Here is a 144,179-nt window from a genome sequence, read left to right on the forward strand (position 1 = left end):
AGCACGTCCTACTCAGATCTGACTCACTCCAGATTTAATGCCTTGGGCTAAAATTAGAGCTAGCGTGGTTAGTTGTTTCTCGGGTTAGTTGTTTCTTCCAGCTTGTGTGTGTGTGTGTGTGTGTATGTATGCGTCCCATAACCCGGGGACAGGTGAGAGCAGACAGAGGCGTTTGTCTGTTTGTCCTGGCAGTGTGACAGAACGGATTTTGTGTGTTCTGCTTTCACTCTTGAGTCAGTGCGAATACAGTCTGACCTCAGATAACACAGTCTCATCCCAAAAAGTCATATAACTGACGTCTTTTGACCATACGTCAATATCCGCCTTTTTAGGGCCCCCTTAAACGTCGGTAGATGGCGATCCCGGGCCGTCATACAACTGACGCTTTACACTGTAAAAAATATTGATGGTTTAACTTAAAAAAGTAAGTAACCTGGTTGCCTCAAAATTTTAAGTTGATTGAACTGGAAAAAGTGAGTTAATACAATGAAGGAGAATGATTTAATCATCAGAAACTCAAAATTATATGTTATCTGAACTAAATAAATTATTTAAGTTGATTTGACAAAATAAAAAATATTCACTGTAAAAAAAAATATTGTTGGTTTAACTTAAAAAAAGCAAGTAACCTGGGTTGCCTTAAAATTTTAAGTTGATTGAACTGGAAAAAGTGAGTTTATATAATGAAGGAGATTAATTTAATCATCAGAAACTCAAAATAATAAGTTATCTCAACTAAATAAATTATTATAAAGTTTATTTGACAAAAGAAAATATGTTGTGATAACAAATCTTGAAAATATTTTTTTACAGTGTACCTTTAACGTCAGTTAGGTGACGGGTTAGGTTTAGTTAGGATCCCATAACCTCATCTACCGACGTTTAAGGGGGCCCTAAAAAGGCGAATATTGACGTATGGTCAAAAGACGTTTTAAAACATCAGTTATATGACATCTTGGGATGGCACAGATGGCACGACGGCGGACCATCACTGTTACGGACACACAGAATCCGCCGTGGCGCGAGGCTGTTGTTTACATGCCAACAGATTCCTACAATACAAGGATAAACGTATTGCTGGATGTGTTAAAGTTTGTGAGGTGCATCACATCTTTGAAGGGGATTTAATGGAAATCCATTAAGAGTGAATTGCACCCGCTGATAGCACTGTTTATTTACACGTCTTATGTCTCCAAGCCTGGCCAAGCACTTTAAGCTGGTCTGTTTGAATGGTTTTAGAGGGTTTAGGTTAAACACCAGCAAACCATCGCAAGGCTAGAAGACACTACACAATCTGACCTGTCAGTTAAACGCGTTATTAACCCATTTTAACACAATTATTTTTTTTTTATCACGAGATTAACAGCCTTTTTGGCCTAGCAAATCTTTGTAGGACGCGGCATGTGGCTATTCATTTTAATGGCTTGCGTCGCGCGAGGACGTTTTGTTGCTTCGTCGCCCGAAGCACACAAAATAGCCTCTGTCATATTTACTAGCGTGGCCAATAGAAACTTTTTGGCGTCAAAATAGTTTTGAAAACCGGCTTTCCGCGTCCCGTCTGAAAGCACCGGATCTAGACCGGAAACACACTTGTTGCGAGCCGGTCAAATAGTAGGTTAACGTTACGTTTTGAGTGGATGACGTGCCAAAATGGATGCCAATAAGATTCTGAATAGATTGCCGAAGTTATGACATCACTTTGTAGGCCAAAACGCGGAGGTGAGTTAGCATTTTAGCACTTCCGGTTCCCTCACCCTAAAGTCTATGGGTTTTTTTAATGGGTTTTTGCTAAAGGTCTGGGGTTAAAGTCTCTAAACGTTCACGTTTTGATCTATGACATAAAACACACCAGTTATAACCTGCTTTTAAACTTTATATAGGCTTCAAAATGTATAAAATTTGGATTAACATGTAAAGAGTATCTTTATAGGGAAAACATGTAAGGGTCATTGTTGAACACATATCTTATTTTTTGCGTTTTTCCAAAAGTCTATGGGGAAGATGCATAGTTTATAAAAATGAACAAATCTTTTTTTCAAGTCATTTGGTTCATTCAACGAACGAAATGAACGAAACAACTCGTAAAAAGATTTGTTCATTTTGATGAACGAGTTCGAACAGGAGAGTCACGAACGCGCATCACAGAACAGAGCAAAGTGAGCATTTGTGCTTATAAAACGTAAACTTTTTTTATTTATTTTTTTAAATGAGCGATCGTTTCGCTAGATAAGACCCTTATTCATCGTCTGGTGTCGTTTAAAGCCCTTTGAAGCTGCACTGAAACTCTCATTTGGACCTTGAACCGTTTGGACCCCATTGAAGTCCATTATATGGAGAAAATCCTGGATTTCCAATATTTCTTTTCGACTGAAGAAAGAAAGACATGGACATCTTGGATGATATGGGGGTGAGTAAATTATCAGCAAAAGTTTTTTTTAAAAGTGAACTACTCCTTTAAACACTAACTCGAGATATAGTGGCAAAACTGAGAATCACACGAATACTTGCTTTGCACTTTGAATTGTATTGACATGTTTCAGAATGCAAAGATGCATTAATTTGATCTTGAGTGTTTTCACACCTAATCGAGCGGTTGGTAATAATAATATATATATATCAAATTAGCTTTTTGTATACTCAAAGAACTACATTAACGTAGAACATGTTGCACAGTGGACCCGATATATTACGCTAATAGTCAAAAATCCAGCTACGACGGAGTCTAAGGACTGTCGGTGAGTGTTAACGGATTCTGATCACCTGTAGGTCTCAAGCGCTCATCAGTCGTCCGGTGTCTATCCCAGGGTGCCGCGGGGCGACGGACTCGATGGGAAGGAGTGAGATGGTGATGATTATGGAGGTGCTGGTGGGACTCTGCTGCTGACAGTAATGAGTGATGTCGTCTCTCCAGGGACAGAAAAAGTGTGTGAGGAGGGGAGAAAAAGAGAAATGTTTTGGGAATAAGTGGTGTCATTCTTCTTGCAATACGCCAGTGCATTTGTGCTCTAGGCCTGGAGGACTGGAATATAATCAATAACCTCCTTCTGTTCAAATGCCCACACACACACACACACACACACACACACAGGAAAGGGAATTATTCAGCATGATATTTCTCGTTAGGTTCTGGCGGCGGTCGATATTAAACAAAATCAAATGTGAAAATACACTGATGTTTGAGAGGGTTTGTCACACATCCATGTGTCCTGTGTGAAAAACACAAATCAATGCACCTTAATCAGGTTAGATGCAATATTTAATTAGATGAAAATGAGTTTTTTGGCTGATGGACCCATAGAGGAACCTTTATTTTTAAGAGCTACTCCATTTGAGACCGCATTTTATTTATTTTTGCAACGTCTGAGACTGAGCTGATACGTCATTATTAGTCTCTTGAGCTCTAAAAGAGACAGCTCTGAGCAATGTCATGGGCCTGCAGTGCTGTTTTTCATGCATAAATAAATAAATTAAACCGAGTCGGGCACATAGATGCACCACAAACCCGTGCCAGTGTCAGTCATGCCTCGGCACTCCTGGAGGGGGGCATTGTCAGACTCGTCTTCCTCTCCTCCTCTTCCTCAGTCACTCCCTGAAGACACCTGGACTAACGCCAGACCAGATGTCACACACCACGAGCCTTCGGGTCCCTCTCCCGGAGCCGTGTCTGTGTTTATTTGCCGTTTTACATCATTAAATGGACGTTTGAATGTGAGACAGGATTTAAGATGTTTAACATTCAGCAGCGTGTCCCAAAACAACTCCTGCGTGCGACACAAACACAAAATATGTTATGATCCAACATCATGTCCTTGCACCCGTATGGATGATTCACTATCATGCGGCGATTTGTCCAAAATTTATTTATTTATTTCTTTATTTCAAGCAAGATAGTGTGACAACAGAAAAGATAGACAATAATAATAACTTTTAACACTTGAAATGGAGCGGGAAGAAGTAAAACTTATTAAACCCCACCCCAGTCTAATCAATAAAATAAAATAAAATCAACACATCAAATTCATTAATTCAACTCAAATGTGTCGAAACAATTCAGTTCGAGTGAAATCAATTCATTCAGTATCTGACTGATTTGAATATGAGAAAGATTTTGTTTCTGACTTGAACACAAGGATTCAGAACATGTTGAGTCAAGTTACATTTATTTCTGTAGCACTTTATGCTAAATATATTTTGAAGCAGCTTCACAGTGATTACCGAATCAATTATGCAAACTTCATCACAAATTTAACTTGAATCTTCAAAATGAATCTTTTAATTCATTTTAAAAAGAAAAACATAGTGTTAACTTGAGCTTATATTGAATTAACCCGTAGTATAAATATTGTCATGTATCGGGAAACATCCTTATGTGTATATAACTTCTGAATCAATACTTTCATGGATTATAGATTGATTACTTATTTAGATTTTTATTTATTTTATTTTTTTAGGTATTTGTTTAAATATGGTATAGGGGGGTAGGAGTACATAAGTTTTACTTCTTCCTACTCCTTTTTGCACATGTAAATAGAGGGTTGTTTTTTGTTTGTTTTTGTTTTGTTTCTTTTAATTGATATTCCTTGTTTCATTGATTAATATCTGTATTTTTATTTATTATTTACATGTTCAAAATAAAGATCTCAAATCAAAAAAAAAACTTCAGCTGTATGGCAGCTCTTAAAAGACATTAGTGTCATTGTTCAGTTCAGTGTGGATTCATTTCACGCTGATTTGTGGATTGTAAACTAAAAGAAATTCTGTTTTTTTTTACATGTACCATTCACTCATTGAAAAGAGTAAAAGTGTAAAGATATTTTAAATTTGTTCATGATTTGTAATCAAAACATTTTTTTTCTTTTGTCAAATCGACTTAAATAGTTTATGTGGTTCAGATAACATAATATTTTGAGTTTCTGATGATTAAATCAATCTCCTTCATTGTATTAAAGGAGTGGTTCACTTTAAAAAAAAAAAATTGCTGATAATTTACTCACCCCCATGTCATCCAAGATGTCCACGTCATTCTTTCTTCAGTCGAAAAGAAATTAAGGTTTTTGATGAAAACATTCCAGGATTTTCTCCATATAATGGACTTCAATGGGGACCAAACGGTTCAAAGTCCAAATGAGAGTTTCAGTGCAAACTGCAAACTGTTCAAAGGGCTTTAAACGATTCCAGACGATGAATAAGGGTCTTATCAAGCTAATTTAAAAAATAAATTAATATCAAAGTTTAAATTTTGTAAGCTCAAATGGCCTTGCTTTGTTAAGGTTAGGGTTCGGGTGTGATGCACGTTCGTGACTCTCCTATTCAAACTCGTTCATCAAAATGAACAAATCTTTTCCTAAGTCAACTCGTTTATTTCGTTCGTTGAATGAACCAAATGACACGAAAAAAGATTCGTTCATTTTGATAAACGAGTTCAAACAGGAGAGTCATGAACGCGCATCACAGAACAGAGCAAGGCGAGCATTTGAGCTTATAAAACTTAAACTTTGTTATTTTTCTTTTTTAAATGAGCGATTGTTTCGCTTGATAAGACCCTTATTCATCGTCTGGTGTCGTTTAAAGCCCTTTGAACAGTTTGCAGTTTTAACTCAACCCAATTTTTAACTCAATTTCAGTGAACTTCAAATTTTAAGGCAAACAGGTTGCTTAATTTAAGTTAAACCAACAATATTTTTGTTAAAGTGTGCTAACATAGCCAGTGCCACAAATGTCACAGAGTTTCATACCATACTGATGAAAAAAAAAAAAAAAAACACAATTAAGGGTCAAAAGTGAGGGTTAAAAGTAATATAAAGGGAATGATGTACTTGAAGAGCTGAATGAGGAGCGAGGGAATCTGCTGGTTCCTGAGGTGAGATGATCTACAGAAGGTGACCGCCTGAAGCCCTTCACATGATTAATGTCTGGCCGTCTCTCACACCTGACCGAGACCATGGCGTGATATCTGCAGGCACCAATGTTTTCCATTAGCTCATTTCTGATATATTAGAAAAAGAATGATGATTGCAAATAAATAATATATCACACATTAGATATTGTATATTATATTTCAATATAAATGCTACAAAGCTGACTGAAAATCACATTTCTGTCATTGTCTACTCACTCTCAGGCTCTTCCAATCTGCCGTTATTTGTCTGTGAAACACAAAGGAGGAATTTTCACATCTGTGAAGCTCCAAAAAGAACAGAAAAAAGTGTGGAGTTTAAGCTCAATCTCAATCTCAATCTCTTTATTTGTCTCCGTAGGAAGATCAAGTAGGCATTACATCATACACCACACAAGAAAAACCTTCAAAAATCCTGGTAAACACACTCTAATACACCTCACACACAATTCCCCATACCCCACACCTTACTACCGATTAAATTAGACATGTTGAAAAACATATTTGCTTGAGGCACAATTGAAGATTTAGATCTATTTTTGGTAAATAGAGGGAGGCAGTATCGCCGTCCAGATGGCAGCAGTTTGAAGGAAGAGGCAAGGGGGTCTCCTGTCTCCAACAATGGTTCATTATTCTTTCCCTATAAATACATTTGGTTCCCCAATAGTTTACTGGATGTTGTTACTGTTCTTCTTATATATAGACTTTTTCTGTGCATCAGTAGCATTACCAAACAAACATGCTGTTGGGTCAAATATGGACAAACTCAGCCATTGGGTTACATTTTTTCTATTATATTTTTAACCAAACGTTTGGTTTTGTCCATATTTGACCCAAAGTTGGGTTAAAACGACCAAGCATTTTTAGAGTGAATGATGCAGAATGCCAACACACTTTCAATAAAAGAACAATAAAACATCTGAGGCATTTTGTTGTGGACAGTTTCTTTAAAAGATACAATCTATCTCCGCCCCCTGATGCCTAACCTCACCCCTAATCCTACCCATCTACACCCCCTGATCCCTAACCCCACCCTAATCCTACCCATCTCCGCCCCTGATAACTAATCCTATCCATCTCCGCCCCCTCATCCCTAACCCCACCCCTAATCCAACCCATCTCCGCCCCCTGATCCCTAACCCCACCCCTAATCCTACCCATCTACACCCCCTGATCCCTAACCCCACCCCTAATCCAACCCATCTCCGCCCCCTGATCCCTAACCCCACCCCTAATCCTACCCATCTCCGCCCCCTGATACCTAACCCCACCCCTAATCCTACCCATCTCCGCCCCCTCATCCCTAACCCCACCCCTAATCCTACCCATCTCCGCCCCCTGATGCCTAACTCCACCCCTAATCCTACCCATCTACACCCCCTGATCCCTAACCCCACCCCTAATCAAACCCATCTCCACCCCCTCATCCCTAACCCCACCCCTAATCCAACCCATCTCCGCCCCCTGATCCCTAACCCCACCCCTAATCCTACCCATCTCCGCCCCCTGATACCTAACCCCACCCCTAATCCTACCCATCTCCGCCCCCTCATCCCTAACCCCACCCCTAATCCTACCCATCTCCGCCCCCTGATACCTAACCCCACCCCTAATCCTACCCATCTCCGCCCCCTGATCCCTAACCCCACCCCTAATCCTACTCATCTCCGCCCCCTGATCCCTAACCCCACCCCTAATCCTACCCATCTCCGCCCCCTGATCCCTAACCCCACCCCTAATCCTACCCATCTCCGCCCCCTGATCCCTAACCCCACCCTAATCCTACCCATCTCCGCCCCCTCATCCCTAACCCCACCCCTAATCCTACCCATCTCCGCCCCCTGATACCTAACCCCACCCCTAATCCTACCCATCTCCGCCCCCTGATCCCTAACCCCACCCCTAATCCTACTCATCTCCGCCCCCTGATCCCTAACCCCACCCCTAATCCTACCCATCTCCGCCCCCTGATCCCTAACCCCACCCCTAATCCTACCCATCTCCGCCCCCTGATCCCTAACCCCACCCTAATCCTACCCATCTCCGCCCCCTGATCCCTAACCCCACCCCTAATCCTACCCATCTCCGCCCCTGATCACTAATCCTATCCATCTCCACCCCCTCATCCCTAACCCCACCCTAATTCTAACCATCTCCGCCCCCTGATCCCTAACCCCACCCCTAATCCTACCCATCTCCGCTCCCTGATCCCTAACACCACCCCTAATCCATCTCCGCCCCCTGATCCCTAACCCCACCCCTAATCCTACCCATCTCCGCCCCCTGATCCCTAACACCACCCCTAATCCATCTCCGCCCCCTTTTTGTTTTGTAATATTACAAATATACTGGGGTGAGGGCGGGGCAATCTGTCACTCACATGAGATCCATCAAACCCTAGCAAACCCTAACCATCCAATCAATTCCCCACAGACAAAAACAAGCCCCGCCCTACATTTGTTATTGTTCCAGAAGCGTTTCCCACGGATATACGTTACAAACGCGACTTCAGTTTCACGCCGACTTTAAGTGAATGAATCATTTTGATTCTCATATGCAAATGCAGACATCTAGCAATCTGTTCACCTGTTGGCGAATGTATTAAATATAATAATTAACCTAAATGAAGAAGTTCTGTGTCTTTTGCTGGAGGTTATAAGAGGATGTGTGTGACCAAAGCTTCTGGTAAAGACAAAAGGGTTTCCTCCTCCTCCTCCACGATCCCGCTGGGTCGAGCCACATCTGCCCACCAGCGGCTCAGACAAGCCAACATGATTCTGATAGACCACGGGAGGATGAATCATAGGGAACGCTGAATGGAAATTAAAGGCATATTTCATGCTGAAATTCAGCAAGCGCCCAGACGAGTCTCCATGGAGATAAAAAAGCTGCAAATTTGATTTTTTACATCTGACACAGGAGTGATTCGCAGAAGGCAATTAATAACAAAAAATAAGCTCACCTGAGAAGTACACAAAAAAATAGCGAATGATGTTAAGCTCTTGATAAATTGAAGGATTCAAAGCCAACACGAAATCAAAGCTGACTGAGCGTGCGTAAACGATGACAGCTTTTAAATTAGTTTCTTTCAGCACTTCCCAAAGACTTCTGAAAGACAGATACACTGTCCTCATGTGAATGAAAGTGATGAAGAACAGAAGGTGTGTTTATGAGGCAACAGCGATATGGAAGTGAGGAACAACACCTCACACAGCAGACAAGCTCAATATATACTGGCTTTTTATGAGACGTTTGACCCCATCGTCCCGTCCGCTCACGGCTTTTTATGGGCTTTTCGGGCTAGACAGATGTGCCGTGTCTCGCTTCAGTGCATTTAACCATGAGAAAACAACACAATACAGATAAAATAACTGATACAATGTTCCCCAAAATTTTCAGCATTTGATCTGCTATATCCTTTGCACAATACACAAGGGTTTTGTCTTTTTCAATCGTTTAAAAATAGCAACAAATGCACAGCCGTATTTAAATGCATGAGCATAACTAATGAACTTATAGTGAAAAATACTTCTTCAGTCTTAGTTATACAATGGTCTGTCTGAATACTCGATTCTAATTGGCTGAAAAGTGAGCATTAAAGGCAATTTCGGAGAGGCTAGCAATAGCAAATTAGCTTTGAAAATTAGCAAAATCTGCGTTAATCTGTCTAAAAGCACACAACATTACAATAATAGTGGACGTACACAACTTGCAGAGCTCTTACGTATCACCTGACTGCTGCAGATTCATCTCAGCGTTGATTATGTTGACAGAGAAATGAAGACGTTAACAGCTAAAACGTCTAAATATTTAGCCCACTTCTATTATTGATCGCTAATGTGAAGCGAGTTTTGACCAAAATAACAAAAAGATTACCCTATAATCCATGGCTATAGCTGTGCATTCAATGATTTTAATGCACGACATGGTTATTTTGCTACCATTGATCATTTAAAGATGTCATTGATGTTTGCAGCGTGGAATTTGACTGGAAGGGTTAAATGGCGCTTACTTTCTTGTTAAATTTAGCATTCAAATCAGATAAATCAGATAGAGATCAAGTAGAATGGTAAGATTACACACTGAAAAAAATAATATGCTTTATCTAATCAATAAAATTTTGGCAACATACAGTATTACAAGCAATATTATTAATTAAATTGTACAAATTAGAATTAATTAGAATGTTAATTTGATTAACTATTACTCAATTCTATTTTTTTTTTCAATTTAATAAATAATATTGCTTGTAATCTGTTGCCACAATTTTATTGATTAGATAAAGCATATTCATTTTTACAGTGCAGTTATTTGATTGAATCATTACATTTATTTGAAAGAATTGGTCTATCGAGAGAATGACCTGATTCTGTGCAGCGACTCTCTTAGCAATGAAGCTCCCAGCAAACACAGAACGTTCCCCTAACGTTCCCGAATGGTCCCATGAGGTTATTTTTTTGGGAACCAAACAAGAACGCTATAGGAACGTTCCATGTAGGTTACTTTTAGGTTCCATTTTTATGGAGAACATTCCGGGAACGTTCCCCTAACCATACACTCTAAAAAATGCTGGGTTGTTTCAACCCAATTTTGGGTCAAATATGGAGATACCCAGCCATTGGGTTAATTTTTTTAATTACATTTTTAACCCAACATTTGGGTTTGTCCATATTTTACCCAAAATTGGGTTGAAACAACCCAGCATTTTTTAGAGTGTAAGGGAAAGTTCTAGGAACGTTCTGGGAACCAAAAACTAACGTTCCCGGAACGTCCCAGAACCTAAATTTGTTTGGGCTGTGAGTTTAATTACTTAAAAAACAGCACCGCTATAACCTTCTTTGCTGAGTTAATTATAGCAAAGTTAATTTATTAACTGTAAAGTGTTACCAAAAATGATGCTATTTTAATGTACCGTCCCATCACCAGTGGAGTATACTAACAGTGTGCAGTAGTATTAGTCAGAGTAACTCCTTTCTTGAATAATAAAAAAAAAAAAAACTTGATATATAAATAAAATGATACCCTCATACACTCCAGAGACTCGTATATCTTTTATGAGTATATCTTTGGAAATGCTTTCACGAGCCCTTTGGCAGTCAATGGACAGTTGCCAGGCAATTTCCGAATGTTAAATTGAGTGGAACGAAGCATTGTTGAATCATTTTAAAATCAAGAGACTCTTTCAGAGAGCGCGTGTGTCCCGTATCAGCAGATGTTCTGTCTAGCTCTAGTGACTGTCATTGAGGGTTCACAGCACACATGGTGTGCGAACGCAGCGACGACCGCAGAGGACGGTGATATCACGTATTTCCCTGAGGGAAGAACCAGCGCTTTAAGATCAGTGTTAAAGTTACAGATAAAATGATCCATTTTCACATCGTCAGGGAGCAAATGCCACAATGACGTCATCAGATAGCAAATGCCATAATGACATCATTGAACATGACATCAGTTTGAGTCAACAGGAGATTTTTTTTAATTTTTCATAAGGCAAAAATCGATTTTAGGTTTGAACTTTTTCACTATTCATTAAATTATCAATAGATCAAATCTGTAATTGATTAAACAATCCAACATTTTAAAGCTGGAATCATTTCAAATTGGTTTCTTGAACATGACAATGAGTTGACTGTACTAAAATGGCCGCCACAGTCACCAGATCTCAACGCAATAGAGCATCTTTGGGATGTGCATACCACAAATCTCAATCAACTGCAAGATGCGATCCTGTCAATATGGGCCAACATTTCTAAAGGATGCTTTCAGCAATGCAACGTAGAATTAAAGCAGTTCTGAAGGCGATAGGGGCTCAAACACAGTATTAGTGTGCTGTTCCTAATAATCCTTTAGGTGAGTATATATATATATATATACACAAATAAAAGGTACATGAGTAATATGAATACAGGTATTTTTCCAATTCATTAGTCACGGCTCAATCGGAGGGAAAGCCATGAAACAGGTCATGAATAAGCAGCAGACAGTCACATGATGATCTGAATCACAGTCAGACACACTGCCCGCTCACATTGAAGTGCCACATCATGTCAGACAAACAACACAATGGCTTGATTTCCTGTAGATGCCATGGTTACCGTCGCCTAGAGACTCTTCGCTTGTTATTCTGTCATTTCTAAAGCCAGCCGTGTCATTATCTTCTGACAGTGATGAAACACCACGGCTTCTTGAACACCCTCTTCACGTATAGCAAACATTATAGAATGACCCGTTATATGTTGGGGCGGTGACACTAATGGAATGTGGATGTTACCGTGGAGACGAGCACGACCTCATCCCTTACTTCCCGGATCATGTCAGAAGGGGACATTATATAATAATAATAACCACAGACCCCTGAAGCTCATTTGTGTCATATTGCCGTTTGTGTAATATTCACGTTTCATTTGTGTAATATTCACAATATCATGTCGTATCCTCCAGAGGAAAACTATAGTTGTGTTTAGTGCTTGTGTAATCAAGTTTCGACTCAGATTCTGATTCATCATTTACAGCTTCGAGCTCTGAATGTGATGATGAGCAACAGGGGAAATTTCATGTTTCAATTTTGCTGCCATTCATCTTCTATTTTCAGCGCGTGTGCCGATAATATTCACAGAGAGAATTCAGTTGAAAAGTTACTATATTAAAAAGGTCATTTCCAAGCAGAGCCCATTTTAGTAATAATAAATAGTGTCCTTTTCATTTTACTTTGTACAGGTGTTATAAAATGTATATGCATATGCAAAAAGGGGGCATTACTGTTTTTAGGACCATTGTTTCCTGCATTATGATATTATTTAAGCACATTTTCATTCAACTAACCCTAACTTTTCAGTTTTCAGTAAGTCAGAATCAATTAAAAGCAGTTCAAGAAATACTTTAATGCTCTATAAATATTTTACAATAAAATTAGTTTTATTATTTATAAAGTTTAATATTATTGTATTATTTATTAATTTAAAATTAATTATTTTCCTCTATATATATATATATATATATATATATATATATACACACACTCACACATACATATCATTTTACATGTTTTCTTTATATTTGTGCTTTATATATGTTTTTTTCCCCATTTTATTATATTATTTATATAGTTTATTATTATTATATTATTTATTAATTTAAAATTAATTATTTTCATATATATATATATACACACTCACACATACATATCATTTTCCATAATGTTTTCTTTATATTTGTGCTTTATATATGTCTTTTCCCCATTTTATTATATTATTTATAAAGTTTATTATTATTGTATTATTTATTCATTTAAAATTAATTATTTTCATATATATATATATACACTCACACATATCATTTTCCATAATATTTTCTTTATATTTGTGCTTTATTTATGTCTTTTTCCCATTTTGACATTTGTCTTCTTAAAGTTCCCATTCAACAGGGTGCCAAATAATCTTTTTGGCTAGAATTAAGTTTTAAAGCTACAATATTTTTTAATTCTCAGCACATGTATGAAAAATGTCAAATGAAATAAATATACGCAGTCAAACTAAGACCATTTAAAACTTTTAATTTTACTTATAAATAGCACAGTATTTTTCACAACATATTCAGTCATGTGTTTCCTTGTACAAGTGAAAAATACACTGTGCATTTAATTAATTTACTATTAGTGAAACAAAAAATAATACATTCAGATAAATCTAAACTCTTACTGTACAACTATTAAAGGTGTTCATCATGTAAACGCTCTCTTTATCCGAATCCGACCTTAGTCAGTGTGAGCAAGAGCTTTATACAGGCAAAGTCTTCAGTACAGGCCTACAAATACTGTAACGTGTGTGTGTGTGTGTGTGTGTGTGTGTGTTAATTAGATGGCCTGCTTGGAGTAAAGAGGAAATGATGTTTATGTACATTCTTAGTGCTACTGCCAATTTTACTCAAACTTAAATGATAAAAACATTTTTATATGAAATCATATCATCATATCATCACAGTGTTTTCATTTACTGTTTTCATTTTCTCGGTATATTTCTCTCCTGTGAGATACGATCTCAGAACAGGAAATGACTCTTAAGGGAGGTGATATCCCAGAATGCACTGCATACCTGCTGTGAGCCTGTTATATTCGTTTGGTCTGCGTTTTTCTCTCCTGTGTGTTTTTCCTCATCTCTTTCTCTCTGTCTTCTGGACGATGTTCAGTATCTGAGTGAATTCACATCAACACCAGCTGTATAGAGTTCAACACCTGCCGTAAAGAGTTCAACAGAAGTCTTTTCCCGTTAACTCACATCCTCCAGAAAGGCTCTGAGATGAATCCCAACAATACAACACTCAGTTCGACTCATGGTGTGATCGACCAGGTTTTACATCCATTATTTACCAACATTAAAAATGTCTGAATGTGATTCACTTGATCAAGTGTAAAAAAAAAAAAAAAAACTTTTTTTAAATAGCAAATAAAAGGAGTTAATTTTACAAGAAAATACTATGTCAGTCATTCTACTTCAGTTCAATGTGTTACTCGTGAAATTTCCTAGCGATTTCTGAGTGAACGTTGTTTCTGTTTCAGTGCATATGAGCCTCAAATATTTTCACTAATATTTGCTTTCATTTATTTTAAAGTCACAGTGTGTTTGAATTGGGTGTTTTTATAAGATCATTTATCATCAATAATATTTGTAGCGACTAGATTCCTGTATAGCCCAATATATATAAAACATATTTAGACAGGTTTGTGCAAGTTGCTAAGAAATTGTTCTCAGACATAATTACTTTTAATACGTTTTGCATTTGGATACCTATTTAGATCTTATCAATAACTACTTTTTTTTTTTTTTACATGTTGCTTTTAAGTGTCAGTTTTTTGCTTTTATTATCACAGTCAAACCTATAAAATCTTTTGTTAACCCAAACTACACATAAGAGCTTTATCAGTCACATGAAAGTAATCAAAATAAGTAATAATATATATATATATATATATATATATATATATATATATATATATATATATATTAATATTAATATGATATAATAATAATTCAGTGCGGTCAGAAACAAGAGTGAATCCAGCGACTTATTCTGCTTATTTCACTGTAAAAAAAAATATTTTCAAGATTTGTTATCACAACATATTTTCTTTTGTCAAATCAACTTTATAATAATTTATTTAGTTGAGATAACTTATTATTTTGAGTTTCTGATGATTAAATTAATCTCCTTCATTGTATTAACTCACTTTTTCCAGTTTAATCAACTTAAAAATTTTAAGGCAACCCAGGTTACTTACTTTTTTAAGTTAAACCAACAATATTTTTTACAGTGTAGTAATCACAACATTTTTTTCTTTTGTCAAATCAACTTAAATAATTTATTTAGTTCAGATAACATATAATTTTGAGTTTCTGATGATTAAATCATTCTCCTTTATTAACTCACTTTTTTCAGTTCAATCAACTTAAAATTTTAAGGCAACCAGGTTACTTATTTTTTTAAGTTAAACCAACAATATTTTTTACAGTGTAATAACACGCCGCTGTGCCTTCTGTGTGTATGTGTGTGTGTGTGTGTGTGTGTGTGTCGCTGCTCGCATCAAGCGCTGTTAGAATTAAATGAATCGATTCAGCATTTCGACGGCATCTGTGAAGATGTGTTAAATGTAAAGTTTGACATTTTGAAATTTTGGAATTTTGGAATTCTGAAATTCTGAATTTTTTTAATTTTTAAATTTTGAAAAATTTTGATATTTTGAAAACATTAGAAAATTGTTGATATTTTGAAAACATTTGAAATTTTGAAATTGTGAAATTATTAAATTTTGAAATTTTGAAATTTTTAAAGTGATCTAAAAAATAATCAACATCATCAAAACACATAATTGTTTTACACTGGATCTACAGTTTGAGCATTTTAAAGCGTTCAAACATCCGTCTATAAGCTGTGTTGCTTGTGAAGTGTGTTTCTGTACGTTAAGTGACACCTGATTTGATATTCTGAGACTGATGATGAATGACATTCAGACATTTTTAAGTGTTTCAAGTGTCCAGAGTCTTTTCCTAAACTACTTACGTGACTTTTTGTCACATAAACCGCCTCTCTCTCTCTCTCTCTCTCTCTCCATCTGTCTGTGTGTCTGTCTCAGGGTTGTTTCTTGGCGTTCCTGCCGAACTTGTCACTGAGTTGTTGAATGAGGTCAGCCAGTTCTCCAGTGGTCTGAGATTTCTCTTCCAGAAGCTCGTAGCGCAGACTGGAGATGTCCTGTTTTATTTCCTTCAGTTCACCTGTCACACACACACAGAGAGAGAGATGGTTACTTGTATATACAGTAAGCAGATTTTGACTTTTTCTAAAGAGTACAAGTACAAGTCATCAACAAGAATATACAGAGAATTTGAAATACAGAGAATTTACTGGGTTTTACCTTCATTAACTTCATCATTCTCTCTGTCGACCTGAGCCTTCAGAACATATCGCTTAATCAAACGCTTCATTATCTTCTGTTAGACAGACATGAGGGAGAAGATCAGGATCATAGTGAACTCTCGTCGGTTCCTCGTGTTTGTTGTGTTCCTCACCTGATATCTTGTGGGGTTTTTGATGGGTTTCTTTAAGGTGTTGTCCTCACGGCTCCTGACATTTGCTCGATGACGATCAGCCTGATGAAACACAGATATACTGATACACAGAATACAGCATGTTCAACTGATGGGCATCATTCACAGGTGTATTTCTATCAGCTGTATCCAATCATATTCATAATGCATGATTGCATTTTGCATTGACTGATTCCTTTGTTATGAGAAACATGATTTTTTTGGTGTGCATGAGCACATCCCAAATGAAAGGAGAAAGTATTAAAAAGAGATGAAGTACATCACATTGATAAGGTATTTAATTACTTCAATTTGTAAAATAAAAAAGGATTATCATGTGGTTATGTATGTATGTGTGTGTGTGTGTGGTTGTATATGTATATATATACAATTTTCAGAAGAAATCACTACTATATTATTATAATAATATATGTCACGCTCATAAACATAATAAAATAATTAGATGCACCATATCAATGGTCTTGAACGATCTTTTAGCAGTTTTAGCAGCTTCTAGCACTATAGGAATTACTGTAGAATTTATGTTGTATAGAATTTATTGTCCTAAATATATTTATTTATAACAATAAATTCTATGCAACATAAATTCTATGATATATATAATTTCTAAAATTATTTTCTACAAATTAAAAGTACATTATCTATTTAAATTATTTACTTACATCATATTTATTTTTACATATTTTTTTTACATATTTATTTATTTACATCAATGATATATAATATAATTTTTTATAGGAAAAGTAAATAGAATTGTTTATAATAATGATATATATATATATATATATATATATATATATACACACACACACACATAAAAATATATACAGTATACACACACACACACATCATAATACACATATATATATATATATATATATATCATTATTATAAACAATTGTATTTATAATGTACTTTTTTATAAAAATAAATAATGTTATATATTATAGATATAAATTAAATAAATCAAATAGATAATATGTACTTTTAATTTGTAGAAAATAATTGTAGAAATACATCTTACATTAAATTGTACAGTAAATTTTACAATTATTTCTACAAATTAAATGACTATTTATATATTACATATTTCAATTATGTTATATTTATAATATAGAACATTACACTATATACTTTACCGTATGCATATTCTATACACAATCTAATGTCAGTGTTAATTCTCTCCAGTATTCTACATTAGTTCTACAGACGTCTACAGGTTCTACAAGACCAGGAACATAAATTAAGTTAAAACTAAATGTGTAAGTACCCCGAATTGCATAATTTAGTGTGTGTTACCTTCGGCCGTGAATTGAGCATGCCCATCTCCAGCTCGCTGTTATGCCGATGACCTTTGCCCTTGCACAGGCGTACAAGGCAGGACTTGACTCGGAGGATCAGGTAGTAGAAGGATTTCGGTGTGGGCACAAGGTTATACGGGACAGGCAACGTCCGCCCCTCATCGAAATATGACAACCAGAGTTTAGCACGAGCAAACTTCCACTCCACATCAGCGTCTTCCTGCCGAGAGACAGAGATTCAACACCAACACCAAAACATAAATCATACCAATCATTTAGTGAGGTTTCTGCTTCCATAATCTGAGTTCGGTGTGAAACAGAATATTTAACAAGTAAAACACTTTAATAATTGTGCTGGCTGGCTGTCAACTGATAATAAATACACTCTCAGAAAAAATAGGTCCAAAAGCTGTCACTGGGGCTGTACCTTTTCAAAAGTTACACTTATGTACCTAAAGGGTGCATATTGGTAACTTAATGGTAGATATTAACACCTAAAATGTACATATTAACACCTAAAATGTACATATTAGCACCTAAATGTACATATTAACACTTAAAATGTACATATTAGCACCTAAAATGTACATATTAGCACCTAAAATGTACATATTAGCACCTAAAATGTTAATATTTGGCACTTAAAATGTACATATTAACACTTAAAATGTCCATATTAGCACCTAAAATGTACATATTAACACTTAAAATGTACACATAAGCACCTAAAATGTACATATTGACACTTAAAATGTACATATTAACACTTAAATTGTACACATAAGCACCTAAAATGTACATATTGACACTTAAAATGTACACATTAGCACCTAAATGTACATATTAGCACCTAAAATATACATATTAGCATCTAAATGTACATATTATCATCTACATGTACATATTAGCATCTAAAATGTACATATTAGCACCTAAAATGTACATATTAACACTTAAAATGTACATATTAACACTTAAATTGTACACATAAGCCCCTAAAATGTACATATTGACACTTAAAATGTACATATTAACACTTAAATTGTACACATAAGCCCCTAAAATGTACATATTGACACTTAAAATGTACACATTAGCACCTAAATGTACATATTAGCACCTAAAATGGACAAAAGTTTACCTTTTGAAAAGGTACAGCCCCAGTAAAGTATAATGGATTACATAATCAGATTACAAAAAATCAAACCCCTTTGGCCTAAATTTAGATTAAATTAATATTTACTTTACTTTAATTACTGTAATTAATTACTTTACTTTAATTTACTATAATTTAATTGTACAGTTAAAATGTTACTAATTGATCAACACATTGGCATGTTTACAGTTTTCTGTCACCTTCACATGCAAGCCCACAAATACAATATTTCACCTTTTTTTAGTGTTCAAGTGTTGTAATTTGACTCTCATATGAACTCACAAACCACTGCAGTTTAGTAATGTTTCAACCACTTCATGTCATTCTTTCTTTTCACATTTTATATCAATATGGTAGTTGAGTTAGGTCAAAAAAGTAATCAAAATACCTAGAACGTGTAAATAGATCATTAACTAATTTCCGTCATGTCATTTTTAAAATTGTAATAACGGACTACAATTTTAAGTAATCTACCCAGAACTGATTGTGAGGGACTTTTATTTTGCTTTAAGGAGGCTTGGATGTGTTTTATTCAGCCTTTACCTCTATCTCCTGGTATGAGCTGTTGATCATGGCGATCAGCATGTTGAGGAGAACCACCACCATCGTGACGTTATACACCCCGTACAGCACGTAACCGATGTTCTCGATGAACTTATGATCATACTTCAGAACCACAGAAATCACCTCGGACAGCCCGAATATGGACCAGAACAGAGTCTTGAAGCTCTCCTCAACCCTGTCAACACACAGAGGAACGTCACTGCTCACATCTTAGGAAAATCAACAAGGTTTCTCAGCAAATTTGATTAAAAAAGTATACTTTAGACCAACTAAAAAAAAACAAAAAACACTCATTTTATTTAGTGGTTGAAAAATATTTATTTTCCTAAAGACAAAACCATACAAAGTTCAAATATTTTGGGTAACACTCTACAATAAGGTCCCATTAGTTAATGCATTAACAATCAAATTAACTTTTTTTGAGCCATTTCGTTCATTCAACGAACGAAATGGCTTGGAAAAAGATTCATTCGTTTTGAGTTCGAACTGAAGAGTCACGAATGTGCATCACAGAACAGAGCAAGGCGAGAATTTGTGCTTATAAAACTTAAACTTTATTTATTTTTGAAATGGCCGATCGTTTCGCTATATAAGACCCTTATTCATCGTCTGGTGTCGTTTAAAGCCCTTTGAAGCTGCACTGAAACTGTCTTTTGGACCTTGAACCGTTTGGACCCCATTGAAGTCCATTATATGGAGAAAAATCCTGGAATGTTTCATTTCTTTTTGACTGAAGAAAGAACGACATGGACATCTTGGATGACATGGGGGTGAGTAAATTATCAGCAAAAGTTTCCAGCTCAGTACAGAGACTGGTGAAAGCAGGGACATCAGCTACAATGATGAAATTGACAGTCTATCCAAATTGCGTTGACAATGACAAGAAAGTTAAAATTCTGCATGTATGTTTTATTTTCCTAATTGTAATCTATAATCTTTTCCTTATTCATGATGAGGTGACTGCGGGTCTGATTTTTATCAGGAGTGCAATAACAGTGATTATTCATTTAGCCCGGCTTCAGATGAATTGCTTTACTTGCTTGCTAATTATTAAGGGGCTATCCCCACAAAAACAGCCTTAGCGTTTTCTTTTCAAAACACTATTTTCGCAAATGTTTAAGAAGAGTGATCATTTATAAGAAAGTCAGAATTGAAGGGTATAAATGTGATGTTGGGCTTAAAATTTGTCTTTGTTTATTATTATGATTATGGGTAATTTAATGATAAAAAGGGGGAATTGTTGGGGAAATTTTAATCTCACATGTATTACATATGATCATTGGGTCTTGAGTTTCTATCTGTTTACCTCCTATAGTCTATGTAATAACAGAGGAATGTCTTATTGTTTTGCTATCCGTGAAGGAGGTAATTTGTCTTTCCGTTATCAAGAGTGGAGTGAGGTACCGGAGAACCGGCCGGGTCAGAGGTCATCTTAGACTGGGAGGATAGAGGGGGTTAGCGGTAAATCTAACCTAGCATTTGAATCCATTGCTTGTGGAATTTTACAGGGAGGCTTGGCCTGTAGTAAATAACCTTGGGGAGGGCTATTTAGTCTTCACCCCGGCCTGTGTTCTGGGCGTCACTCTCATCACAGTGTACCAATCTGTGTTAGCGACTGGGCCTATTCTTGCAGGAATAAACTTCTCTTTTCTTTTATTAATTTGACTCTGAAGTGTCTCTTATGCAGCGATATCTGTTTATTGAATTTTTGCCTTAACAAGACCAACTAAAAAAAAAAAAAAAAAAAACACTCATTTTATTTAGTGGTTGAAAAATATTTATTTTCCTGAAGACAAAACCATACAAAGTTCAAATATTTTGGGTAACACTCTACAATAAGGTCCCATTCGTTAAACTTAGTTAATGCATTAACAATCAAATTAACTTTTTTTGAGCCATTTCGTTCATTCAACGAACGAAATGACTTGGAAAAAGATTCATTCATTTTGAGTTCGAACTGGAGAGTCACGAATGTGCATCACAGAACAGAGCAAGGCGAGAATTTGTGCTTATAAAACTTAAACTTTGTTTATTTTTGAAATGAGCGATGGTTTCGCTAGATAAGACCCTTATTCATCGTCTGGTGTCGTTTAAAGCCCTTTGAAGCTGCACTGAAACTCTCGTTTGGACCCCATTGAAGTCTATTATATAGAGAAAATCCTGGAATGTTTCATTTCTTTTCGACTGAAGAAAGAACGTCATGGACATCTTGGATGACATGGGGGTGAGTAAATTATCAGCAAAAGTTTTATTTAAAAGTGAACTACTCCTTCATTGCAATCATTTATGGCATAAAGCGTTCTTTAACATTGAGTCAAGAACCCATAGAGTTCAACATAGAAGCCCATTTCACCTTTTTTTTTTCTAAGAACGATGCACTTTAAATAATTAAAAGTCTATGATTTTATGAAATGGAGATGCGCAGACAGAGAGACTCGTGTTGAGCTCTCTGTAAACCCGAGCAGTTTTGACCTCGCCTGAAACTCTAGAGGAGACTCGTGTGAGATTCAGCAAGATTTGTGCGGTCTTGAAACATTGTTATTCCATCTGCACCTGTTTTTCATGAGCCGAACGACTGCAGAATGAAGACGATGAATCATCCGGTGCTTCAGACTGCAGAACAGACGAGAGCGGGCTCTGTTCAATAATGCATCTGTGTTGTGTTTAAAGCTGAACTCATGGAGTGGACACAGTCATGGTGAACTGCATTTTTACACAGCGTCCGCAATACTGCATTCATGACAATTAAACACCAAATTCTCACTGTAATGCCTTTACTTTTTGTAATTCTCATTAGAAAAGTATACATTACAATAAATCATTCCCATTTAAATGAAATATCATCGTGTTTTTCACATTACAACTATCAAATATAACAAATCTTTTTTCGTGCCATTTGGTTAATTCAACAAACGAAATTACTCACAAAAAAAAAAAAATATTAAAGAACTGCAAAAGTTGGGGTAAATACACTTATACAATTAAGATTAATGCCCCTAAAAATAGGTTTCATTTTCTTTATGCACAATATAAATTGCGTTCACTTTTTCATTATGAGTATACTCAACGTTTTCCCTCTTTTAATTTAAGTCTCTCTGTTCCACACAGTCTCTCATTTATTATTAAAATATCTAAATGTGGTTTAGAGTTTCTATCTCTAGTAATGTATAATTTCAGACAGTAGGTGTATTATAGCCATGAGCGACTGGTTTCATTAACACGTAAATCGTATTATAAAGACAGTATTAAAAAAATAATGCACCTGAGAAGTTCTCCCGTTATGATATCCTACTCTCGCTCTCTTTCTAAATGACATCCCCTTCTCTTTATTGTTCTTGATGACACTTCGTTTCTACTCATCTTTCCTGGTTTCCATCTATTTGTCTGCCTCTGGAGAAAGACTCGCTCGCTCTCCACCCAAACACACCCAATAAATATTAGATGCCATCAAAAATGATGAAATGATCTTGTCTCTTTAATATGAGGCATTTTCCTCTGTGTGATGAGAGATGAAAACTTCAGTGTGTGTGTGTGTGTGTGATATTTCAGCTATTAGTTAAAACTGACCCCTGAATTAAAGGGTTAGTTCACCCCAAAATCATTAACGACTCTCCGTTCATCTTCAGGACACAGTTTAAGATATTTTAGATTTAGTCCGAGAGCTTCATTGGAAATGTGTGTACGGTGTACTGTCCTTGTCCAGAAAGTTAATAAAGACATCATCAAAGTAGTCATGTGACATGAGTGGGTTAGTTACAATGTTTTGAAGCATCGAAAACACATTCTGGTCCAAAAATAAGAAAAAAGCCGACTTTATTCACACTGTAAAAAATATTTTCAAGATTTGTTATCGCAACATATTTTCTTTAGTCAAATCAACTTTATATTAATTTTTTTAGTTGAGATAACTTATTATTTTGAGTTTCTGATGGTTAAATTAATCTCCTTCATTGTATTAACTCACCTTTTCCAGTTCAATGAACTTAAAATTTTAAGGCAACCAGGTTACTTACTTTTTAAGTTAAACCTTCAATATTTTTTTTTACAGTGTACTTTTTTATATTTTCTAAAATTATACATGAAGGATCATGTGACTGAAGACTGGAGTAATGATGTTGAAAGTTCAGCTTTGCATCACAGAAAAAAAATTATATTTAAAAGTATAATTATATAATTAAAATTGTAATAATATATCACAATATTACTTTTTTCTGTATTTTTGATCAAAGAAATGCAGCCTTGGTGAGCATAAAAAATAGTAATGTTTCCAAACTTTCCGGTATGATATGCATCTGTGTGTATGGCCTATATAAACACACATATGTAGTATATATATGATATTTTTTTTTAGATATTGTATGAAGTATGATCTAGGCATTATTCCATGTATCATATGATCTCTCCTAACTGATCTGTGATCTTATTGTCTTGCTGACGTAAGACGCACCACAAGGATGTACTAAAAACGGAAAAGTTTGTCCTGCGTTTTTTTTTTTTTTTGGCAGTGTTGTCAAAAAGATCCCCGTTCACACGGATCTCCGAAAACTACTAAAAGCGCTGTCTTCTGCTTCCAGGTCAGTAGGTGGCGATGTCACTTTGACAAGAGCCTGCTAGCTTAGCTTCCAAACAAGATGGCCGACACCAGGGAATGTCTAATTGAAGAGAATTGGTACTGGCCGGATACTTCCGGTTTCTGAACTGGCTGCAGTAACACGTCTCTGTCCATGCGGGGGCGCTCGCGGTCGAGTGCAGAATGAATGGGAGTCAATGGAGTTTCACCCCCATAAATCCACTTTTCTCAGGATGTAATTTTTTGTCAAGTAATTTGAAAGTTGCATTCAAAAGGGAGGGCTAAGATAATACACTCAGCTGAAAATTGCATTTTTAAGTTCACTTATCTGTTAAAAAATGTGATGACGTCACACAATAGCAGACTGCTAGCTAGGATTGGGTATCGAGAATCGAGTATCGATTGGAACCAGGACTAACTTTTCGTTTTTCCCGGAATCGTTCAAAAGTAAAAATTTTGATTCCTAGTTTCGATATTCACAGTCCGCCGAGCGGAAGAAGAAACCGCTGAACAACACCAAGGAAGAAGCATCTACCGGAAGTGTTGGCATAACCGCGCGAGTCTAACATGAGTAGCTTACGTCGGCGGTCCAAAGTGTGGCTTCACTTTTCTAAAAATAACGAAATCTCGGCAAAATGCAAAATTTGTGACAAAAGGAGTATTCCCTTCAGAAAGACCGTTGGTTAGCTAAACTTTTTTGACCCTGCCTCTTAAAAGAATCGGAATCGAGAATCGTTAGGAACCGGAATCGAAACAAGGAATCGGAATCAGAATCGTTCAAATTCAAACGATACCCAACCCTACTGCTAGCGTGTTTCGGCCAACAACAGCCTAACCTGTAAGACATCGAAAGGACATAAGTACTCGTTCATTCGACTTTTGGCCTGTAATCTATATTGAACTTGCGGAATCAACAATAAAATCTATGTTGATTTCACGACAAGCAGGTGAAAGAGACACATTTAGCCGTTTAGCCCCATAGACTCCCATTCATTCTGCTCTCGCTCGTGATCACCTCCAGTGGAATTCTAATGGAACTGCAACCAAGATGATACACAACAGGAAGTGCCAAGGCTCTCCGTCAGATGGGCTCTGCCGACACTATTGCTGCGTCCCAATTCGCATACTATCCTTCCTAAATAGTATTCGAAAATAGAATTAGCACGTCCCAAATCGTAGTATGTTGAAATGAGTGTTTCAAAGATTCCCGGATGGTCAACTTTTTCCGGTCAGAATCCGAAGACACTCTAACGACTGATATTGCCCACAAACCATTGCGCGTTGGACGAGGATTCGGTTAGAACTACAAACACTAGTAAAAAAGTGTTAAAAAACTACAGACACGTAATCGATACGGAGGACGCGCGAGTCCCCGCGGAGAGGTTTAGATAAAGTTGACGAAAATGAATTTATTCAATGTTGTCCACATTATATTGCATTTGCAGCAGCATTGTGAACTTTTGTAAAGACACGTTTAGCCATTACGTTTTAAATGCATCAAATTGCAAACACGAGGAGAGCATGAAAGACCCACAACTGGCAGATGAACGTGCTCTCCGAAACGGTAGGAAATAAAATTAGATAGAATGGAGGATTTTAACTGTGACGAGATGATTGACAGGGCAGTTTACGCGACAGAGCCGTCCGTTAAAGATGACGTGATAGTATGTCCCAAAAGCTTGCCTACTCTTTTGCTACACACTCAAAAGTATGTACTTTTTCCTCACAAAAAGAGTACATACTGTTAGGGCGTAGTATAAGTAAGCAAAATGGGACGCAGCATATGTGTTGATTCTGTGAGTGAGATCACCCTCTATGGGCGGGTTGAGGACATGCGGGACTGACTGTAGTCTTTAGCCTCCGGACAAAACATCCTCCGATGACGCAAAAATCGTCATTTTGCATCATCTGAGGATTTTTTTCCAGACAATCTCTCATCTCAGGGGGATATGAGGGTGGAAAGCATGGTAATTTGAAAAAAACTACAGGTTTCCTATAGAAAGCTTAAATCCTGAAGTATCCCTTTAAATCGCATGAACACAGAAGCATTCAACACTCATCCTAATTATATTTTCTTTGCACTGTTCTCTCTGCATCTCTCATTTGTGTTTCACAGAAGAATGTCACAGTGATGTTTAAAGAGGAGAGACTCTTTCTGACTCATGTTTAGGTCACCTACCTTTCTTGAAACACACACACACACACACACACACACACACACACACACACACAGCAGATTCCAGTTTTATGTTCGTTTCTCTGCCTTTGCTTTGCGCCCACAGACTGGGCAAGAAAACCTTCCCCTCTCTCTCTATTTTTTTTATCTTAAAATATCATCCATATATTAAACCGCCGTATTGTGACTTTCATTCCCCTGTGTTTACAGGAATAGCTCTCATCTCGGCTGCTTCAGCAGGTCTTTAACATTTACATTTGATTCATTTAGCAGATGCTCTTTGAATTGATTTACTAATGAGGTCTGGTCCAACCCAAGCCATTCATCTGAACCTCAGGGTTTGTGTCTCTGAGACAGAATGCAAATGAGGGGGGCGGAGTCTTGAAAAATGTCCAGAAAAATGACCTATAAAAAAAAATAAGGTGTGACCCCTTTAAGAGCTGTGCGCTCCTTGTTGAACTGTCGGCAGTATTGTATTGTATGTGCCGTGTGCCTTGAACACCCCTTTTAATGTCTATGCGAACAGCCTGGTAATTCCTGTTTGATGCTAATTTTTATCTTATTTTGTTTTTAAGTAACGAGTACACAAGCTCGATTTGGGAAATAGCTCGAGTTGTGAGATGCCAATCACCTCCTTGAGTCTGTCTGGCGTCTGCATGCAATAAATTCAGTTGTGTACTATCCCTATTCTTCTTGAAGCAACGTGTTAAAGGAGTAGTTCACTTTTTTAAAAAAACTTTTGCTGATAATTTACTCATCCCCATGTCATCCAAGATGTCCATGTCATTCTTTCTTCAGTCGAAAACAAAATTTTTTCTCCATATAATGGACTTCAATGGGGTCCAAACAGTTCCAGGTCCAATAAGACAGTTTCAGTGCAAACTGAACGAATCTTTTTTGATGTCATTTGGTTCATTCAACGAACGAAATGAGCGAGTTGACTCTGGCAAAGATTCGTTCATTTTGATGAACGAGTTCAAACAGGAGAGTCAGGAACCCGCATCACAGAACAGAGCAAGGTGAGCATTTGTGCTTATAAAACGTAAACTTTGTTACTATTTTTTTTAAATGAGTGATCGTTTCGCTTGATAAGACCCTTATTCATCGTCTGGAATCGTTTAAAGCCCTTTGAACAGTTTGCACTGAAACTGTCTTTTGGACCTTGAACCGTTTGGACCCCATTGAAGTCCATTATATGGAGAAAAATCCTGGAATGCTTTCATCAAAAACCTTCATTTCTTTTCGACTGAAGAAAGAAAGACATGGACATCTTGGATGACATGGGGGTGAGTAAATTATCAGCAAAAGTTTTTTTTTTTTCGGTCAGGGAGATAGGGTTAAAAAACGTGAGAAACCCGGGAAAACGGGAGTGTGCTCTGACCTCTGACCTCAGCAAGGCTAACAAGACCTCATGATGCTATTAAATAAACCTCTCCTCTTTCTCACATTCATATCTAACACGCATCTAGATCAATCGCGCAAACCCATCGACTAAAAGTAAAAAATAAATAATTGAAAACATTTGGTTAACTGAAATAAAGCTGAAATAAAATATAAATATTAGATGAAAATCTCGCTTAAAACAAATTAGACAAAAATTAAAAATGTTGCAACTAACTGAAATAAGTTTAAGCAGAAGCACTAAAATTACGAACTGACAAAATAAAATAAATTAAACTTTAAAAAAAATAATAACATAAAAAAAGACAAACACAGAAAATCTCTAAATTTGAAATAAACGACAATGTAAATTCCACATATGAATAAAACGTATAAAGGTTCTATCAGCGCTACGTATTTGGAACCCCTAAAAGGTTCTATACACTCTTAAAAAAGGGTTCCGGGTTCTATATAGAATCCTAGGGTTCCAAACTTGGCCAATAGAACCTTTTACCAAAAAAAAATGGTTCTATATCGAACAGTTTTAGAGTTCCATATATGAAGCGGGGGATGGAACCATTTCTTCTAAGAGTGTATATAAATGTTATGGAGATATTTCACCCCAGAATCTAATATTAGGATCTCAATGGGCTTTATTTTCTTTGTTTTATATACGATTTTGAGCCCTGGATGTGCATTCAACCATCTTCTCCAATTATAAAGCCTTCTGAGCTAAACTCTCTCACACTCTTGACAAGCGCAGTGTGTTTGTGTGATCGGTTTGAGCTGTGCCAATATCTTTCGCCAGCACAATACCACACACACACCCACACGATCCCGAGACAGATCATTATCCTGCATCACACACACGTGAGACACTGCGCAGAGAGACTGCACACACACACATACACACACGAGTATCTCTGCTCTAATCTTTAAGGCTTATTAGCAAACCTGTGAGTGTTTCAACTGAACAAACTGTCTGCCATGAATTACTGTTGCACATCCCAGAGAAAAACGGTGGACGGAGTTGTTATCGTTAATTAAAAACATTTCCGTTAACTGAAATAAAGTAAATAAAATATAAATATTAGTGGAAAATTTTTAAACGAAAATGAGAAATGTTGCTTGAAGTAACTGAAATAAGTTGGATTTAATGCACTAATATTATTAACTGGAAATAAATAATAGCTAAAACTAACTAAAATGGAGGCTTAAGTAATACATATTAGACATGATTAGCCATATTTAAATAGAAAAAAAAAGAAACTAAAATTAACATGAAAACTAAAAATATAATAAAAGCTAATTCAAAATATCAATAAAAAGTTCACGTCAGATAATTACATTAAATCACATTTGCAATGCAGCAAACTTCTATATTTCTGAGCTAAGTATGAAATAATTTGCAGTCAGTGAGGTCGAAACTATTCTGTTTTGAAAAAGCCAGCTAAATCATTATAAGTAAATATTCAGGTCAGAATCTGTTGAGATGAAACTCATTTTGTGGGAGTAGCACAGCTAAACGTCAACTAGCTAAATGTCAACTATAAAAACATTGCTTCAGAGGTGTAGAAATACATTTTTCATAGCAAATTATGAAAGCAAAAATGATTTCCTCATGCACTTATGAATCAGGCACAATAAAACCAGACGACAAAGCAATAAAGTACAAATAGGTTCGGCTATATCAGTCATAGAGGTTGTGCAAGATAACATGTTCCATGTTGTATTTAAGCACTTATTTAAGTCCACGGCACGTATTGATATAATGAATGAAAATGCATGAACTGATAAAACGTATAGTCTTAATGCACTGGACTTTGGATAAAAGCAGCTGGCAAATGCATAAATGAAATGTCCAGCGGTCAGGGGAGGGTGACACACACACAGTCTGACTTTAACAAACTCAGATGCTTTTATCCGAAGTGACTTACATTTCATTCAAGATACACATTTGATCATTTGAAGTGTTCCCTGCATGACCTTGGCATTGCTGGCGCCGCACGCTCTGCTGTTTCACATAATATTGCTATATTTGAAGTGTCCCATTTACATATTCTTATACCTCTATATTGACTTTCTGGGTTTATTTAAGTTCATTTGAGTCACAGAGATGTCCGACTGTCTCATGACTAATGGGTTTCACATTCTCCATGTGAACTTTATCAAGAGGAGAATCCAGATCTACACTGACCTCTGCTGACAGCCATGCACAACATGCATTACATGAAACTCAATAGAATTAGATCTGAATCACATGAATTAAAAAAAAATAATATTAAATATAACAATAATAGTGTAATAAATTCATTAATAATGTATTATTACTATAAAATATATTTGTATATTAAATTATGATTTAATAATGATCATTATTATTATTATTGTTTATATTTAATTCATTAATGGGTTTATATTTATAGCTATATAGAGTATTAATTGACTAAACACCAACATTAAATGTTGTTAAAATTAAATTATATTATAATTTAATTTATTAATAATATTTGTTTAGCATTATTTAATTCATTAATTAATACAGTATATATATATATATATATATATATATATATATATATATATACTGTATTAATATATATATATATATATATATATATATATATATACACTGTATTAATATATATATATTGGGGCTGTGCAAAAATACATGCATGCATAGGTATTTATATATACAAAATAATTACATACAGCACACACAAATATATTATGTAAACACAGACTTTTATTTTTGCACAGCCCTAATATATATATATATATATATATATATATATATATATATATATATATATATATATTTTAATACAGTGTATATATATATATATATATATATATATATATATATATATATATATTAATACAGTATATATATATATATATATATATATATATATATGAAGAGTTCAGATGCAAAAGCCTCTAAATGCCATTTGAAATTTTCTTCTTTAATGATAATTTTTATCAAACTTGTATATTTAAGTTCAGTAATTTCACTTAAATAATAATTAATAGGTAATTATCATTGCCATATCATTCAAGTGAAATCACTGAACTTAAATATACAAGCTTGATAAAAATGATCATTCTGGAAGAAAATTTCAAATGGCACTTAGAGGCTTTTGCATCTGAACTCTTCATATATATATATATATATATATATTTAAATTAATGGATGAATTCAACAACAATATTAATTATATAAATTATTATTATTATTTAATTTATTAATTAATTTTGTGTCCTGGCAGGAGTGTTGGGATGAGCATGTAAAATGTTCCAAAACTACATAAAAGCCATTCCTGCAGTCCAGTGATGGTTGATTTGTTACAAGTGGCAAGGGGCTCGTGGCAGGCGTCACACGTCACCGTGTTACAATGGAGCTGAAGTGTTGTGTCTCCACATCAAGCGTGAGCTCTTGGCAGTTCAGAGACAGCTCATTGATTACATCTGCTGCTCTTATTGTCCCAAACCATCTCCATCTCAGCAGGGCGCCCTGAAATTAAAATCAGTGGCCTCTGACAGGCTGAGATACATCGATGGGATGCCGTCACACGTCCCGCATTCAGAGGCATCACGAGGGAGCGTAACCATGGTTTCCGTGGGCCGTTATGGGCCGATAGCTGGCGATCACGTTTAATCATCATGTTAATCTCCCACCTACAGCGCACACACAACACATCACAATCAGTGCCAAACGACATCTAAAGCCATTACTGCCCAACACCAATGAGGGCTTTGACATCTGGCACTGTATTTTCTGGGTGTGCCATATTTCGTCTTTGTGATTTTTGTAACGATGTGGAAGCTGACATTGTCACTCAGTGTCCGCTGTCCAAAACAAAAACTGGCCTTCAAAGTGCATGCTTTCACTAAATGATGCAGATGAGATCACAATGAGGTTAAAATGACCACTATTGAATTTATGGGTCAAAAATGCCCCGTATGAGTTTTTGTCTTATATTTTTAGCCTATATATAAATAGCAATGTCACATAAGAAAACTTCTTGTGTTCAATATCAGCATGATTGCAATTTGAAATAAACAAAGTTACATTTCAGACACAACATTTTCGTCTGTTTTGCACTTTCACCAACAAAAATAGACCCAAACAAAATTAAAAAATTAAAAAAAGAAAAAAAAAATCTAAATTCTGTATGTTAATGCCTAAAACAAGAAAAAAATCTGCCAATTATGTCATAAAAATAATCTTACATCAAAGGGAAAATATTATTTTTTGACTCATTTGGCAGGCATTTTCTATTTGTTTTACACACACTTTTTGTTTTGATATTCTTTTCAGAAAATAAGACCTAATATCTTAAGTCATTTTGCTTTTCTTACTCTTTTTTAAGAATGTAAAACAAAATTTCCAAACAAAAATAACGTTTTTTTTTTGTTTGTTTTTTTTTACTGTATTTTTATTTTTATTTTTGCTGATTTCCCCAGAGGAAATATAGGAGAAGTTCTCTATCAGAGGTTTAGGATCTTGAGGTTTGCTGGTCTATAATGAGGAGCGGTTAATGTGGCGTTTTAACTTTTTAAATGAAAGACAATGAAAGTAGCGGGCCGTCGTGAGAACGAATGAACCGCTCGGCCTGTTTGCTTTGAAATGAAGCCGGACCGCAGGGATCCCCTTCAAAACCGGCTGACCACAACTTAAAAAACCCATTTACAGAGCGATTTGAAGAAGATTACAGCTGAGCTATTCTCTCATAAGCCTGACGTATCTCTGTGCAGAATACAAATCAGCCCTTACTGCTCCAAAACAGCACTCACGCTAATGTAAGATGACAGCAGAGAGAGAGAGAGTTTGAATATGAATGAAAAGAAGGGATTTAATGTGAAATTTGGATGTTTTTAATCAGCTCTTAATGTGGAGATCTTCATTAAAACCTGCTTGATGTTTCTCCTGAGAAACGAGTCCAGAAACATTAGGATTTCAGAAGAGAAATGTTTCAAATTGTGCTCAGATAGTCTTCATTCAAGTCTCAAAACTTATAACTGTGTACAGTTAAGCAGAAAACATCTCGTATATCTTTTGTTGTTGATGTCAAAGGTAAATTCTATGGTGATTGAACCCATCTATCTATCTATCACTTAACAGAAGCTTGTGGACATGGACCGGTTGTTCCTTCAAAAACATGAACACAAATACATAAGATTTGAGGATATTAACTCCAGTTTTGACTTGCTGTGATGATAAATTATATACAGTATAATAATAATAAACATGGTTTGTGTCGACCGCAGTGTTTCATGTGGAGAATTATTGACACTCAACCAGACACTCAAATTATTACTAATCAGTTCTGCTCATTTACAAATGTCACGTTAATAACTGAAAATAATGTTGGACAAGTACAGGTCACAGTAATATTAATGACTTTCAGCAATTATAAAAATTTGTTTTGGATTTTTCAGCCAGTGCCACATGAATAATTAACATATTGTTGGCCAATGACAGGTAACAATAATATTAGATAATTTCAACGAGACATGTTCAATTGAATGTATAAATAACCCAAATTTGGGTTAAATATGGACAAACCCAAATGTTGAGTTAAAAATGCAATTATAAAATGTACAGTTGAAAGTGAAAGTTGAAGTTGGGTTCAAATTTGAAATTACATTTTTAACCCAACATTTGGGTTTGTCCATATTTTACCCGAATTTGGGTTCAAACAACCCAGCATTGTTTAAAATACGTTATAATACACATCTTTTCATAAATAATTATTATATATAGATCTGAAATGGTTTGTTTGTCATGTAATTTACAGTAAGCCTACTGCATTATACTGTCTAAATGTGTAAAATCAGTATTATAATGTATTATAACTGTGGTTACATTTATTTCTGAGATCAGTCAATGCAAGATGCATTACAAGGAATAATTAATGCATTAAAAATAATAATGAATTATATATAAATGCTTTAAGTAAAGTAAATAAACATTAGATGTATTTATGACTGATAAACTGTGTTGCATGTGCAATTTAAAATCTGTGTCCTATAATTATGATTACTGTGTATATATATATATATATATATATATATATATATATATATATATATAAGTATAAGTATATGCATATATGCATATACAATGTTAATTATATGCATAAGTATGTATAAGTATATGCAATATTAATTTAAAAATGAACTGTGCCACATGAATAATTATATATATTGTTGGTCATAACTGTAGGTCACAGAAATTATAATTAATTTCAGAAATAATGTGTCGCATGTGCAATGTAAAATATGTGTCCTATTTTTTAAATTTTAAGTTATAAGTAAATACAAATGTTAATATTACTTTTTCAAGTTTTGAATGTTGTTTACATGACTATGTGGTGTTTTAAATATGCTTTTAGATAAATCGTGTGTAAATCATGTCACAAACTACCTTGTAACCAATCAGATCAACGTGTGGATCTCTGACTGAGTGGAGGCGGGGCTCATTTGCATATTCATAGAACCACGTATACTAAAATAAGCAAGGGTGTCGAGTTTAAGCATTTTTTTTTTCAAGGAAAACTTTAAATATGTAATTTTGGTGATCAAAGGCGAGTTTTAATGGATAAAATGATTGACTTTAAATAATTAATCCTCCCACATTAGTAATTTCACATATTGTCAGCCAATCGCAGGTCACAGTAAAATTAATTTCAGCAAAAAAATGCATTACGTAAATAAATATTTGGTCTTTTGTCATGCATCATGTCATGTATGATTACTGTTAGGTGTGCAGTGAAGGCTTTCATAGTTGAGGAAGGTCTTGTTTTACATGGTCGCAAAAATGTTTTATTAATACATGAAAATTCGTACATATAGCCCCTTTAATTTTCTTCATGTGTGTGTTGTGTGTGTGTCACTCACGTGGTGAAGGCGGGGTTATATTTGGCCCCCAGGTAATACGAGTACAGGTTGAACATGCCGATCATGAACGCCACGAAGACCATGATGAAGATGACCATGAACTTGAAGATGTCCTTGACGGTCCGGCCCAGGGAGATCTGGAGCGGCCCGAAGCTCTCGTTGGCCGGGAGGATGTAAGCGATCCGAGAGAAACTCAGGACCACAGCGATGGCGTACAGGCCCTCGGAGATGATCTGAGGATCCGACGGCTTCCACCTGTTCCTCGCTGCAATACACACACACACACACACAGAGACCTTCAGTAAAAACACTGGCACTTCATTCAGATTTAACAGTAAAGTAACGTCAAGACTTTGTTCAGGGATTCTCAGTGAACACAATGAAGATCAAACACACACACACACACACACACACTCACTCACTCATGTGTATATGTGTATATATGAAGAGTTCAGATGCAAAAGCCTCTAAATGTCATTTGAAATTTTCTTCTTTAATGATGATTTTTATCAAACTTGTATATTTAAGTTCAGTAATTTCACTTAAATAACAATTAATAGGTAATTATCAAAGCCATTTAAGTAAAATTACTGAACTTAAATATACAAGTTTGATAAAAATCATCATTAAAGAAGAAAATTTCAAATGACATTTAGAGGCTTTTGCATCTGAACTCTTCATATATATACTGTATATCAACGCATTCTCACCCCAAGGCGTCACCTTTGACCATGCTTCAATATTTGACGTTTTAGGCGCCCTTTAGCGTCACTTACATGACGCGATCCTAATGCGTCATCTAACTGACGCTAAAGGAAAGCGTCTGTTAGAGGACGCGGTTAGGTTTAGGTGTGGGGTGGGGGTAGGGTACACGCGATCCTAGGGCGTCATCTAACTGACGCTAAAGGGCGCCTAAAGCGTCAGATATTGAAGCATGTCCAAATGCTTCCCAAGGCGTCAGTTAGGTGACGCCTTGGGAGTGAGAATGGGCTGTGTATATATATGTTGTGTGACTTCAGAGGCTGCGATGTCACATCCACACCAGCAGATGGCAGCATTGATAACAGATATCAGCTCTGACATCACATTATGTATGTTCATAACTGTCATATACTGTTTTAGCAGAATGTATTCATGTATGCAGAGAATATTTTTTAAAACACACTTTTTCCAAAACTATAAAGCACAAGCTTATTTTTAGGATTGTTTATATATACTATTATAGTATTTATTCATATTTTGAATTAGCTTTTGTTTTATATTTTCTCTTTTAATTTTAGCTTTAATATATATTTTTTTTATTTTATTAGTTATTTATTTAAAAAAAAAAATTTAAATTCGTATGCATTTTTGTCATGTTTTACTTATATTATAAAATTTTCTATTTAGCTTAAATTTGCATTTATTTTTGTAGTCATTTTAGTCATTTTACTAACTTAAACCTGTCTTATTGCAGTTAGTTGAACAATGCAACATTTCATATAAAAAAATTATATACATTTATATATGAAGAGTTCAGATGCAAAAGCCTCTAAATGCCATTTGAAATTTTCTTCTTTAATGATGATTTTTTATCAAACTTATATATTTAAGTTCAGTAATTTCACTTAAATAACAATTAATAGGTAATCATCATTGCCATTTAAGTGAAATTACTGAACTTAAATATACAAGTTTGATAAAAATCATCATTAAAGAAGATAATTTCAAATGGCATTTAGAGGCTTTTGCATCTGAACTCTTCATATATATATATATATATATATATATATATATATATATAAAACTATAAGGGCATATTTTTTTAAAAAGCTATAAAAATGACAAAAATTCTAAATTAAACTTCAATTAACACAAATATAATGTAACATATAAATACTAATTTTACTAATATACTAATAAAAATATAATACTTTTATCAATAATACTAAAATAATACAAGCTGTTCATCTAATATTTATATTTTGTTTTATTTCAGCTTTTCAATTAACAATTTTTACAAATATTTTTAATAATAACTAAACTTGACCTTGCATAACTTCTAGCAAATTAATTAAAATCGGTATCAAACATGATTTTTTTTTCTGGATATATATATATATATATATATATATATATATATATATAGTAGACAGTATTAAATTACTAATATTTTATGGCTAATTAAGTAATTTAATACTTGAGTATTAGGCAGAAGCCTACATAAAAGTTAATGCATGACATAAGAGTTAAATCTAATCTATTAGTGCTCAGAAGTAATACAGCTAAAACTCAGATCATAAAACATCCCTTCCTACTGTAATATCCCGTAAAATACCAATCTGTTGTTGTAATGCATTTCATTGTCATGAAAATAATGAAACAATTAAAAAGATTAAGATTTTCTTCATTTCCTTGACGCAAAACATAAATTCATAATTCTTTTATTTTTTGGGGTGAAATGTGCCCTGAACATGTTTTTAACAGGGTGTGTGTGATGCCACTGTGACTTCAGTATCATTGACGAGATGATCTGATACACACCGTACGTGAAGTAGGCCACGTCCGCAGGAAGTGATGCGTTGCTGATGTCCAGGTTGGGCACGTGCAGGTCGACGTAGAGCTGAGCTTTAGACGCCTTGAGGAACGCCATGAGACGAGCCGTGAACGAGGCCACGAAGATCGACAGCATTCCGAAGTCCAGGACGTTCCACAGGTGCATGACGTACTCACGCGGACCTTCAACCCAGATCTCCTTACACTCCGACCAGATCATCCCTGAAACACACACACACACGCGTTGGCTTCTCGTGTTTTATGGGGACTCTACATAGCCGTAATGTTTTTATTCTGTACAAACTGTGTATTCTCTCCTCTTACAATAACTCTACCACATCACACACACACACACACACACACACACACACACACACACACACACACACACACACACACACACTAACCCGACCCCTAAACCTACCCATCACACACACACTCACCCGACCCCTAAACCTACCCATCACACACACACACACACACACACACACACACACTAACCCATCACACACACACACACTAACCCATCACACACACAAACACACACACTGACCCATCACACACACACACACACACACACCCACACACACACACTAACCCATCACACACACACACACACACACACCCACACACACACACTAACCCATCACACACACACACACACACACACACACACACACACACTAACCCATCACACACACAAACACACACACTGACCCATCACACACACACACACACACACCCACGCACACACACTAACCCATCACACACACACACACACACACACACACAGTAACCCATCACACACATGCTAACCCAACCCCTAAACCTACCCATCACACACACACACACACACTAAACCCATCACACACACACTAACCCATCACACACACGCTAACCCGATCCCTAAACCAACCCATCACACACACACACACTAACCCATCACACACACACACTAACCCATCACACACATGCTAACCCAACCCCTAAACCTACCCATCACACACACACACACACACACACTAACCCATCACACACACACTAACCCATCACACACACACAAATCTAACACACACGCTAACCCGACCCCTAAACCAACCCATCACGCACATACACACACTAACCCATCACACACTCACAAACCCGACCCCTAAACCTACCCATCTCACACACACACACACACACACAAAAAACACACAAACAAACCCTACAGAATTTTGATCTTTACCCATGATGCACCAGGCCTTACCCAGAACCCATTTCATGATGAGCAGCTCGGTCCAGGAGAACTGAGTGGTCTTGACCCGGAACACTTGTCGAGGATGATCCGTGATGGTCTCGTTGGGGAGGTTCTTCACCCCCTCGAACCGGTCCGAAGCGTTCACGATCAGCAGACCCAGGAAGATGGTGAACGACACGGCGTGAGCCACGAACTTCATGAAGGGGCTCCGGAGAATCTGACCCAACTGACACACACACACACACACACACACACACACGAGGCATCACAAAATATCACTGCTATATATAATATCATAAACAGAAATGAAGTGTATTGTAGAATATTGGAGTGAGGAATCCTGAATATCTTATGGAAATTAATCAGAGAATTAAAATTTATGAATATAGTATCTTACAAAAATAATAATACATATGTTGTACTCTTTTTTATAGTTAATAACAGCCTTCATGTTTAGAGCAACACCATCATTATCTTAAAGTGTGACTCGTCAAAATTCATAGAGATAATGTGAATGTGGGATTATTACCTCAAACACATTGAGTATGAAATAATTCCATAGTGATATATCGTTTATTTCAAATATTCAGTCAAAGCTCTACCTTATATATGAACACATGCGTCAAGATTCTGCTCTCACTGGATGCTTATGAAATTATGTTTCTTTGAAAGATCTCCAAAATCAGTCTGTTGTATTCAATCAGTGTTTTTCTGAGATGAGTGAAGGGTTTGATTGCCCTCGAGTTCAAGTGTCTCACACACAATACCTTCATCATCATCATCATCAGGCTGGTATTCAACACCTTCATCTCTCAGATAGTGAAAGATTAAATGCTTTATGAGGCATAACTGTGTATTGAAACCTAGAGTTTGCTGTCTACTGATATATCACACGAACAGCACTCTTCATGTCCGTCACACAACTGATTCAGTTCAGTTTGATGCTAATGCAATGATAAATAATAATTAATAATAATTCATTACATTTATATAACGCTTTTTCTCGGGACTCAAAGCGCAATGATTCACTAACAAGCACTAAAAACACACAAATATTAGGTGATACAGTCCATTTTTAATCAGAATTTCCAATTATTACTCAACAATGTATGTCCTGAGTTTTAATACTAAAATAAAATAAAATAAAATAAATAAATAATAAAATAAAATATTATTAAATAAAATATAATTAAATAAAATATTATTAAATAAAATATTATTAAATATTATTAAATTAAATTAAATATTATTAAATTAAATATTGTTAAATTAAATTAAAAAATAAAATAAAATAAAATAAAATAAAATTAAATTAAATAGAATTAAATAAAATTAAATTAAATTAAATTAAATTAAATTAAATTAAATTAAATTAAATTAAATTAAATTAAATTAAATTAAATTAAATTAAATTAAATTAAATTAAATTAAATTAAATTAAATTAAATTACAATTTCACTTTAGGGTTTGGAATGGAAAAGACAAACACACACCACAGACTTCTACCATTTCATATAAAGCTAATTATATTTATTATACACTAATCCTAAACCTAAAAGAAGGTAATAAATCATCACCTTCTCTGAGAACCTCAAATGCCCTTCCCTCTCATGTCTCTCTCTCTCTCTCTCTCTCTCTCTCTCTCTCTCTCTCCCTGTGTCACTCGTCTCAAGAGACGCCACGGTTCTTCCTGTCTGACGAGCTCTGATTAGATTTCAATCCCAAACCCTTCACAAAAGCCTTAGCAGTGTGTGTGTGTGTGTGTGTGTGTGTGTGTGTGTGTGTGTGTAGGGGTCTCTCTCAGCTGATATCTCTCCGTGAGACAGCGTGTGTTGAAGTGCCCATCAAACACAGAGTCAGTGTGTGAATCCTCTTCCTCAGGATGGAAATGAAACATGTTTATCTTGCAGGAGAGTCTGTTCGTAATAGAGTTTGGAGAGACGTATATGTGTGTGTCTCTATATTTATTCATGTGTGTTTATGGAAAAGGTAAAGCTTTTACCCTGATATATGAATTTTAAGGGGTATAATCATAGAAAATTTTAGTTTTCTTGCTCTTTTTAAATTAAAACAGCTTTTTTCAAGAGACTCTTGTCAAATTAATTTAAGCTTGTTCAGATGCATTCGTGATCAAATCAAAATCATGAGCTCATTAACAAATGAAATATAATAGTATAATATAATGTTAACTGTCAATTTCTACCACACAAAATTTTCTGTGTATATCAAAATTATCGATTTTTATTTTATGTCAAAAATCATCAGGATATTAAGTACAGATCATGTTCCATTAAGATATTTACTCAATTTCCTACCCTAAATATCTAAAACATTTATTTATTTGAGTGAATGCAGCACAATCACTAACACAAATGAACAACTTTAAAGGCGATTTTCTCAATGTTTTGATTTTCTTGCAACCTCAGATTCCAGATATAATAGTTGTATCTCGGCCGAATATTGTCCTATCCTAACAAAACACATCAATGGAAAGCTTATTTACTCAGCTTTCGTGATATATGCATCTCAATTTAAAAGAAATTGAACTATGTGATTTTGTGGTCCATATTTATAATTTAACTGTATGACACTTCAGAGATAAAAACGCTGAAAAAATGCACTGATGCTTGTCATGGTCGCTTGTCATAGTTATTAAAAAGATATTGTCTGGTTCACTCAACAGTGTGGATTAAAATGTCTTTAAAACAGCTGAACCGAGAAGGTCTGTGCAATAACACTCTTGACCTGTGTGTGTTTGTGTGTGTTACCTTGCTACAGGGCATGATCCAGTATGCGATGGCGAGGAAAGGCAATCCCACAGTGACGCCCAGAACCGTCAGACACTTGACACCGATGGACTGCTGCCGCAGACCCGACAGGTTCTCGTACCAGATCGTCAGCAGCTGCTGTTGACAGTTCGGATGAGCCACAAACTAACACACGGAGAAAACAGCGGGATGACAAATCACATTACAGCAGGAAAACACATTTTGTGCACTTATTTAGAAGAATATCAGTAACCAGACAGTTTCTGGACTCATTGACTTCCATAGTAGGAAAATAAATATACTATGGCAGTCAATGAGACCAGAAACTGTCTGGTTACTGATATTCTTCTAAATATCAGAAAATCGTCTGAACGGATTCGAAAACGGTAAAACCCAAATGTTTGATTTTTTTTTTTTTTTATGTTTGATTTTTGATTTAAATCACACTGCACTATGTTGGTTTGTATATATGTTTGACTGTTTAATAAAAATAAAATAAAAATAAAAATAAAAAAAAATAAAAACAAATGTTTAACTCTGGGGGAGTTGTAAAATGAGCCTATTTCCAAAAAAAAAAAAAAGAAAAAAGTGAAGGCATACATTGGATAGTATTAGTAAAACTTAAAATAAAACATGCTATTATATTGATATTATTTTTTTATTTATTTTTTGTAATTAGATTGTTTACAGTTAGTAGTGTGTACAGTATGTGGGTGTTGTTGTTTTTTTTCATATTATGTAAATTCTGACCAAGGTAGCCTAAATCTATAAGAGCTGATAATAAATCAGTAAAGTAAACTTTAATAAATTAATATATATATGTTTTTTTTTTTTTTGTAATTCAACTTTTTTTTATTGTTCAACAGTCAAAACATCATAGTACATCACATTATTCAGTAATCACCTTTACAATTACACATTCCGCCACTAGTCCCCATCAGTGGCATACAACCAAAACAAAACCACATGAAAATTAAACAGTTATTGAGCAGTCCCATTTACACCATTTTTATATGCTGCCAAAAATGGTCCCACGTTTTTTTAATTTCTCCCTCATTATGCAGTCTCCCCAACATGCTCTCATATGAAGCAATTTCAATCATCCCATCAACCCAGTCTTTAAGGTCTGGGGTTTTGGGGCATTTCCAATTTCGCAAAATCATCCTGGCAGCTGTAATACAGCCAATCTTAATAAGGGTAAATTTATTTTTTTCTATGTTGGGTATCATGGATTTATCTCCAAGAAGGCATAATCGTGGTTCCACAGGTAAATTGGACCCCATCCACTCTTCAAGTATTGCCAGAATTTTACACCAGAATGGGTAAACTAAAGAACATTCCCAAATCATATGTAAATAAGTACCCTCTTCTTCATTGCATTTCCAACATAGATTATTTCCAGCTATCCCCATCCTGTAAAGCCTAGATGGTGTATAATAATATCTATGTATTATTTTGTATTGAATGAATTTCCCCCTAACTTCCCTTATATTCTTACCCACATTAGATATTATGTACCGCCAGTCATCATCATTGATATTAATGCCCAAATCCTTCTGCCATATTGTTTTCAGGTTGTTACAGGTATCTGCAGTTACACTGAGCATTGATTTGTAACACATAGAAGCACTCTGAGCTACACGTGGCAACTCAAGATAGGCATAAACAGGGTTATTACTTGCATTAAATTTGTTCTTAACACAATGTCTAATCTGCAGATACTTCCAAAAGTTTCCTTGACCTCCAATATTGTATTTTTTCACCAATTCAGAATATGACATAAAAAGTCCGTTCTCATACAAATCGCCAATTACATTTACCCCTTTAAGCTGCCATTGTTTCCAAAACACCCCCACTTTACCTATACGAATTTCAGGGTTATTCCACAATGATGCATATGATTGTTTATAATGTGAAGTCCTGCACCCTTTATGAATTTTGCCCCAAACATGTCTTGAATGTATTGTCACTGGATTTGAGTCCCATTTAGCTCCAGAGCATTGTGAAAGAATGCTAATGGGGTGAAATGGTGAGGCCAGTTTCTGTTCTATCTTGATCCAGTCCAACTCAGAATCTGTCTCGCCCCAATGTTTAGCCAGTTTGGCCATTTCAAAAGCGATATTATACATCCTCACATCAGGTAGTCCAAGGCCCCCTTTGTCTCTTGGGGAGGTCAACTTGGTCATCTTAATCCTCGGTCTTTTTCCTTCCCATAAAAAGTCCTTGATAATTTTGTCATATCTTTTAAAGATAGGGTCTGGGATGTTCACAGGGATCATCATGGATATATAATTGAACTGCGGAGCAATAATCATTTTAACAATATTTACTTTACCCCACAAAGAGAGTTTCAGCTGTTCCCATTTGTCCACATTATTTTTTATCTTTGACAGCAGTGGTTCATAGTTCAACAACATTATATCCTCCACATTCTGTGTTAATTTAACCCCAAGGTACTTCATACCTTTTGGAATCCATTTAAAGCCAAATTGGGTCACTGTATGGGAATAACAAGTTCTAGATATTGGCATAGCTTCTGACTTATCCCAATTTATTTTGTATCCTGACACATTTGAATATAATTGGATAGTGCTCATTAATGGAGGTAAAGATTTGAGAGGATCACGAGATAACAACAAAATATCATCCGCATACAGCATTAACTTATGCTCTATCCCCTCCTCTACCCCCCTAACTCCCATAATGTTTGAGTTTGCCCTGATCATAATGGCTAAAGGCTCTAAGACTATTGTGAATAATAACGGGGATAATGGGCAACCTTGACGCGTGCCTCTTGAAACTGTAAAAAAAGAGGAAGTCATGCCATTTGTCATCACTGCCGCTCTAGGATTTTTATATAATAAACTAACCCAGGACCTAAAAGTATGACCAAATCCAAAATTCGACAGGGCTGCGGCCAAAAAGCCCCACTCCACCCTGTCGAAAGCCTTTTCGGCGTCTAAAGATATAGCTGCGATCGGGGTATTTTCTGAAGAATTTAGCCACATCAGATGAATTAGCTTTCTCATATTATCGGCTGATGATCTTCCTTTAATGAAGCCCACTTGATCCTTATAAATTATGCTTGGTAGAACCTTTTCTAGCCGTGAAGCTAAAATTTTTGCCAGCACCTTACAGTCCACATTAATAAGACTTACTGGCCTAAAATTAGCCGGATCTGCTAAATCCCTATCTTTTTTAGGTATCAGTGTTATCAATGCTTCCATGAAAGTACTAGGCAATACTTCAACTTCAAATGCTTCAATATAGACATCTGTTAGTATTGGGGCCACTATGTCAGCATACTTTTTATAATATTCGGCTGGAAACCCGTCCATCCCTGGCGATTTGCCAGATTTCAAAGAAGTTATTGCCGCTTTAACCTCCTCTTGTGTAATGGGAAGGTCTAGAGATTCGGATTGCAATACATCTAATTTAGGTAACTCCATGTTAGCAAAAAATTGTTTAATTTTTTCCTCATCCATACCTGAAGATGTATATAGATGTTTATAGAAATTCTGAAAAACCTCATTTATATCTTTTGTCAGTGATACCATAGAATCTCCTTTCTTAATTGCCGGAATAATGTTAGCGGCGTTTTGTTGTTTTAATTGTCTGGACAGGAGCTTGCCTGCTTTTTCACCTCCTTCATAAAACCTTGTCCTTAATCTAAATAGAGCATATTCTGCTTTTTTATTATATATCTCGTGTAATTGGAATTTGTATTTACAAATATCCTGATATAGATCATTAGAGTAATGTCTAGCCAATTCCTTCTCCAGTGTACAAATTGTTGTTTCCAAGTTCTTAACCAAGTCTCTTCCTTCCTTTTGCTTTCTGGCTGCCTGTGCAATCAATTTCCCTCTAATGTATGCTTTTGAGGCCTCCCATACAGACGCCAACTTATCAGTGCTTCCTATATTCAATTCAAAGAAGGAAGTCAGATCATCAGCCAATAATGAGCTAAACTCCTCATCCTGTAATAATGCAGTATTTAAACGCCATCTTCCCTTTCTACCAGTTTCTGTATTTAGAGCTATACCCAATTCCACAGTTGCATGGTCTGATAATACTATTGCTCCAATTTTACAGTCAACTACCTGATCGGTGATAGAGTTTGAAAGCAAGAAAAAATCAATCCTAGAGTGAGATTTGTGACAATGAGAAAAAAAAGTATATTCTCTTTCTGTTGGATTTACCAGGCGCCATATGTCAGTTAATCCAATATCCTCTGTTAGCAAATGCAGGGCAGCCCTATCCCGTGGTATTGAGGGTCCCTGATATTTACTCTTATCCAGAACCCCATCCATAACCTGATTAAAGTCCCCAGCCAAAATGATTTGCCCCTCTTTGTCACCAAGGATCTTGTTTACCTTATTAATAAACCCAGGATCTGTCTTATTCGGGGCATATACATTGCATAATATCACTTTAACTCCATTAATGAGGCTTTCTATACATATAATCCTCCCAATATCGTCTTTAATTTCTGTTAGCATTACAAAGTTCAGTTTCTTATTAATTAGTATCATAACCCCATTCTGTTTGCTTGAAAATGATGAATGAAACACATGTCCCACCCAGTCTCTTTTGAATTTGAGCGCTTCATTATCTGTTACATGACTTTCCTGTACAAAAGCAACATCCACTTGTTTATGTTTGAGATATGTCAGGACCTTTTTTCTTTTAATGGGACTTCCACATCCGTTAATATTCCATGTTATAAACCTGATGTGACTACCTATATATAATAAAAAAAAATAAATCGCACAGTATCGTGCGCGTAACCAAACGCGTTGAGCGACTGCCACTGGGGAATGGCGTACAAAACTGTGATGCACATTTATTCAAATTTAACAAACTGCCGTTGAACATTTCAAGCACCCAAACTATTTTCTGAAAAAACTCTACAACCAACTTAAGATCAGAAAAAATCAAAACAAAAAACAAAACAAAAAGAACGGCCATACCAAACATTGAGGACCGTCTTCGTTCAAACACCTCAAGATTACGGTCCGTGGAGTGCCGAATCAGCTATCCAGCCTCTCTTTAGCTGTCAAAACTGCTCCGAGACAGCACAGTTAAACTACTCATCTGCCCACCTGCTGCACCTGACCCATATGCTCCACTTTAGCGATCTTGCAAAGAATATTTGGTCCCGTCACTCTTTTGCCCCGCAACGCTCTTTGATGAACTGCTCTGCATCCTTACTCGATGTAAACACCATATTCTTTCCTTGCCATGTGAAACGGAGTGAGGCTGGATATGCAAGCGTATATTTCACGTTGACGCTTCTCAGCATCCTCCGCGAAGCGGTGAAATCCCTCCGTTTTCTGGCCAGCTCTCTTGACATGTCGGGGAAAAATGAAATCCTACATCCTTCCCATTCCGTCATTCCTTTTTCCTTGGCCGCTTGTAATACTTTCTCCTTGGCTGACGAACGCAGAAACTTAATCAAAATTGCTCTTGGTGGTTGATCAGCACTGGGCCTGGGTGCGAGAGCGCGATGCGCCCTCTCAATTTCAAACTCTCCATCCGGATCAATACCCAGTCCCTCAGATAGGATTTTACACACGCACTTGATCAATCCACCTGCTTCCAGCCCTTCTTTCAGACCGATCATCCTTACGTTGTTGCGGCGGCTCCTATTTTCTAAATCCTCAATACGATTCCACATCACTTCCAGGCGTTTATCATGTCGTTCGCCGTCACCGACGAGCTTCGAGGTGACGTCTTCCATATTAGAGATGCGGCCCTCCGCTTCGTCAAGCCTTTCTTGGATTGCATTCACCGAATTTTTAAGGTCAGTGACAACCTCTTTTATTGATGACACGTCCGTCGCTACCACTTGTAAGGTAGAGTTCATTTTACTTATTTCGGATAATAAGTTTTCCATCTTTAAACCTTGGTCTGTGGGCTGGGTTGATGGCGACTCGTGTGACGGCGAGGTCTGTCTGGTCGTCATGCGGCTCGTCGTTGTCCCCTTAAAATACTTCGATGTAGAGGTCGACATTTGCGATCTACAGCACTCTTTTGTTCTCCAAGTATTTACTCTTACCAAGGACACTAGCTTTGATAAAAACGTGAAGTTTTATGCTCGAATAAATTGAAAATATTGGTGGGCCTATGGAGCTACACAACTATGCTGCCATCTTCCTCGGCGGTCCCACGTGACTCCAATATATATATGTTTTTGAAATAATCTCTTATGTTCATCAATACTGAATTTCTTTAACGAAATATACAGTATATATTGTGAAATATTATTACAGTTTAAAATTACTGTTTTTTTATGTGAATATATTGTAAAATGTAATTTATTCCTGTGATCAAAGCTGTATTTTCAGCATCATTACTCCAGTCTTCAGTGTCACATGATCCTTCAGAAATCTAATCATTGTAAGTGTGTGTGATGCAGTTTTCCCGACTCCTGACTGGTGTGGGGCTGTAGCTCTATTAGACAGGTAAACCTGTGTGTGTCTTTACAGAAGATAACACTAGCATTGTGAATCCCTCAGAGAAACAGATCATGACGCTGATTTAAGGTGAGCCAGCGGCTGTGTGTGATCCAGAGCTGGAGCCGGCTAAAGCTGACAGTGTGTGTGTGTGTGTGTGTGTGTGTGTGTGTGTGTGTGTGTGTGTGTGTGTGTGTGTGTGTGTGTGTGTGTGTGTGTGTGTGTAAAATTTACCATTTTGCCAGGTTTGTTGGTGCGTTAAGAGTTTAGGAAATGTGTTAAAAGTACACTCTAAAAAAGCTTGGTTGTTTTAACCCAACTTTGGGTCAGATATGGACAAACCCAAACGTTAGGTTAAAAATGTAATTAAAAAATTTAACCCAATGGTTGGGTTTGTCCACATTTGACCCAAAGCTGGGTTAAAACAACCAAGCAATTTTTAGTGTATTGAAAAAAAAATTGTCATAGCGATTGTAAAGAACTGTAAATTCTGCCAGACAGAATGATGGTAATTAGTGTGTGTGTGTGTGTGTGTGTGTGTGTGTGTGTCACTGAGTGACTCTGAGATCATCTGATCCTTGTACCTGGTTGCCATAGCAACAGCATCCCTTCTGATTGCTTTAATTGAAATTGGTCTCTCACTCGTCTGAATAAACGGCATGTTTATTTTCCAGCAACAAAAGGCACCGATTTGTATTTATGCATAATTTATATGGTAACACTTCACACTAAAGTTCATTAGTTAACATTAATGTATTAACCATTTGTTGCTGTTTTTTGTTCGTCGTTGTTAACGTTGGTTAATACAAATCCAGCTGTTCATTGTTTGTTCATGTTAGTTCACAGTGCATTAACTAATGCTAGAGTATTTGTAAATAAATGTTGAAATTAACATTAACAAAGATTGACAAATGCTGAAGTATTGTTACTCTAATGTACTGTAAAGTAGTTAACTAATGAACCTTTGTAAAGTGTTGCCATTTATATTTTAATTTGCATTTTTTTGATTTGCATAATTTTCCAAATTTGAATGTGAATGGGTTTTTATAAGCACAATTATTTTATAATGGGTAAAGAGTTTTTGATTAATTGATTCTCAGGTAATTTGTCTGCCATCAATTCATCCTGCGAATACACGTGGAAGCCTTAATGAAAAGTGATATTGTTCTCAGTAATAATATGGATATGTTGTATATTCCAGATTTATGATCTCAACAAAGTGCAACCTGTCATCTGTACACAAACTAAACAAGCAGTGTCATCTGGCAAGCTTAATCAACAGTACACACACTTTAAACTGTATCGTCAACATTATAGTGTACTCTACTCAATACTGGATTGTTCAACTGATGCCCTCATCAAGGCATTCGAGTGCTCTAATCTCATAAATATGATGACTGCAATGTTCCCCGAAGGCTTTATGTAATGAAAGGGTCTGTCATTGTCACACGTCTTCAGTCATTAAAACTATTAAGATTTAAATCACAGTCTGAAATGATTAAGATCCAGTCACCTGTCCTGTCCTGTAATGAGAGTTGTTCTCAGAGGGTTTGGATTGAGCTGAGGGCCACAGGACTAATGATCTCACAATATCTGCTTAACAAGGTCGTGAGACTATAAACCCACAGCAGCACAGGTCATCAACTGACTCCACAGCGACTTTATGCAATAAAAACAGACTGCAGAGGAACATTAAACACTCTGGGGTTCTGTATATGAAGCATAGGGTTCTTTACTCAACTCCATTTATGTTAAAAAAAAGGTTCTATAATGACAAGAAAGAACAATTTTGGCACAAAGGTTCTTTATAGGCTGTTATTCATTCATATATTACATTATTCTGCAACAGTTTGTAGTTGTAATTAAATGATTGTTTATTAAACTGTTAATATCACATTTTACTCATGTTGGTTTTTGGAGGAGAAAAACTGAAATGGCACTCTTCGTGTGATATTGATTAACTACATAAAATGATATAAATATAGACATTTTCTAACCCCCATATCTTGAATTTTGAGATTCATAAATACATTTTAGAGTCTTGATGTTTGTCAATAATATGAAATATTTAATCCGGAAAGGACTAAACAAATGATAATGAATGAACTCAAAAGGTTCCATATAGAACCTTTTTCCTGGTTACACAGAACTCTAAAGGGGGGTTCTTATTATTGAACCCTTCAAAAGAGTTCTGTATAGAACCTTTCAGGGGTTCCAAATATAACGCTGATAGAACCTTTTCTTCTAAGAGTTCTAATGAGAATTTTCAATGTGATTATTAATAATCACATTGAAAATTCTCATTCCTGTAAAGCAAAATAAATGACTTTTTTGTGAATATATTGAATAGGCAATATACAATATATTGAAACACCGGTTTATCCAGACATTAGAAAAATATCAGTCTATGCATTTTATATTTAATATGAGGGAAATACGGACGTGACACTAAAAAAAAACTTTTAGGTGGCAAAATTACAAAAAGTACTTCTACCCACCGGATGAAGAAGGCTTGGCTCTCCACAGAACATTAAATATTAATTTTGTCTTATTTTTCGTGTACGCATTTATGAGGGGGAAACAATGTCAAGTGACAGTTCCCCGTTACGTTCAATAAAAAAAAAAATATTAAAAATGTGTTTCTACTCCTTGCTGACCTGTGTCTCATGTTTTAAACCACGAGATCCACTTTCTTTAATGAGCAGCAGACCAGAAGACGTTCATTTTCTATGTAGAAGAGAACAGGAACTGGCTCTGGAGATCTAATTTGAGCTTTGGATGCATTGAAATATTTAAACTTCTGTGGCTAAAGTTTAAACCATATGCGACGTGATGTATTCTAACCAAAACTATGAGCACAAGGTGCATGACAATTACCAGTATTTTTCATAATTATTGATCATTAATTGCAAATATTATTGTTTGTTAATGTGGGTTCACCAAAAATGATTCATAAATGCGTTGTAGTCTCACCTTCTTGACCTCATATTTGATGGCGAGTTTGATGCGGCTCAGACAGGGTCTCAGTTCTGTGGGAGGGTTCTGGTCCACGTCACCGTTCAGGATGGCCTCCACCTCCTCTGTGTCCCGGCAAAGGTCCAGAACACCCACCACAAAGTCCTTACACTGCATAGACAACTTCCTGTAGTCGTTCTGAGAGAGGGAGAGAGAGAGAGAGACATTAGCAGGAATCAAATCATGTTATCATAGTCGTCCTGTTAATTCCATGAGAGAAAAAAAATCAAAAAAAAATATCCAGTAGATCTTTTTTCCCTCTAGTTGAATAAAAGTCACTAAACCAGACTGTATTGGAAATTAAAATCACATTCCTGTGAAGTACAAAAATTATTAATTTATAATATATTTATTTAGTATTATAAGTATACATCATAGTATTTGGTGTACTGCTTTTAGTTGGGTATTGCAAATTTAAATAAATAAATGAACATGTTCTTTTATAATGATAAAGAAAAATAAAAAGTTCGAATGTGGTTTTTAAACTTTAAATAAAGCTAATGATCAAGTTTTTTCCCAATCCAGAAAATTCTCAGTCCTGTAAAACACTTGTTTTTAATACAATAATAAAAATAATTAAATACAACTGAATATTCGATTGACTAATTTAATAATTAAATTAGGGCTGTCAAACGATTAATCGCGATTAATAGAAATCCAAAATTAAAGTTTGTGTTTATATAATATATGTGGGTACACTGTGTATAATTATTTTATATATATAAATACACCCACATGCTTGTATATATTGAAGAAATATTATAATGTATATAGATTTATATATAATTTATTTTATATATGAATATAAATATTTTATATATAAATAATTTTTTTCCTTAAATATACATGCATGTGTGTGTATTTATATATACAAATTAATACACAGTTCACCCACATAGTATTATGTAAACACAAACTTTTATTTTGGATGCGATTAATCGCGATTAATCGTTTGACAGCACTAAATTATACATATATATATATATATATATATACACACACACTGTAATACTTTTATATATAACTTTTAATTAAGACTCTTTTTTTAATATATTTAGATTTATATTCATTACTACATTACATTTTTTTTTTTGCATTATAATAATTATGTGCTGAGTGATTCAGCCATATCTTCATGAGATTCATCCATAACTGATTTTGCAAGATATATTAAAGCAAACTTTTTTTTAATTATTTCTCTTTTTTTAAGTAAAAAATTATGTAATTACCAAGCCTGGTTAAATTCTCAGTTGTAAATCTAAATTTGCGCGGAAGTTGTCTGGTAATTAACCCCTTACACTTAAAAATACCTCATCTGTGGTAACATTCAAGACCCAGTTAAAAACATATCTATTTAACATGTATTCTGTTTAATGCTACCGTATGTATCCTATGTGTGTGTGTTCTTCTTTTGATGGACCAGCAGCGGAGAACAGACCAACACAACACACTGACAGCTCAGAAAGCATCACGTCGACAGACTTTCACATCATCTTCAGTCTGAGGAACTTTCAATCCGTGTCAGTGTTCCTTCACCGGAACCGAGAGCGTTTGATTCCTGTGTGTGTTCAGACTGATCTCAGAGATAACCAGCAATCTGTCCGTCTCCGGGAAGAGTCCCTTCATCCGCGTGTGTCGGCCTGAGGAATAATCGAGGTCTGTCCGGATAAACTCTGACGTTCCACGGTTTGGGCTCGAGAACACTGAGATATTCTGCAATCTGTCTAACATGCTGACTTGACACACACACACACACTGCCTTTCAAAGGTCTGGGGTCGGTAAGATTGTTTTGTTGAACGAAATGTACACTTTTATCCTTCAAGGATGCATCAATTTAATTAACACGGACATTAAAGACATTTATAATGTTATAAAAGATTCGCTTTTCGCTTTTGAACTGGAATCCTGAACATAAATGAATTAAACAGCACAACTGCTTTAAATATTGATAAAAAATAATGGTAACACTTTACAATAAGGTTCATTAGTTGACATTAGTAAATGCATTAACTAACATGAACTAACGATTAGTTAGTTTACAGTGTTTATTAATCTTTATTAATGTTAGTTAATACAAAGCTGTTCATTGTGCGTTCATGTTAGTTCACAACTAATGTTAACTAATACAACCTTTGATTTTAATAACGTATTAGTAAATGTTGGAATTAATATTAACTAAGATTAATAAATGCTGAAGAAGTATTGTTCACATATTGTACCAACGCGTTCTCATCCCAAAGCGCCATATAGGACGCTTTTGCAAAAGCGTAAATATCCAACGCACATGGCACCCTTTAACGTGAAATGAGACGCTTCGGTTAATGGTTAAGTTTAGGTATGGTGTAGGGTAAGGGTTAGACCACAAGGGGGCGCCTTCTGCCCAAATATATCTGCGTCTCATTTCACGTTAAAGGGTGCCATGTGCGTTGGATATTTACGCTTTTGCAAAAGCGTCCTATGGCGCTTTGGGATGTGCATGTTAAGTAATGTAGTTAACTAATGTTAACTAATGAACCTTATTGTAAAGTGTTACCAAAATAATCATAAATGCTTATTTATGATTATTAAAAGAGTGATTTCTGAAGGATCATGTGACACTGAAGACTGGAGTAATGATGCAGCTTTGATCACAGAAATAAATGACAGTTTACCATATATTCACATAGAAAACAGACGTTTTTAATATTTCACTATGCAGTTTTTACTGTATTTCTGATCAATATAAATGCAGTCTCGGTGAGCAGAAGTGTTTAAAATAAAGTGTTTCTAAATGTGATGCTGCTTTCCGAGATATGTCACAAATGAATTCATAATTAAATGCAAAGTAAAGCTTAATGTCAGAGCTGTAAAAACCATGTATTAACCAATAAATACCATAACTTCAACATTGTGAAATATGCTAATGACGTCTGCCAGTGATGTCTTCGTCTCGAAATATCAGCATCAAATACACTATATTATGATTCTATGCATTTATGAATATTTCAAAACTGATCAAGGATGTAAAACGCTCACTTCACAGTCATTTCTAAAGCAGATGTTTAAGATCATCCACCACTCTGAATGGTTGACAAACGTTGTCAAGTATTTCAGGTTTGTTGACAGCTTTACAGCTCATATCACTTCTGTGCTGTTTATGAATCATTACTAAGTCAAAAGGCACACAGTCACAAAACAACAGAAATGCAGAAGGACTCTGGATAAAATTAACAGACACTATACTGTATATATATATATATATATATAGTGGTATGAATAAGTTTTGGCACCCATGCTAAAGTTGCCTAGAGGAATAAAAAATCATCTTTTGGATATTGATCTTAATGCCTTAATTAGAAAAATGAGGAAAACTCCAACCTTTAAGGACACAAATTTTTTTTTGTGAATGAATAATGTATCATAAATAAAGAAATGTTTTTCCTTAAAATACAGGGTGCATAAGTCATTGCCCTATGTTAAATTTCCATAGAGTCAGGCAGATTTTTATTTTTAAAAGCCAGTTATTTCATGGATCCAGGATAATATGCATCCTGATAAAGTTCCCTTGGCCTTTGGGATTAAAATATCCCCACATCATCACACACCTTCCACCACACCTAGAGATTGGCATGGGGTACTTTCCATAAGATCATCTTTCAATGCAAATCAAACCAGCTATTAGGCTAACTGAAGTAAAACCATGCCAATATTTATTCCAAAGGCCAAGGGAACTTTATCAGGATGCATATTATCCTGGATCCATGAAATAACTGGCTTTTAAAAATAAAAATCTGCCTGACTCTATGGGAATTTAACATAACACATGCACCCTGTATTTTAAGGAAAAACATTTCTTTATTTATGATACATTATTCATTCACAAAGAAAATTTGTGTCCTTAAAGGTTGGAGTTTTCCTCATTTTTCTAATTAAGGCATTAAGATCAATATCCAAAAGATGATTTTTTATTCCTCTTTTTAGGCAACTTTAACATGGGTGCCAAAACTTATTCACACCACTGTATATAAAGCCAAACACAGTGTTTTGTAACAGTGTGTGAAGTCCGTTCATTTAAAACTTTGTAACAATTCATAAACAATTCAAAACACAAAGTAACAAAGCAGAAATGCACAATGACTCTGGTTTAAAAAAACTGCTTAAAAATGACAAATAATTTCAGCAAAAGGTGAATGTGAAAGCCGGACACCCAAAAACACTCTAAAGCGGCTCGCGAGACACTGTTTGTACACAGATCCTGAATCCATACAAGAGAGCATTTCGACAACCATTTATGAACAAAAAAACGGAGATAAAGCTTCTTATGCAATGAAACAATTAAAAATGAATGTGGTGCCAATGTACAACCAGCTCCAGATTAATGAACAATTTCACTGTTTTCCCTGAAATACTTAAAAAAAGGACACAAATATGATTAATCTTCTTGATAGTGGAGTTTGAGACCATTTTTCTTCCTTTGATTTGTTTAGACCGCTCTTTCTTATAATAGCTATGATGATGGATATGAAAATGTCAAATGATGAAAACGATCCACTGAGTCCGACCTGCCCGAGGTGTGTGTGTGTGAGTTTCATGACTGATAGATAGCCAGGTGATCTTAACAGATTTGCCCTTTTCACTGCTGTGTGTGAACACATCCGTCATTCTGAGAGATGAGAGAGGCAACCAACACACATGAATACTGTATCACACACACACACACACACTGACACTCTGAAGTCCTCAGATCACATTATAGGAATATTTCAGGTCAGCAGCTGCAGTTAAGCTCTAATGACATTATCTGTGACATGTTGTCGATTTCCACAGTAAATCACTTTGACTCTTTTACAGTGATGCACTCATTGACGCTGTGGGGAATATGTTCGCAAACATTGCAGTTGGCAGAAACTTATATTTACTCTAAAATATTCTGGGTTGTTTTAACCCAACTTTGGGTCAAATATGAACAAACCCAGCCATTGGGTTAAAATTTTTAATTACATTTTTAACCCAACGTTTGGGTTTGTCTATATTTGACCCAAAGCTGGGTTAAAACAACCCAGCATTTTGTGAAAAATTAGGTCTCTTGAACACGATCGATGGAAACGATGCTTTAAGGGTTATTTCATAAGGGAGAGTAATTAATTACTGACACAATTTTCATTTTGGGAAATCGCAAATGTTTTAAGCGCGATTCAAATTATTGTGCATAACTTTGTATGGAAACGACATTAATATCACTGCACATATTTAATTCATAACTTTGAAGTAACTCTCTATTAAAATAAATTTCTGCTTTAGCTAGTATGGTTCACAGAAAGTCTGTATCATCATTTATGGTAAATTGCGTATATATTCTCACTTGGAGTAAAGAGTTTGCTAAATGAATACATGTTAATGTAAACAGACGCACAACGATAATTTAATTTCTCTTCCTTGCATCATAAATATTTAGCACATATTCGTATGGATTTTCCATTACAGCTTTAATGTACTTCACATTAATATGATTAATCGCAGTGATGTGCAATACGGACTGTTTAACAACTCACTGAGGTTTAAAAATGTCTGTTAAACAAGATCGATCATGTTCAACATTGAGAACCAGGCCACGCTTTTTACCCTAGTGAACGCTTCACAGCCCACATTTATGTAGGAAAATACATCTCCGAATAGAGACATTAAAAGTCTTGACTGAAAACATTTGAACAATTAATGGCAAGGGGAAAAAAATGTTCAACAACAGTTAGTGAACCTATAGTGGGGCAAGTTGTCACAATGTGAAGCTGCTTATTATTAGCACTGATTTAAAAACTAATGCCTTGGTTGAAATTAAATATCTAAAATAAGAAAGTAAGAAGGCATATTATATCAGTTTTAACTGTATTATAGGTAATTTAACAGAAAATGTATACACACACATATATATACATTTATATATATATATATATATATATATATATATATATATATATAGGTGGGCATTTATGGCTGCATTTTAGCCATAGATTGTAAAGGTTTTAGCAGAATCAATGTAACTATAATGGGGTAAGTTGTCAAAGTGGGTAACTACTCATTGTTTGCACTAATTTGAAAAGAATACCCTTTGCATTAAAGTAAATATCTTAAGTAAAAAGTATATAAGGCTAATTAATACCAATAAAAGTCTTTTAACTATTATTAATATCTAAAAGTACTAAATTCATAATGTCTCACTTTTTACTCAAAAAAAAATCTGAATGGACATTAAAAAAAATCATGGAAAGGATTTCCACATGATTAACTTGCTTTATTTTAGCATTATGCAATTATATTATTCCAATTTAATGTACTTACGTTGGGTCAACTTAATTCGTTAAGGTTGATTCGACTTATATGGTTGGGCACAGGCTAATTAAATAGTGTCAGTAAATTTAAAAAGGCTCCCTAAAATATGATTCAGGTATTCAAACTCATATATTCATTCATCCAATGCAATATAATTTTGCATCCAAATAATCCAAAGCACATGCTGCGATGAATATTGCGGTCTTCAGACTAAACACAATTGAATATTAAACACAATTACGCACAACCAAGTCTTCCCCGTTTCTCATTTTCTTAAAAACACATACAGTAACACCTAATTTAACATGTATTCTCTCTTAATTCAACCTTATGCAAAGCATGCTGGGAACTAACAAGCACCGCCCAGTTTCAGTTAATGCAACACAAATCATGTAATCCAACACAAACGAATTAAGTAAACTTAAATTGTAGATTGAACACAATTAAATTAAGTTCAGGCAAAATGGTAGTTGACTCGAACTATACTGCCACCCTCTGGATGTAAGAATTTTTTACTTAAAGTGATAGTTCACTTTGAAATTAATTTTTGGTGTGTTTTAGCTTTCCTCAAGGGCATCCAAGATGTAGGTGTCTTTGTTTCCGCAGAATTTCAAACCGTTCTTGTCTGTCAGTCACATAGTCATCTCTCGCGGGTGTATGTCACTCATTGTTTACACAGAGATTGACAGTTTTACCTTTCACTGTGAAGATCTGAACACATTTACATATATCAAAATCGTCTTTGCGACATTGTGATTTCCATATATACTTACATTTACGAGTCATTAAATCATGTTTAATTTGGACTTCTCTGTGCATGCTCTTTGAGGTGGTGACCATAGACCTCCATTATGACTGACAGACAAGAACGGTTTGACCTAAAAATACCAAAATTGAAACTAATGTGGAAACAAAGACACCTACATCTTGGATGCCCTTGAGGTAAACTAAAACATACCAAAGATTAATTTCAAAGTGAACTATCCCTTTAACATGAAATGGTTTGTGTTTAGACAACACGTTAGGATTTTGTACTGTTGAGACATAACTTCATACACCTTAATAGAAAAAAGACAAGTCAAAAAACGCAATTATTAAAAGTAAGCTAAATATAAATATATTATGGAAAGTGCACAACCTTCCTAGTTCATTTTTTGAATGTAGTTATAAATGAAAAATTGTCACATATTAGCAGAATGAATGCACTAATTGGTAACATGCTTTGCTGGATTGCATTCGTCCTTCAATCGCGGCCGCAGGATCACGGAGTCGCGGGAGTCTGTCGCTCTTAAAGAGTCCTGCCTCGTGTTTTAATGAACCCTCCTCAGAAACCTTTGCTAATCCCGGGAGACAAGCGGGAGGATTTGATCAGCTCTGCATACGTCTCATCTCAGCAGCGAACAGATGTGACGTTCCTGGCCACAGTAATCGTGACACACGTGGAGCGCTGGGAGACCCTGGCTGGAACACAACGCCAGTGCTGGTCTGTCTGGGTTTGTTTTTGCTAATACAGACGCCACTTCTGAAGATGCCTCCTAAATATGAAGGATTTCAGTGGGAAACACACTCTTAGAAGAAATGGTTCTATTTAGAACCAGAAATGGTTCCATCCCCCGCTTCATATATGGAACCCTTTTTTTAAGAGTGTATAGAGGGAATTCGCATGACGTCACCGTCGGCCGGAGTGCCTGCAGTTCCTCACAGTGAGTGGCAAAAAGACTGAGCGGCTGTATATGTGTTCAGCGTGAATGCCGCGAAAAACAAACACAACACACACAAATAAAGTGGGAAAGAGCTTTGCGATTGACTGTAGGCCTACAACTAGATTTGACAAAACATCGGAGGTAGGCCTATACTTTACAGACTGCTATGGAAAGAGGAGCAAATGGATCGCTGCAATTCACTGGACTCCAGTCAGCGAAAGGTGGATTTGCAGTTATCATTTTATGTCAATATGCTGAATTTAGCTGGAAAAACATTACCCATATATTTTGTATTGTTATATACATTATCAGCTCATCAATTAAATATTTATCATTGCATATTCTGCTTTATTGGATGTTTTTTAATTAAAAAAAAGTTGTTTTTTTATTAGAAAAAGTTTTAGGGCTGGACGATATGATGATATATATGGCTATATATAACACTGATATAAGTGATCACCCGGATTTAGACCTACCTATATTATATTTGAGCCCGTTCTCATCCCAAAGCGCCATATAGGACGCTTTTGCAAAAGCGTAAATATCCAACGCACATGGCACCCTTTAACATCAACTGAGACGCAGATATATTTGGGCAGAAGGCGCCCCCTAGTGGTCTAACCCTTACCCTACACCGTGACCATACCTAAACTTAACCATAACCGAAGCGTCTCATTAGACGTTAAAGGGTGCCATGTGCGTTGGATATTTACGCTTTTGCAAAAGCGTTGTATATGGCGCTTTGGGATGAGAATGCGTTGTATATTTATATAAAGCGTTCACAGGCAAATTTGCTTTACGTTTAGGTCTTGGTTTATTTCCCCGGTGTCGAAATCAGGCAAACGTAAATGTCAGGCAACACGATTCCCGGCTGCATGTCAATATCCATGGATCGCTGGATCTTTAGTAAGTTGTAAGGAACACTATATTGAGTCCAACATTTAGTTTAAATTGATAAAATTGTTCGATTTAGTCGCATTTCCGCAGTTTCCCCTATTAAATCCAGTCACGCAGCAGATTTTTTGCCACTCGGTCAGGCTGAAGGGAAAGTCACGTGTCAAATGCATTCCCTCTATAGAACCTTTTAGGGGTTCCAAATATGTAGAACTGATAGAACCTTTTAAGGTTCTATATAGAACCTTTTCTTCAAAGATTGTAGAGACGTATCAGTGTCTGATCGCCACTCAAACACCTGATAGAGTTGATATGAGGTTTGTGAGCACAAGCCACTTTACAGGGTGGAAAGAGGCAAAGAATGATTGGGTTTGACTAACCAATCCAATACCGGCCATCAAGAGGAAACTGCGGGAACAACAGCTTTTCATCATCAAATGGCCTTTAAAACCCTGTTTGCATCAGACGGTCCATGAACACTCTATTCATCTGAGACTGAAACTACAAGATGCTGGATAAAACTTCAGTAAACATCTCCGCAGAACACATGCGGTGTGTAAAGAACTGATTCGGGCCACAGACGGATCAGATCCCCGAGGATCAGACTCATTAGAGAGCAGTGTGTGCTGGGTAACAGATGCTGCTCTGGTGAACGTGTGGAAGCTTTACTTAAACACTATGCAAATGAACATTGAAGTGCACACACACATCCACAGACAAACGAGATTTAGTTAATTACACACACTCATGTGTGAAGAACGCTTCAATTTACAGTTGTGTAGTGGACACACACGCCACCACCTGAGCCCTGACAAACACACTTACGCCTGATCCTCACACACATCTCTGTTTCAAGCTGTCTACATAAGCAACAGCCTTCTAAGGGGACATTCACATTAAACATGCGTGCAAAAGATTTGACTTGGTAGAGCGGAGAAATCATACTTTAAAGATCAAGTCTTTTAAGCTCCAGCTCTTCATGCTTCAATGTTCAAAAACACATTATTCTCCTCATATTCTCCATTGTTGCAGCTCCTCTCTTCCTAGTAACGCTCTGTTTACTTCCTGTCTCTATCAAGCCCCGCCTTCTGAAAAGCACACTGTGCTCTGATTGGTCAGCTGGAGCAGTGTGTTGTGATTGGTCGAGCGCTTCGAGTGTGTTTGGGAAATGTCCCGCCCCTTCCCATAATCGCCAGTTTAACACTCTACTAACTAACTCAACCAGGCCCCGCCCCTTTATTCTGCGCATTAATTATTATAATGAGGAATATTGTGACGTCTCTTGAAAGAAACTCAAGACTACAATGGAGGCGTTTCAGGAGTTCAGAAACACTGACACACATATAGAGAAGAACTGTGTGTGTGACAGAGATTTTTTATGTTCAAACAGCAACATTACACACTAAAAGATCCCTTTTTAATAGAGCTATTGTGCTTCTTTCTCATCTTCTTTCTGCTAGATTCATCTTACAGGTCGGGATGTCCGTATATCAACCGGAGGTGAGAAGTAAAAGTCGTCAGCCCAGATATTCACTTCAAAGTACATTATTTGGTTGTTTCCTGCTCCATTTCTCACAGACACACACACACTTTCTGCACACACACTTCTTCATTGGTCTCATACAGTGAGAGTTGATTGTATTGCCTGGAGATTCAGTGCCACTGCTGCTTTAATGTAGTTTGGGAAGATGAGGCATGCCTCTGAAATGTTGTCATTATATATATATATATATTGATTGAGTTTTTCTTATCTTTCCTTACCTAACATCAAATGACACACACCTCTGTACGTACCGGATGTGCTTCAATGAGTCTAAAACGGGTGAGAATCACATCAAACCTGACGCTGACATTCGACTCGACATAGAAAGGAAGAAATCGCATTTTGCATAAAGAAAATAAAGCCCATTGTTTGTTTATTTTTTGGATTGTGGCAATATTATATATATATATATATATATTATTTCATAGGTATTACATATTATTATATTTATATTTAATTACAATATATTTAATTATTTTAATAAAAATAGTTCTATATTATTTAAACTTACACACATAATAGTAGTATTAGTTTGTATTGAGTTTAGTTTTGGATTACATTAATGTCCATAAGTAAAAAAGGGGACTTAAAATAGGCTTCATTTCTTATTTGCAAAATAATACTAAAATATAATATATTTTTTATAACATGCACACACTATATATTACATTTTTATGCCATTATATTATACATTATATCTATTAAATGCCTATTTTTTTCATATGTGATCAAATATGACCTTGACATTCCCAAAGCGTCGATATTCAAAAGTCAATGAGTCAATGTTAATGATATTATTAAAAAAACACTCACAAAATGTGAGTTTGCTATTGACCAGAAGCAATGCCTGATGTGAATCATTCCTCCAACGCAAGATCTCAAAATCCCTCTGCGCATAACAAGACACTAAATCAGACCACGTCAACATCTAAACCTCAAGCTGGCATGGGTCAGAGCTGCTTTGCTCCCTCGGGTCCTGGAAATCTCGCTATCTTCAACGGAAAATGAGTTTAAGTTTGCAATCTGTCAGCCAACTAAAGCTCAACAGAACTGGAAAAAAAAAACCCCAAAAAAACAGAACGGACTAAATCAAGAGTCCTGACCTCAACGCCACTGAGGTGATGTGGAAAATCACCAGCAACTCACACCACACAAAACTGCTGAAACATGTTCTGGTTCTAGTAATTGTACTGCAATTTTTATCTTTGTACTACATTTGACCAAAAAGCCCTTCTAGGAACAAGTGTTGTAAATTAGCTATGGCTAAAAACATTATGATACATGCATCAGATTACTGTCAAAGTGTATCTATGTTATTTGTATCTGTCCCTATCTTACCAAACTGGTAACACTTTACAATACGGGTGCACTAATAAGCATTAATTCATGCTTAACTAATGCCCAGATAATACTGAATTAATGTGTTACTAATGATTATTTAAGCTATTCATTAATGATTACCACATTAGGAACTAATTAAGAGTATGATGTATTAGTTCATACATGAATTGTTATTAATTAAATATGTAATTGTGGATTAATTCCATAATTACTCATTTTTTTTAACTAATGGTGTCAATAAATATGTTTATTACCAGTATGAGCCAAAGCCTTGTATTTCAACTTCCAGATAATATGACAGGTACACTAATATGCATTAATACATTGTTAGTGCAAATTCATGTGCGAATTACTACAATTACTAAATGACTAGTTAATAATGATGTGCCCCATCAAGTAAAGTCATAGCAAAATGATCCCTTTGCAAATCATTAGCTAATGATTAATTAAAGCAGATAACTAGAAGTTGAAGTGCATAGCTTTGACTAATTGTGGTAATTAACACATTAATTTACACTATTAATAAAATATGTTATTAAGGAATTAATACACAATGGCACGTTGAATTAATAGAAATTCGTGTATTACTTAATTTATTAATCATATAGACTCTTAATCAGATGCAGTAATCATTAATTAATGATCATTAGTTATACATTAACTCATGATTATCTGTGCATTAGTTAAGCATAAATTAATGCATATTAGTGCACCCGTATTGTAAAACTTAATAATAGTAATAATAATATCATATTTCTCACCTTAAACTCCGTCTCAATGTTGGCGAGTCGCGCGAGTTCGTTGCTGAGCTCCAGAGCCGTCAGTACGGGATCTTCGCTGGACAGCGACAGGTAGGCGGCGCTGGCGAGCCCTTTGTACGCGTTCATGCGCGATCTGGAGTGACTGAAAGAGTCGCGTCTCTGTTTCTCCGTGCACTCGTAGCACTTGCAGAAGTAGTCGTGCGGTCGCTCGATCCTGGCGCCCTTCATCAGCAGGATGTGCACGATCTCGTACTCCTGACAGTGAGCGGCCAGAATCACCGGCGTCACGTCGTGAGAAAAACGCGTCCCGTCCTCGTCGTAGGCGTAGAAGTCGTCGTCCCGCAGCTCCTGCTCCAGCGGGCTCAAAGTCAGTCTCAAACCGCCCGCGAACGCCGGATGAGCCAAAATGGCCTCCACGATTCGCACGTACCCTTTGCTGATCGCTAAAAGAAGCGCGTCGCCCACGCGGGCCATCCCATCTTTCTTCAGGAGGAGCTCTGTGACCTCCAGGTGCTCATTGCCCACTGCCAGCTGTAACGCGTTTTGACCCATGTAGTCCACGCAGTTGAAGTTGAGCGTTTTGGACTCGTCCAGCATCTTGCGGACGACGGGGATGTTCCCGTACTCCGCGGCGTCGAGGAAACGCTCCTCCTCCACCGTGAGGCTGGAGCCGCGTTCGTTGAACATGTACGCGGGGCCTCGGATGGCCTGGCGACGGCCCTTCTCTCGCAGGGTGGTGTGTCTGCGATTCATGACCTCTGACCTGAGGAAAAATTGAAAAACAAATTAGTAAAGAACACTTAGTCGCGATCTATATTATTTGTAATTGGATACAGAATATTTAATGGCTTCATCCATCAATAAAATTAAAGTGTCCCTACACTGTAAAAAAAATATTTTCAAGATTTGTTATCACAACATATTTTCTTTTGTCAAATAAACTTTATAATAATTTATTTAGTTGAGATGACTTATTATTTTGAGTTTCTGATGGTTAAATTAATCTCCTTCATTATATTAACTCACTTTTTCCAGTTCAATCAACTTAAAATTTTAAGGCAACCCAGGTTACTTGCTTTTTTTAAGTTAAACCAACAATATTTTTTTTTACAGTGTAGTAATCACAATATTTTTTATTTTGTCAAATCAACTTAAATAATTTATTTAGTTCAGATAACATATAATTTTGAGTTTCTGATGATTAAATCATTCTCCTTTATTGTATTAACTCACTTTTTCCAGTTCAATGAACTTAAAATTTTGAGGCAACCAGGTCACTTACTTTTTTAAGTTAAACCAACAATATTTTTTACAGTGTACTACACTATTACCTTTCACGAAGAGATGTTTGTAAATGTAAAAGCTCCGTTTCAAAGGTCAAAGTGCATTTATTATTTGAGTTATTGTGTCCCAAATGATTCTGAATTGCATGAAACGAGTCACTTTCTGGGGTTTGTAACTAATTTGCATAATGCTACCCTATGGTCTTCATTGGCTGAACAGTCTGCTTTGCCCCGCCCACAAACACTAGTTGTATCTTTGTTGTTGACGCTGTTTTTCACTGTTCACTGTATCACTGTGGAAGAGTTGAGATTCAGATATGCTAATGAACATTTGGTTTCAGACACGCCCTGTACGTGGTCGACCAATCACAACAGACTGGGCGACTAGACCAACCACAGCAGAGCATCTCTCAGAGAGGCGGGGCTTAGAGAGACTGAATCCTTGATCAAACCATTTCAGACTCTGAGAGGAAAGAGCTGATGCTGCCGTGGATATTACGAAAAAAATAAAGTGTGTTTTACATTGCATGCATGTAAAGCTATTTTCACAGTTCAATAGCATGCACAGGAGCATCATAAGAAAGAAAATAGTCATTTTGTCTGCTATACCATTTAACTGAGATAAAGAACAGTATTTATATCAGATATGTTTATTTTTAGTTAGATTTATTATCTTTATATATGTAACACATACATGTCTCTACATATAGTATAACAATAAAGCTCATCTGACTTGATTTTACTGTTGTTACCTAAAAAGCTAAAAAAAAGAGTATAAAAAACGTAGTTGTTGGAAAGGTAAAATTTCCATTTAGTTGAAGTACTAAAATATATACATTACAAAAATACAAATAAAAACACAGTATTTGAATGAAAAGGAAAATATAAAAATAATTGGTAACACTTTACAATAAGGTTCATTAGTTAACTACAAGAATGAACAATACTTCTTCAGAATTTGTTCATCTTTGATAATGTTAATTTCAACAATTACTAATACTTTATTAAAATCTTGTTAACATTAGTTAATGCACTGTGAACTAACATGAACAAATAATGAATTTGTAATACTGGTGTGATACTGGATACTAATTTGTAATACAAATAATACTGGATTTGTATTAACTAACGTTAGCAAAGATGAACAAAAACAGTAACAAATGTATTGCTCATGTTACTTAATACATTAACTATGTTTAATAAATGAACCTTATTGTAAAGTGTTACCAAATAATTACTATGATAAAATAGTAAAACAACACAAAGCTGTAAAAGTGTTAAAAAGAGCAGACTAGTTGAATAAAACACACTCAGTTCGATACACAGCACGAGATTCAATCCATGACTGTTTGTCAATAGACAGCTTAAAACAGCCAATCACAGCTCTGCTTTTCAAAGTTGCTAAATTGGCCTTCCACGCCACAGGAGTCAATCTGACCTATGATTGGACCAATAATCAATGACATCAGAGATCAGCTCGGGGTTGCAGCTTTATGGATCTCACACTCTCACGCATGTAATGTTCAAGAGTGGGACCAAAAGCTAAGAAATTGCCATGATTTCAACAATTTTGCGAGACAACACAGTGTTTTATTATTTCTAGATGAGAGTTAGAGTGTGTATATATATATATATATATATATATAACACACTTTAAAAATGACATGATGATTGTAAAATGCAGATGCTATATGTTTAAAAAGCATATCAATTTTTGTCATCTTTATCACAGTCTTGTCTGAAATTGCACACATAGAAAAGTGCTCTGGAGAAAGTCCATTTACTCAGCACTGACCATTACACACACACACACGCTTATGCAGCATTGTAAATGGAAATATGCACACATAAAACATACATGTGCAGTGAGCAGATCAATATGTCGTCTGGTACATGCTGTGCTGCTCTGAACATTTCAAAATGCTCTCAAAATCTGTCTCAGGGTGAGATATTTCACAGCAAATTGCAGCAATTCACAACCAAAAACACCGTCTGCTTTTATGAAAATACACACAAATACAAAATAAACCCAGAGAGAGAAAATATAAAGTTTACCAGGCTCATCAATGAAGCGTGTGTTGCTAATTAGTGGCATTTATAAACCCTTGTGCATCAATTAAAAAAAGTTACACATGGGTAAAAAGAGGACAAAAATGTCCATGTCAAAAAACTGTCATAAAAATGTGACGCTTTGGAGCACAGAGTTAAATTTGGTATCATTTTAAAGAAGACCCTTTGTAGATTATTGCTGTAAAAAAATAATAATAAGTAAATCCCAAAAAAAAAGATATATAGGTATAAGTTTATGAAAATTATTTATAAAAAATATTTTATATAAAATATTTTTTAAATCAGGTTGAACTCAAAACTGCAATAAAATCAAAGCCATAAATCTAATTAGGTTGTGTTCCAAATTTGAGGATGATATCTCAAAAAATGAGCTTTCGGTAACAGTTTGTTTGGGCGTAGTAACATATTTTCCCCATTGGGTGGCAGCAAAACCCCACTGGAGCTCACAGTGATTGGATTTGTTATTTGCAGTTTTTCTCTCTCACATGCGCACACACATACATATTTTTTTATAACACACACACTAAGCACACTCTGACATCCATACCAACACACCCACACAAATATTGTTGCATAATTTATCCAGTTGGCTCTATAATATGCCGAACCAGAAAACAGGAATAAAGCGATATTTGTTTTATAGGCCAAACTTAAAAAAAAAAATGACACCATCTGATAAAAAAATAGTAAAAAAATAAAATTTTGAAGCCTTGCCATCAGAATGAAAGCCTCTTAACAAAGATTGCATAATTTTATATTTAACTGAACCGGGGATTAAAAATGGCAGTTTTAATGGGTTTCAATGGGGACATTTTTGAGAGGTACCTAATGCAAAAAAATATTTTTTTATGAAAATGACGGTGAAATAGTAAAATTCCAATAAAAATACACACCTGTGCCAAGTTTTTTGCAGTTAGCTTTAACACAGGCAAAGTGATCAAAAAAACAAAACTGAAAAGGACAAAAATGTCCATAAGGATGCACAAGGGTTAAGTCAAGCATAACTATTATTGTTGCTGATATTTATATGTGTGGTGTGATCAAATCTCTAAAACTAAGTATGAAATCAGCGCGTGTCGTCCTGTATCGTTTGTAAATGATTCTTCAAGTGACACCCTAGCCACATAATGTCCCAGGCAAGAACCATTTACAATGCTCTTGGAAACCACTTTCTTCACAAAATGTAATATTGCAGTTATGTCTACAGTGGGTTGGCCCAGCAGTTAACTGACACTGCTCCTCAGAGACGGATAAAAGGCTAAAGTGATAAAAAAAGACATGGGAAAGATGATTACACGGCGCTCTGACACATCAAACGCAGGGTGAAAATGGAACCAATTCAAACAGTGCGAGTTCCCTGAGGGACATGAAAGAGCGTCGCACTCAAGAGAGGGAGCCATGCGGAGCGCAGATAGACAGCTCTGTGTGTGTGAGGTCATGAAGATCCTCAAGATACGTCTGTCTCTCTATCTGAGTTTCGCTTTTAGCTGTGTTTGATTAAACCTGTGTGTTTCTAGTGGCAACAAATGGAATAGATTTGAAGAATTGTTTACTTAAGAGTAATTTAACTTTTGCTGATAATTTACTCACCCCCATCCAAGATGTCCACGTCTTTATTTCTTCAGTCGAAAAGAAATGAAACATTCCAGGATTTTTCTCCATATAATGGACTTCAATGGGGTCCAAACGGTTCAAGGTCCAAATGAGAGTTTCAGTGCAGTTTCAAAGGGCTTTAAACGACACCAGACGATGAATAAGGGTCTTATCTAGCGAAACGATCGCTAATTTAAGAAAAAAAGCCTTGCCTTGTTCTGTGATGCGCGTTCGTGACTCTCCTGTTCAAACTCGTTTATCAAAATGAACAAATCTTTTTTCGTGTCATTTGGTTCATTCAACGAACGAGAAAAGATTAGTTAATTTTGATGAACGAGTTCGAACAGGAGAGTCACGAACGCGCATCACAGAACAGAGCAAGGCGAGCATTTGTGCTCCTTAAACTTAAACTTTGTTATTTATTTTTTAAATGAGCGATCGTTTCGCTAGATAAGACCCTTATTCATCGTCTGGAATCGTTTAAAGCCCTTTGAAGCTGCACTGAAACTCTCATTTGGACCTTGAACCGTTTGGACCCCATTGAAGTCCATTATATGGAGAATAAAATCCTAAAATCTTAATTTCTTTTCGACTGAAGAAAGAAAGACGTGGACATCTTGGATGACATGGGGGCGAGTAAATTATCAGCAAATGTTTTTAACTCAATCTGTTTGCAATCACATTATAGGACTATGTGTGAAAAGGACAGTTTTTACTGCTTGATAACGTAAGCAGCACAGCACAAAGCTTTGTTTGCTCAGTGTCTCCTAATTAGGACCCAAATTAGATAAATATTAAGTTTGCTTTTTAAAATGAAGAAAAGGAGGATGGTTATGTAACAACAGCAGAAACTCGAAACTCTGTATATTGGTGCAGTTTGCCCATGTCAAATATCTAAATCCGATTGTAAGGTTTAATCTCACATCAATCTCTTTATTTAGCGTTCATGTAAACGCTACGTTCGGATTCATCAATTTAAAACAAAAGGTGTCCATGTAAACATAAATAAAACAATTATTCACATGCTGGATCCTCTTAGCATGCGTAACACGCGTCTGCTTTAATGACTATATGTGCTTGAGTCTGATCTGACAGGTTAGGGTGATGTTAATATGAGTGATGTTTAAACAGGGAATGAATTATGAGCCCATCCATACGGAGAAAAAGTCTGTTATCTCCACAGGCACACACTCACAGAGAAAGAATAATATGCAAAGTTTTGTTTCTCTCCTTTCATCCGACTGTATAGATCACCGCTCATTTTCTCGCGGCTCTCTTGTACCAGCATCAGCATAAAGATGGAGCGTTTGCTCCTCATCAGCACAAAGAATGAAAGCACCAGCTGGAATCACAATGAGAGAGAGAGGAAGACTACAAGCCGGAGAAGGGAGAACGATGAAACGGAGCGGAAAGGCTGAGATAAAAGAAGGGATGATCCTCTTTACGAACGCTTTGAAATGATGGAGGTTCTGTTGATATTTTATGCTGCGTGGGGGAAAAATGAAGAGAAAAAATGAGGAAGAGGGACGTGACTAGAGATTTCAAACATTAATAAACACGATAACGTATTTACATAATATTAAATAAACACTGGAAGTGTCCGGCTCTTACTTACTAACACACAAGAGCACAAACATAGCCTACACTGAACAAATAATATGCTTTATCTGATCAATAAAATTGTGGCAACATATTACAAGCAATATTATTAATTAAATTGTACAAATTAGAATTAATTAGAATATTAATTTGATTAACTATTACTCAATTCTAATTTGTTCAATTTAATAAATAATATTGCTTGTAATCTGTTGCCACAATTTTATTGATTAGATAAAGCATATTCATTTTTACAGTGTACACTCTAAAAAAATGCTGGGTTGTTTCAACTCAAATTTGGGTCAAATATGGACCAACCCTAATGTTGGGTTAAAACTTTTACCCCAACTTTCAGCTGTACATTTTTTTATGACATTTTTTAACCCAACATTTGGGTTTGTCCATATTTGACCCAAATTTGGGTTGAAACAACCCAGCATTTTTTTAGAGTGTAATACACAAGCTGCTCCCTTCTAAGGCACCTTCCTGAAACACTCTACATAGTGCACTTCACCAGTTCAATCTGGGCATGTTGCTACTCTAACCGTACAATAATCTAAGGATAGGAATACATAATTATCTGATAGTTCTACGCTATCTCACGACCAATTCGTACGAGTGATTAAAAAGTGGCTAATTCGTACGACCTCACTCGTACGAATTCATACGATTTGTCTAAACCCACGTGATGGTTAGGTTTAGGGGCGGGGTCAGGGGTAGGTCATTCGTACGAATTCATACAAATTGGCCAATTCGTAAAATATGTACGATTTAGCAAAATCGTACTAATTTGTACGAGTGAGGTCGTATGAATTGTTACGAATTAGCCACCTCGTAAAATTCGTACGAATTCCGTGAGATCGGGTTGGATAGTTATATAGTGCATTTTGTATCAGACTGAACCATTTAGCAGTACCTTTCTGTATTCACAGGTTTTATTGATAATAATGCATTTGTAGATGGGTGTGGCTTATTCTAACCAATCTGAAGTAGGGGAGGAGGAGCAAAGCTCTCTATATTGGAAAATACAAAAGCGAGGAACTGTTTTTGTTGTTTTTGTTCCTTTTTTGTATCTTCACTCACCTAAAGGATTATTAGGAACACCTGTTCGATTTCTCATTAATGCAATTATCTAATCAACCAATCACATGGCAGTTGCTTCAATGCGTTTAGGGGTGTGGTCCTGGTCAAGACAATCTCATGAACTCCAAACTGAATGTCAGAATGATAAAGAAAGGGGATTTAAGGGATTTTGAGCGTGGCATGGTTGTTGGTGTCTGAGTATTTCACAATCTGCTCAGTTACTGGGATTTTCACACACAACCATTTCTAGGGTTTACAAAGAATGCTGTGAAAAGGGAAAAACATCCAGTATGAGGCAGTCCTGTGGGCCAAAATGCCTTGTTGATCCTAGAGGTCAGAGGAGAATGGGCCGACTGATTCAAGCTGATAGAAGAGCGACTTTGACTGAAATAACCACTCGTTACAACCGAGGTATTCAGCAAAGCATTTGTGAAGCCACAACACACACAACCTTGAGGCGGATGGGCTACAACAGCAGAAGACCCCACCGGGTACCACTCATCTACACTACAAATAGGAAAAAGAGGCGTCAATTTGCAAGAGCTCACCAAAATTGGACTGTTGAAGACTGGAAAAATGTTGCCTGGTCTGATGAGTCTCGATTTCTGTTGAGACATTAGTCAGAATTTGGCGTAAACAGAATGAGAACATGGATCCATCATGCCTTGTTCCCACTGTGCAGGCTGGTGGTGGTGGTGTAATGGTGTGGGGGATGTTTTCTTGGCACACTTTAGGCCCCTTAGTGCCAATCGGGCATCGTTTAAATGCCTGAGCATTGTTTCTGACCATGTCCATCCCTTTATGACCACCATGTCCCCATCCTCTGATGTCTACTTCCAGCAGGATAATGCACCATGTCACAAAGCTCGAATCATTGGTTTCTTGAACATGTCAATGAGTTGACTGTACTAAAATGGCCGCCACAGTCACCAGATCTCAACCCAATAGAGCATCTTTGGGATGTGGTGGCCCTGGATGTGCGTCCCACAAATCTCCATCAACTGCAAGATGCGATCCGATCAATATGGGTCAACATTTCTAAAAAAACGCTTTCAGCACCTTGTTGAATCAATGCCACGTAGAATTAAGGCAGTTCTGGGGGTCAAACACAGTATTAGTGTGCTGTTCCTAATAATCCTTTAAGTGAGTGTATTATTGATTGTTACTCTTCTGTAATTGAAACATTGCCCTCATTCTCAACAAGATGGGGCTCATTTTCACACCACTCTTTTCTACACAATGAAAGTAAATAGTGACCAAGGACAAGCTCCCAAAAGTACAAAAAGCAATTTTGGTCTGTTTTTCACATAAAGCTTGCATGACTTAAGAAGACTTTGAGTGTAGTCAATAAGTCATATGGAGACTGTTATGGTACTTAGTGAACTATTAGAGCGAAAAAAGAAGAAAATCAGCAAGAACATTTTTCAATTTCTTCTTTTTTGTTTCAAGAAAGACAGTCATACAGCTTTATATGGACATAAAGGGGAGTAGGCCTAAATGATGACAGAGTCCTTATATTTGGGAGAGGCCTTTAGAAAATAATTCCAGTCATGTTCAAGTCGAGTCTCATCTGGAGATTGACATGGAGATTAATGAAGATCTGATTCTGCCTGCGGTATCATTACCGCTGGAGCGGATCAGATGATGACACGGGCAGCTTGTCTGGAATATTTTGGCAGGTTATTATTATTGTTTTCATCTCAGGCTGGAGGCAGCGTCTTCAGGCCAGAAACAAAACTACAACCCATTGTCTCTCTTTCAACATCACACACACTTTCAGACAATTATCGTCTAAACATCAATATACTGTCAGACATCAATGTTTAAAGACCTATCGTGGTGATTCGGCCTGATTTTTGCTCCAACTCAAAGACGATGATCAGCGCATGCGCATCGTACTGGAGAGCGTCATCAGAAATCTATTATAACATCTATTATAACACTAATCATAACACCTTCGAAATCAGATCTATACTATTATCAAATAATAGAACTTAAATTGACAAATGTGTGACAAAAACTGAGGTGATAGTTCGTTTAATAGAGCCAGGCCGATATTATCGGCCGATATTAGGCATTTTCCAAACTATCGGTATCGGCAGTTATAATGGCCGATAAATGAATATTTCAAAAATAAAATAAAAACGGACAAAACACGCTTCAATCATCTCTCCTTGGCCTGTTATATTGAAAATGTATGTTTTACAATTTGCAGTATGATGTTATCTATTGCTAAATTATGGCTCATCATAGACTAGCTAACCACAATGTTGGCTAATGCCACTATCATCAGTGGAAGACCGCTAACGAGCCTGGAAACCACAATGAACTTTTTCTGCCTAAATAAAGTAATGATTACTGTATTTATAACTAGCATATCTATCTGCATTGTAAAATGTAAGTTAGAGTGAGGAGTGAACATTTAGACATAGAGAAAAAGTATCAAACGTATCTGACATTGTACTTATAAGGTAGCTTATAAGGCAATGTAGGGAGTAATTATTATTTTATTTATCAGAAATGTAATATATTTTGATGTTCCTCTGTTCTGTTGTGACAATAAAAGAAACAAGTTTCCTTTTAAAATGCTTTATCATATTATTTTAGTTAAAACTCATAAACAAATACAAATAACTATGTTAGGGAAATCTGTTTCCCTAAAAATATATAATAACAAAAAAAATTTCCGCCGATATGTCGGAATATCGGATTTTAAAACCCAAACATATTTGTACCGGTATGAGCGGTATCGGCCTTCAAAATCCTTTATTGGTTGGGCTCTATTAATTAATGGCCAAAATGTGCAGAACACGTGTATAGTATAAATGTATTATACTATAAATGCTAAATTTTTAATTAAAAACTGCATGCTTCTTGAATTTGCATGGGTTTTGATGGCATAGTTGGACATCAACCTCTACAGTGGATTCACAGTGGACACACACACACACACACACATCCCACCCCCAAAACCAAGATGGCCAATGGTCAGTCAGAAATGCCAAGTTGATCCAGAATATCCACACACACTCTAAAAAATGCTGGGTTGTTTTAACCCAATTTTGGGTAAAATATGGACAAACCCAGCCATTGGGTTAAATTTTTAAATGATAATTTTAACCCAATAGTTGGGTTTGTCCATATTTTACCCAAAATTGGGTTAAAACAACCCAGCATTTTTTAGAGTGCATTATACTATCCTCTTCCAGGTAAAATAAACATCCTCATGTTCTGATATCAAAGATACGTGAAGTTCAACTTGTATGAAGATCAATTGTCTTTGCAATATTTCACATTCATATTTTTGTATACATTTGATAAGTTTATTAGTTACACTCTAAACAATGCTGGGTTGTTTTAACCCAAATTTGGGTCAAATATGGACAACCCCAAATGTTGATATAAAAATGTAATTAAAAAATCCACAGTTAAAAGAGAACGTTTTAATTTTAAATTAAATTTTTAACCCAACATTTGGGTTTGTTGTCCATATTTGACCCAAATTTGGGTTGAAACAACCCAGCATTTTTTAGAGTGTAGTTTGTTAAATACACACACTATCTATTGATTATTGTATTATGTTTAATACAGTATCTCTTCAGTTTAACCCATAAATGCATGCTGTCCACTCAAGTGGACATCTGAAAATCTCTATGAAAAATTAGAGAGCAATAAAACACATATGAAAATAATCCTGACTGAGGTTATTCATGCATTAAAAAAATAAAGAAAAAAACTTTTAAATCGATCCCACAGTAAATATAGAGCTATATTCTTTAATGTAAGAACAGCATATTTTCACTTTTACAGTATGCTAGGCTTTTACAGCATAGGCTAAGTGAAAATATGCTGTTCTTACATTAAAGACCAATTTTATCTCCACCAATCCTTAAAAATTACTACAAGTACAAACAAGTTGATTTGGTCATATTAAATCATTATGACTTGGAAAACGTGCAGTAACTGACAGATAGACCAGATGAAGCAGTTTTAAGCAGATTTTCCATCTGTCCGTTTCTATATTCCTGCCTTGTGTTATAAGATGTTATAAAGTCCCAGACTGAGGGTTTGACTCACGCGTGCGGTGGAGCGCAGCTGTGCGGGGTCTCGATCACCTCCTCCGGGCGCCGCGTCTCATCAGCGGGTCGCTGTCCGCGGTTCTGGAGACCATCACGCTCTGGAGACGCGCCGCTGTATCGCCCGGGACGCGCCGGCGAGCGCCTGGTGATGAACTCCAGCGGACCGCCGGGAGACGCGTCTCTGGATCGGGTGTGCGGGTGGTCGGTGTGTGGATGTGGAGCAGATGCCCGCCGCTTCAGGGGTCCTGACGGCTGAGGGAGAGGAGTCTGACCGGCAGAAGCTGGAGAGGAGGAGGAGGAGGAGGAGAGAGAAGAGGAGGCACGGAGACCCTCGCCTTCGTCAGACATCGGGAGAGCTCGTGCTCCACATCTGGTGAGTGATGGGGCTTCATGAAACTGACACGCGCAACTTCAGCAACAAGTGGAAGAAGAGTACCCTCGCATCAACATACACACACACACACACACACACACACACACACACACACACACACACTAACACAAATGAGAGAGGTGTGGCTTGATGCATTACATGGTCATAAGTTTGTGGACTGGACACCATGCATTTGACTTTCATTCGGAACACAAACGAAGATGTGACTGTCAATGTCGTCCTTCACTTTTACTGAATGCAAAATAGTGAGATGGACATTCTGAACATCTACAGGGATATTTTGTCATGGCTTCATTCGATTAACTAGTTTTATTGAGCTAAACATATGATTTAATAAGACCAAATCAATGCAGTGTGATATGCTATACTCAATCGAAAGCAGTTAAAAACATTATTGTAATTGTTTATAATCATCATCCCAGCCGTTTTATGAGTTTTTATTAATCGAGAGACTGCATGAAGTATTTGTACTTTACAAAAATGTCATGTCGCACTGCATGCCAGTGTTATTGAGCTACTATTATAGTTTTATTAAAATTATTTTTATTATTATTATTATTTTATTTTTATTTTAAGTGACAAAAAATGTTGTTTTTCTTTTAGTTAACTAGCCTGCACTCAGAAAAAAAGGTACACGCCGTCACTGGGGCTGTACCTTTTCAAAAGGGAAAACTTTTGTCCATTTTAGGTGCTAATATGTACATTTTAGGTGCTAATATGGACATTTTAGGTGCTAATATGGACATTTAGGTGCTGATATGGACATTAAGGTGCTAATATGTATTTTAGGTGCTAATATGTACATTTTATGTGCTAATATGGACATTTTAGGTGCTAATATGGACATTTAGGTGCTAATGTGGACATTTAGGTGTTTCAATGTACATTTTTGGCTGCTAATATGGACATTTAGGTGCTGATATGTACATTTTAGGTGCTAATATGGACATTTAGGTGTTTTTATGTACATTTTTGGTGCTAATATGGACATTTAGGTGCTGATATGAACATTTTAGGTGCTAATGTGGACATGTAGGTGTTAAAATGTACATTTTAGGTGCTAATATGGACATTTAGGTGCTGATATGGACATTAAGGTGCTAATATGTATTTTAGGTGCTAATATGTACATTTTATGTGCTAATATGGACATTTAGGTGCTAATGTGGACATTTAGGTGTTTTAATGTACATTTTTGGCTGCTAATATGGACATTTAGGTGCTGATATGTACATTTTAGGTGCTAATATGTACATTTTAGGTGCTAATATGGACATTTATGTGTTTTATGTACATTTTTGGTGCTAATATGGACATTTAGGTGCTGATATGAACATTTTAGGTGCTAATGTGGACATTTAGGTGTTAAAATGTACATTTTAGATGCTAATATGGACATTTAGGTGCTAAAATGTACATTTCAGGTGCCATTATGCACATTTAGGTGCTAATATGGACATTTAGGTGCTAAAATGTACATTTTAGGTGCTATATGTACCATTAAGGTACCAATATGCACCCTTTAGGTACTTTTGCAAAGTTACAGCCCCAGTGACAGCTTTTGTACCTTTTGAGAGTGTGCTGCATTTATGTGAACTGCAAAAAGCTTAAAGGTAGATTTTTTGCATCCATAAAATGTTAACCTAACATCTTGAAAAGCTCATCATGCCCATGTTATTGTTACAGATGAAGATCTATGATTTCTGATTCATTCAGGAGTACAGCAAAGCTACACATTAAAAACCACCTATATTTTGTATTCCCAACCATAAAACCCACCACAAACCCGCCTGTGACATCAAAATACTGACCGGTTAACATTTGCTCTCGAGTCCAAGGTCTTTAATCAGGGAGAGTGAGCGGGATGTGCGAGTGGAAGGGGGTTTGCTTCATGGTCAAACAAACACTTAAAAGCTCAGCGAGCATCCAATACATAAATATCAGCAATATCAGGGTTATTGACCATGACCATGGAAGTATCAGGGTTTGCAGAAATTGCTTTACAGTCAAAATTTCAAATTTTCTCAAGAAGCAAAATTACTTCAGGTATTAAGTTTTGTTGTCTGAAATAATGTTATCAAAATTGTATAGAAAAATCTGCCAATGGGGTCAGAAAAATAAACTTAATTCAAAGAGAAAAGAGATATCTTGTCAGTGTATCACTTCTCAATTAAATGCATCTTGATTGAAGAATGTTATAATGTTTTACTGAAAAACAAGACAATACTGAGTGAGAAAAGACATTTTCATGGTAAAAAAAAAAAAAATAGCTAAAAAAAAAAAGAACCTATAATGATTGTTACTTTTGCATACTATTTCAAAGAAGCTTCATGGCAAATAGTGCCAAAAAAGACTAAAGCAGAGAAAAACTGAATTAAGAAAGCAAATGAGCAAAAGACAGAAATATAATTAAATACAATACTGTGATTGATTAGAGTTAGACGAACCAATGTAAGAACTAAAATATTCTGAGCACAGCAGAGAAGATGATTAGAGTGTTTGTGATGCTAAACAGGCCTCTATGTGTGTGGGTGTGTGTATCTGACCCTGGCCAGGTCTCTTCCTGTGTCTGATGGGCATTCTAGGAACATCCGCAGGGAGGGATTAATTGGACAAATCAGACACTCACACACTCACACAATCAGATGCACATAACACACAAACACACACATGCAGTAAGCCTGAGCTCTTGCTGACACTGAGAGTGTATACAATCACTTATTCTACTGAAATCAGGAGGCATGATGTTCCCTCTCCTCATCCCTATCACTCCAAATATCCATTCCTCACAGTTTCTACCTGCAATCAATGTTTCAGTCTCCTGATGGGGAGGAGAGAGAGTGAGCCAATCAGCAGTAGGGGGCGTGTCCACTATGATGGGGGAGGAGTGAGCCAGTCAGCAGTAGGGGGCGTGTCCACTCATGATGGGAGAGAGAGTAAGCCAATCAGCAGTAGGGGCGTGTCCACTCATGATGGGGGAGGAGAGAGTGAGCCAGTCAGCGGTAGGGGGCGTGTCCACTCATGATGGGGGGAAAGAGTGAGCCAGTCAGCAGTAGGGGCGTGTCCACTTATGATGGGGGAGGAGAGAGTGAGCCAGTCAGCAGTAGGGGGCGTGTCCACTCATGATGGGGGAGGAGAGAGTGAGCCAGTCAGCAGTAGGGGCGTGTCCACTTATGATGGGGGAGGAGAGAGTGAGCCAATCAGAAGTAGGGGTGTGTCCACTATGATGGGGGAGGAGTGAGCCAATCAGCAGTAGGGGGCGTGTCCACTCTTGGTGGGGGAGTAAGCCAATCAGCAGTAGGGGGCGTGTCCACTCATGATGGGGCAGGAGAGAGTGAGCCAGTCAGCAGTAGGGGCGTGTCCACTTATGATGAGGGAGGAGAGAGTGAGTCAGTCAGCAGTGGGGGGCGTGTCCACTCATGATGGGGGAGAGAGTCAGCCAATCAGCAGTAGGGGGCGTGTCCACTCATGATGGGGGAGAGAGTAAGCCAATCAGTAGAAGGGGGCGTGTCCACTCATGATGGGGGAGAGAGTAAGCCAATCAGCAGTAGGGGCGTGTCCACTTATGATGGGGGAGGAGTGAGTGAGTCAGTCAGCAGTAGGGGGCGTGTCCACTCATGATGGGGGAGAGAGTCAGCCAATCAGTAGAAGGGGGCGTGTCCACTCATGATGGGGGAGGAGAGAGTGAGCCAGTCAGCACTAGGGGGCGTGTCCACTCATGATGGGGGAGAGAGAAAGCCAATCAGTATAAGGGGGGCATTCATTTTAGAAGAAAAGTTACATAAAGCACCTTTAAACACTCTAGAAATAGGGAGAGATGGGAAGAAAGAGCTTCCTTTACAGAGGAAATGAGGCATAATTCACAGCTTCACAGATTCTTTCTCTCTCAATATTCACACTGAGGTCTGGATGATTTTCTGAGGGGTTCGGGTCTGACATGCATTATGTATAATGTTTCTCTCTCTCTCTCTCTCTCGGAATTCTCAGACCCCCCAAATGGCCTCTACAAAGTACTCTCTCTCGCCGTTTTTATATTTATTCAAACATGAGCACACCTAGACGAAACCACAGAAGGAAATCTACATGAAAAAGCTGTAATGCAGAGGTTTTCTGAATGCACTTTTACAATAACTGAAGCATTAAGCTGCATTTGATGTCCGTGTAAATATCGTTAGCACACGCCAAGCAATATTGGGGTGCAGGATTTACTTGGAACCTTTTTTACTCAGAAATTCCTAGTAAATTTCACGGATAATTACAGCATTAAATGAAACGTGAAGCATGTGCAATGCATGTGCATGTATAACGCATGTGCAAATTATGCATCATCAATTATGCATGCATCATCTTAAGCACATTAGATTGGTTTCATATGAAATGTGAACCGTATGAGTTCGCACGTACCAAACCCCGGACCATTTCGAGCCCTGGCTGGTCCAAGTTCCTCAATCTCAAACAGACATATCGTAAGAAGTATGAAAGCGGCCTGGAAGAACTCAGCTTCTTCACGGAAATCAGATGTCTGGACTGAGCTGTCAATCAAACGACTGAAGCTCTGCAGAGAGAAAGCAGCATGTGCTCAGATCAATAAAGCGTCCACCTCGTCTGCTCACCCTCAGCTGTGGTTTGACCCTCCAGATCTGGCTGTCACTTCACATTGTGGACAGAACGCTTCAAACACAAAAACACATGAATGTTCACAGCGTCGTTGACCGACAGTCCGCTGCACAGACCGAGAGCTGTGGGAACGGAGCGACATTGTCATTGTAAACTAACCATTACTTTCCAAAGTCGTAAAGAAATTACAACTACTTACAGTACGCTTCATGAGGAATAATGGTCAGTTTTGTTGGTTAATTTTCTGAAATGAGATATTCTTGATGATGTATGCAGCTGAATGACCTTCGAAATGAGTAGGGGGCGTGATTGAGATTGAGGCAGTCAGCAGTAGGGGGCGTGTCCACTCATAATGGGGGCGAGAGTAAGCCAATCAGCATTAGGGGCGTGTCCACTCATAATGGGGGAGAGAGTAAGCCAATCAGCAGTAGGGGCGTGTCCACTCATGATGGGGGAGAGAGTAAGCCAATCAGCAGTAGGGGGCATGTCCACCCATGATGGGGGAGGAGAGATTGAGGCAGTCAGCAGTAGGGGGCGTGTCCACTCATAATGGGGGAGAGAGTAAGCCAATCAGCAGTAGGGGCGTGTCCACTCATGATGGGGGAGAGAGTGAGCCAATCAGCAGTAGGGGCGTGTCCACTCATAATGGGGGAGAGAGTAAGCCAATCAGCAGTAGGGGCGTGTCCACTCATGATGGGGGAGAGTAAGCCAATCAGCAGTAGGGGGCGTGTCCACTCATTATGGCAGAGGAGAGAGTAAGCCAATCAGCTGTAGGGGGCGTGTCCACTCAATATAGGGGAGGAGAGAGAGTGAGTGAACAAGAGGGAAATTTGAAGACTGTAGAAAGAGAGATGGCTGAGAGACATTACAAAAGAGAACAGGCCAGAGGAATATCACTGGAAAAAGAAGAGTTATGATCAGGAAAGAACCCGAGTTAATATCAGAAACGTTTTCCAGTGCTGGAGAACTCTGGTGTTAATAGATGTGAATGATATCAATATAATCAAATTTTAAACTGTAAAAAATGTAGCGTAGCCGACAAATGCGACCTTCGGAACGACCTTCAAAATGACACATAGCTTACTGTATGTGTGTCGAGTTGCTGTCTTTTTATCGGACACTTATGAGGGTTCACAGTTAGGATGCTGTGTTATAAGGACGTTCCCTATGTAGACAGCAAGACAGGATTTGAAACAGAACTGCTGCTTATTCAAACCAATATAGCTGACATTTTAATATAAGATGAGCAATAAAGATGCATGTTGTGGTACTTTAAATCCCGCTGTTAAATAAAACTTTGCAGTGATTTTCTCATTATTTAATGAGCTCTGAACTGTCTTGCGTGTCTCACCCCGCGAGAGATGATGTGACGTCTCGGTGTGTGTCAGGAACGGCTCCTCTGGACGGGTAATTGGTCTCAGCTGTTCATCCACAGACAGAAACAGCGTTTAAGCAAACACACACTTTCCCCTCGCCGCAGAACAAACCCTGAAATATGGATGAATGAGGGAGAGAAAGTTTACACCAATAATGAGTGTGTGAGTGTGTGCTCTGTTTGAGTACATGTTTGTTTGTGTGTATTTGACATTGTGTGCATTTAACGATATAGCAGGTGAAACAAACACAAATATGTGCATATGTACACACATGTATATCAATTTAGTAGAAGTGTGTGCGTGTGGTTCAGGTACCCTACATTTTGTCAATATGTTGTCACTGCAGAAACACACAAATAAGATGGAGGACGGACGGAGGAAAAAGAGAGTGCAACTATGAAGATCCAGAGACAGGTAAAGCACCATATGAAGAGAGGAATGAAACTGAATTATATCAGCTATCAGAGTCCTGACACACACAGCAATAACATCACCGCTCTCACATGTGAGTCTGAATCAGACCTGAATTCAATCTCATGAAAGCACACCACATCACTGCTGCATTCAGAGGTTGCTCATCTGAAAAGAGACACATTATGATCGAAATTATTATTTCTGTATGACCCCAACTCATCCAACCAGAACATTTCTGTTTATCTGTCAGGTTTGCTCCAATCCCACCAACTGAAAAAAGGAGATAGTACAAATCTGTCCCAACACAGATGCCTGTGTAAATCACTCTTTTACTGCTTCAAAACATCTAAAAGCTGAATGTGATATTCACAAGCATCTAAAGTAGCCTACATAATTCAGATTAAAGGGAAAGTTCACATTGAAATTCATTTTTGGTATGTTTTAGCTTACCTCAAGGGTGTCTTTGTTTCCACAGCATTTTGATGTTTTTAACTCAAACCGTTGTCTATCAGTCATATAATGGCGGTCTATGGTCACCACCTCAAAGAGCATGCACAGAGAAGTCCAAATTAAACATGATGACTCGTAAATGGCCTAAGACACGAAACGAGTGGTTTGTGTGAGAAAACAAACAGTATTTAAATCACTTGTAATCACAGTCACGTCCCACGTGATCTGAGGGCATGGTCGCTCTCTTCTCTGACATGGTGTTTTTGGATGATGGTCCAGCCAGATATACTTCACCAAACACCCTAAATTATGCCACGGTTATTAATATGAGGCTCATACCTGATGGCACTCTGAGTGCCTGTGTTCGAGGGCTTGTTATTGAGTCTCTTTCACATCCGATGTGATGCCAGCGGTACTCGACACGCCAACTGTTGTTTTACCTCGAAAGCTTGCAAACAGCTTGAATGTGGACCTGGGAAATGAATAAACAAGAAATGTTGTGAAAAAATAACATACCATAATTGCAGACTTTCCTATGAGAACAAGATCAGATTTCTCAGAGGATGCATGAGTTAGACGAATAACAGAAGCTCATTTGCGCCTTCATTTTTAAGAAGTGTTTGATTGGGATTAGATTGAAACTTCAACATATTCAGTAAAACACACATTTTTCAAACCTCCACAGGGAAGACTAGTCCTGTTCAAATATCATTAAAGGGAAAGTTCACTTTGAAATACATTTTTGGTATGTTTTATCTTACCTCAAGGGCATCCAAGATGTAGGTGTCTTTGTTTCCACAGCATTTTGATGTTTTTAACTCAAACCGTTGTCTATCAGTCATATAATGGAGGTCTATGGTCACCACCTCAAAGAGCATGCACAGAGAAGTCCAAATTAAACATGAATTATTGACTCATAAATGTAAGTACACATTGATGGCCTAAGACAAGAAACGAGCGGTTTGTGTGAGAAAACGAACAGTATTTATATCGTTTTTACCTCTTGTAATCACAGCCACGTCCAAGTGATCTGAGGGCTATTGTCCTCTTAAAGCTGCTTTACAGTCTGCATATTTCCTATAATACACTTTATTACAGTGAAGATGCTTATAAACAGTGTGTACTGCATTAAGTACTATAGAAATAAAGGTGACGTGACTTGTTTCAAAGTTTTTGTTGCCCTTTCCAAGAAGAAATTCTCATTGTCTGAGTTGAATGGTACGGAGGCGTATTGCATTCACTTGAAGAAAAAAAATCTACTCTGTTTTTCTGAATTAACGAGTTAATTTTTCATGAGAAAAAAAAATTTGCTCTGTTTTTCTGAATTAACGAGTTAATTTTTCATGAGAATTTTTTTTTTTTTGCTCTGTTTTTCTGAATTAATGAGTTAATTTTTCATGAGAAAAAAAAAATTTGCTCTGTTTTTCTGAATTAACGAGTTAATTTTTCATGAGAAAAAAATTTTGCTCTGTTTTTCTGAATTAATGAGTTAATTTTTAATGGATTTTTTTTTTTGCTCTGTTTTTCTGAATTAATGAGTTAATTCAGAAAAACAGCAAAATACATTTTCTCATGAAAAATTAACTCATTCATTCAGAAAAACAGAGCAAAAACTTTTTTTCTCAAGAAAAACTAACTCATTAATTCAGAAAAACAGAGCAAATTTTTTTTTCTCATGAAAAATTAACTCATTAATTCAGAAAAACAGAGCAAAAACTTTTTTTCTCATGAAAAACTAACTCATTAATTCAGAAAAACAGAGCAAATTTTTTTTTCTCATGAAAAATTAACTCATTAATTCAGAAAAACAGAGCAAAAACTTTTTTTCTCAAGAAAAACTAACTCATTAATTCAGAAAAACAGAGCAAATTTTTTTTTCTCATGAAAAATTAACTCATTAATTCAGAAAAACAGAGCAAAAACTTTTTTTCTCATGAAAAATTAACTCGTTAATTCAGAAAAACAGAGTAGATTTTTTTTCTTCAAGTGAATGCAATACCTCCGTAGAATGGAAAGCAGCATGAGGAAAAGCAATCACACACTCCAGACCTGCAGTCATACGTATTTAAAGTCCATCCTCTGTAAATTGCCAGATGAATAATTAATTTGTGTTAAACAAGATTTAAAGCTTAATTAAGTCCGACTGAGTCTGACGAGACGGAAAAGCGGCACAGTTTCACCTCGCTAGAGACGGCGAGACAGAAGCGAGGGGGCGTCTCTGAAGACACTGTACTGTATTAAAACGCTGTCAGAGACCTGCAATTACACACACATCCACAGCGACCGGCTCAATGTAGTCACGTAAACAAAATACAACCTTTGAACGTTTCCATCACACACAGACACAACGCTCCACCTACCTAGACAGCATTTTAAGGGGTCGTTCACAAAGGACCTTACTGTTTTAGAAGCATCGTGTATTGAGACAGTCAAGTTAACCACCATTAAATAAGGCTTTTTTAATGTTTTGATATTGTTTTGGGGCTCTACTAGTATAGGAAATGTTCATAAACACATTATTTTGTCAGAAACACAATGGCTGCATCCGAATGTTTAATAATGCTTCCTTAGTTCAGGCGAATCCTTTCTGAAAGCATCAAGGCACGTCCGAATCAAATGTTAGCTTCACTTCCACGTCTCCTGATATCCATTCACCTGATCAAATAAATACTCTAACCAGTGAGAGTACATCAGTTGTACACTCATTATTGTGGTGCATTGTGGGATTGGATGAGAGCCCTCGAAAATGTCCACTATGGTTTCGGACACCACTATAAAATGGTTGTTTCCTCAAAAAGTGCCCTATTTAAAGGGATACTACACTTTTTTTTGGAAATAGGCTCCCTCAGGGTTAAACATTTGGGTTTTACTGTTTTCGAATCCATTCAGCCTATTTTCTGATATTTAGAAGAATATCAGTAACCAGAGAGTTTCTGGTCTCATTGACTTCCATTGTATATTTTTTAATGAGACCAGAAACTCTCTGGTTACTGATATTCTTCTAAATATCAGAATATCGGCTGAATGGATTCGGAAACGGTAAAAAACTCAACTCTGGGGGAGTTGTAAAATGGGCCTATTTCCAAAAAAAAGTTGAGTATCCCTTTAAAAGGGGGCGATTTCAGACACAGCCATTGGCTCAATTTAGTTCCTGTCTCTATGAAGCCCCGCCTTCTGAAAAGCACACTGTGCTCTGATTGGTCGGCTGGAGCAGTGATTGGTCAGTTATTGGTCGAGCGCTTTGAGTGTGTTTGGGAAATGCCCCGCCCCTTACCATAACCACCAGTTTAACACACTACTAACTAACTCAAGCCCCGCCCCTTTATTCTGCATATTAATTATTTAAATGAGGAATATTGTGACGTGTTCGTTCCCGGAAGAAACTCAAGACTACAATGGAGGCGTTTCAGGAGTTCAGAAACACTGACACTCATTTAAAGTCACTAAAGACACTAAAGAAAGTAAAGACAAACACACTTCTGCAGTTTGTAAAACATTCAAAATATTAATTCCTCACTCCTGAAGTTGCGTTTAAGGCAGATTAAGCCTCTGTCTTTTTTTATCCGTATTAAAGCGACAGAGCATGACTTCAGCTGATCATTAGAGAGAGAAATGACATCTTTATTCCTCCGGCGTGTCTTTTCGAGAACATTAATTATTTTCGTTACACAACGACAGCAGAATCCTCCCCGACTTTAAACACTTTCTCGCCGTTAATTAGGAGGAAAAGTCTTCCATGATGCTCCTCACCGTGAGGAAGTGAATGAAAGTGGCTTATTTTAATTTTCTTGTCACGCATGAATCGTCGCTTCTCATTAGCCGACGGGCCTGATTGAAAACATTGGAAGAGGAGGCGTCCGGAAGACAAAAGATTGAGGCCTGGAATGACCTTGAAAGGATTTTTGACAGTTTTTCGGTTTGCTCCTAAGAGGTCAAAGGTTAATTGCATTACAATCTCAAAGCACTTTCCTGCTGTCATCCAAACTCAAGGCCACCGTTCACCTGCCGACCTCAGCTGAACATCTGTCGAAATGATCTTTAACTTAAACAAGATCATGTACGGTTAAACCAATATTAACACACACACACACACACGTCAAGACAATATAGTGTGTTTCAGGTCAGATGACACATTTGACCATGTGATTATTCGAGTCTTAGTTTGCTGTGGTTTCAGTAGCAGAAACGCTGGTCGGCCTTGGTCTAAGGGGAGGTCATGCAATCTCAGGTAGAGTCTAAAGCCTGTTGATCTATGAGCAAAGGTCAGAGGTCAGACAGAAACAAACTCAGAAACCTTGAGGAAGTCATAGTCTGGAGGCTGAAGAGGATCCCTCATGCTATTTCCAAGTATTCAAAACAACAAAAGCAAACATTTGCATGTAAATATGATCATTTGTAAATAATAATCAGTTTCTACCACAACAGGCAAGAGGTTACAGGACATTTCGTCAATCCTCACTAGAGCCAGACCGATATATCGGCAGACCGATATTATCGGCCGATATTAGGCATTTTCCAAACTATCGGTATCGGCAGTTATAATGGCCGATAAATGGATACTTCAAAAATAAAATAAAAACGGACAAAACACGCTTGAACCATGTCATGAGTGTTGGAGTTGTATGGTTTGTCCACCAGAGGGCACTCTACACCGTTCCTGTCGGCAACACTCGTTGAGTTGGTCACGAGACATACATCGCTTGAATAACAATTAAAAGAACATCCCCATCAGTTCTCGTAACTCAAATAAGCATGACAAAATTTGTGACGATCATGTCCAGTTTAAAAAATAAACAAATAAATAAATAAAATATCGGCCGATATATCGGAATATCGGATTTTAAAACCCCAAAATATTTGTATCGGTATCGGCCTTCAAAATCCTTTATCGGTCGGGCTCTAATCCTCACTTATGAAACGTGGATTGGATTTGATCCTGAATTCCATGGATTTCATCCTAAAGTGAGGAACAAAACAGAAACTGATATGAAAATGTTCTTTTTATGCTCATATTAAACACTTAGCAACACCCTGGCAACCATCCACAACACTCTGAACACCTTAGCAACTACATAGCAACACTCTTAGATCAACATTCTGAACACACACAGAGACAACTTGCGTTTTCTTTGTAACAAATGTAAGTCTTGTGTGTGTGTGTGTGTTTATTCAGCTGCATTAAACTACATCTCAGAGCTCTCTTTGTCTGTTTTGTTGTTGTTTTTTTCCATCCTTTCTCTAATTGGTTATTTAGCTACTTGTTCTGACTTTCATGGTTGTTGTTTTTTTTTCGTTCTTTCTTTTTTTGCAGTACATGCACGAGCTATCTCAGTTCTGACGCTCTCTGCTTTATGTGCCTGTAATGCACTGAATGATTAATGCGTGTCGTATGTTTCACATGTGACGTTTTAAATAAGCGTGCTAGTGTTCAGTTCATTAGCCTCTGTCTGTTTTATCCACACACACACACACACACACACACACACACACACACACACACACACACACACACACACACACACACACAGACAATTAAATTAAATCAATGTGTAGTTCTCACACACACACACACACACACACACACACACACATCATTGGTTTGTAATTACCTTTGTAATTTCTGGAGGGAATGGCAGAGAAGCTATTACTGCATTAAGAGCTCGAGACGTTTACAACAGAGCCGAGAAGAAGCTTTCAAGAGCCTCTTCATCCTCAGATCACATCAGTTACTGTGATGATGAACTACAGTATAACAACTCAAACATGCCATGACCCACATCAGCACACACACTTGCATCACTGAACATATTTGCATGTGATTTGGATCTAATTAACTGTGGCAGTGTCTGTAGTTTGTGTGGTTTTAAATTGTAACATGACTGTCTTACTGTATTTTTGATCAGATAAATACAGCCTTATTGAGACATACTGACCCGAAACTTTTGAACAGTACAGTAGGTGGAGTATGAGTGTTAAGAAATTAAGTAATGAATAATAAAATAATAATAATGTAAATAAACCAATTTCAAACAGGAATATTTAAAGCTCATAAATATTTCATGGGCGCATTTGGATTTGGAAATAAATTGCAAATGGTTTTCAGATGCAAAAAAAAATGTAATTGTATTATATCAATAAAATCAGATCCAAGGCACGCAAACAGCAAAGCAATATGTTGCTCAAATTGGGTGCAAAACAAGGAAATTGATTAAAAAGGAAAAGCCAGCGCACCATGGCTCCAAAAAACTGAAAAATGCAATGATAGACACACACACACACACACACAGGTAAGCGCTTTGTCATCAGTGTGAGTACACTGATATTTTTCACATTTTTGTAAACGTGGCATCCCTACTTTTTCCCCTTTGTTGCACTCTAAAAAAATGCTGGGTTGTTTTAACCCAAATTCGGGTCAAATATGGACAAACCCAAATGTTGGGTTAAAATGTCATTTAAAAAAATTACCACTGTAAGTTGGGTTAACATTTTAAATGACATTTTTAACCCAACATTTGGGTTTGTCCATATTTGACCCGAATTTGAGTTAAAACAACTCAGCATTTTCAATTTAAGCAATAAATTAAATCACTTTAAAGGGTTAGTTCACCCAAAAATGAAAATTAAGTCATTAATTACTCACCCCCATGCTGTACCAACCCCGTAAGACCTTCGTTCGTCTTCGGAACACAAATGAAGATATTTTTGATTAAATTTGAGAGCTGTCTCACTACCACATTGGCTCCTAAGGGACTGCCTCTTGACGGCCCAGAAAGTCAATGAAGAAAATGTTTAAATATCCCAAGTGACTACCGTGGCTCAACTATATGTTTATCAAGCGACGCGAATACTTTTTGTGCGAAAAAACAAACAAAAATAACGAGTTTATTCGACTATTTCTTTTCTTCCTTGTAGGCCAGAACGAGAATTCCTTAGATTTCGACGACGCATGCGCGAGAATTGCGATCTGCTTACGCCACTAACACCAGCTTACACTACTTCAGATCGCAATTCTCGCGCATGCGTCGTGGAAATCTATAAGGAAGTCTCGTTCTGGCCTACAAGGAAGAAAAGAAATAGTCGAATAAACTCGTTATTTTTGTTTGTTTTTTCGCAAAAAGTATTCGCATCGCTTGATAAACATATAGTTGAGCCACGGTAGTCACTTGGGATATTTAAACATTTTCTTCATTGACTTTTTGGGCCATCAAGAGGCAGTCCCTTAGGAGCCAATGTGGTAGTTATACAGCTCTCAAATTTAATCAAAAATATCTTCATTTGTGTTCCGAAGACGAACGAAGGTCTTACGGGGTTGGTACAGCATGGGGGTGAGTAATTAATGACTTAATTTTCATTTTTGGGTGAACTAACTTAACCCTTTAAAGATGGTCAATTTGAAAAGTGACTGATTTTCACTCAAAGTGACATTCACTCAAAAGTAGGCTACATGTACCCTTTATTTTGTTGTGAGTTGGGATGCAGCCACAAGCACACTTTTAATGGCAGCATGCTAATGGTTGTGACATTTGACATTCACTATTATTTTAAACTGCAAACCTGAGCCTCGTTTAAAAGAAGAAAGGGTGAAGGTCTCGTCCTCCTCATTTCTGGCATAGTTCGGGCATGTCAGAAATCGCAGTGTGGATGGGGTGTAGTGGTCTTTCCAGAGAACAATTACGTTCTTGAGCACCTTTGACACTCATCTTCTATTCTCCTCGCTTCCTATTACCCTATAGCCCTTCACACACACACACACACACACACACAAGTCGTTCTGCTCTGTCCCTGGTGACTGTAATTGATATTGTATTGTAGTTCACTATAATAATGCTGCACGTCTCATTTTCTCAGTTTCTTCATTATTATCTTTACTCGTGGTTATTGTTCCTGCTAATGGTCATTATAAAATGAGATTCCTTGAGAAGCGATGATCTCTAATTAGACAAACCCTTTAGTAAAATCAGCAGCAACAGACAATGCTCTATGTGATTATAAAATCAACTAAGCCTATATTTTTAACGTTACATTCTAAGAAAACTCACTTACCACAACACTGCAAAAATGACGTGGCCGGTTGCCAGAGGAGTTCCAGGTGGTTGCTAGGGTGTTTCTACACTGTTGTTAGAATGTTCTTAGTTTATTATGCGATCTTCAGGAGTGTTTTCGCCTGTTGGCACGCGGTTGCTAGGTAATAAATTGTGTTTCTGGGAAGAATCAGATGACATTAAAGTCGTGTGAAGTTCTAATTAAGTTCTACAAGAATGAGAAATCGCTAGAGAGAAATATGTAGAGTAGAGCGTGAATGTAATTATTATCTCCGCTATCTGCTGTCTTCCAGTGGGACGGAACTCAACAGAAGAAGCACAGGAGTGTGAAATTAAATGAATGAATCTTAACCTTTAGGCTACGCGCATTAACAACGAGAAATGACGGAACACATGCGGACATGACGACGTTATCGGATCCGGCGCGCGCGTGCACGCTACTACTAAGTTCCAAAGTAGCCTACAAACGCCAAATCCACTTAGAAATAGAGAAGAAGAAGAAAATAAACAATAATTAATCCATCCCAATACTTTTGTGGAGACACAGTCAGAAGCTGTAAAGTCGATTAGACTGGATTATTCTCTACTAGTTTACAGTTCACGTCGCTGTCTGTGTTTGTCCTGTTTGCGCGGGTCATGAAGAGTCTGACAGGCAGTTGCCAAAGAAACCAATTAAACTGTTTACCTCTTCTAAAATTACATTGCTGAGGGAATTCCTATGCGTGTGTGTGTGTGTGTGTGTGTGTGTGTGTGTGTGAGAGAGAGAGAGAGAGAGAGAGAGAGAGAGAGAGAGAGATAGTAGGAGTAGATAGTAGTGCATCTTTTAATACTTGGGTTATTGCTATATTTTATGCCAAAATCTGAATTTAATGTTGATTAGACTGCATGAACAATATTGTATCCTGAATTTTCAGTGTTGAATATAATGGTACATGACATGAGACTTTTGACTTTTGACAATTGATGGTCAACAGATCAGGGGCGTGTCTAGAGCATTTTTAGTGGGGGGGCCATGCTGGGGCACTGCCTCTAAATGGGGTGGCCACCAGTGACCAAAAAAAAAAAGCTAAATTCTACAGTATAATACATAAATCCTATTGATTTGTATTATTTTTTTTAACTTGAATAAAGTTACTTGTAAACAAATGTAGTAATAAAGCACATTTTTGATTAATTTAGTTTTGGCATCCCTGTCCATTAAGTTAAATTTGAGAGCCAGTGTTTATTATTTTTAGTGTTTTTATAAAACTAACAAGTTTATAAAATAAAAGCAATTTTAATAATGAGCAATTTTAAAACCCCAGAAGCAGAAACAAGGTCAACTATTTTCTTTTAATTAGTTTTGCCATTACAATATACAGTAGTTTTATTCACAATCTCTTTCAAATAATAATAATTAATCACTGTCTGTCTGGCCTGTTGATTCCTTGCTGGCTGATTCTGTTCCAGTGACAATTTTTTCTTGCTGCCTGACATTTTCTTCAGTTGCTTCTGCCTCACACTTGTGTTTTTTTTTTTTTTTTTTTAAAGAAACTCCCTATATCTTTACTTCTTTTCATGGCTTGGCACTGCTCTCTTCCCTGCCTTCAAAAAAGAAACACTTATGTTTGTCTGTTATTCTCAATATCAATAAAAACAATTCAAATTGTGAATGAAATGCACAGAATGCATCCATGTCATTTCTAGGGCTGTCATTTCACTTAGAAATTACTAAGTTAGGACTCACAATTTAACTGACTATCTAACTGACTTACTCTCATGCATTAACAAGTAACGTACGTGTCACCAGACAATTATTATAATGTGGTCACTCACTGTCACAAAATAAACTGATACAAAATATGCAAAATCACCATGACAGTGTTTATTAATTTGTTTGATAGCGCCCAGCGTATTATACTTTTATTGTGTTTTATGAAACTTTGACTGAACTAGGGATGGGCATTCGATTAAATTTTCTTAGTCGATCGTCGGAAGAATTAACGATCGACTATCGATTAATCATTAATATTTTTATATTCAAATTTATTATATTTCACTTTTTATAAATTAAAAATGCAATGAAAATACAAAAATAAAGCGTGTTTTTCCTCGATTAGATCTTTATTACAAGATGATCAACTTGTGGCAGTTAAACTGGGCGTTTGGTTAGGCTAAATTTGAAGATATAATAACATTTAGATCTGACAGGTTTTGTCAACATGAAACTCATAAGGCACGAGAAAGGGTGAGAGAGATTAGCCTACCTGACAATCAATTAGGCTAGGCTACTTTCTATGGGCTACTTTAAGCTTCATAAAAAAATAACTCGCATACAACTTCTGCTCCAGTCTACTGATTTTTGTTGAGAAAGATAAGCATGTTGATGACATGATCTGGGGTCAGACGCGACCGCAACCTGTATGGTGACCCTCAAGCCTTGTTTACACTTTCGCCTGCCACTTCAGCGCGTGAGCGCGAGTCTCTGCAGACTGCGAGTGCTTGCGGACGCGTCGAGTGTAAACAAATGCTTCAGTCCAGCCGCTGAAAACACCGCTCTGATGAGGGGACTGACGTTGCCGGGATGCACAGCTACCTTCGCGCTAACATGACCAGCCCGGCGAACACGTTCACTTTCCGCTCACACTACGCTACGCAGCATTAGTAATAATATGTTGACCGTTGTTTCTCTGGCGCTGCACTTCTTTGAATCACAAACTTCCGTAGAGTCTATAAACTGTTTGGCCGTAAAATGAACCAATCACAAGACATCTTATAGGGGGGGCACCTGGGGTGGCCAATCGAATTTCAGGGGGGGCCGGTGCCCCCCCTGGCCACCACGTGGACCCGCCCCTGCAACAGATTAGCATAATGATTTTATAGATGTGTTGTATTTTATTTCATTGTATTGTTTTGTATTTCACTTCTTTATTTTTTGTTCGGTACTTTTTGTCTCTGTTGATCAACTCTGGTTGTTGTAAAGCGATTTATAAATAAAAAATTGATTGATTGATTGAAGACGACAATGTAAGACCATGTCACAATAAAGTTGCAGGAATGATGAGGATCTATTTGCAGCCGTATCAAAGTTTATAAAACAAAAACTAAACAGAACAACTGGTGTAAACACAACGAGAACTGACAATCAACTGAAAGAAACACACGGCTTAAATACACTGGTGAATTAAACTAAAATAACATGTGTAACACATTACCAAATCAATGAGAAACCATAGCAATGAACTTTTTGTGTCCAAAATCGCCCCCTACACCCTTAAATAGGACACTATTTTGAGGAAACAGCCATTTGGTGTCTGAAACCATAGAGGACATTGAGTGCACTCATTCATTCTCACAATGCATTACAATAAGTGTACAACTCAAACATATAGATTTAGGCAATTAACGGCTAAAGAATACCCATAATGCACTGTGAGAGTCGCACGCTGAATGAATTCCCGTGTCTGACTAAATGCAGCTGAATCATCCATCCACTCATTTTCCATTTTCCTGTGGCGACAGTGTAATATCATACAGGTTTAAATTCCTTTTTAAATGATAGGCCTAATTAAAGTGTTTAATTACATAGTTTCCATGACAGGGTTCAAGATAAATCTTTTCATTACTGAAATGACCAGTTTGCTAGGTTTCAAATGATAACAGTGCACTCGGGGTCCGAATTCACTCGCTTGTTTTCATTTACTCCAAGTAAGGGGATAGTGAATGAGGGTACAGGAGTGCGATTGCAAACACAGCCTAGGCCACAGGACTGAAACATGCAGAAAATTCCTCACAGTATAGAATATACAAATGCTTCAAATGTAAAATGTTTTTCTCTTTGTATAGCCTACTTCACTTTGGCCCAAAGTCTTTGGGCAAATAAGAAAACCGGCATACTTGTGCACTGTGTATATATATATATATATATATATATATATTATTACATTATATATATATTCTGTACTGCAGAGTAGTATGCAAATATGAAACTGTGAAGTGAGTAGACATTTGAGGTCATAGGCTACATATAAAGCTCTTCTGCCCAGTGTGAAAGACCAGGGACACTAAATGACTTGCCTGGTCATTATGACATCACTGATCTCTGACCCCGCCCCCAGAGAGCACCAGTGGAACTGTTGCCATGGGAGACAGAGCCGCCCGCTGTCGTCCAATCAGGAGGCAGGAACAGGATAAGAGAGAGGACATGGAATGAAAAAGTTAGAAATGAACATGAACATGTTAGTAAATATTCTGACTAAAAGAAACAGAGTTAAAGTGGACGAACACACAGCCGGCTGAGATTAGTGTGGGTCTCTCCGTCAGGCTGCTCCTTATAAACACAGTGTGTGTGTGTGTGTGTGTGTGTGTGTGTGTGTGTGTGTGTGTGTGTGTGTGTGTGTGTGTCTGACATAATCTAATTGCAGGGAAACAACAGACAGTCCAACATTAGCAAACAATGATCAGACAGACAGAGATCTGACAGACTGAGACAAATATCTGTCTGTGTGTGTGTGTGTGTGTGTGTGTGTGTGTGTGTGTGTGTGTGTGTGTTTCAGGATTTGACTAAACTGTGAGGAACGAATGAACCCTGAATGATAGTGAAACCTGAAATCAGCTAGATTAAGGGAAACTGCTTAATTAAAATGTAGAAATGCATTTATACACAATGATGACATGAAATACATTTAAATGAATGAAAAAGCAGGTTTAGGGTTAAAGGGTTTTAGAAATATTATCTCAAATATAAAACAGCAGTCTAAATTTTGCACAGAAAAAGAGAAAAAAATATGCATCTGAAAGTAAATGCATTCGTATGCAAACGCATTGACGTAAAAAGGTGTGTGTCTAATTAGAGCCAGTAAGATAACACTGATTAGAGCTCATTAGATTACTGCACAGACCACACTGAACAGAACACACACACACACACACACATGCACTCACACACACTCACATGACTATGAAATTAATGTCAATGTCAATGAGGGCTGCTAATATTCTTAAAGAAAATCAGCTTCATGAAGAAGAAAAAACTACACACAGACATCGAAACACAGCCAGTTACTTGAAGAAAATAAAGTTGGGCGCTATCGTGTGTTGATCTGGAATAGATCACCACTGCTCTCTGCAGGACATTGCGTGTATTGTTATTGTTACTGAACTGAATTATTTTTATGCTCCTTTAAGAGGAACTGTCATAAACCACAGACAATCCTAAAGCTTTCGGTCGCGGCTGGAAACCGTGTTCTTCTTCTTTTGGGGAGGTGTTTTGGTTATAGCTGATGATGAGGAAGAGGAACTGAAACAGATCAGCTCTTCCAGACAGTGATATTAACTGAGAGAAGTTCAGATCCTCACTCTACTCAGAGTTTCTTCACTGAAAAAATATTTTCATTCATCCAATTTAAAAATTTTAGGGTAATGGTTCACATTTATATTTTATAACTTGAACCAATGAAAATAAATAACTTACCCTAACCAATATTTGTCTATGAAAATGATTTTATAAAACTTGGTACAAAGTACATTTTTCATGTTGAAGGAAGTCAATTAATTTATATTCTATTTTTGATCTAAACAAAAATATATAGATTTAATCAAACCAAAACTTGCATGCATATCAACACATTAAATCTGTGAAGATCTCAGCAGAGGATGAGTAAACAACTCAAACAACATTACCAGCTTCACTTATTAATGACCTTTTATTTCATTTCCGTTTTGTATGAAATCAATGGTAGTATTTTAAATTAAGGTACGTTATTTATTATTCATTGGTTCAAGTTATAAAATATAAATGTGACCCATTACCCTAAAATGTTTAAATTGGATGAATGAACATTTTTTTTCAATGTGGCCTTTGTGTAACTTTGAAATTGTACATTCGTTGAAACAATTTTTTTCTTATTTAAGATCTTAATGAAAAATATTTATATTTAGCAATATTTTGAACCAAAAAAAATATAACTTGAAAAATAAAACAAATAATAGTAAACTGAATTGAATGAAAAAATATTAATTAAATGAGGTACTGCAAGAAAACCTTTTTTGGGTGTAATAAGCATTGGTCAATAAAAGTAGATCTTCTGTTTTACAGGTCAGTGAACAGAAGCTCGGATGTGCAAACAATGACTTGCAATTAAAAATAATAATAATAATAATAATAATAATCTGGTATTGTCATGACTTGATTGTGTATCTATCGAACAAATCTGTAGAAATTTACCTTTTAAACATTTAAACAATCCATCCGATAATTATTCATTAACTGAAGAACAACGGGCCACTTACGGTCTCAAACCAGTTCAACAATTAATTGATGAATATGAAATCATATGATTCAAACACTTGAGAACTGCATTATTTAATCCACATTCATTTAACACTGTAAAAAAATTACGTGATCAATAAGTTATGACAACATATGTTTTTACATTGCTTTAACTCCTCAAAACTCTTCACATTACACAACTTTTGTATAAGTTATCAGGATTCAACTCATTTATTTAAGTCAGTTTAATGTAATTTAAGTTGAAATGACTTAAACATCCTTAAACAATGTAAATAAATTAATCTTATATTTAACATTATTCAGTTTTTCAGATAAAAATAATCTTATTGTTTGTTTGTTTTTTGCCTTGTCATGCAGGGGGAAAACGAAAACTGTCAAGTTAGCATCTTGAAGTCATTGTTTGAGGAAGTGATTTTTTAGACACTAACTTTTTTGTGAATTTGACATCATTCAGTTTCTGCATGTTTGATTCACTACTGCGATCACAAGTCTAAGTATTCAGGTATGTCAAAGATTATTCTACTTTGTAACTATTTACAATAAGGTTTCATTTGTTTACATTAGTTTCCGTCAGTTAACATAACCTAAGAATAAAGAATACAAAATTTATTCATATTAATGTTCATCTCATCATCAAAATTAACAGTATATGTTAACATTAATTAACTGTGAACTAATATGAATATGAACTATATGAAACTACAATGAACAGTAAAGCGCTGTAAAGTATATTGCTCATTGTTAGTTCACGCATTAACAAATTAATATTGTAGTGTTATTTTTACATTTTTCACTCGTCCGAAACAACGTAATGGAGAGTCAAACAGCTCAAAATATGACAGTTTATGAAAAGCATTATTCTCGGGACACATTGTCAGTGGGGTTTATATTTTAAAACTATATTTTGTTTGAAAACTTTCCAAGTAAGAATAACTTTTATGAATACAATGTAAAATTCACAATCATATTGGGTTATACAGTGGTGTGAATAAGTGTTGGCACCCATGCTAAAGTTGCCTAAAAAGAGGAATAAAAAATCATCTTTTGGATATTGATCTTAATGCCTTAATTAGAAAAATGAGGAAAAGTCCAACCTTTAAGGACACAAATTTTCTTTGTGAATGAATAATGTATCATAAATAAATAAATGTTTTTCCTTTAAATTCAGGGTGCATAAGTCAGGGCACCCCTATGTTAAATTCCCATAGAGTCAGGCAGATTTTTATTTTTAAAAGCCAGTTATTTCATGGATCCAGGATAATATGCATCCTGATAAAGTTCCCTTGGCCTTTGGAATAAATATTGGCATGGTTTTACTTCAGTTAGCCTAATAGCTGGTTTGATTTGCATTGAAAGATGATCTTATGTGATGATGTGGGGATATTTTAATCCCAAAGGGAACTTTATCAGGATGCATATTATCCTGGATCCATGAAATAACTGGCTTTTAAAAATAAAAATCTGCTTGACTCTATGGGAATTTAACATAGGGGTGCCCTGACTTATGCACCCTGTATTTTAAGGAAAAACATTTATTTATTTATGATACATTATTCATTCACAAAGAAAATTGGTGTCCTTAAAGGTTGTTTTCCTAATTTTTCTAATTAAGGCATTAAGATCAATATCCAAAAGATGATTTTTTTATTCCTCTTTTTAGGCAACTTTAGCATGGGGGCCAACACTTATTCACACCACTGTATATTCTGGATAATAAAAAGTTGTTCTCAGTATAAATGTTAAACTGGGTCAAGATGTCAGATGCTTTTATGTTTACATTTTATACAATTTATTGATTCCAATGTGTTTGCATGTTACATTTGACATTTTGTTGTATAATCATTAAACTGTTAAAATTGAGCTAAATAGCTGAAAGTTTCGACTGTGAATGTGACAACATGCCCCGCCATGCTCTTTACTCTAAAGTTTAGACTTTAGTCATGTTCAGCCTTTAACAGGTTTTCTTTTCTTCCTAAAGCAATGAAGCCGTGCATTTCAGAAATCAGCAGGGTGAGATCATGTTTCCGTATTACGATCTGATGACTGTAGCACTTACAGAAAGGGTACTTGTGATCTTCACAGTCATGTGCTGTCCTTCCTGTTCAGTTAAAAAAAAAAAAAAAAATGCTATTGATTTTCAAAATGCTGAAACCCTTTAATTTTTTCACATTTTCTGTTATTTGGTAAGAAAACATCTTAATTGTAGAGATTGCAATGTACATGTTATTAATAAGTCAAATACTATGTTTTAAATAAGATAAGAACTGTTGACCTTCTGGTAGCCCTCAAACCGTATTCACTTCCTGTAATTGTGGACAAATGTGGGCACAGAGGACTCAGGTGTGATCCTAATTTATATTATTATAAATGTTATATCATTGTCTTTGATAAAGTTTTGTCTATCCATTTATGTTTTGTTTTTTTTTTTGGGGGGGGGGGTATTTTTGAATTTATTTACTTCAAAAAGTACCATATTTTCTATGTAAATAATGCTTATTTTTATGTTTTATTTTTTAAATTTTTTAACTAAATTAAAATATCATTCCAATAAGTTCTTCGAGCTAAAACCTTAAGATGAAGTGACTTTGCTGTCACCTGGTGTCTTATTTTGGCTTATTTTATAATGCTCTAAATGACAGCATTTTTCCCATTCATTTCTATGGGTGCCCATTTTTGACCCAAATACAAGATTCAGAGGGTTTTTTTTTTTACACCCACTTAACATTGTAGAATTGAGTCAAACAAATTGTGTGTGTTCAGGAGGCAAACTTGGGAAAAGTAGCCAAGTCTTGTACCGCTCAGGTCAAATCAAAACTATTTTGCCCACATTTATCCAGAATACGGTTTTAGTTTGTGAGGATGGAACTGACAAATTATCTTTATACACATTAAAAAAAACAAAACAAAAAAAAACATATAAACCATATAATATAAAACCTTATTCTGATTAATCTGCCATTCATTATCTTCAGAATCCTCCAGGTAGAGCATCTAAAAGAAAGCGAAGTTCATCCACCCCTGAAGAGAGAAAGACTACGTAAGATTTCATTTCACACTACCTTTTTTTTCACACACATTTAACATTGATTGTAAAAACATATCCAGATCATCTAGATTTTTTAAAGTAAAAGTGTAATTTTTTTTTTTTTCATTAAAGCTGCAGTCCATAGCTTTTTTTGGGTTAAACATTATCCAAAACTCTCTGCTTGCCGTAGCTCCATTCAAAACGGTAAGCTTGTAATAATGTTTTTAATTCCAGCGGTACTGGTGGATTTCAGCGGGAGATTCGAGCATGTCTTTGCGTCATTACGTCACATCTGTACACATAAAGAAGGGCTGCGCTCCAGGCCAAAATTGTAATTCCCTTCACTCGCTGCTCTCGCTCACTGATGTTGTTAACATTTACAACTTGAGAACAAAGTATAATTGGCATAGTTTGACGTGATATGATGAGCAATGGATAGACTTAGTGCGATTTACTGTAATGCTTTTTGAAAATTCTTATGTTGGTCATACTTCCAAAAAGTATAATCTGTGATTCTGAATGCCAGGATCCACACCGGCGGCGACTGACAGACACACACTCTCCTCAAACATTGTGTTCATCCTGCTGTGCCGTGCCGAGGCACAACTCACGTAAAGTTGATAATTCCGCGAATAACTGCAATTGCAGATTTCAAACAGAGATGGCGACAAAGAGGAAAAACTACAGACTGCAGCTTTAAAGTAAAAAAATTCTATATGATATGACTAATGGATTTATGTTAATACACAAAGATGGTTATGTCTTAAGCTTATTTCTTTATTCCTCAATAGACAATCAGTTGAGTTGCCAGGTGACTTTTGTTATGAAGAAATAGTCAGGATCGATATCAATGTTCTGACCACTGTCACTCATGCAGGTAATCATTTTCGAATTACAACTATTATGTTTGAATTAAACTCTTTAAATTGACCTTACAATCTTTAGTATTCACCGTCAATATGACAGCGTCAAGTTGCCGCTGATCATATGACTGTGCAAAATTTATTGCAAATCAATATTTGCAATAAATTAGCAATATTTGCAATGAATTCCAATACCCCCCCCCCCAACTACATTCATTTGAATAACTACTATTATTATTTATAAAGTGATATATAATTGTTAACGAGGGCTGGAAGTGAAAAAGGTCGTATATTCAAATGTGCATAATTATTAAGCAGCTTTTCTTTTACAGGTTAAATGGACCAAAAGGAGATTTAACTCACACCACACTGAAAAGTCAAAATATATAAATATATATATAAACGGCAAAGTTAAGCCGTGACCAGTGGAAAATAAATGCTCACTGGGCCAGATGAAAAGATACAAAAGACTTGTGAAGAAAATGTGAAGTATAGATGTGAAACCACCAGGAACCCATCAGTCTCCAGCCTGGATACTTCTAGTTAAATATCAATAACATTAGCCTTATTTTAGTGTTTTGAGTTCTTTCAGTCTATTTGTTCTCCCTTGTCATGTGAACAGTGTAGAGGATGTATTTTTGGATAATGTGCGGAGGTGTGACTCTTGGTTTGTATAAGATTTATATTGTACATTTAACATTTTGAGGATGTCATATGTTCTTTCTTTGTTAGATTTTTTTATTGTTTATTGTAATAAGAAAAAAGTAAAAAAAAAAAAAAAAATGTTTAGCTTGAGATGATGGTAGCCAACAAAATCTAGTGCTGCCACCTTTTGTTGACATCGTGAAATAGCATTATTTATAAACGAAATGTGTTGATTTAATTATACTATGTATCATATATCAATTTTCCCTGCTTTTATTTTGTGATTAATTTAATTATTTTCTATGTAAAGCACTTTGAATTACCAGAGTGTATGAAATGTGCTGCTATATAAATAAACTTGTCTTGGCGGGCCACATGTACAGCCTAATTTTAACAGATGAGCCGGACTTCGGACACCCGTGCTCCAGAAAAACGAATCGGTTACCTAACGTAACCTCGGTTCTCTCTAGATGAGGAAACGAGTATTGCGTAAGCTAGCTTACGCTACGGGAAAGATTCATCTTTGCTGAGAAGTTGAAGCCAAAAAATTATTCCATAATTTTGTAATCATTGTCAACGCAGTCTCTTCTGAGGCAGACCATGAGCGGGCTAGCTAGCGGCTCATTGGTTCGCTCAGAGAGAATGCACGAACCTATGGGAGAGCAGCGCTGAGTCCGCGCCCAATGAGCGGACGGCGCTCGCTCACTGCGTCACAGCCCGCCAAAAGGGGCGTGGCTACAGTGTATAAAGGTAGCTCTCCCAGCTAGTTCGTCGATTCTGTAGAATGAAGCGAAACGCTAGTGGCGCAAGCACGGCCGGGAACGCAATACTCGTTCCCTCATCTAGAGAGAACCGAGGTTACGTTAGGTAACCGATTCGTTCTCTTACGAGAGGTTCTCTCGTATTGCGTAAGCTAGCTTACGCTACGGGAACACCTGGTCAACGCCGTGCGCGCTAAGTAACCACTAAGCATCCCAGGGGGGAACACCAGGGGAATCTTTAATTGGATAAAGATAATAAGGCGGCCAACCTGGCGGCCGTTATCATCTAGTGCAAAACGCCCTAAAGCGGCCGGCAAAGCGGGCCGTGACGTGTAATGCATAAGCACATGGGGGAACACAAGGGGTGAGCCGGTGTGATGGAACTCCCGATAGTGCGGCTTTCTATAGGACAGCTGTACGTATTAGACCGCCAGAATTTTAGCCTGTAAGGCGGGAACTTCCAAGTTATAAAATCTGACAAAAGTGGAGGGGGAGGCCCATCCCGCAGCCACACAAATGTCGTGAATGGAAATTCCGCAGGACCATGCCCACGATGAGGCCATGCCTCTGGTGGAATGAGCCCTGATGCCCAGAGGGCAAGGCAGGTCTTTAGCGGCATAAGCAGAGGCAATCGCGTCTACTATCCACCTGGATAGGGTCTGTTTCGAGGCGGCTAAACCCTTGGTGCGGCCACCGAACGACACAAACAGCTGCTCTGAGCGTCTGAACACGGCAACGCGTGTAGTGTACACTCTGAGAGCCCGAACCGGGCAGAGGCGGTCAGCGTCACGTTCGCTATCGGATGCAGGCAGCGCCGATAGAGAGATGACTTGCGCCCTGAAAGGGGTACCAATCGCTTTCGGAACATAACCGTGTCTAGGTTTTAGAATGACTATGGAGTCACTCGGTCCAAACTCTAGGCACGCGGCGCTCGAAGACAGCGCGTGAATGTCCCCCACACGTTTTACTGAGGCGAGTGCCGTCAGAAGAACGGTTTTTAACGAGAGGTATTTAAGCTCCACGGACTCAAGTGGTTCAAACGGTGGGGCTTTCAGAGCTTCTAGAACTATAGAAAGATCCCAGACCGGCACCGTAGGGGGGTGATTAGCTCGTCTTTGCCCAGAGACTGGGCGCACCGGGGTTCAACGAACGCCGCGACGGCTGCCAAACCTTAAAGGGCACCTATTATGCCCCTTTTTACAAGATGTAATATTGGTCTCTGGTGTCCCTAGAATGTATTTGTGAATTTTCAGCTCAAAATACCCCACAGTTAATTTATTATAACCATTTGAAAATGTCATTTTGGGGCCTGCTTAAAAATGACCTGTTTCGGAGGTATATGGCTTTAAATGCAAATGAGCTGCATATCCCCGCCCTGCCTTTGGATGAGGGCGTAACTTGATACCTATGGCAGTCGGTAAGCAGAAGGGCTGAGAGAGTGAGAGACGCGCTGTTTTTGAATGTCATTCAGCCGTACGTTTGAATCGGATTATATAAATAGCACGAAGAGACTCCGGCAGAATAAACACAAATGAGAATGGACCAGTACGTCTCGGTATGGTTATTTGATACATTTATGTACTTTAGCGTTGCAATCGCGTTCCCTTTAAAAATGACGGGCATGTGCAACACACACACACAGACACACATAAACACTAATGCTGGCGCATTTTTTTTGAAATTACATACACATACTGTGATAAAGTTTTCTACGTACAAGCGAAATTACATTTATGCGAGGGACGGGGACCTGTGGCGTCATGTTTACTTGTCATACGGGTGCTTCTGTGGCAAATGTGAGGAGATGGCTAACATACAGAAAAACAACATATATGCAGTTTTTAATACAATATCTTTAAATATATATAAACGTGTGGTTACACACTATACAAACAAGGTTTAAATAATATAGCCTACACAGACATCCTACGACGACAACAACTTTAGACGCATTTGTTGTTGAATTGGCTGACATTGACTGAAAAGACTATTTGCTCAAAAATCATAAAACACACTTACTGTTACTGGATGTGACGGTGGATCGCAAACAGTAGATGACGATCCACAGTTGAGGATTAACTTTTAAGCCACAACAACAGGATTAACCCACGAGTCCACGACAGAACACTTATGTTTCCAAGAGACATAACAGGTAATGGAGGATGATTTGTACACTGTACAGATCACCGAGGGCGGGGTCTAGGCCACAGCCACACTGTCAATCAACCCCCTGTCTCCCGTTCTACGTCACAAAGAGCTGAATCTCAGAACAGCTCGTTCTGAAGCAGTGCATATGAGTTATTGAGATTGTAAAAAAACCACTGGGTGGATTTTTATCATTCTAGGGTGGTTTTGCTCACACACTGCCAACACACATTTATGTTCAAACACCATGTAAAAGTGAATTTTCCATAATAGGTGCCCTTTAAGAGTGGATGGGGACCTGCCCTTATCCAGCATCTCCTGAAGGAACCCGAGCAAAGACGAAACCTCGCATGTCAGTGGGTCCAAATTTTTGTCGGTGCACCATTTGGAGAACACAGACCATTTAGCAGCATAGAGCTTTCTGGTAGAATCCGCTCTGGCGTGTTTGATCGTGTTCAGAACCCCTTCTGGCAATTCGACGCGTAGTCGTTGGTCACCCATGAATGAAGCGCCCAGCGCTGTGGATGGGGATGCCAGATCGAGCCGCGGGCTTGAGTGAGGAGATCTGCTCTGATTGGAATGGGCCACGGGGCTGTCTGTGAAAGCCGCGTTAGCTCCGGGAACCAAATCTGATTCTCCCAGCGCGGGGCTATGAGGAGCACCGAGTGGCGTGAGTCCCTGATTCTCTGAATGACCTGCGGTAGCAGAGAAATCAGGGGGAAAGCATAGAGCGGGCGGCGGGGCCACTCCTGGGCTAGCGCATCCTCGCTCTTTGAGAAGAATATTGGGCAGTGAGCATTCTCTTCTGACGCGAAAAGATCTATCTCCGCTCTGCCGAATAGGCGCCACAGCGTTTGGACTGTTTGAGTGTGCAGGGACCATTCTCCGGGGGAGACCAGGTTCCTGGACAGCATGTCTGGACCGTCGTTCAGATGGCCCGGTACGTGCGTCGCTCTGAGCGAGAGCAGGTGACTCTGGGACCACAATAGGATGTGGCGTGTCAGATGAAAGAGATTCTTGGATCTGACGCCGCCCTGACGGTTGATGTATGATACCACGGCCATATTGTCGGAGCGAATCAGGACGTGGTGACCGTGTATGCGCGGGAGGAAAAACAGCAGCGCGTTCTCGACCGCGATCATTTCCAGACAGTTTATGTGTAGGGAACTCTCGTGGCTCGACCACTGGCCGGCGGCCGGTGAGCCCTCGCAGACCGCACCCCAACCCGAGTTGGATGCGTCTGTCGAGATGACTTTCCGGCGAGAAAAAGTCCCCATGGTAACGCCCCTCTGAAACCACTCGAATACTGACCATGGCTGCAGTGCAGTGATACATGTCTAAGTAATCTTGATCATCTGGCGGCCCGTTGTCCACTCGCGGTGGGATACGCGGCTCTTTAACCAGAGTTGAAGGGGGCGCATGTGCAGAAGACCCAGCTGTAGCACAGTGGAGGCTGAAGCCATATAACCCAGCATCCTCTGAAACGATTTCAGGGATGTATGGGTACCCATCTGAAAAGAGGCGGCTAGGCGCTGAACACGGCCCGCGCTGTGTGGATAAGCGAGCCGTCATAGTGACAGAGTTCAAATCTATTCCAAGGAACGAAATAGTAGGAAACGTAGGAATGGCCTGTGATGAGGGTTTATCTGGATCTGAAAATAGGCGTCTTTCAGGTCTAGAGAGATGAACCAGTCCCCCTGGCGGACGTGCGCGAGGAGTTTCTTGACTGTGAGCATTTTGAACGGTCTCTTCATGAGCGCTTTGTTCAAAGCCCTGAGATCTAAGATCGGCCTGAGGCCGCCGTCTTTCTTGGGAACCAGAAAATAACGGCCGTAAAACCCCGACTCGGTCATAGATGGCGGGACTCTCTCTATAGCGCCCTTCTGCAGTAGCTTGGCTATTTCTAAGCGAAGCGTGTTCATAGCAGCCGGGCTGACAGTGGATTCGAGCCGCACGCGCGAGCGTGGCGGGCGGCGACGAAACTGTAATCGATAACCATTCTTTATTATGCTTAAAACCCACGGGGAGATGCCGGGGATGGCTTCCCACGCTTCGTAGCATGCGGCTAGCGGTTGAATGGCGATTTCGCCCTGATTGCTGCACATAGCGGGCTGGACACTGGGTGTGGGCACGCTTATAATGTGGGTGGCAACGGGACTTACACTCAGAGAGGAGTTTATGGGCCGTGTGACAGAGCGGGCAGAGGGGGGACACGCGCACGGGCTTGTGGGCGTGCTTATGTTCTCTGCTACTGGAGCGGAAAGAGCTCGCTCCGTGAGAATGGGCTCTGTGAGAGACCCTGGGCATATGGTGCTTGTGTGTGTACGTGAGCACATGCTTGTGGGCAAATTTTTTACACTTGAGGCTTTTATGCTCTTTTTGTGAACTCTCTGGGTAGCCGTGAAAACGGCTTTTAGTCGCTCGCAAGCGGGCAGGGAAACCGGCTTGATTGTGGCGGTAAACTCTACTGTAGTCGGCGGTGAGACGGGGACTAACAGTGGGCGAAGCTTTGACGGTGGTCCGGCCGCAGCGGGAGAGAGCCGCCTTTTTCTCAGCTGTGCTAGGCAGACTTCTGTTGATCGGGCTTCAGCGCGATCTTGGGTCGAGGCCCCCGGGGAGGAGGCTGTCTGCGGCGGCTGTCAGAGCGAGAGCGAGGGCGGCCGCCCTGTCTACGCTGGGGCTGCTGAGCCTGCTGAGGCGGGCGCTGCTGTGGAGTTCTGGCAGGTGGCTCATGAGAGCGGCCAGCTGAAGAGCTAGCGCGGCGGGGCAGGAACAAGTTCATGGCCTGAGTTGCTTTCTGTACCTCGGAGAAGCGGTCAACGATGCCCGTGACGGCAGATCCGAAGAGCCCGGTCGGAGAGATAGGCGCGTTGAGGAACACGGCGCGTTCTGAATCTCCCATGTCGGTAAGCGTGAGCCATAAGTGTCTCTCAGCGACACAGAGGGCGGCCATGCATTTTCCCAGGGCTTGTGCGGCGGCTTTAGTGGCGCGAAGGGAAGGTCCGTAGCGCTTCTCAGATCCGAGAGGATGGGCGGGTTCCTACCGCTGCTCGCCATTTCGCACAAGATGTCGCTCTGGAGTACCTGGAGGACTGACATTGAATGCAGCGCTGCAGCGGCCTGTCCGGCGGCGGCATAGGCGCGGGCATGAAAGTTGGAGGTCGCTCTGCACGCTTTAGAAGGAAGCGTAGGGGAGGAACGCCATCTGGCAGAGGGCGGGCAAAGAAGAGCGGCGACCGAGTCCTCGACGGGCGGCATGGCAGCATAACCCTTCGCGGCGGCTCCGTCCACTGAGCGCAGCGAAGCGGACACATCAGAGCGGTTACGGGCCGAGAGAGGGGCATTCCAGGACTTCGTGAGCTCATTGTGTAGCTCAGACAGGAATGGTGCAGCCCGGCTACAGGCAGGGGCCGGGCGCCGGTGCAGGAACTTTCCGTCCAAGCGGTTCGGTGGTTGCTCGGGGGGAGGAGACCACTCGAGACCCAAGCGGTTGACGGCCTGTGAAAGGAGGCGCGTTAGTTCCTCCTCGATGCCGGCGCGGGTCCCCGCAGACTCTCTCGTCGATGAGTCGATCGACGACCAATCCTCGCTGTCAGAAGCGTGCAGCGAACAGGAGTCCTTCTCATCCGCGGTGTCGTCGGAGGCAACAGAGCGGCCACTTGGTGCCAACTGAATGTCCGGCTGGGGCGGAGAGGGAGAGCGGTCGGTGGGCGGCGGCGGCGGCCCACATGGATCCGCAGGGGGCTCCGGCGGCCTCTGGGAGCGGCATTTCTTCTTCCGCGGCGTAGTGAGAGGCGGCGCGGGAGCGGTTTTGACGGCCTGCAGTCGAGCCCGCAGGGAGGACAGAGGCAGGTCCTCGCAGTGGTCGCATCCTCCGTTAGCGAGGGCGAGCTCTGCGTGATCCACTCCGAGACAGAGAACGCAGATGGGGTGGCGGTCTCCTTCCACGAGTGAAGAGCGGCATGAGCCGCAGGAAATACGAGGCATCTTTAAAAAGACGCTCGGCTCTTTTAGTGGAATGGAATAAAGGATACGCGTCGGATGGCGCTAGCTTGCTGGGCGGCTGAAGGTGGCAGACGGCCGGCTTCCTCAGACTCCGGAGCTCGCTAGAAGGTGCCTTCTCGACGACGGCGGCTTCTTCCCAGGACAGCGGATGCGTGTAGCTCGCTGAATGAAAAAGAATCGACGAACTAGCTGGGAGAGCTACCTTTATACACTGTAGCCACGCCCCTTTTGGCGGGCTGTGACGCAGTGAGCGAGCGCCGTCCGCTCATTGGGCGCGGACTCAGCGCTGCTCTCCCATAGGTTCGTGCATTCTCTCTGAGCGAACCAATGAGCCGCTAGCTAGCCCGCTCATGGTCTGCCTCAGAAGAGACTGCGTTGACAATGATTACAAAATTATGGAATAATTTTTTGGCTTCAACTTCTCAGCAAAGATGAAACTTTCCCGTAGCGTAAGCTAGCTTACGCAATACGAGAGAACCTCTCGTAAGAGAACAAGGTGTCAGGTTCTCAGATACTTCAAGAAGCCTGAAACATCAATCAAATTATCTTACAGAATCTGGCAGTTCATTTTAAGTCCATCTCGCTTATTGTTAGTAGCAGCTCACACCATGATTCAGGGCTCTCAAGTTTGAAGACAGGCTATATTTTTATTAGTGTTTATGTTGTTATTGATAATTTATTGAGATTATGCCTGGTGTTGTTTATTTTAAGTGTTTGTTGCCTTTTTGGACTCCTGAATCGAATGGGCCGACCCTTTTCACCACCCTCTCTGGCCAGCATCCTCTAACCTGGACTTTTTAGGGGGCTTTCCTCTCATGCTTAAAGTCCCCGTGAAATCAAAATTGAACCTATTTACTTTGTTAGCGCATATTACTAGTCTTGTGGTGAACAATTAATCCGTGCAAGTGAATATATATTTAAAAAAATGTTTTACCTAAGTAATCTTTAATCAAAATCTGAAAAGTTACTTCCGGTCTGGAACGGTTTCTTTTTCTGATGACGTAGGCTTCACAGTTTGGGTGGGGAAACGCCTAACCACTCCCCTCAAACCGTTAGTTTGCTATGAGCGAGAGATGGAGAGGAGGAGCGCTAGAGTAAAACCCTGCCCTCTGTTCAATATTCCGTTTCACTTGGAAATACGTCACAGCACTGGAGAAAAATCGGTTGCAACTTCCGGTTCACGGGGACTTTAATTACCTGACATATTAGAAAAAAAGATGCAATGATTAATGCATCCATAGCCAGGATATAATTATAAAATATGACATGATTTTAAAAGTCAACTATAACATCAATTATGCAATACAATTCAATTTATTTAGTGCTAATACAATTATTAAGCCTATTTGGAGAGAGAGAGATGTTTATAATGTGATAATATGTCAGTCATCGTGTGATAAGGAAATAGCCGTAAACTACTTGTTCTGGGCAGGGGTTGTCAGTGAACAGACTGTAAAACTGTTGGCTAAGTTACAGACACTCATTGCTAATTATCTGGGAATCAATCTCTAACAGCAGTCAAGTTGTCATTGTGTCAAACAAGTTGTGAATTTGATGTAACATTAAAACAGGAGATCATGACTCACTTAGTGCTCACAGTGATGCTCGAAGCTCCAGTGGTTTGGTTTCCTTTTTTTTTCTTCTTCTTCTTTTTAAAAGGATGTTTCGATACGCCACTAAGTAGGGGGTTGGTTTCCTTTCCTCTGTGGGTAAAAGAAACTTTTCGGGAAAGAATCACAGGCAGAATCACGTGAACAATTCCAGGATATGCTCTTTTGTTATTGGCTGTTGCGTTAAATCTTACCCAGATACAATAGTGCTCTTTACTGATTGGTTATTGTAAAGCATTCTTTTTTTATTTTTTTATTTTTTTATTTTTTTTTTTGTGATTGGACAAGCTCGAAATATAAATATATATTACTATGAAAGGTCAATGCATTTCAAATAATATTCGTCTTGTTTTATATCTTTTAGATTACTCTGAGTTAGTTAACGATGATGCACTTATCTTGTTCTTTGATTTCAGACTGAGAATAGAGTATTCAGACTATAAAATAGGCATTTAATACAGAGTTCGGTTCAAAAATTTACAGTTTGGTCAAAAATTTATGAAAACTGTTCAGACCCTGTATAAACACATCACTAGTAATATCCTTATCTAATGGGACTTCACCTCGGTTTGTCATTGAGAGAGGCATCAGGCAAGGCTGCCCTATTTCTCCTTTTTGTTTCTGTTGGTTGCAGAGCTTCTTAAAGGGAAAGTTCACTTTGAAATAATTTTTTGATGTGTTTTAGTTTACCTCAAGGGCATCCAAGATGTAGGTGTCTTTGTTTTCACAGTAGTTTCAATTTTGACATTTTTCGGTCAAACCGTTCTTGTCTGTCAGTCATATAATGGAAGAAGATTTTCTAAAAGAGCATGCAGAGAAGTCAAAATTAAACATGATTTAATGACTGGTAAATGTAAGTACACATTGATGGCCTAAGACACGAAACGAGCGGTTTGTGTGAGAAAACTAACAGTATTTATATCGTTTTTACCTCTTGTAACCACAGCCACATCCAAGTGATCTGAATCAGTTGTCCAATAATATAAATTTTAACCCCCCACATTTTTCAAAAAACAAATTGGGGATGTAAAACCATATAGAATTATTATGGGCCAAGCAATATATCTTTGTCCATCATATATATATAATATATTCGTCATTTTTGCAATGTATAATATATACATCATTTTTGGTGGACTATTCACAGAGATATTAGCCGAAAACCGTCAGCCGCGCTCTGAAATGGTGCCCGCTGATCTCGGGAGAAAATCGCAAATATCTCGGCGAAAACTCAACGTATTTTTATCGAGTGAAGAACGGGCCGAGGTATTTCTTAAGAGACAGCCCCAGCCTCGTAGGCCCCCGGTGACCGATATTAGCCGAAAACGTCGGCCGCGCTCTAAGCGCCCGCTGATGACAACACGAGCTCGGGAGAAAAGATACAGTCCCTTAAGCTTTATCGGAACCTTATTTACATCAAAATTACACCTAAAAAAAAAACTAAACCCCCCAGCTTATCAAATATGTACTCTATTCCAAATTTTTCCCTTAGAGTTCAAGTAGTTCTTTATCCATTTATTCATAAATACACAATTAGCAGTTTTAAAGTCAAGTACTTTTAGACCACCAATTGGATTGCATAGAACTGTTTTTATAAAATAATGCGGTCTGTTCTTCCAAATGAAATTGAACAAAATAATATTAACCTCTTTTATAATTGATTGTGGAACATCTAATGCAAGAGCTGTATACCATCATCATTATACATTCGGACAGCACTACAAAATGGCAAGCTCACTATATAGTCCACTATGTAGTGAGTAACTGGTGATTTCGGACACACCAAGTGTTTGTCTTTTATTCTTTTGGAGTTTTATGGTGGTTGGCAAACCAGCTAAAACGTGTATTTACCACCACCAACTGGACATGAGTGTGAAGCGTCAACACAGGGGGCGCAGCCGCAGAGATATCACGCAAAACACCTGAAATAAAGCTTGCCACAAAGAACCTTTCTTTTACTGTCTATGCAAAGAACCAGCGAAAGTAATGATTATGCATGAAACATTTGAATGGTTGATAAATTGATAAAGTTGACAATGCAGACTCGCCATCTTCGCTGTATAATGAACACGCCTAAATAATACTATATATGTAGTACTAAATACTATTACGCCCCTAAATACTATGCATTGGCGCCTCATACTAATGTCTTCAGTGTCTTACTTTTATACCAGAGGAACTGTAAACCACAGACAACAACCCTGATGCTTTCACAAGGTCGCGGATGCAAACATAAATCATGTTCCTCTTCTATTGGGGAAGGGCGATGATGTGAGACTGATCAAGTATGGAAGCCCTGAATCGCAACCAAATGTTTTTTTTTTTTTTTAATCTGTAAAAAAAAAATGAAATCATATGATTCAAACACTTGGGAACTGCATCATTTAATCCACATTCATTTAACACTGTAAAAAAATATATAATATATTAAGATCGCTCCTGCATACAGTCCATAGGCTTCTTGAGGGACTGGCTCTTGCTGTCCCCGAAAAGTCATTAAAGACATCGTTAAAATAGTCCAAGTGACTACAGGGGCTCAATCTTAAGTTTATCAAACGACGAGAACACTTTTGTGTGCAAAAATAACAAAAATAACAACTTTATTTCAACTATTCACTTCCTTCTCCATGGGCCTGTAGTCAGTTAACGTAGTGTGATTGCGTAGAGCTACGTCACACGTAGGCTCACTATTGGCCGACGCTGGTCATGTGTGTGATGCGTGTGACGTACAATAACAGAAGCTTACGCTATTAAACTAGAAACCTGACTCGCGCAGAGGGAGAAATAAACCAATAGTTGAAATAAAGTCGATATTTTTGTTGTTTTTTGCGCACAAAAGTGTTCTCGTCGTTTGATAAACTTAAGATTGAGCCCCTGTAGTCACTTGGACTATTTTAACGATGTCTTTAATGACTTTTCGGGGACAGCAAGAGTCATTCCCTCAAGAAGCCTATGGACTAGTATTCAGGAGCGATCTTAATATCTTAAATATCTTAATTTGTGTTGCGAAGATGAACGAAGGTCTTACGGGGTTGAACAACATGAGGGTGAGTAAATACTGACAGAATTTTCATTTTTGGGTGAACTAACCCTTTAAGCGACCACCTTCTGCTATATCGTTGACACTCAGCAACAGCTTCTCTTAGGTGCTCATTTTCTCATTTTCTCATTATTTTTTCATTATCCCCAGTGTTTGCTTTTGTTGTTGAACATCCAATGACAGCTGTTTGACACTTGTCGTCAGCTCCTCAACCCGTTTGGAAGAAGTTTCGGTAGTTATGCCTATAGCAGAGACTCTCCATGGAGTTTCATCCTGCTTGCTGGCCATCGCCTCCATGAGTTTAGCATTAGCCGATTCCCAGTTTTGCCCACCTGATTGAGATTCACAAATCCTTTTCTTGGCAGGCTTTTCTGGCGTCTCCACCGCCAAAATGGGAAATAAATCGGTGTCTGACAATGGCTCTGGGGTGGCTTCATACCAGCACGTTTCGTCTCCACTCAAAGGATTCTGGGCTGCCGACCCTTCAGACTTGTTATCTTCTTCCATGTTTAGCGACACGAGTTGAGAAATCGTTAACCTTTCAGAGATCTTCTTTTTCTTTTTAGACTTGGGCATTCGTGGTAGCCTACAATTACTACGTCTTGCTATATGTTCGTTCCTTTTCCCTTTATTTTATCTTCTTCTTCACTGTAAAAATGAATATGCTTTATATAATCAATAAAATTGTGGCAACAGATTACAAGCAATATTACTTATTAAATTGAACAAATTAGAATTGAGTAATAGTTAATCAAATTAACATTCTAATTAATTGTAATTTGTACAATTTAATTAATAATATTGCTTGTAATATGTTGCCACAATTTTATTGATTAGATAAAGCATATTATTTTTTTCAGTGTTCCTTAAGGTTCTGTCATCAAATTATTTAAAAAAATGGCAGTAATATCATAAACCCTTCGAAGTTGCTCGCAGAGCAACAAGCACATGTCCTCCTACAACGCCGCCATCTTGGGAGCTTAAAAAAGCAGAAGTACACAAAAAAACTACTCAATTACGTAACGCGAGTAAATGGCCGTTTCTCAATATCCCTTCTTGTCTGTACTTGTGTTCTTGTGGACTTGTAAAACGTCATCAGACCATTTCACAAGATGTAAACAACACTGGTCCAGAAGCACTTCCTGTTTCAGTTTGTAACTGTTTTCTTTATTTCAGATGTAAAGAAAACATCTTAAAGATGTTTGTTTAACTTTTTGATTCAGTTTTAAATGTTCTGTTGGTTGTATTTTATCCCAGCTTTAATGTAGTGTTAAAAAACTGAAACAGGAAGTGCTTCTGGACCAGTGTTGTTTACATCTTGTGAAATGGTCTATACACAAGTTTCCATTTAGGCAAGAACGGTTAAAAATCCCGGATGTGTTCTTGACACTCCCATTTTACCGAGGATACATCGGTTGGTAACTTGTGTGAACTTGACGGCAGAAATATCCCATAATTCATTTCGGCATTCGCGGAAGGAGCGGGAAGCAGAGGCAGGCAGGTCAAAAGTTACCTAAATATTACCGGCGTTTTTTCCCGCCGTAGTGATGTACACAAACAAATAACAGAAGCAGAATTAAACTGAGACAGGTGTTGCTTTACTCTTATGAATATACATTACATTGTAGTGTATGTACAGTAATCCCTTAGGCTTGGGCGATAAAGCCTGGCTGTATAATAATTCTCGTTATGTTTGGGCACTGCAGACGGCGTCTGTGAGGGGGTACTATTGCGCAATACCAGCAAGAACAGGCTGTCAAACTGTCAGCAGCGTTCTGTGTGCTCGTCACCTCGTGAGTTCGTTCTTCCAAGAACATCTAGCAAGAGCTTTCTTCCCAAGAACAGAAGTCCATTCTTTGCATTCTTGTTTTTGAGAAACGGTTACTTTCCACATTTGCAAAAGGAACTATCGTAAACCACACAGATAATCATAATGCTTTGCAAGGTCACGGCTGGAAACATAAATGTTCCTCTTTTTTTGGGGAAAAACATTCTGGTTATGGCTCTAATGATGACGATGTGGAACTGAAACAGATCAGGGCCGTATCCTTAGAAGTGATTCCAGAACATTTTCAGTGAACTCTGAGCAAGGAATGAATGGAAAATCCTATCTTAGTTAGGAGGTGTAGTTGACCCTGTTGCTAGGTAGGCCTACGAGTCATCATTTCAAAAGCCTTGATTGGTTGATCCTACAAGTTTGATGAAAATTAACTTTTGGTGATAATGAGCAAAGAATGTAGGTTTAGGTTTAGGTTTATTTGTTTAGCACGTTTAGTACAAGTACAGAACAATGCTAGGAGGGAACGAAGCCAGACTAGGCTTGTATATGAGTTCCACTCCTACTCCTATAAACTCACGAGATATGCAGACTAAGCAGCATCACAGAAGAAAAAAAGAAGAAGAACAACAACAAAAAAACAGAACACACAAAAAAACAAAGTTAGAAAGCAATTCAATACAAACAAACAATGCTTAGAAAATAAAAAAAAATAATAATAATAAAATAAATAAAAAAACAACAACATAAAAGGCATCAAGCTAGCGATAGTAAACTCTTCAAATGCTTTGTAAAAGCTGAATAAGAGGACATTGATTGCAACGATGGATTTATATGTTATATTCAACTCATTTAAGTCAGTTTAATGTAATTTAAGTTGAAATTTCTTAAACATTCTTAAACAAAGGTAATTAAATAAAACTTATATTTAACATTATTCAGTTTTTCAGATAAAATAATCTTATTGTTTGTTTGATTTTTTGTCTTGTCATGCAGGCAGAAACTGAAAACTGTCAGTGAAAAGTTGTGTTTACATGTGTGTTTGTGTTTGTTTTGAGGATGTCACGGAATGGATGGATTAAGGTGCGGGGACTCAAGTGCAAAACAATGGGTATATTTATTAAGTAAATAACACAAAACAAAACTACAACAAAAACTCCCTCGTGGGGGAAAACTAGACAGAATCAGGCAGGATACAGGAAACACTAGGAACATGGACAACGAACCAGCACAGGACTGCAAACACAGGGAGATTAAATAGGGCAACAAACATAAGTGGGTAACGAGGCAGGCAGGCGGGGGAAATAAAACTATAACGAGATAACAAGACGGGGTTTAGACAATAGACAGGAGAGCACATGGCACAAGGAAATAACATGACAGCCATGTGCTCACAACCGACCAGACTAAACAAACACATGACAAACCAGGAGTGGCACAGCTCTGTCACTAAATCAAGAGAAACCCAGACAAGGGTGACAGAACTGTGACAGAGGAAGTGATTTTTTAGACACTTCCTCATGTTAAATTTGACATCCTTCAGTTTCTTCATATTTGATTATCTACTGCGATCACAAGTCTATTCAGGTATGTCAAAGATTCTAGTTTGTAACTATTTAATAAGGTTTCATTTGTTTACATTAGTTTCCGTCAGTTAACATGAACTAAGAATGAAGAATACAAAATGTATTAATCACAATGTTCATCTCATCATCAAAATTAACTAATATGAACTGATTTTTTTACTTTATTTTTTATGAAACTACAATGAACAGTAAAGCGCTGTGAAGTATATTGCCTATTGTTAGAAATGCATGCCATGAACAAATGAGACCCTATTGTAGTGTTATTTTTACATTTGTCACTCGTCTGAAACAACGTAATGGAGAGTCAAACTGCTCAAAATATGACAGTTTATGAAAAGCATTATTCTCGGGAGTCATTGTCAAAGGGTCTATATTTTAAAACTATATTTTTTTGAAAACTTTCCTAGTAAGAATAGCTTTTGTGAATACAATGTAAAATTCACAATCATATTGGGTAATATATTCTGGATAATAAAAAGTTGTTCTTAGCATAAATGTTAAACTGGGTCAAGATGTCCGTGTTACATTTGACATTTTGTTGTATAATCATTAAATTGTTAAAATTGAGCTAAATAGCTGAAAGGTTCCCTGTGAATGTGACAACATGCCCCGCCATGCTCTTTAAAGGTTAGACTTTAGTCATGTTCAGCCTTTAATCCTCACAGGTTTTCTTTTTCTTCCTAAAGCAATGAAGCCGTGTGTTTCAGGAGGAATCACAAGGGTGAGATCATGTTTCCTGCAGTATGATCTGATGACTGAACAGAAACAGTATAGTTGTGATCTTTATGGTTATGTGATGTCCTTCCTGTTCAGCTCCAAAAGAAAAAAAAAGCTATTGACTTTCAAAATGCACTTTTTTTTTCACATTTTCTGTTATTTGGTAAGAAAAAAAAATCTTGTTCTAAATAAGTCAAATACTATGTTTTAAATAAGATACGAACTGTTGACCTTCTCTTATTTGTGAAGATGGAAAAAACCCATATAAACCATATAAAATAAAACCTTATTCTGATTAATCTGCCATTCAGTATCTTTATTATCTTCAGAATCCTCCAGGTAGAGCATCTACAAGAAAGCGAAGTTCATCCACCCCTGAAGAGAGAACGACTACGTAAGATTTGACTATTTTCAAATTACAGTATTTGAATTGTTACATTTCATTTCACACTACCTTTTTTTCTCACACATTTAACATTGATTTTAAAATGTATCCACAGATCATCTAGATTTATTTATTTTTTTTTTTTTATTAAAGCTGTAGTCCGTAACTTTTGGGGGTTAAAAATAGAGGTGGGCAGATCAATACTAATATCGATAATATCGATACCAACGTGAAAATATCGATAAGGCAAAGGAACTCCAAGGCACACTCAAATAGAAAAGTTAAAAAGCCTTTAACAACATGGCTTAATTGGTCAAATTAACCATCTAAAAAACTCCAACGCGTTTCGGCTACATGCCTTAAGAAGGCATGTAGCCGAAACGCGTTGGAGTTTTTTAGATGGTTAATTTGACCAAGCCAGGATATTAAAGGCTTTTTAACTTTTCTATTTGAGTGTGCCTTGGAGTTCCTTTGTCTTTTCGTTATATACAGTTTCCCATCCAAGAGCACCTCAATTTTAACATATAGCCTTGAAGTCCAGGAAGCGCTCCTTTGCCCTATTGACTTTGAAAATATCGATACTTAAGTTTCAGTTTCTCTCGTTTTGCGACCTGACCGTGTTTGTCAAAATACTGCTGCTGTCACAGAGCAGAGCAAGGTCTCTGTAATCCTCAGCCCATTCTCACCCCACCCCACACCTAAACCTAACCGCGTCCTCTAACAGACGCTTTCCTTTAGCGTCAGTTAGAAGACGCCGTAGGATCACGTCATGTAAGTGACGCTAAAGGGCGCCTAAAACGTCAAATATTGAAGCATGGTCAAAGGTGACGCCTTGGGGTGAGAATGCGTTGTAATCCTAGTGCTGCTCTCGTCCCCTTCTCCTGTGTTGTACCGTCACGTGACTCACCACTAGCTAGCGCGCTCCAGGACTACCACCACCAGCCAGGCGCGCGCGGCCGCGCATTTCTAGTCTACAGTAGCACAATCAGAGACGGAGAAATTGTGACTTTGTTTATTTAAGAAAAAAATCCTGAAAAGAAGTGCACTAAAGAAGAGAAACATTTTTTGTTAACATGCTACTTGAAAAGAGTAGGCCTATTTGTTTTTACATTTGTTGTATTTGTGAAGTCATAACTTTGTAACTTTGTTTAAATAAAACAGAAATAACCAAAAGTTGTTTCTGAACAAAAGCTTTTGTAGTATTGATTTTAACTGATTAATAACCCAAAATGCAAATCACAAAAACAAAAGTCATGAAAATTCATTTAGATTTAGGTTGAAGAGGCATCCACCTTAATTATTTAAAAGTATTGGTATCGGCGATACTGGCCCTGTATTTACTTGGTATCGGATCGATACCAAATCTAGCGATATCGCACACCTCTAGTTAAAAATGATCCAAAATACATAACCAGCCAGTGTTCTATCTATCTGCTTGCCGTAGCTCGATTCAAAACGGTAAGCTTGTAATAATATTTTTAACTCCAGTGGGACTGGTGGTTTGAGCATGTCTTTACATCATGTCTGTACTCCAGTCCAAAATTGTCATGCCCTTCACTAACTAACTTCCCTCCGTCTCGTTCACTGATGTTGTTAACATTTACAATTTTGGAACAAAGTATAATTTGCATGGTTTGACGTGATATGATTAATCAGTGCGATTTACTGTAATGCTTTTTGAAAATTCTTATGTTGGTCATACTTCCCAAAAGTATAATCTGTGATTCTTAATGCCAGTTTCCACACTGGCGGTGACTGACAGAAACACACACTCCTCAAACAATGGCCCTCATTTGTCAAAAGTGCGTACACCAAATTTCCAGCGCACACCCAAAACCACGGTGACTTTGAGATTTATCAATATGGACGTTGGCGTACGCCACGCTCAAATCCTACACCAGCTCAGGAGGTGGTGTACGCGCGTTTTGAGTTAGTGCGGAAATGCGGAGAAAAATTCCTAACACCACAAAACGCACTGACAAACTAAAAGATATGATATATTAGAAAAAAAAACAGTTTAAATTATAAACTAGTTTAAATTATAAACTTCAGTGTTTATTTTTGTGCAACATGGATTTCAATGTTTAATTTGTGTGACTTTACCAAAGCGATTTGTAAGCATATATGTATTCCTTCAGTTGCGAGCCTGTGGACTTTACCCTGCCGTTTCAGGATTAGCTATCCCCGGCAGGTGCGCAAGGACTGGGTTCGGTAGGCTAATGAAAGGCTTTCAATGACCAAAAAATAATTCAGACTGACAAAATAATAAAAAATACATTCCTCTTCTTTTTAATGATAATAATAATAATAACAAATAATAATAATAACGATCCTTCTTCTAAATAACAATAAGCGTCATTTAATACAAACGATAATAATAATAAGAATATTACAAATTGTCATGCAATTATTAATGTGAATGAATGGTACTCCACATCACATCATCATCATCATCATCACTATTATATGTGAAGTGATTCGCAAATTGAATGCTAATTCAAAAGACGTGTTGTAAAACAATGCAATTGTGATAGGTCATTTCGGCTCCACGTCGGAGAAGTTTCTCTCCTTTGCCGTCTTCCGTGTGTCCATGGCGTAAAACGAGGGCGATAGGGAGCGGAGACTTGAATATTTAGGGGCGTGTTATTCTAATGACGATCGTTTTCGGCCGAGGGATTTATCAAGGGCAGGCATTGCGTATACCAAAGAGTATAGAAGAACAAGAGGCGAAACTCTGATGCTTTTTTTGGTAACAGCCACTAGATGGCGCTTCGGTAGCACGGCCGCCATATCGGGGTGAAAAATCCAACTGGAGTTACTGGACAACAGCACAGATAACAGTTTTTTGAGGTAGTTTTTTCTTGCATTAGTGAGTATTTCCATTGTATGCAACTTTACACTTTTACTACTATTAGGCTATTAGTTACCAACTCCACTAGGCCTGAAATATATTTCGGACATTTTAATCCCTGGATCATGCTACAAACATGATGATCATTGATGCGCTGTGTCCGTTATCCTATAACTAATTGCCACTTTGGACATTGGCTGTGTTTTTTTGTTTGTTTACATAGTCTTGCTTTAACGGTCATTAGGCTAGTACTGCAAAAAAAAAAAAAAAAAAAAAAAAAACTGTTTACTGTAAAGCTATTCTATTGCTGTTATATATTGTCAAACATTTACATTTTAGTACAACATTTATTTGCTGAATTAATTTATTTCATTGATATTATAACTTATTTTTGTAAGTAATGAGTACCTCCCGGGAAACGGTCTAATGTTATTAAAACTTTATGAACTGATATCACTTTATTCTTACCTGTCACACTTAATGTGGAGAGTACTATAATTAATTAAATCCTTGAACTTCCCTGTCTCAAGTTATATGGGGGTAAAAGCCCGGTTTAGTAGCAACTTCTTTTTAACTGCTATAAAGTTAACTGTTGTGAGTTAAATAATCACCTAATTATTTCAACCTAAAAATGATCTCTACACTGGACTAAATATATGTATATTATGACAGCCGAGCCGCTTTCACCCCAAAATGGCAGAAGCGTAGGGCTGCTGCTGGGCGCTGGTGTTGCAATGTAACGTTCTATTGGCTTTCACTTCTTGTCAATATACGTTCTTTGCGTACACCTGGATTTCAAAGGTACGCACAGCTTCATAAATCAGGCGGTGAGAGGAGTGTAAGCATAATCTTACGCCAACATATACGCCCGTTTCTACGCAAGAATGATTAATGAGGGCCAATGTGTTCATCCGCACTGTGCCATGCCGAGGCAAAACTCACGTAAAGTTGATAATTCCGCGAATGACTATTGCAGATTTCGACAAAGAGGGAAAACTACGGACTACAGCTTTAAAGTAAAAATTCTATATGATATAGATTTATGTTAATGCACAAAGATGGTTATGTCTTGTGCTTATTTCTTTATTTCTAAATAGACAATCACTTGACTTGCCATTTGACTTTTGTTATGAAGAAATAGTCACAATCAATAATGATGATATTCTGACCACTGTCACTCCTGCAGGTAATCATTTTCGAATTCTTAGGTTTAACTTTAAATTGACCTTACAATCTTTAGTATTCACCATCAATATGAGTGTAGCCTAGTTACTGATGATCATATGACTGCATAATTTATTGCAAGTTTTTCCTGTTTTTTTCCCCCTATACATTCATTTGAATAACTACTATTATTATTTATGAGTGATATATGATTGTTAACGAGGGCTGGACGTGAAAAAGTCCTTATATTCAAATGAGCCAAATTATTTTTTTCTTTTACAGGTAAAATGGACCAAAAAGAGATTTAACACACTGAAAAGTCATGACAAGGATGCAATGTATCCTTGTCAAGACTTTTCAGTATGAGTTTTTTTATATATATATATATATATATATATATATATATATATATATATATATATATAGCCGTGACCAGTGGACAAGAAATTAAGAAAAGAAAGAAAATGTCAAGTATTAGATGTGAAACCATCAGGAACCCATCAGTCTCCAGGCTGTATACTTCTATAAATAGTAGCAAAATAAATATTAGCTTTCATGTTTTGTCTCTTGGGAATGCACATTTAGCTTGAGATGATGGTAGCCAACAAAATCTAGTGCTGCCAACTTGTGTTGACATTGTCAAACTGCATGGTTTGTAAACGAAATGTGTTGATTTGTAAATGATACTATGCATCATATCAATTTTCCTTGCTTTTATTTTTAATAAAAATTATTATTTCAGATTATGACTGGTGTTGTTTATTGTAAGTGTTTGTTGCCTTTTTGGACTCCTGTATTGCCACCCTCTCTGTCCAGCATCCTCTAACCTGGGCTTTTTAGGGGGCTTTCCTCTCAGGGCGAATGAGAGAATGCTTAATTGCTTTTTACCTGACATATTTGAAAGAAAGATGCAATGATTAATGCATCCATAGCCAGGATATAATTGTAAAATATGACATGATTTTAAAAGTCAACTATAACATCAATTATGCAATACACTTTAATTTATTTAGTGCTAATACAATTATTAAGCCTATTTGGAGAGAGAGATGTTTACAATGTGATAATATGTCAGTCATCGTGTGATTAAGAAATATGACTAGCCCTAAACTACTTGTTCTGGGCAGGGGTTGTCAGTGAACACAGGCTGTTAAACTGTTGGCTAAATTACAGACACTCATGATAAACTGATGCTAATTATCTGGGAATCATTCTCTAACAGCAGTCAAGTTGTCATTGTTTGTGTCAAACAAGTTGTGAATTTGATGTAACATTAAAACATGAGATCATGACTCACTCAGTGCTCACAGTGATGAAGCTCCAGTGGTTTAGTTTCCTCTCTCTGTGGGTAAAAGAAACTTTCGGAAAGAATCAGAGGCAGAATCACTTGAACAATTCAAATTCCAAGGCTGCCCCCTGCAGAGCTTCTTAAAGGGATAGTTCACTTTGAAATTAATTTTTGGTATGTTTTAGCTTACCTCAAGGGCATCCAAGATGTAGGTGTCTTTGTTTCCACAGTATTTTCAATTTTGACATTTTTTGGTCAAACCGTTCTTGTCTGTCAGTCATATAATGGAAGTCAATGGGGATTTTCTAAAAGAGCATGCACAAAGAAGTCAAAATTAAACATGATTTAATGACTCGTAAATGTAAGTACACATTGATGGCCTAAGACACAAAACGAGCGGTTTGTGTGAGAAAACAAACAGTATTTATATCGTTTTTACCACGTTTTGCCACGTCCAAGTGATCTGAATCAGTTGTCCAATAATATAAATTTTAACACCCCACATTTTTTAAAAAAACAAATTGGGGATGTAAAACCATATAGAATTATTATGGGCCAAGCTATATATTTTTGTCCGTCATATATATATATAATATATTCGTCATTTTTGCAATGTATAATATATACATCATTTTTGGTGGACTATTCGCAGAGATATTAGCCTAAAACCGTCAGCCGCGCTCTGAAATGGCGCCCGCTGATCTCGGGAGAAAATCGCAAATATCTCGGCGAAAACTCAACGTATCGACGCCAAATTTTTATCGAGTGAAGAACGGGCCGAGGTATTTCTTAAGAGACAGCCCCAGCCTCGTGGGCCCCCGGTGGCCGATATTAGGGACTTTAAGCAACAGCTGCTGATAGAACGGCGACGGCAGCCGGAAATAAACAGTTAACTGCCGTAGTTAAAGAGCGCAAAAATCACTAAGCAACAGTAAAGAGGACGGCATAGGGAATAATTTAATCATCAGACAAAATACAAAAAGAAAGTGGTTTTAAAAAGAAAGAGAAGGGTTGATTTTAGCACTTAATGATATACAGAAACGATTTCAATGCCAAAACATAACATTAACTGTCTTAATCTGTCAAGTAGTAACGACTACGGCAAATCAGCTGTTCTCCCGTAGTAGACGGTTACAGTAGAACGTCAAGAAGTAGCAGTTAATGCCGCGCATGCGCAATAGAACGCCAGAATGCCGTTGCCGTTCCACCAGAGGCTGTTCCCTATGGGCTATATGCACGCATAAGTTCCGCATTTGACGCAAGGATGCTCGTCCATTTCCGGTTGTGTAGATTAAAGCGGAGGAAAACCGGAGAAAACGGGATTATGGCAGAGTCTTCAATATTTGCTGTCCTCCCGTCTTTGAAACGAAATGTACATACGTTTAGATGTAATTTTATATATAGTTATGTTTATTTAATATAATTTTAAAAAGAAGCATAAACACAACGAGGGGTGTCTGTTTTATCTGTTTTTGTGACTAACGTTTCATTAGTATAACCATGGAGTATAAAATTCAATATAAATTCTCGGTATTGCATTGGACTCTATGATCGGCGGAAGTTATCGAGCATCCTTAATCCTTCACCGGAAATACCGCCGTGCATAGAGCCCATTAGCTGAAAACGTCGGCCGCGCTCTAAGCGCCCGCTGATGACAACACGAGCTCGGGAGAAAAGATACAGTCCCTTAAGCTTTATCGGAACCTTATTTACATCAAAATTACACCTAAAAACATCTAAACCCCCCAGCTTATCAAATATGTACTCAGGGATGATATTCCAAATTTTTCCCTTAGAGTTCAAGTAGTTCTTTATCCATTTATTTTTAAATACGCAATTAGCAGTATTAAAGTCAAGTACTTTTAGACCACCATCCTCAATTGGATTGCATAGAACTGTTTTTATAAAATAATGCGGTCTGTTCTTCCAAATGAAATTGAACAAAATAATATCAACCTCTTTTATAATTGATTGTGGAACATCTAATGCAAGAGCTGTATACCATCATCACTATACATTCGGACAGCACTACAAAATGGCGAGCTCACTATATAGTCCACTATGTAGTGAGTAATGGGTGATTTCGGACACAGCAAGTGTTTGTCTTTTATTCTTTTGGAGTTTTATGGTGGTTGGCAAACCAGCTAAAACGTGTATTTACCACCACCAACTGGACATGAGTGTGAAGCGTCAACACAGGGGGCGCAGCCGCAGAGATATCACGCAAAACACCTGAAATAAAGCTTGCCACAAAGAACCTTTCTTTTACTGTCTATGCAAAGAACCGGCGAAAGTAATGATTATGCATGAAACATTTGAATGGTTGATAAATTGATAAAGTTGACGATGCAGACTCGCCATCTTCGCTGTATAATGAACACGCCTAAATACTATATACTACTACTATATACTATGGGGAGACCAGGGACAGTTGTAACAAGGGACGGTTGTAACACTTTGAATTCCTCCAATCAGAAACAACCTAGAGTGATGAGACTCACTCTGCTCATGCTCAGGTAGTTTCCCACCATTTTTTTCCAAAAGGGAGCTACAGTTGAAACTTTCTGGCAGAGTTATCAATAAAAGGTTGTTTTTGAGGTAAAAAAATTACTTTTCTTTCTGATGTACTTTTTTGGATGCTGTTATAAAATAAAAATTTTATTAATTCAAACAAGTATTATTAGAATCATTGTTTTTTCAGCTAAAAATAGAAATGGCTAACAAGTGTCAAACTAGCAGTCAAGCTAGCTCACATGAGATGAAAACATGGTTGGTGATACTGGGACGGTTGTAACGCCCCGTTACAACTGTCCCTGTATCACCAACCAAGTTTCGTTTATATTTTAAAAACTAATTAAGTTTAAAAAAAACTGCATAGTTTCCATTTAATGTGCAAATTAAAAGTAAAATGTGCATTGTGCATAGCAAATTAAATGTAAAATGTCATCATATGGCATTTGCCATGTGACCCTGCACCGATTCCACAAGAAGAGGAGTCAGGGATCAAAGACACTTCCCAGAGTTGGATACTGGATAAATTAATAGTCACAATAACATGACTGATACATAATATTTTCCATTTTGAGTAGGTTAAATCATTAATTCATTATGTAGCCTATATTTTAGACATGTTACAACCGTCCCTGACATACGTTACAACCGTCCCTGTACACTGGGACGGTTGTAACAGTGGAGATACTATATTGAAATTAATTTTGCAACCTATACATATTTCATAAAACCACTTTAATACATTGTTTCAGCAGTAGACGGATTGAAGTTTATAATATAACAAATTGGATATTCCAGTATAAATGGTTTTTGATGTATTGCTAAAAATTGCAAAAAGTGTTACAACTGTCCCTGGTCTCCCGGAAGCCCTGAACCGCAACCGAATTTTTTTTTTTTTTTTTTTAAATCTGTAAAAAAAAAAATGAAATCATATGATTCAAACACTTGGGAACTGCATCATTTAATCCACATTCATTTAACACTGTAAAAAAATATATGATCAATAAGTTATGACAACATATGGTTTTACATTGCTCATTTTACAATGTAGATTTAACTCATTTAAGTCAGTTTAATGTAATTTAAGTTGAAATGACTTAAACATCCTTAAACAATGTAAATAAATAAATCTTATATATAATATTTTTCTGTTTTGCAGATAAAAATAATCGTATTGTCTGTTTGTTTTTTTTTGTCTTGTCATGCAGACGGAAACTGAAAACTGTCAAGTTAGCACATCTATTCCTACACATTTGAGGAAGTGATTTCTTACTTTAGTGAATGACATCCTTCAGTTTCTGCATATTTGATTCTCTACTGCGATCACAAGTCTAAGTCTATCACATATCGACGCCAAATTTTTATCGAGTGGAGAACGGGCCGAGGCCTTTTGAAAGAGACCGCCCCCAAGATCTCTTCATTATCAGTAAATGAAGAGATGTCATATTGATCAGTTGAAGTATGGAGTACCACAGGGCTCAGTACTAGGCTCAGAACATGAGTCATGACTGCAATGGAAATTCATGTGCTGTATACAGTATATGATTATTTTATACACTTATGTCACAAAAAAAAAACAGTAAAATAGAACCGTTCTGCTTCCCCTTTTATTAAACAAACATTCCTGTTCTTCAATTAAAACATACGACCAATGTTGCCCATAATATTAATAATTAAATGTATTCCAAATATGAGTCCAAAATAAGTTTATTGCTGACAGCACAGCACGACTTTCAAGGCACAATCAAGACAAATCATGACTTCATTTCATTAAAGTTTGTTTCAAACACATTCAATGAAATCAGAGTTGAATTTTACTACAGTTTAAGATGAAACAGGAGGAAATCCTCAGTAACTTTATCAGCTTAATAAAGCATTTGTCTTCATAGTTAAAACAGCAGAAACAAAAGCAAAAATGTAAAGAACATTAGGAGACAAACGACTCAAAAGCGATGAGTGGACGCATCATGAGACGCCTCAGAAGAGGGTTTTGCTTCTTCAGCTTTGGAGCTATGCTGAAAAACACACACAATGCTGAATCAACAAATAAAAAGCCATGGAAAGGCAAAATATGTAAGAACAGGCCTTTTAATGAATAATGAAGTATAAAAAATCCCAGAATTCCCAGTGTTTGTGGCATGTGTGTGTGTGTGTGTTACCTTGGTCTTGAAGAGCAGGTTTATGACTCCTTTGGAGCGACGGTCACTTGTGCGGTCAGACGGCAGACACACAGACACACTCTTACTGTCGCGCTTGGACCGTGCTGACTCCGCCTCCTCACTCCCATTGGCTACTGAGAGAGACAGACCTGAGGACAGGACGAGTGGAATGAAAAGAGTGGGAAAATGTCTCCACGATCATACAAACACACCCAGAAGTTCAGATAAGAACAGCAGAAGTGTGTGTGTGTGTGTGTGTGTGTGTGTATACCTGTGATAGTAGGCAGAGATCTGGAGTTGACGAGGCCGCTGCCGCTCATGTTCGGCTCTGACAGGTTCGTGTCGCTGCGAAACTCCTGCTTCTTGGAGAGCTAGAGAGATAAAGTGAAGATAATAATTACCATAATAATATTTTCAATTAAATTCACGTTTATTTGTGCAGCGCTTTTTCACAATACACATCACTTCAAAGCAGATTTACAGACCACATTACAATTAGAGTGATCTGTCATCAGAGGAAACTGTCTAAGAAAACATAAATACACGATTTTTTATTTATTTAAACAATGCAATAATTTAATAATTAACATCAAAATCCCTATTAAATAAAATCACAAACAGGTTAATGAAGGACCAAACCTGTAAAAATATTCAATAAATTTATCAATTAGAGGTATTTTAATGTTTCTGTATTGTGTTTTAATAAATCAAATTAATTTTTAGGTTGACATGCATGTGTGTATTTTAGGTGCTGTTTTGCCTTTAATACTGTACTTCATCATAATTGTTCCTGTTGTGTAATAAATGAATCTTTAGAGTACAAATGGTGTACATGCAGTGTTAATATGAGCTTAAAGTAGTAGTAAAATGTCCAGTATATTAAACTACTTTTACAACAATTGAATTTATTTGATTATTTATTTGTACATTTGATTATTAGTTATTTATAATAATCAAATGTACAAATAAATATTATTTATATTATTATTTATAATAATATTATTTATTATTTATTTGTACATTTGAATACATTTGATTATTTATTTTACTTTTGAATTTAATCTTGGATGTATTTACTTTTTGTGCAGTCCTCCATGTATTTGTGTGTGTGTCTCTCACCCGTTTGTCGAGGGTGCTGCTCCGCTCCTTCTCTTCGCTGATGAAGATCATGCTGCCGCGGCCGGGCTTCTTCTTCTTCTTGGATTTCCTCAGTTTCACCTGGAACAACAGAGGGGAGGAGCATGATGATGTCACTCTTGAGAGCTGCAATAATTAGTCCTGGTTTTAATATCTGTTTTGTGATTGGTCGAAACATGTCACAGCAGTCTTCATCATCCTCACCTCCACTTCAACACCGCTCTCATCCATCACACTGATACTTCCACTGGAATGAGGGATGATGGACGGAGACAGAGGAGGGCCACTGTCCATAGACAAACTACAGAGAGAGAGAGAGAGAGAGAGAGAGAGAGAGAGAGAGAGAGAGAGAGAGAGAGGTTAGGTTTGAAATAAAAAAACTACTTTCTAAAAATATTATGTCAGACAGAAAACTTTATTCAATGACAAACAATTACAATTTTATTTACTTCAAAAATGAAGTATCATGTTATATTGTTGTCACACGACCTCCTCGCATGGCATATTTAATTTAGCATCATCTCAGAAATCATACTAATATTAATAAAAGAAAAACAATATATTTATAACAAATCTGATATATTTTTAAATATAAATTTATGTATAAACTAAAACTACTGAAATAAATTCTTTTAAATTACCCCAGTTTAATTTAGCATCATCATCAAGTAAAACAATCTATTAATGTAATTATTAAAATATACATACTAAAACAAATATTAATACAATGAAATAATTATTTTCTAATATACAGAACATAAAGAAAATGTTTTGTTAATATATATAAAAAATAATATGGAATAAAATTTGAATATATTGACAGGATAGCCCCTTGAGATGTAACGTCTCATTTTCGAGGGGTCCTAAAAACATACGCAATTTAAAATACAGACAACATAAAACAAAACAACATTACAAAACAAAACTACAAAAACAAAAACGATAAAAAGTAATATTTTCTATAAAATGTAATGCAATTTAAAGTCTAACATTTAAAGAAATGATAAAGCAATGTATAAATAACAAATATTAACACAAATAATTTAAATATAAATATTAAAACAAATATATAAATATTTTTTTCTATAAAAAAAGAAATATAGCAAGGCACACACTGGAATGAATCATTTGTAGGTGTGTCTGATAAAAGTCCATTATAAACCATATAAACAAAAAAGTTTGAGTAGTGTGTCGGATTTATACATTTCTCAATTATAATATATATATAGATATAAAATGAAAAATTAGAATTTCTATAAATGAGTGTTTGTGGTCACCTCTCTGGGTGTGTCTTAGTGGGCGTTCCACATTCAGATCCAGCCAGTGAGCAGATGGACTGTCGGACTGAGCGCAGCATCGAGCGCGGGCGAGTGGACCGTCTCTCGTCCATATCCGGCTAGACGAGAGGAACACGATCAAACACAGTCACATCAAATATCATCACTTCCTGTGAGCAACATCACTTCCTGTCTCCTTCTTACCAGCTCTCTCACTCCGTACTCCTTCTCCACCTTCTTCCTCAGCTGTTTGAAGCACTCCTCCATGCGCTCGTGGAAAGGTCGAAGGTCATCGGTCACTCTTTTCCCATGCAGACTGATTCCTCTGCCCAGCAACGGGATCTGCGCGAGTCACACGGGTTAACGTCTCTCCAAACCCAACAACAACGAGAAACACAATGTTACTGACCTGCCATGCGATGAGGTCTTTGAGCCTCATGAGTTTGTCTCTGTCATCAGGATGTTCGTGTGTGTATTCCTCCGTGAAGAACGCCTGTACACACACACACACACACACACACACAGATCAAGAACCATTCTCAGAGATTCTCTGGATCGCCTCACACACACACACACCGCGTCTCTCTGACCTTCTCGTATTTGGCGAAGCCGCCCATGACGGCGGGATCCACGATGCCGTTGAGCAGCATGGAGAGGGGGTTTATGGGTAATGTGTCGTCACACTGGTACTGGTTGATCATGGTGAGGATCTTCTCATTGGTTTGACCCATCGTCTCCAGAGCGTTCTCCAGCGGACTCACCGTCGTCTGACAGATTATTATATCTTTAGTTCAAGTTTATTTGTATAGAGCTTTTATACAAAATATACGGTTTTAAACAGCTTTACAGAAAATAAACAACTGCAATCAACCACATAATAACATTATTATATAATACGATATATACAGTAATATAATGATGTGTGTCCACTTTTGCTATTATAGAGGAAGTGTTTGGATATGTTTGAACGCGCATACTACATTATTAATTTTTTGTTGTAAAATGTGACGATATTATCACCCGGCTCTTCATATAAAGTTGGATATGCAATATAAGCACATCCAACTTTATCTGAATACATTCAGTGCACTTCTGTAAAGTGATACTATATATAGCAAATCTCAATGGCTTGAATTGATTGTGCACTCTTAGAAGAAATGGTTCTATTTAGAACCAGAAATGGTTCCATCCCCCGCTTCATATATGGAACTCCTATATAGAACCATTTTTTTGGTAAAAGGTTCTATTGGCCAAGTATGGAACTCCAGGGTTCTATATAGAACCCAGAGGAACCCTTTTTTTAAGAGTGTATAGAATCTTTTAGGGGTTCCAAATATGTAGCGCTGATAGAACCTTTTAAGATTCTATATAGAACCTTTTCTTCTAAGAGCGATAGTCGCAAATGTAACTATATTGTTGTCCAGCTCTAATCTGCGAAATGCTACAAAAACATGAAGATATTAAGATACTATAAACATTAACATCGTGATTTTCTGTAAAACAATGCATACATAGTGTACACATACATTTGATTTTTGGACTTAATGTTGTGTTTTACAGGAGGACATTATACACCATTTCTGTATGCATACAATAAAGCACACACTTGAATTTATATTATGGTAAATTCAAATTTTAGCTCTTTCTTAATTATTATGAGACGTGAAAATACAAAATATAAACGTATTTCTGAGATGAAACCCAATGTCAATGCATTAAAAATAATTACACATAGTGAGGTCATGTGACAATGTAGAAACGACTGGTTAATGTTTATTGTTGTATACGGCAGTGTTGGGTGTAATGCGTTACGACATAATTAATTACTTTCCCCCTGAAAAAGTAAAGTCAGGGATTACTCTTCATATTTGTGTATTTAATTACAGCTACTTCTGATGTAACTGCATTCAATTCTGTATAGAATATAGAACAATTCTCTTTATAACACTAGTGGATTTATAATGCGTTTATAATTTAACCTTCTCCCTTTAGATAATTTGGTCAGTTCAAGAATAATGTATGCAATTTTATATTCATATATTTGAAAGTATTAAAAGAGAAGTCTCCATTTTTAATTGTATTGTTTAACTGCTCGAGGTTGATATGCACTCTTAGAAGAAAAGGTTCTATATAGAATCGGCGCTATGTATTTGGAACCCCTAAAAGGTTCTATAAGGGTTCCTCTGGGTTCTATATAGAACCCTGGGGTTCCATACTTGGCCAATAGAACCTTTTACCAAAAAAATGCTTCTATATAGAACCATTTTGGAGTTCCATATATGAAGCGGGGGATGGAACCATTTCTGGTTCTAAATAGAACCATTTCTTCTAAGAGTGTGGGATTTAGAAAGTAATCAGTAATGCAATGCTTTTTAGAGAGAGTAATTAGTACAGTTAGCAGCTTGTAATTAATTACAGTTTTACTTTCCCAACACTGCTGTTTTGCATACTGTTGTAAAGTAGGCAGTTAGTGTACACTGTGTGAAGTACGGCAGAGTTTGATGGACACTCACGTGGGTCATGCTAATGGCCTCAAACCAGCGCAGGATTCCTGGGAGTTTATACGCCGTTATGAACGTGGTGCGTTCGATCCACATCGACTGAAGACAAGAGACAGGACACAGAGAACAGAGTTAATGAACCAGTGTGTGTGTGTGTGTGTGTGTGTGTGTGTGAGAGGGACAAAAGACTCTTCAAGGATTTTGGGGCCCTAATAAGCAGAATTTGATTTGGGGGGAGTCACCTGTGCTTGACGACTATTGACACAAATATCACGCAATAATGATACATTATAAATTAAGTTTATGTATAAATACAAAATAAATACTTAGCCAATAAAAAAATAGATAGCCTACTTAAATATTTTTAAATATTTTTATCTCTTTTACTAACTCTTTAAAACTTCTTAAAGTGTCTCAAAACATATCAACTCAATTATTTGCTTAAATAATGACAACTGAGAAATAAGAGCAAGGGTTCAACAGTGACAATTATTGATTAAAAGAAAACTGTAAAATTAAAATGTATTATTATTTATTATTATTGTAACAGACTTTGTTAGATTGTACATGACAGAATCCAACAAAGTCTGTTAATATTATACCGGTAATGATGTTCTGGCACATCTTGGCCACCAGGGGGCCCCCCAATCGAGTCGAAAAATAGGGGGAAAAAATTATAATCTAGACTAATATAAACAAGTGACATAAAACAAGCAGCCGTGTGACAAAATCACTTTTGTTAATTTAAATAAAGCCGAAATAAAATAGATGAAAAACGTCAGAAATGTTGTTTTGGCAAGAAACTGAAAAAAGTACTAAAATGACAAACTAAAACTGTGAATAATATATTAAAGCTAAGAAGAAAAAAACTCAAATGACAAGCAAACTAAAATTAATATGAAAACTGAAAATATAACAATAAAATATAGTCTGATAAATACTATACTAGTTTATAACAATACTAAAATAACACTGGAGAGATTTATTCAATGATTTTAGCCATTTGTAAATGTGAAATATTGTTATTAATAAGTGAAATTAGATTTTCTTTGCCGCCTGTGTTTTTTATTCAAGTTTATGCTAAAATAAATCAATTTACATGCCGAAACCACAAAAATGGGGTCTTATTATCAGGCCACATTGCTTGTCTTTCTAGAGAGATCTGGCAACAATTATTGAGCTTTGAATGTGTTGAAGCAGTTACACTTGCGTCCGAGTGGATCTATTCGCATTAAAACTGCGCATGAAGTGAGAATTATTAATATGACTTTAATCTAAATGCTTGCTCTGTTTGAAAGTAAAAAGAGTCTGATCATTCTGTTGAACATATAGGCGTTTGATATGTAATGTGTAAATGTGCCTCTGAAAGTGTGTAATGAGTATAATTAGCTTGATGAACAGTTTGGATATGTTAGGACTCACAACAAACTCATTATCAGGATCCACTTTCCCTTTCCTCACGGGTCTGGAATACTGGAACCGCTGGACGTAGTTCGACTTGTAGAAACTACAGAGAGACAGAAGACATGAGGAGGAGAGTTCACACACAGATGAGTGTGTGTGTTCAGAGAGCTGAAGACTGACTTGATGATCTGATCAGGGACGGGTTTGTTCTTCAGCCGTGGCGGGATCTCCAGGACCGGCTGGACTGTAAAACACTGGATATCTGATCCGGACCGGATAAGAACAACACACTGACCACTTATATTTAAACATATCAAAGCATTCTCTAATCGTTTATATTAATATAAGTCATATAAAACACATATATATATATATATATATATATATATATATATATATATATATATATAATGTAATTTAATAAAGTTCAAAAAATCTAAACAAAATAAAGTTAATGAAGATAATGAAAAAATAATAAAAAATAATATATTATAAATAAAAAATAAAAAATATAAAACCGATGATATAATTTAATATAAAGAGCAAAAAATCGAATAAAACTGATCAATGATCATAATTTATGATCATTGAAAAAAAGAGTTAAGATTTTTTTTAAGGGCTGAAGTCATATATATTAATATATGACCAAGACCAAGTCGAGACCAAGATGAAGATCAGAGGGTATTGAGACCAAGAAAAGACCCAGACCAAGTCGAGACCAAGACCAAGACCAGAGGGTATCGAGACCCAAAAAAGGCAGAGACCAAGTCGAGACCAAGACCAAGTCGAGACCAGGACCAAGACCAAGACCAAGACGAGACCAAGACCAACACCAAGACGAGACCAAGACCAAGTCGAGACCAAGTAGAGACCAAGACCAAGACCAGAGGGTATCGAGACCCAAAAAAGGCAGAGACCAAGTCGAGACCGAGACCAAGTCGAGACCAGGACCGAGACCAAGACCAAGTCGAGACCGAGACCAAGTCGAGACCGAGACCAAGTCGAGACCAAGACCAAGTCAAGACCAAGTCGAGACCGAGACCAGGACCAAGACGAGACCAAGACCAAGACGAGACCAAGACCAAGTCGAGACCATGACCAAGACCAGAGGGTATCGAGACCCAAAAAAGGCAGAGACCAAGTCGAGACCGAGACCAAGACGAGACCGAGACCAAGTCAAGACCAAGATCAAGATCAAGACCAAGACCAAGACCAAGACCAAGACCAAGTCGAGACCAAGATCAAGACCAAGTCGTGACCAAGATCAAGACCAAGACCAAGACCAAGTCGAGACCAGGACCAAGTCGAGACCAGGACCAAGTCGAGACCAAGACCAAGTCGAGACCAGGACCAAGTCAAGACCCAGACCAAGTCGAGACCAAGACCAAGACCAGAGGGTATCGAGACCCAAAAAAGGCAGAGACCAAGTCGAGACCAAGACCAAGTCGAGACCAGGACCAAGACCAAGACCAAGACGAGACCAAGACCAACACCAAGACGAGACCGAGACCAAGTAGAGACCAAGACCAAGACCAGAGTGTATCGAGACCCAAAAAAGGCAGAGACCAAGTCGAGACCGAGACCAAGACCAGAGGGTATCGAGACCCAAAAAAGGCAGAGACCAAGTCGAGACCAAGACCAAGTCGAGACCAGGACCAAGACCAAGACCAAGACGAGACCAAGACCAACACCAAGACGAGACCAAGACCAAGTCGAGACCAAGTAGAGACCAAGACCAAGACCAGAGGGTATCGAGACCCAAAAAAGGCAGAGACCAAGTCGAGACCGAGACCAAGTCGAGACCAGGACCGAGACCAAGACCAAGTCGAGACCGAGACCAAGTCGAGACCAGGACCGAGACCAAGACCAAGTCAAGACCAAGTCGAGACCGAGACCAGGACCAAGACGAGACCAAGACCAAGTCGAGACCAAGACCAAGACCAAGACGAGACCAAGACCAAGTCGAGACCATGACCAAGACCAGAGGGTATCGAGACCCAAAAAAGGCAGAGACCAAGTCGAGACCGAGACCAAGACGAGACCGAGACCAAGTCGAGACCGAGACCAAGACGAGACCGAGACCAAGTCGAGACCGAGACCAAGTCGAGACCAGGACCGAGACCAAGACCAAGTCGAGACAGAGACCAGGACCAAGTCGAGACCAAGACCAAGTCGAGACCAAGACCAAGTCGAGACCAGGACCAAGTCGAGACCAAGACCAAGTCAAGACCAAGACCAAGACCAAGTCGAGACCAGGACCAAGTCGAGACCAAGACCAAGTCAAGACCAAGACCAAGTCGAGACCAAGACCAAGTCAAGACTAAGACCAAGACGAGACCAGGACCAAGTCGAGACCAAGACCAAGTCAAGACCAAGTCGAGACCAAGACCAAGTCAAGACCAAGATCAAGATCAAGACCAAGACCAAGACCAAGTCGAGACCAAGATCAAGACCAAGTCGAGACCAAGATCAAGACCAAGACCAAGTCGAGACCAGGACCAAGTCGAGACCAGGACCAAGTCGAGACCAAGACCAAGTCGAGACCAAGACCAAGTCGAGACCAGGACCAAGTCGAGACCAAGACCAAGTCAAGACCAAGACCAAGTCGAGACCAAGACCAAGTCAAGACTAAGACCAAGACGAGACCAGGACCAAGTCGAGACCAGGACCAAGTCGAGACCAAGACCAAGTCGAGACCAAGATCAAGATCAAGACCAAGACCAAGACCAAGACCAAGACCAAGACGAGACCAGGACCAAGTCGAGACCAAGACCAAGTCAAGACCAAGACCAAGTCGAGACCAAGACCATCACTACTACATACATATATAAAAATCATATGGCCACAGAGTACAAGTAAAGGATACACTGCATGTTTGAGTTTTTAATGTCATCTCCAGGCATGGTGGTGATGTTGAGTCTCACAGCGCTGGGAAACTGACTCATCAAATGACTCTGGAAATCTTCCCTGCGCTCGTACTCCTTCCCACGGTGAATGAAAACCTTATTCTGATCAAATTAAATACAATAAACACATCATTATGTATCTGTTAGGACAGTTAGGACAGATCATAAACACACACTGACCCTGAGGAACTGAGGGAACCCGCATCCGTAATATCCCACAGCGAAGTAGTCCGGCTTGGGCCGCAGGATCTTCATAATGTTCTCGTAAAACTTGGCTTGCTGATTCTGCAACAGGAATTCATTAATGAAATAAACAAAGAGGGAAAATGCTAAAACACCAAGTAATCCTGAGAGTTTAGTGTGTGTTACCAGTTTCTGTCCGAGCAGCTCGTAATCGAAGACCTCCATCTCGTACTGATCCGCCAACTCCTTACACAGCGTGATGGCCTCCTCCCACATCTGACACACACAAACCAGATCACACACACGTCACACTTCAACATCCAGTTCTGAGAAGTCACTTTAAAGGGTTAGCTCAGCCAAAAATGACAACACAACGCTGAATAAAGTCATATTTTTTGGTGATTTTTGGACCAAAATGTATTTTCGATGCTTCAAAACATTGTAACTAACCCACTCATGTCACATGGACTACTTTGATGATGTCTTTATTAACTTTCTGGACAAGGACAGTACACCGTACACACATTTCCAATGAAGCTCTCGGACTAAATCTAAAATATCTTAAACTGTGTCCTGAAGATGAACGGAGAGTCATTAATGACATCATTTTTGGGGGATCTAACCCTTCAATGTGATACTATACAGTTAAAGAGTGTGTATCTGCTGACCTTGCCCTTGTCGAAGTAGCTGATGATGGTGTCGTAGAGTGTTTCTTTGAGCTGGCGCTGGGACTGAGGCGTCTGATAGTCCAGTTGAAGAGCACACTGTTCCTCTGACCACTGCAGATACACCACAACATCAACATCAAACAACAACAGAATCAATGACATCCACATTCACTCTAAGAAAACAGTGTCATTAGTCAGATTAATATCGATTCAGTTCAGTTCAACGACAGTGTCGATGTTCAAAATGTGTATGTCGGTTATTAACTGCCAATCTCACTCCTAAAGACAAGGTTCTAAATAGAACTTTAAAGGATTCCGTCACACGCTTCATATTTAGAACCTTTTAGGGCCGGTTCACATATCGCGTCTTTTGCGCGCTCAAGTTCGTTATTTCAAATGTAGGCGCGCGGTATGCGTGCTCATAATGGAAGCGACGCGGTCGCGGTGCGACGCCCTCTTTTTTTCAGGCGCGTCCGCGCCGCATCGAGATAAAAACATCTCAACTTTTCAGAATGCCGCAAGCGCACCGTAGGTCACGTGACACGAACCAACCAATCAGCTTCCTCGACATTTTTGTTACCTCTTCTTAAAATATAATCAAAGTGGTCCTTGTCCACTCTGGAATAGGCTTTGAACCTCCCATTGTTCAGGCGGAGTTCCTGAATCAGCTGGTGAAATTCCCCATGGTTCTTGCGTTTTTGTAGTATGGGGTGCACCCAAACACTGCAGCGTTTTTTTACTTTTCTGAGTAAATAAATCTTGTAACAGAGTTACAGCAAGGGTTTTTCGGTGGTGGAAATCCATTGCTGAAATTTCCTTCATGTAATGGAGAGCGCAGCTGATGGTTGCTTAGCAACGACAGACGCCTCCGGAGTGCAACCGCCCTAGCGCTTCTTTGGAAAAAGGAGAAAGCGTGCGCCTAGCGTTTTCTACTCGTTTTTAGGCGCGATATGTGAACGGCCCCTTAGGGGTTCAGATCATGACATCATTCTGTGGATTTAGTTTTAATTCATTCATTTAGTTTTAAGTCAAGTCAAGTCACATTTATTTATATAGCGCTTTTCACAATACAGAATGTATCAAAGCAGCTTCACAGTGATTTTAAGTAAAATTTATGAATTAAGCAGCTCATAAACATATTTATCACAAGAAAAAAATAATAATTAAATATGACAGTGAATACATTTCTAACCTTTTTGGCATCAATTGTTGTTTAAAATTGAGACAAGAACCCTAGATATATACTGTATATGTAGAACCCTTTCATTTTCAGTTTGATTAAGGTTTGTGTGACTAAAGCGAGAGGTCGAACTGAAGTGGTTTCTAACGGGAGGACAGACTGTGTGTAATTAAAGAACATTAAACATCATATAAATGTATGGACTGTGCAGTGTTCTTGCTGGAGAGAGAGAGAGAGAGAGAGAGAGAGAGAGAGAGAGAGCTGTATAAATCTGCCGCCTGGCTCGCAGGAACTGATGTCATAAATTTGACCTGGAGGCTTGATCTGCACACAGAGCGCCAGGGACGACAGTAAATCAACCAGAGAAGATGCGTCTTGTGTGAACCAATCAAAACAATCAGTGTGTGTGTGTGTGTGTGTGTGTGCGTGTGTGTGTGTACAAACGTCCCCACCAAGATGGCAAAACTTGAAATCAGCTCCTAGCCAATGATCTCCGCAAGGAGAAATCATGATTAATAAACACACCAAGATAATGTGTTAACTGCGAACATTCAGTTTGGCGATGAACAAATATCATGATCTCAGTATAAAAACAGCACAAGTCAGTGGACAGTCCGGATGAAGTGTGTGTGTGTGTGTTGACCTTCAGCAGTTTGGAGTGCAGCAGGAGTGTGTACGCCGCCTCTGTGTAGTTCTCTCCATCCAAATGAAGATCCCGTAATTTGTACAGATACCTTGGAGACACATACACAGAACATTTAAAATTAATGCACATATATTATATACAAATAACTAAATTATATTATTAAAAAATTATAAATAGAAAATATATGTTTTATAAAGTATAAAATAGAAATCATAAATTATATATATATATATATATATATATATATATATATATATATATAAATAATTTAAGCATTATATATTTTTTATCATTTCATGTACACATATATATATATATATATATATATATATATATAAAAACACACACAGTATTATAAATTATATTTAAATAAATAAAATATATTATAACTTTTTTATAAATATAAAATAAATGTGATATTCTAAAGTATAAAATATTATTTACAATTGTGCATCTATATATGTATATATAGCCTAACTAAATCATGATTTAATTTTTTAGCAATTCATGTATATATATTATTAGTAATACTTTAAATATATATATTTAAAGGCACTTTTTGCCATTGGCTTCCACAATAATATTGATCTGCCTGCATTACTGCATTGACACTATTATATAAGAACTCAACTGAGCTGGACGATGACATCACGGTTTACTCCAGAGCGGCTATATATATTATTTTATATATTATTATTTTCCTGTCATTTCTGTAAAGCTGCAACCTGTAGCTAGCACTATATAAATAAATGCGACTCGACTAAATACATATATAGAAACAAACACAGAGTGATATAAATTATATTCAAATAACAAAAATATATTTAAAAAATATAAATATAAAATATATGATTGTATAAAATAGATATTATATTATTCCGTTCCAATATTATACTTCAAGTTTTCCTTTCCACCACAAGGAGGCAGTGTTGCATAAAGTCCCAAAGTGCTTGAGGCCGTTGTTGAAGATTAATGGGGTTACGTACATGAAGCAGAGCCTAAACACCCTGAAGTGTGGTAAAATCACAATAAACCATGGCTTCACACATGTATTCCAAGAGCAATATGATCAAATAACCCAATATTAAATTCAGATTCATGTTTACAACTGGCAATAATTGCAAAAAGCAATTCTTATATTGAGGTGTATTGATATTGTACTGTACTGAATAGTAAATATTATATTGTACTGAACATTATACATACTAATGCAATTATGCCTTACTTGCTTATTTCACAGGTCAAAGGTCATGATAGTAACACATGATGTTTGTGTATTAAAGCTGAATATTACATGTTTCTGATCATGTTCATTGAGAAACATCTGAATCAGAAGCTGAGATTATAAACTCTCACACATTCATTCGTCTCACACTGACGATCAGAGTATCAGAGAGTTCGCTCACGTTTTACCCAGAATGCAGCGCTGCAGTCATTTATGTTTAATGTGCCTGTAAGGTAGCAGTATGTCAAACAACAGGGATACGTCTCGCTCCGTCCCTCATTCTGTCCGTTTGTCTGTCTCTGTGTGTGTGTGTGTGTGTGTGTGTGTGTGTGTGTGTGTGTGTTTGCTTGGATGCTTATCCTTTGGATTTTGACATTAATTCAGCAAGACCAAGATAATCTCCAGTCAGATTATACACACACACTCAAACACACACACACACACACTCACAATCACAGTCTCTCAAACACAGACACACACACACACACAGTAAATATGGAAATTACCTGATGTACATCCCCTCACGGTTGATGTCCTTGTAGAAATTCTGAAAAGAAATGAAATGGAAACGTTAACTTTGAGCCTCTGTGTTGTTGATATATCTCTGAAGATAAGTGCGTGTGTGTGTGTGTGTGTGTGTGTGTGTGTTTGAGAGCTTCGGATATGTAATGCAAAATTATGATGATGGATTTCTGGACCTTTTGAGAATTACACACCACGCGGTGCTTATTTATGGAGTTTATTTATATATCGGAGACATTTCATTAAAGTGGCTCCGGCGACGCTCTGATCGTTACACAGAACAAACACAAGTGAGAAGAAATGATTAGGAAAACATTCATATTTATGGAGGAGGGGAGTTAAAGGAGTAGTTCACTTTTGGAAAACTTTTAATTTACTCACCCCCATGTCATCCAAGATGTCCACGTCTTTCTTTCTTCATCAAAAGGTTTTTGATGAAAACATTACAGGATTTTTTTTCCATATAATGGACTTCAATGGGGACCAAATGAGAGTTTCAGTGCAGCTTCAAAGGGTTTTAAATGTTGTGCGTTCGTAACTCTCCTGTTCATCAAAATGAACAAATCTTTTTTTGAGTCATTTGGTTAATTCAACGAAAGAAATGCGCTCTACGCCTCATATGCGCCGCAGGAATTTTTACACGTGTAACGAGTCTTTGCATTGACTTAACATTGAAATCATTCGCGTCTGACGCGCTATTCGAGTCCAGTGTGAACGCGCCATAATGACAATAAAGGTAATAAAACTACTATCTATAAAGGGATTTTCTCATCGGTCTGGTCTGATCACGTTGCTTAAACCAAGTCGTTGATCTCCTGACCCGTCATTGTTTTTAACAAAGATGAAGATAACTGGTAGCACTTTACAATAAGGTTCATTAACATTAGTTAATGTATGAACTAACATGTGCAATACATTTGTTACAATATTTCGTTTGTTTTTTGTGCACAAAAAATATTCTCGTCGCTTGATAAACTTAAGGTTGAGCTGCTGTCGCCACTCGGACTATTTTAACAATGTCTTTAATAACTTTCTGGGCCGGCCAGTTTCGATCCCTCAGAAGCCTATGGAGGAGTGATCCAGCTCTTAGATTTAATCAGAAATATCTTAATTTGTGTTCTGAAGATGAACGAAGGTCTTACGGGGTTGAACAACATGAGGGCGAGTCATTACTGACAGAGTTTTCATTTTAGGGTGAACTATCCCTTTAAGAGTTGCTTTTTCCAGATTAGGACTATTGCAGGTTTAAAGCCTGTTCTGTTGAGAAAGGATTTAGAAAAGGTTATTAATGCCTTTGTTCTGTCCCGCCTTGACTATTGCAATGTTTTGTACGTAGGCTCCTGTCAGACCACTACATTACGCTTGCAATTAGTGCCGAATGCGGCGGCACGGCTGCTCAAATTTCTCCTGTTTTAGCTTCTCTCCGGTGGCACCAGAGGGTTTCAGGATAAAATATAAACTCTGCTGGATGTTTTTAAAGCAGTGCATGGGATAGATCCTGCTTATTGCTCAGATCAAATAATAAGTCATAGCTTTCTGTCCCTCGATCTCATTTAAAGTTAAAAGGTTTGGAATAGTCTGCCTCTTGAACTAAGAGGGATCACTTCTTTAGATGTATTTAAAGCTTGTGTTAGAAAAAATTTCTTGTCTTTAGCTTTTGAGATGTTGAGCTAGGTGTAAAGGGCTTTATTATCTTATTAATAAATAGGATTATGTGTGTGAGATGTTAAATTAGTGGTGTTTTTGCAGTGGGTGGGCGGGGCTTACCAGAAGATTGACAGTGCAGCTCATGCGGTTGTTCCGGCTGTCATCACTCATCACCGTACGGTAGTCAAGGAGACGCTCGAGGAGGCCGGTCACCAGGGTAACGAAGTGTTGCACCTCGGTCACCAACGGGGGGCGTCCCAGAGCACACTCTAAAAGACTGAAGCGCAACGACACGGTCAGACCAGCTCTCGTGCTCCTGGCTTCAGTTTGAGTCAGAGATTCAGGAGGATTTGGAGGTTCTTATGGAGTGAAGCCAAGATTAGACAAGACCACAACGTGTGTGTGTGTGTGTGTGTGTTTCCGTACATGCTCTGTAGTAGCTCCATGTATCTCTCGTCTCCTCCGCCTCCTTCCACTTCATGATCCAACTTCAGAATGATCTCATTCTCAAACTGGGAGAGAGAGAGAGAGAGAGATCATTAAAAAGTTCAACAGTGTCGGTGTGTATATGCTTAACTGTGTGTGTTAATAAACTATTAACAAATAGCAACACCTAGTTGTTGTGATGTCCCAACAAGACAAATCATAAACACTACACATGCTAAAACATAATTCATTCAAAAAATACTTACATTTCTTTAAAATTTAATCCTCAGCATTTTTTTTCATATTCCATAGACATATATATATATATATTTAAATAATTGTAAATTAATTTTAAATCTATTCCATAGAATTTATCAATATTCATTATAAATATTTTACATTTATTTTTAACACATTTTACCATGTTTAAATTCATTCTCCAGGATCATAAATATTCCATAGATTTATATTTTTTATATTTTTATATTTTTTTCCATATATATATATATATATATATATAAACACATTTTACCATGTAAGTACATTCCATAGAACTATAGAAATATTCCATAGAAATATCTTTACAAATATTTTAAACACATTTTACTATCTTTAAATCCATTCCATACAATTATAGAAATATATTTACAAATATTTATATCTTTAAATCCATTCAATAGAATTATAGAAATTTTCCATAGAAATATTTAACACATTTTAAATCTATTTCACAGAGAGAAAAAAAAAGTACAGATGGAGTCTGTGCCTGGCCTAGGCTAATTATAATTAACTCATCAGAACAATAATACAAATGAATGTGAACTCCCCACAGTGATACACATTATATAAGTGTTTGGGAATGTTAGGTTTTGAACAGACCAAAAAAAGCTTCATAAAAATATTAAATAATGCGTTATTTGCATGTTAAAATGTTCAGGAAGGGAGTTTAGCTTATTTTAAGAATAAGGGAAATCAAATTGAGATCTCCGCCTTGATATATTAACTGTGTTTGTGTCGGTGTGTGTGTGTATATACCTTTTTAAAGTGTCCGGAGTGGTGGTGTTCACACTGCATCATGTCAAAGAATATAGGGATGGTTGCTCTCCGCAGCTCTTCCTCAGGGATGAGCGTCATCTCCAGGATAGGACCCACCATCCCGGGAATGAAACAGATCTTATTCATGCCTTAAAAATGTATGAAAGTGAATTAGTATAAACTTTACATTCATAGTCCATTCTCATCAGGTGTATGTGTGCACACACAGTCTTACCGAGCTTGTACCACATGTCTCGGATAGAGAAACCAATCAGCCTCCTCATGTCTCCGTATCTGAATGAAAGAAAACAGGCAGGTTTATGCATATTTTATTGCTGCACTATAGTGGTGAGGGCCATACTTATAAAAATATTATGAATAGAGTGTGTCTGTGAGCAGTGTCCGCTGGTTTAACTGGGAGGATTCTGGTTTAAGACTCACTTGGCTAAAATCGTGGTCCTTTTAGTGGGAGAAAAATGCTGTAACTGCAAAGACTCCTGGGTAATAAACGCC

At 37.4% G+C, this 144,179-nt stretch overlaps 3 protein-coding genes and 3 long non-coding RNA genes across 11 annotated transcripts in view; 2 read left to right on the forward strand and 4 right to left on the reverse strand.

The window, feature by feature from the left end:
• Positions 1-2,779, reverse strand: part of smim32 (small integral membrane protein 32) — a 16,614-nt gene extending 13,835 nt beyond the window's left edge. Inside the window, exon 1 of the mRNA XM_039654951.2 lies at positions 2,761-2,779. The gene's annotated coding sequence lies outside the window, so the exon portion shown is untranslated. The remainder of the gene's footprint in view (positions 1-2,760) is intronic.
• Positions 2,780-14,907: 12,128 nt separating this feature from the next.
• Positions 14,908-82,953, reverse strand: trpc7b (transient receptor potential cation channel, subfamily C, member 7b). Of its 4 annotated transcripts, XM_039654901.2 has the most exons (16): positions 82,826-82,953; positions 81,723-81,779; positions 81,521-81,540; positions 81,176-81,312; positions 74,812-75,222; positions 63,107-63,869; positions 50,516-50,695; positions 41,088-41,252; positions 38,329-38,545; positions 37,068-37,301; positions 34,545-34,809; positions 19,495-19,690; positions 17,794-18,015; positions 16,456-16,536; positions 16,302-16,377; positions 14,908-16,161 (listed from the first exon to the last, which is right to left on the reverse strand). In XM_039654901.2, exons 5-16 carry the CDS (start codon positions 75,159-75,161, stop codon positions 16,019-16,021), a joined length of 2,892 nt encoding a protein of 963 aa, XP_039510835.2. In that variant the 5' UTR covers positions 75,162-75,222; positions 81,176-81,312; positions 81,521-81,540; positions 81,723-81,779; positions 82,826-82,953; the 3' UTR covers positions 14,908-16,018. The 4 variants fall into 4 exon arrangements, with proteins under 4 accessions (XP_039510835.2, XP_088991230.1, XP_088991231.1 ...); XM_089135104.1 differs by lacking the exon at positions 81,521-81,540; XM_089135105.1 differs by lacking the exons at positions 74,812-75,222; positions 81,521-81,540.
• A 4,012-nt stretch (positions 82,954-86,965) lies between these two features.
• LOC120465253 (uncharacterized) lies at positions 86,966-109,857 on the reverse strand. 2 transcript variants are annotated; one of them, XR_016169749.1, is made up of 5 exons: positions 109,408-109,857; positions 99,315-99,395; positions 98,434-98,475; positions 94,163-94,246; positions 86,966-87,021 (listed from the first exon to the last, which is right to left on the reverse strand). It is a non-coding gene; the product is annotated as an uncharacterized LOC120465253 (long non-coding RNA). The 2 variants fall into 2 exon arrangements; XR_005618818.2 differs by lacking the exon at positions 86,966-87,021 and having other exon boundaries at positions 94,039-94,246.
• Positions 96,746-101,282, forward strand: LOC120465252 (uncharacterized). Its single transcript, XR_005618817.2, has 5 exons — positions 96,746-96,879; positions 98,356-98,387; positions 99,350-99,414; positions 100,194-100,279; positions 100,598-101,282. It is a non-coding gene; the product is annotated as an uncharacterized LOC120465252 (long non-coding RNA).
• Positions 109,858-115,590: 5,733 nt separating the features above from the next.
• On the forward strand, positions 115,591-121,694 carry LOC148977607 (uncharacterized). The gene is made up of 5 exons (XR_016169751.1): positions 115,591-115,835; positions 116,521-116,555; positions 116,881-116,945; positions 120,885-120,973; positions 121,234-121,694. It is a non-coding gene; the product is annotated as an uncharacterized LOC148977607 (long non-coding RNA).
• A 4,747-nt stretch (positions 121,695-126,441) lies between these two features.
• Positions 126,442-144,179, reverse strand: part of dock2 (dedicator of cytokinesis 2) — a 103,902-nt gene continuing 86,164 nt past the window's right edge. For both annotated transcript variants that reach the window (XM_039654900.2, XM_039654898.2), the window contains exons 30-52: positions 144,108-144,179; positions 143,902-143,960; positions 143,667-143,815; positions 142,632-142,717; positions 142,326-142,482; positions 140,543-140,583; positions 138,809-138,899; positions 136,986-137,096; positions 136,504-136,593; positions 136,315-136,419; positions 136,095-136,236; positions 133,409-133,490; positions 133,247-133,331; positions 131,837-131,923; positions 129,914-130,090; positions 129,733-129,816; positions 129,528-129,665; positions 129,324-129,442; positions 128,251-128,347; positions 128,029-128,127; positions 127,181-127,280; positions 126,910-127,058; positions 126,442-126,765 (exon numbers count right to left, since the gene is read on the reverse strand). The exon at positions 144,108-144,179 is cut by the window's right edge and continues 29 nt beyond it. In XM_039654900.2, coding sequence (XP_039510834.2) covers positions 126,694-126,765; positions 126,910-127,058; positions 127,181-127,280; positions 128,029-128,127; positions 128,251-128,347; positions 129,324-129,442; positions 129,528-129,665; positions 129,733-129,816; positions 129,914-130,090; positions 131,837-131,923; positions 133,247-133,331; positions 133,409-133,490; positions 136,095-136,236; positions 136,315-136,419; positions 136,504-136,593; positions 136,986-137,096; positions 138,809-138,899; positions 140,543-140,583; positions 142,326-142,482; positions 142,632-142,717; positions 143,667-143,815; positions 143,902-143,960; positions 144,108-144,179 — 2,392 coding nt within the window. In that variant the 3' untranslated portion in view covers positions 126,442-126,693. The remainder of the gene's footprint in view (positions 126,766-126,909; positions 127,059-127,180; positions 127,281-128,028; positions 128,128-128,250; positions 128,348-129,323; positions 129,443-129,527; positions 129,666-129,732; positions 129,817-129,913; positions 130,091-131,836; positions 131,924-133,246; positions 133,332-133,408; positions 133,491-136,094; positions 136,237-136,314; positions 136,420-136,503; positions 136,594-136,985; positions 137,097-138,808; positions 138,900-140,542; positions 140,584-142,325; positions 142,483-142,631; positions 142,718-143,666; positions 143,816-143,901; positions 143,961-144,107) is intronic.

The sequence above is a fragment of the Pimephales promelas genome, chromosome 9 (genome assembly GCF_988280905.1).
Source record: "Pimephales promelas chromosome 9, fPimPro1.hap1.1, whole genome shotgun sequence".
Taxonomy (NCBI): Eukaryota; Metazoa; Chordata; class Actinopteri; order Cypriniformes; family Leuciscidae; genus Pimephales; species Pimephales promelas.

Bases quoted from the DNA above. Each gene is read 5' to 3' on its own strand.
- trpc7b (XM_089135104.1), bottom strand. From the start codon at position 75,161: ATGTCTGACGAAGGCGAGGGTCTCCGTGCCTCCTCTTCTCTCTCCTCC. The intron at 19,691-34,544 runs GTGAGTGACACA...GTGTGTTGACAG, and splicing joins TATAACCCCGCCTTCACCAC to GGTTGAGGAGAGCTTCAAGA. The intron at 16,162-16,301 runs GTAAAACCCAGT...TGTGTGTGACAG, and splicing joins GAATGATGAAGTTAATGAAG to GTGAACTGAAGGAAATAAAA.